Source organism: Hypanus sabinus, chromosome 30, assembly GCF_030144855.1.
Source record: "Hypanus sabinus isolate sHypSab1 chromosome 30, sHypSab1.hap1, whole genome shotgun sequence".
In the NCBI taxonomy this organism is placed as follows: domain Eukaryota; kingdom Metazoa; phylum Chordata; class Chondrichthyes; order Myliobatiformes; family Dasyatidae; genus Hypanus; species Hypanus sabinus.
The window spans coordinates 5,750,938-5,872,529 of record NC_082735.1 but is presented as its reverse complement, the minus strand read 5'-3'; the positions used below and the strand labels follow the sequence as shown (position 1 = coordinate 5,872,529).

At 44.1% G+C, this 121,592-nt stretch overlaps 2 protein-coding genes across 5 annotated transcripts; both read left to right on the top strand.

Moving 5' to 3' along the window:
- The first annotated feature begins 12,358 nt into the window (after window positions 1–12,358).
- On the top strand, window positions 12,359–67,291 carry trit1 (tRNA isopentenyltransferase 1). 2 transcript variants are annotated; one of them, XM_059954267.1, is made up of 11 exons: window positions 12,360–12,544; window positions 13,607–13,749; window positions 16,834–16,930; window positions 17,755–17,921; window positions 22,966–23,108; window positions 35,526–35,637; window positions 41,087–41,196; window positions 42,568–42,645; window positions 55,852–55,961; window positions 65,673–65,790; window positions 65,903–67,288. In XM_059954267.1, the coding sequence occupies exons 1-11, from the start codon at window positions 12,407–12,409 to the stop codon at window positions 66,004–66,006; spliced, it is 1,320 nt and encodes a 439-aa protein (XP_059810250.1). In that variant the 5' UTR covers window positions 12,360–12,406; the 3' UTR covers window positions 66,007–67,288. The 2 variants fall into 2 exon arrangements, 1 of the variants encoding a protein (XP_059810250.1); XR_009508647.1 differs by lacking the exon at window positions 55,852–55,961 and having other exon boundaries at window positions 12,359–12,544; window positions 65,903–67,291.
- A 7,747-nt stretch (window positions 67,292–75,038) lies between these two features.
- Window positions 75,039–116,410, top strand: LOC132383380 (mucosal pentraxin-like). Of its 3 annotated transcripts, none has more exons than XM_059954270.1 (5): window positions 75,039–78,792; window positions 79,448–79,502; window positions 109,376–109,549; window positions 109,657–109,732; window positions 115,364–116,410. In XM_059954270.1, exons 4-5 carry the CDS (start codon window positions 109,669–109,671, stop codon window positions 115,978–115,980), a joined length of 681 nt encoding a protein of 226 aa, XP_059810253.1. In that variant the 5' UTR covers window positions 75,039–78,792; window positions 79,448–79,502; window positions 109,376–109,549; window positions 109,657–109,668; the 3' UTR covers window positions 115,981–116,410. The 3 variants fall into 3 exon arrangements, with proteins under 3 accessions (XP_059810253.1, XP_059810252.1, XP_059810251.1); XM_059954268.1 differs by having other exon boundaries at window positions 75,041–78,792; window positions 109,376–109,579; XM_059954269.1 differs by lacking the exon at window positions 109,376–109,549 and having other exon boundaries at window positions 75,040–78,792.
- The last annotated feature ends 5,182 nt before the right edge of the window (window positions 116,411–121,592 follow it).

The following is a 121,592-nucleotide window of genomic DNA, read 5'->3' as shown; positions in this document are numbered from 1 at the left end:
TGAAGGTCAGCAAAAGGAGCCAAGGAAAGAAAGTAATGGGGCTCTCAATATAGAATATTTATTCAGTAAGTCTACACCTTTAACAAGGGGTGTAATTTTTTAAAAATTAACGTTGAAAACAGTTAATGCAAGTCAGTAGCTTCACTCACGCGATACCGCAGCTGAAATGTAATTAAGAAGCCAGATAGGGATTGCATCTGGCCCCTTAGCTCAGCAAACTACAGGATTGGATAGGATGTCGGGAGATGGGGTGGGGGGGAGAATAAAAAAATCGGTCAGAGGGAGAATGCAGAGGTGGAGGCTCAGGCAGAGGGAGAATGCATTTTCTAACTTCGGAAAGGCTGTCATTTTTGAACACTTATAACATTTAATGTTTCAGATTCATAACATATTCAACAGAGAAACATTTGACACATATTGCGAGAGCTTGTGTTTCCTCCTCAAGAATGGTGTAAAGTATCAATGACAGCTGTCTGCCCGGCCATTGCTCAGCTTCGGCTGTTTTTCAGATACTTACAGGGGTGGAAGAGAATAAAGCTGGAGGAAGGGGGTGAGTGTAAATTTCCAATTGATTGAAGCTGACACCCTCCATTGTTTGTAAAAGCTGCTTGACCACACTGAACAAGAGAAAATTTGCAGATGCTGGAAATCAAAGCAACACACATCAGGCCAGGAAGCACCTGTGGGGAAAAGTACAGTCAATGTTTGGGGTCAAACGCAGTATTTGATAGCCACCTATCTTTGCCTGTCTATGTGGTAGAAAGATCATATTGTGATTCAATGTATGCAATGTGGTGAAAATTGGGGAATAATTGGTAGAAACCATGTCCTGGGAAGCTTGAATATTGACCCTGAGCTCTAAAATATCTGAAAACTTTAAATCAAACAATGACAAATAAAACGTTGAGAAGTGAACCAGACTGTGGGAAGATGAAGCAGCCTCAAAAGTTTAGTTTAGTTAGATGCAAAATTATTCACTGCATTGACAGAACAGGAAGGTGCTAAGTTGTTTCCATAATGTTAGATTGGGAAATGATGCAATAGGAATTCCTGTACACCATTCACTGAATGTATACTATACATGAGGATACAGTGAGGTGCTTCTTGCTGGTGACACATGGAAACTGAACTTCTTTAGGACTTAGGCTGAACTACAGAGGACAGGGAAGAGGTCTGAACCCTGCACACATAGCATGCTGGCCCGGCGGTGTGTGAAACTCCCTGGTGCTCGTTAACCAGATCCCCAGCCATGGGTAAGTAGCTCCACTGCCTGCAGCCTCGTGAGAGATGATGTTTCTCCCGGCAGGGGGTGAGGATCTGGAATGAGAGTCACAATCTCAGGACAGAGAGGAAGAGATTAGGACTGAGATAGGAAAGTGGCTGCATTGAAGGGCAGAGTGGACACCAAGGGCCAAATCCAGCAAGGTGTGGAGGGACCAAGGGGAGTAACTGAGTAAATGTGCAGAGGTGATGCTTGGGTAAAAGGCCTGTGGAAGTGACACAATGCTACCATGGGAGAGCTCCAAGGAGGCATGTCATGAGTGACAAAACAGGCTGTAATAAAACAAAGCACAGTCTACCAGTTATTTAATTTGCCAACACCATGGTGTACGTCGGAAAACACCTCTGCTTTCTCTCCCTCAAAGTTCACACCATCACTCAAAATGGACTTCTAAATTGGCAAACTTTATACACGTTTTCATGTTCTCAAGCTCTTGGAAATCCTATTCACAAAGTAGGAACTTTATTTCATCAAACCTACATTTTAACAAAAAAAAATCCAGCAAGTTAATCAAATAGGATTTGCCTTCAACAAGTAGTGATGACTAACATTTACTGGCCCATGCCCTGTCAATATCCTGTTTAATCTTAAACAGATTGTTGTCTATTATTTTAGTTTTATTATTTGGCATCCGTTAGTCTCATAAGACCATGGATTTGGACCTTGGAAGGTTTCCAGGGTGCAGGCCTGGGCAGGGTTGTATGGGAGACGGGCAGTTGCCCAAGCTACAGGCCTTCCCCTCTCCACGCCACCGATGTTGTCCAAGGGAAGGGCACTAGGACTCATGCAGCTTGGCACCGGTGTCATCGCAGAGCAATGTGTTGTTAAGTGCCTTGCTCAAGGACACAACACACTGAGGCTCGAACCAGCGACCGTCAGATCACTAGACCGATACCTTATCGACTGGGCCATGTGCCAACACAGATTGTTGTCTATAAAGGTTATTTTCAGCATCACTTGGTTATACTACAGGTGCCAGGCGTGTCCTGGGTTTGTGAAGTAGAAATGCAATGAAAATGATTTGAAATCATAAGGCACAGAAGCAGACTTAGGTCACTTCATCCATCGAGTCTGCATCATGGCTGATTTATTACCCATTTCAACCCCATTTTCCTTTCCTTCTCAATGTAGTCTTTAATGCCCTGACTAATCATGAACCTATCAACCTCCGCTTCAGATATACTCAATGACTTGTCCTCCACAGTAACATAGCAATGAATTCCACAGATTCACCACTCACTGGCTAAAGAAATTCCTCCTCATCTCCATTCTAAAAGGATGCCCCTCTATTCTGAGGCTGTGTCCTCTGGTCTTAGACTCTCCTACCATAGAAAACATTCTCTCCACATCCACTTTATCAAGCCCTTTCACCATTCGATAGGTTTCATTGAGATCAATTATGATGAATTCAGGCCCAGAGCTATCAAACACTCTTCATATGTCAAGTCATCCAATCCTGGAATCATTTTTGTGAACCTCCTTTGAAACCTCTCCAGCTTCAACACATCTTTTCTTAGATAGAAGAGAAGAAGCCTTTAACTCAGCAGTGGAGTTATTTGGGCACCATCATGACGGTGTTTCCGTAGCAAGCTATTCTTGTTTTTACGAGGCCGAGTTGCTAGCTCAACGCTCAACTCATCTTGGATTCGAACTTGGGAACCTTCACTCCGGAGTCCAGCGCTGATATTATTGCACCACCAAGCAGGAATTTTCTTAGATAAGGGTCCCAAAACTGCTCACAATACTCAGTGTGGTCTGACCAATGCCTTATTAAACTTCAGCATCACATCCTTGCTCTCAAAATGAATGCTAACATTGCATTTGTCTTCCTTACCACAAACTCAACCTGCAAGTTAAACTTCAGAGAACCCTGCACAAGGACTCCTCAGTGCTTCTGCACCTCTAATTTTTGAATTTTGTCCATATTTAGGAAATAGACTTCACCTTTATTCCTTCTACCAACACTATATCCATCTGCCACTTCTTTGCCCATTCTCCTCATCCGTCTAAGTCCTTCTGCAGCCTCTCAGCTTCCTCAACACTACCTGCCCCTCCACTTAACTTCGTATCATCTGCAAATCTGGGCTGAAAGCCATGATGGAATCATCATCAAATCCTGGATAGAGCACGTGAAAAGAAACAGCCCCAATTCCGAACCCTGTGGGACCACTAGCCACTGGCAGCCAGCCAGATTAGGCCTTATTTGCTAAGCAGTAGATCTTTGGAATTCTCAGTCAGAGGACTCTTGTGGCTCTGTTACTATGTTCCAAACTGAGACCTTTGTTTCTCCTAGACTCTTTCTTGTTCTGTCACTGCATCCCAAACACCCACCCACCAATCTGTTATGTTTTGCAACTTTAGAGCATTAATCTATTTCAAAGGAAGACGCGGGAGTCAGAAATGTGAGTCTAACTTCATGGTTACCTTAAGTAAATGGCACACGTATCACATATAACCATAATAAATTATAGAAACAACAAAGAATGCTTAGTCAAACAATATATTTACATTACTCAAATATTACCGAAGTATTAAATACCCAACACTCCTCCCCACTGAGCTATAAAATCTTACTTTATGTTAAATACATCTCACCTATATGCACAGTATACTATATAATACAACTACTATGTACAAACATCCACAGCAGAGCAAAGTTTAACTTGTTCCATTCAGGAGGATTTCTTACTCTTGTGGGATAACATCTTCCCTGCAAAAGGAATCGCTCTGTTTGGAAAGTGAGACTTGTGGCTGTGAAATAATCTCAGGTTCTGAGGCCTCCTCAGTTATGGTTGTAGATCATCCTGAGACTGTAGGAAATAGATCTGACAATAGTAGCCACTTCTCTTCTCCAGCAGTTGACTCTGCTCTCCTCAACTGATTGACATGTCGCCTCCAGATGATATCAGATGCAATCTTCACTGAGCAGGAGAGTGGTCCAGTTCTGTTCTTAATCTTTCTGAGTACCTACATTTCATCACCCCTGTAGACCCTTGCCAGGACTGCATTGCTGGGAGGGAAACATCGAATCTCTTTGTTTGAGGAGCCTCCAATTTGTCCCTGCTGTTTGTCCTGCATCCTCCTTCTGACACTGGGTTTGAGGAGATCCAACGTGAACACAAGGGATAACCAAGGAACAGCATAGCTGGTGAGCTGTTGGTGGTTGAGGGTGCTGCATTGTGATATTCAAAGAGGAAACTGGCGAGCTTCCGACAAAATATATGGTATTCTGCTGACATTGCCCACAGGGCATTCTTTAGACTTTGGCAAAACTTTCCACCAAGCCATTTGCACCTGCATGTTTCAGTGCAGCTGTAATGTCTTACTCCATTCACTCTTAGGACTGACTTCCACAAACTCTGGTCCATTGTCACTGACGAAGTGTTCTGCAACACCAGTCCTTGCGAAGAGGCTTCTCAACAGGTTAACAATGTGTGAGTGTGGTGAACTATGTGCCTGTCTGGACATGCCCCCTGCTGACTGCTCCTGTGGCTCCTCCCACAGGCCCCTGTATAAAGGCGATCGAGGTCTGATTCTCTGCCTCATTCTCCAGGATGTAGTATGATGGTCACTCACTGCTGGTTCCTTCGTCCAGTCAATAAAAGCCGATATCTCGCCTTTACGTCTCAGAGTGAGTTATTGATGGTGCATCAATTTTATTGACTGGAAGTTTTAAAACATGGAAACCGTTTTACATCCGGAAAGGTTGGATTTGGACCCTCAAGACCCTGAAGCAGCTCTTGCTTTTGAACTCTGGCTTGCATGCTTCCAATCATACTTGGCGGAGCTTCGTGCGACTGACCCTGCCGTTATGTACAGAATTCTCCTCTCGAGGGTCACCCCAAAAGTTTATTCCATTATCCTGGACCTGCCGACCTACGATGGGGCACTGGATGCCCTCAAAAGACAGTACCTGTGGCCGGTGAACACCGTCTACGCAAGACATCGTCTACGCAAGACATCGTCTAGCTACCTGGCGACAGCGGCCTGGAGAATAGATCGCTGAGTTTCTCCGAGCACTACAGACACTCGTCCGAGCTTGTGACTGCAAGACGCTCACGGCAGAACAACATGCGGAGCTGCTAGTACGAGACACCTTTGTGACGGGACTGAGGTCAGTGTACATGCGCCAGCGACTGCTGGAAAACTCTGATCTTACCTTACGCTCGGCGATCGAGATGGCCAACGCTCTGGAAGCTGCGCTGCACTACGCCGACGCTGTCCAGCCACGCAATTCCCCGCCAGTTCCGTGGACGCCTCAGATCCCGCCACCGCCGGCTCGCGTGAGCGAATTCGCCGCTGCCAGTCGTGATTCCATGAGCTCCCCGAACCCGACCACGGCGGTGGCCCATCAGAAGCCTGTGCTTTGTTATTTCTGCGGCCTCAAAAAGCACCCCCGAAAACGCTGCCCAGCGCAAGAAGCGACCTGCTCCAGCTGCGGAAAGCGGGGCCATTTCGCCAAGGTCTGTAAGTCTCAACCTCGAGCGGAGTGCAGCGCTGCAGGTGTGCCGTGGGGGCCGCCATCTTGTATGCCCAGATGTGGGCGGCCATATTTGTCTGCGTCAGCATGCCCCGCCCTCGACCCTCCGATGCTTACCGGGTACCCCGACGGCTCAACTCTGGCCACTGTAACCCTCGACCAAAGCGCCCCACACCAGCTTGCAAGGTCAATGATGGACATCCTGGTGGAGGGGCACAGGACTAGATGCCTGTTTGATATGGGCAGCACTGATTGTTTTATTCACCCGGACACAGTGCAACGCTGCGGACTCGCAACACGGCCAGTAAGTCAGAGGATCCATTTGGCTTCTGGGTCGCATTCCACAGACATCCGGGCGGGTTGTGTAGCGACATTGGTGGTGCAAGGCACAGAATATTGGAACTTTGCGCTACTGGTCATGCCTCAACTGTGCGCGCCTGTGCTATTGGGGCTGGACTTCCAGAGCCATCTCGAAAGTGTGACTATGGTATATGATGGGCCCCTCCCACCACTCACTGTCAGGAATCCTCAGTTTTGTGGGACTTCATCACTACTGACCACACACACACAGCGACACACACATCCCATCCAACACCATGCTGACAGCTGCGCTACCGACACCACTTGCAGTCTCTCCACCCTCAAGGTCCCTCCCCCGCCGCTGTTCGCCAACCTGACCCTGACTGTAAACCGGTGGTGACTAAAAGCAGGAGGTACAGTGCGGGGAACAGGGCCTTCATTCAGTCAGAGGTGCAGCGGCTGCTCAGGGAGGGGATCATTGAGCCAAGCAGAAGCCCTTGGAGGGCCCAGGTGGTAAGATGGCACCCCCCCCCCCCACGAACTCCTATTCTCTTTTCCCAGGAAGTCTGTCACTGGGACCACTCTACCAGTTTGGCTGACGTCCCCGGGGCCAGTGCTGCTCCGGAAACATGTGAGGAGCAATAAATACTCCCCGCTGGTCGAGAGGGTTCACCTTCTGCATGCGAACCCCGAGTATGCTTACGTGGTCTTACCTGATGGGCGGGAGGACACAGTCTCCGTCCGCGACCTGGCGCCCGCAGGTGCAGCAGACCACTGCCCTGAGCACTCTCCGGTAACTATGAACCCTGTACCTGAGGTGACACCGCGCTCACCAGGCCCTACACAGACTCCTCATGACACTTATATACCGGGCGCTTCGTACACATATATACCAGGTGCCTCGCACATGCATGAGCTGGAACCAGCACAACCTCCGTCTCCTGTGCAATCACCAATGTCGCCGGCATCGGTGCAATCACAGCCGGTGCTACGTAGATCGCAGCGACAGATTCGACCACCTGATAGACTTGACCTGTAAGAAACTTCGCCACATGGGGACTCTTTTAAACAAAGTGGGGGTGAATGTGGTGAACTAAGTGTGCCTGTCTGGACACGCCCCCTTCTGACTGCTCCTGTGGCTCCTCCCACAGGCTCCTGTATAAAGGCGATTGAGGTCTGATTCTCTGCCTCATTCTCCAGGATGTAGTATGATGGTCACTCACTGCTGGTTCCTTCTTCCAGTCAATAAAAGCCGATATCTCGCCTTTACGTCTCAGAGTGAGTTGTTGATGGTGCATCAGTGAGGCTGCAGTGGAGGCTATTGGGAACACTTCTCCCACTTTGTAGCTGCATCTACAACCAAGGAATCTGTGCCCATGAATGGTCCAGAAAAATCCACAAAATTCCTCTGCCAAGGCAATGCGGGCTTTTTCCAGCGATGGATAGGCACTGTTCGTGGCATCTTCTGGACGTTGGCGTCCCACACAGTGCATGACAAACTGCTCAATCTTCTGATCTATCCCAGGCCACCCGACAAATCTTCGAGCCAACACTTTCATATTAACCACTCCTTGATGACTGACATGTCACTCCTTGAACACTTCAGCTCTCAGTTTGGATGTAGAACAACTCTCAATCCCCACAGAAGGGAACCCCTGTCAAGAGCAAGTTCATCCTGGTGCTGGTAAAAATGGGGGAGCTGGAGTTTCTGCTGCACATTCCAGCCATTTTGTGTGGCCATGTAGACTGAGACAGTGTGGTGTCTTTTCTGATTTCCTATTGGATCGTCCCTGCTGTAATTGGGAGACATTTTATTTCTGTTAGGTCAAGAGGAGCTTTTTTTTTGTAATGTTTTCTGCTATTTCCTTTTCCAAGGGTAAATGGGACAATCCATCAGCTCCATTATTAGACATCCTCTTGAATTCAATCCTCTGTAAGTTTTCATAAATAAAATGGCAGAGGTGTTTTATGTTTCAAGGAAAGCGTAACAACTTCCTTATTGTCGACCAAACACAGAACATAAAGCACACTAAAGCTCCTTTACACAATTACATTATCGGTCAGATAAAGTGAACCCCAACTGTATGTCGGTGCTTGTGAATTATGCATATGTTTTCACCCATTACATTACCCTGCAGAGGTCACTCCTTTGGAGTGACTAAAACCGGCATTGTGAACCTGTCCAGAGCTTCGACGAGCCACCCATCTCAGGTCCCATGCTCCATGCCTCTGGCTCACCCAGAGATGTGTTGACATGCTAGTAGTCATGTCGTGATGCCAGGCCATGGTAGCAGAATTCTCCAAATTTTGGTGAGCAGCTTCAAGGCGATTTACTGAAATACGTTCAGGTTTATCTCTCCTATCTATGATAAAAGACTTCACTCTCTGTTCCAAAATGAGGAACATGCCACTGTAAGGGGGCCTGCTGGACGTTGGTGTGCATCATGGCCGACAGAAACAAATGAGGCGGAATGTGGGTCAACAGGAATTCAAGAGTGTTGTACACCATCATAGGAAGTAGGAATAGCTGCAAAGGAATTGAATTCACTGAGAAGGATGGAACGCTGTGGAGAGGCCAACCAGGAATTGCTGCAGAAGAATTGAATTCACTGAGGGGGTGGAATGCTGTGGAGAGGGCAACTAGGTGGTTGTGGTTTCAGGAATAAAATTACCTAGCACTCATAATGGCTACCAACTCAGCCGTGAACGAAGGCAGGTCTCTCATCAAGCCATTCTGAGCCCCAGCAGGACCCACTGGAGATGATCATGCCAACACAACACTCATCCATCAGGAAAGCTGGATGAACGCAGCAGGTCGGGTAGCATCCGTTGAAAGAAGCAGTCAACGTTTTGGGTCCAGACCCTTCGTCAGGACTCCTGATGTCTTGATTTGACCGCAGCATCTGCAGTGTACTTTGTGTTTACTCATCCGTCAGGCAGCCTTTCAAGAGTGGTTAATCCATTGGATTGCAGGTGATACACCGTGGTGTGATGTAGCCTAATGCCAAGGTTCTGAGCTATCTCAGTCCATTGGTCTGAGGTGAATTGGGGACTGTGGTCAGACGAATGATCAGATGGAGTGCCAAACCGAGCAACCCAGGGGTTGATGAATGACCGACAATGTCTGTGGCTAACGTCGATGCTAGAGGGACGACCCTTGGCCACCTGCTGGTACGGTCCACCATGGTAAGGAAGAGTGTTAAACTGTGGGAGGATGGAAGGGTATCAAGCAGGTCCAGATAGATATGGTCAGGCCGTCACTCAAGGATCTCAAAATATGCCAATGATGCCTGAATATGATGGCTAACGGTAATTTTCGCCCACTGGCTCTCAACAAAGGCTGTACTCCAATCACACATATCCTTTCTAAGGCCATGGCACACAAACTTTAGTACAACCAGTTTCTGTAAGGCCTTCTGGCCCAGATGCAAGAGGCCTTGAATGGAGATAAAAACAGTGTGTGGACACGATGGGGGTGAGAGCGACTGATTGAGACATCGTAGTAGAGAAACACCAGCTTCCCTGGACCAACCGCAGACCCGTGACTGCTGTTCGATGCTGTAAGCCTGAACCTCTGGGTCAGTAGCCTGGTCAGCTGCCGCACTGGCATGGTCAACCCCTTTGTGTATTGTTATGCATGTACCACAGTTCTGAGGGGCCGAAGGGTGCGGGGTAGCCCCCTCCTTTGTGAGAATCGCAAGATCACTATTGACTTGGGTCAGGAGACCCAGGAAATGAGAGAGAGAGATGTGCGGAACGTTTCATTCCCCCAGCGATATAAAGCTACGGGACACGGCCATTGTCTCTTGAAGACGAACTTGTGTATTGCAATACTGTGCTACGTGGAAGCCCTCAGACAAAGTGGGCTGGTTGAGGGAGGGATTGCATCACCCCCAACCTGATTGACATCTGAGACCTTGTGAGTCAGGATAAAAGAGGGTCTGTGGGAACAGCCCCTCAGATGCACCAGAAGAAACGCTAGCGATCCCGTAATAGCGGAAGCCGGTGGGGAGACCATGTACGTTCGGTTCCATTTGCCCCAGAAACCGGTGCCCTTACCACGGAAAAACGGCTTTTAGCTAACAACGGGGAAACCAACTCCCAAAAGACTCGAAGGATTGGCATCATAAAAGAACTGGGCAAGTTTAACCGTCTCTCTCTCAAGCCCAAAACGCTGCAGCTTGAACAAACTAACAGTGACTTTTATATTTCCATCGGACAATACATTATCCCCTGGACAACGATAGAGCTATTGCTTATTGATTATTATTATACCCGCGCTTTTAGATTTAGTATTTACGACGTATATTATCCGTATGTTTGCATTGATCTTATTCTTGTGCCCCTTTATCAATAAATACTGTTAAAAATAGTACCATCAGACTTCAATGGACCTCTCTATCTTTGCTGGTAAGTGACCCAGTTACGGGGTTCGTAACAGTATAGCCTCAATGCTTTACCCCTTGATGTACATCAGCCGTGAACTCTGATCTGTAGTCCAGGTGGCATCGCTGTGGTGCCGACCAAGGATCTGATATTTTGGCCATAGTGTGCATGAGGGTGTCTGTTGTCAATGAACACCGTGAAATGGCGACCCTCGAGAAGAAAACAAATAGAGATCGAGACCGAGAAGCTCACGGTCAATGATGGGGACAGAGCTGCCGGTGACGAAGGTGAGCAGCTCCCACAGCATCGTCTGAAGCGTCAGTAATAATAGCCCTGGGTGCGTTGGGGAGGAGGGGCTGCAGTAGGGTCACATTGGGAAGAGCTTGTTTGGTTCCATCAAATGCTCCGGTCATGTCTGCTGACTAGTCAAGCGCGTGATGAGAGATGTTGCTTCAAGGGCACTATACAGGTGAAGCAGCTTTCAGAATGACGCAGTGATAGAAAGTTGCCATACCTATAAGCTCCTGTAGTTTTGTTTGTAGTGTGTCGGTGGACATCCCGTAACAGCAGGGACTTTTGATGGGAGAGGTTTCACACCTTCTGCAGAGATGTAATGGTCAAAAAAGTCAACGGTTGACAACCCAAACTGGCATTTAACAGGATTAATAATCAACCTGTGCTGGCTTAAATGCTCAAAGTGTGTGTGGAGATGAGACACGTGTTTGGACTTGGATCCACTAGGGACAAGTATGTCATCCAGGTAAACAAAAGAAAATCCAGGTCTTTGAATACAGAATCTATCGGTCTGTGCTGTATCTTTCAGCTCAAACAGCATGAGCAGAAACTTGGGAGGGTAAACGGGGTTATCAGAGTCATCACCAGGAAATCTGCAGATGCTGGAAATTCAAACAACAACCCCCACAAAATGCTGGTGGAACACAGCAGGCCAGGCAGCATCTACAGGGAGAAGATCTATAGATGCTGCGGGGCCTGCTGTGTTCCACTAGCATTTTGTGTGTGTTGTTATCACAGTCATTTTGGGATTGTCCTCTGAGCACACAGATGGTAGCCCCTAACTCAGTCAACTTTAGAAAAAATGAACTTTCCGACTAAATGCGCCGAAAAGTCTTGGATGTATGGAACAGGATAACGATTGGGGTTGGTGACCTCGTTTAACCCTTCGAAGATCCTCTGCCTTGTCCTGACCACTTCCCACTAATGCCCGCCTACGACTCTTCACCACCCAATCCTGTCCCGATTTGTCCTGCCCATCACAGGTCACTTCCCATCAACGCCCCCCACATCGCCCAATGACGCCCGGAAGGTTCTCCGACTGGTCCCGCCAAGCCCTGCCTACAACGCTTCACTACCCAATCCTGTCCCGATTTGTCCTGCCCATCACATGTCACTTCCCATCAACGCCCCCCACATCGCCCAATGACGCCCGGAAAGTTCTCCGACTGGTCCCGCCAAGCCCTGCCTACAACGCTTCACTACCCAATCCTGTCCCGATTTGTCCTGCCCATCACAGGTCACTTCCCATCAACGCCCCCCACATCGCCCAATGACGCCCGGAAGGTTCTCCGACTGGTCCCGCCAAGCCCTGCCTACAACGCTTCACTACCCAATCCTGTCCCGATTTGTCCTGCCCATCACAGGTCACTTCGCATCAACGCCCCCCACATCGCCCAATGACGCCCGGAAGGTTCTCCGACTGGTCCCGCCCAGCCCTGCCTACAACGCTTCACTACCCAATCCTGTCCCGATTTGTCCTGCCCATCACATGTCACTTCCCATCAACGCCCCCCACATCGCCCAATGACGCCCGGAAGGTTCTCCGACTGGTCCCGCCCAGCCCTGCCTACAACGCTTCACTACCCAATCCTGTCCCGACGGTCCCGGCCCTGACCCCCAGAGTCTCCGCCCCCCACATCCAAGCGTCGGCCCGCCGCGCCGCGATGGCCGCGCTGTCGTCGTTGGGCCGTTCGGTGCCGCTGGTGGTGATCCTCGGCGCTACCGGCACTGGCAAGTCGAGGCTGGCGCTGGAATTAGGCCGGAGGCTTCGCGGGGAGATTGTCAGCGCTGATTCCATGCAGGTAACGGAGTCAGGCGGTGGGTGATTAGAGACAGCCGGGATGAGGGAGTGAGTGGCTGGGATAAGTGGTAGGATGGGAGATATAGGGATGAGGAGTGAGATGAGGGAGTGAGCAGGTGGTAGGACAGGAGATGTAGGGGTGAGGAGTGAGATGAGGGAGTGAGCAGGTGGTAGGACAGGAGATGTAGGGGTGAGGAGTGAGATGAGGGAGTGAGCAGGTGGTAGGACAGGAGATGTAGGGGTGAGGGATGAGAAATGAGTGTGAGGGGAATGAGTGAGGGAGTAGGATGGGGTTATGGGAATCGGTTTAAGAATGAGGAGGTAGGCTGGGGGAAAGGGAGGAAGGTTGTGAGAGAGTAAAGATTAGCTTTAGTTTTCACTTGTACATTGAAACTTGCAGTGAATTGTCCTATTTGTATCAAATCAAATCAGAGAGGATTTCGCTTAGCAACGGCAAACGTTAAAACGCTTCTATCTCCGACATAGCCTGCCCACCACTTACTAATCCAAACCTTAAGTCTTTAGAACTTGGGAGGAAACTGGAACACTCGGAGGAAACCTGCGTGGTCACGGAGAAAATGTACAAACTCTTTCTACAGACCGAGTGAGGAATTGATCCCTGATCTTCCTGCTGGTGTGGAATAGAGTTAGGCTAACCTCTACACTACAGTGAGAGGTGGGAAGAACAGTTTGGGGATGCAGTTCTGGTACATTGGAAGAGAGTTGAGAATAAAACAGTGTGTTGAGGTGGGTGACTGCAACTTCTGTTGGAGACAGAAATCTTGGAGATGAATACTGGGGAAGGCACCACCTGTGGCTAGGGGGAGGGGAGTGCTGGAATGGGCACGGGGGGGGGGGGGGGGGGGGGGGGGGGGGGTTGAATAGCTTCCTATTAACTCTTTAATTACTGGCAAGGATTTGGAGGTTTGGATTCTATTTAGGGTTGGAAGGTGAGCAGTGATGTGAAGGGTTGTGACAAATGTCAGCTTCAGGAGACAAGCAAAGCGATACCATGAGCTGGAGCTGTACAACGATGCCGGTATGGTTGATGTGTGTATTGCAGGTTTACAAAGGTCTGGACATCATCACAAACAAGGTGACAGCCGAGGAGCAGCGGCTCTGCACTCATCACATGATCAGCTTCCTCGACCCACTGGTCTCTTCCTATTCGGTGGTGGATTTCAGGAATAAGGCACTGTCCATAATATCCTTCATGCTGTGCAGGCAGAGAGTTGTGATGTTATCTGTATGGGGAATGTCTAGTGATTTCAGTTGCTATGCTGTGGGAGGTTTATTTAGCATTTTAAATCCAGATTCGTTCAAGAATCCTCTTCAGTAACCAGGTGAACAAAATGATTTGTTTCTCCAGATCTAATGTAGCATGAAAAACACAAGAAATATAAATATAAGTGCAGTCGTACAAAACACTGCAGCAGTAACTGAGTGAGGCCTGAAATACATAACAGACTGAGTGTACATAAAGTAACAGGAGCTTCTGTACCTAAGGTGACTTGAGTGACTCTTGGCAAGCGGAGCTCTTCTGGGTGGTAGCAGTCGGACGGTGACTGTTGGTGTAGATATGAGGTGTGGAGTGTAAGGGTAATGTGGTAGTGCCAGAGGGGGGAGGGCGCTGAGGGTCTGGAGAGGAGTGACTGATATGGATGGAGTGGTGGTGGGGTGGAGGTATTGATTAGCGTGACGGTTTGGGGGAACTATCTTCCTGAGATCAGTGGTTCTGGCACGGATACTTGTAGCCTCTTCCCTGACAGGAATGGGACAAACAGACCATAACAGGTTGGGCGGGATGACCTTTTTCTCACACGTTATATATCCCTGATGGTGGGTAGGCTGGTGTCCGTGATGTGTTGGGCTGTTTAAACTCCGTCTGCCGCAGTGCAGTTTCCCTACCACGCAGTGATGCAGCATATTAGGATGTTCTCAATTGCACGTCTATAGAAGGCTGGGAATATGATGTGCATAGTCCAGCTCTTTTCAGCCTCCTCAGAAAGGAAAGGCATTGCTGAGCTTTTTCAATGTGGCCGATATGACCATGAAAGGGTTTGTGAGATGTGCACGCCCAGGAATTTGAAACTGATGCAAAGAGGGATGTGAGTGATGTGGGTTCTCCTGAAGTTGATAACCATCTCCCTTGTGTTGTTAACATTGAGGAAGTGACTGTCAGCCTGTCACCAGGCCTCAAGCTCTCTAAGCAGTCTCATTGTTGTTTCTGAGCCCCAAGCAGTGTTGTGTCATCGGTGAACTTACAGTGTGATTGGTTCCTTGGCTGTTTGGCCATGCTTTTTGACAGGAAGCAAATGTCCTTATAGTTTCTAAAATCAATCAGATTTTGATATGAGATACTGCTCTGTGTTATCAGAAGTTTGTAAATTTTGGAAAGATGTTTGGAAGCCGACATTTTGAGAGCAATTCCCGAGAACGCTGTGGCTCTTGGAGGCACAGACGCTGATGATGCATCTACTTGGCCTTTGAAATTATTTGGGATATTCTGGAGCCCACTTACAGAAAATTGGAGATGAATTTTCACGGGAAAAGAAGAGATTTATATTCATGCCATCAGGCTGTAGGTTACACAAATGGAATATGAGGTGTTTCTCCTCCACTCTGAGGGTGGCTGCATTGTAGCACAACAGGAGGTGATGGATCGACACGTTAGAGTAGGAATGGGAAGTGCCACATTTGGTGGATGGAGCAGAGCTGCTCCTGTCAGATTCCGTCATTTTCAGCCCTTTACCTTTCCCACCCACCTGGCTTCACCTATCATCTCTCGCTCATCCTCCTTCCCCTCCCCCTACCATTTTATTCTGGCGTCTTCCTCCTTCCTTTCCAGTCCCGAAGAAGGGTCTCGGCCAGAGATGTCGACTGTTCATTCCATCGATGTTGCCTAACCTGCTCAGTTCCTCCAGCTTTTTGTGTGTGTCATCATTGATCCGTGGACACAGGTGTGAAGTTACAAGTAAAGTTTTGGTTGGAAACTCATTCATGGAAGGTGGGAGGCCATCACCTGGAGATAGGTAAGACATAGATGTAGCAATAAGCTGAGGTGAGGATGTTTGGGGGGGTGGGTGGAGGTAACTTGGGTGATGGTGCAGATACATGGGTAAGAAAGACCCATTGGGACCATATACAGAATATGTCTCCAAACAATCAGAGTCATCCTCACAGTTGCCAGGAAGATGGGGGTATATTTACTCAATGTTTACTTGAAAGAAACATGAACAGAACAATTGAGAATACGTTTTTGACAGGAAGTAAATGCATTGAGTTTCATGATCTGAATATTTAGTTTGGGAAGCCCTCTGCTCATCCTTTCTGATGTCAAGCAGTGTAATAAACCGGAGATAATGGGGTCAAAAGAGGTATTAATGAGCTAAAACTGAATGTTCTCTGAAAACCAATGTCCATTCAAGGAGTGTTCTGTTTTGAAAATATTAGTTAACAAACTAAACTCAAAGAAGTGAAGTCAAATGGCAAATCAGTCCTCAGCTTACATCCCTCTGAAGGGATGTTGCAGATCAGGAATCCCCTGTGGTTGGTTGATAGTGATCTGGGTTTCATATGTAGGGTTGTGGATTCAAATCTGCTCCAGACACCTCAGTACAAACCTTCCAGACTGAATCGCCAGTGCAGCAATTGCGAAGTGGCAGACAGTTCGAATTGCTGTCGTTTGAAAGCAGTACCCTGGTTATCTTATTCAGGTTAGCTTATAAGTGTTCATGGCACCCTTTTGAAGAGGGCAATGTTTCATTACCTGAAGATTTAGTTTGAGAAGGCCTCTGTTCATCTGGTTACTATCACATATTTTAAAAAAGCAGATTAGCTGCTCATCGTTAGAATCAGGGTCAAGTTTAATATCACCGGCGTACATCATGAAATTTGTTTTTGTATGGCAACAAATTTGTATTCCATTGAAATTTGTTAAGATTTGTATTTGCAGCTGTTTGCTCATTGTAAATTGACTGTCATGTTTCATTGTGTGGAAAGCTCTTCGGGAGGTTGTGAAAGGAATGTGAAAACTTTTTTGTCATAGTGGAAGCTCTGGTCTGTGGTTTGTAACGAGGATATGAATTGTCTCACCTGGTTGTTTCTTCTTCAGCACTGGTAATTTTAAACATGACAATCCTCTGGCTGCAATGCCTGGTGTGCTGTACTTGCTGGGTTTGACAGATCTGGTCCAATCCATCTGTGAGTTTAGTCATGTAGCTTCTGATATTTATGTCAATTCCAGTCACCAAACTTGAATTAGTGTAACTTTCCATTAACTTTACACATTGAAGATATCATGAACAGAGAAAAGATCCCGATTATAGTTGGAGGAACCAATTACTACATTGAATCGCTGCTGTGGAAAGTGCTCGTGGACACAAAGGTATGGAGAAGGCTGTCACTCAGCTTTGTCAAGGCTGATTGATGATGGACGATGGGGTGGGGAGGTGCAAATGAAAACACAACACAATGTTATATGACTCTCGTGATAAAGGGGTATGTTAAGCTGTGCTATTGCTCGTTGTTAAAAGATGGGGAAATGCAGTGGGTAAGTGACAGATACAAAGTCAAGCCAGTCAGTCTGTCTAAGGGAGGGTAGCCCATCGAGTTTTGTTATTGAGACACATGATTCCGATGTTTTCTACACATTCAGATACCATTTGGAAAATATACCATAATGATCCATTTTTAGCTTTCTTAGCAGTTGGTCAACATGTCTTTGAAAAATTTATAGAGGATAAACATATGAAAGTCTGCAGGTGCTGGAAATCCAAAGCAACACACACACACACACACACACACACACACACACACACACACACACACACACACACACACACACACACACACAATGCTGGAGGAACTCAGCAGGTCAGGCAGCATTTGTGGAAATGAATAAGCAGGTCGGAGTTTTGGGGCGAGACCCTTCTTCAGGACTCTGGGACTATGGGAGAATCAGAAAGCATAGAATGGGCTCCTGGTGCAACTTCTCTGCATTGTACAAGGACTGGAGACAGTGTGATTAATGCCCATATAAGGTGATGGTAATGATTGACTCTGCTGAAGTCGTGAAGCTTGAGAATTCTGAACACTGGCTCTTGATTGGTGTCCTTACGATGTGACATTTTCACTGTCTCCCTGCTGCTGTTTGATTTCTGGCATTCATTTACTCGATGGGTTTAATTTGTCCTGCTGTCTGTGCTGCAGGAAGGGACTGTTTGCTCTGCTGCAGATGGAGGCTTTGTGACTTCATCAACCACAAGGAAAGAAGAACTAGAAAAACTTGACTTCCAAGAGCTGTACACACGACTGGTTGAAGTGGATCCTGAAATGGCCGAAAAGTTACACCCACACGATAAAAGGAAAGTGGCAAGGTAGGCCAAATGTGAGAGACATTTAACCAGTTGTTTATCGGTGGAATTTATATAGAATGAAAATATTTAAAAGTTATCTCTGTGACCTTTTCTGATTTAGCAAAGAACCTTTGCATACAGTACTGTGCACCAGTGTAAGGCACATATATATAGCTAGGATGCCCAAGACCTTGGCACAGCACCGTAGTTTTGTGTATTGCGCTTTACTGCTGCTGCTGCAAAGTATTTCATGACGTGAATGATGATGAAATGATCTGGGTCTCTGTGAATACATTCACAAACAAAGGAGTCACTGTAAATATGTTGAACCATGAAAAATCACTTTATTAGTGATATAAAACATGCAATCCAAGAAGGAAAGCAATTGGTTAATGAAGCAGCAGTGCAGAATAGAAAAAATATATTTATCAGCCACTAAATGAGCTGGTCTGCAGAGTGCCAGAGGGAGCCACAGATCCGACAAACTTTGACACAGCTTTCTCTTTTACTCGATGTCCTTGTCTCCATTTCCAATCTTCAGCACTAATCATGACTCCGTATAAGAGAAGATTCCCTTTGCACAAAGAAAGTGCCCCTTTTTATACCCTTCAAGATCCCTTCAAAACTCAAAAATAACTCTTACCCCTGTACTTTGAGACATAAAACACCGTTTGGTCCCTGCACCTGCACAGTGACCTTCTCTAGACAAACACGTACATCTACCCACAAGGCTGTAGACTTGTAGTCCTTTAATATTCTTAATACAATCACATTCCCAGGCGAACACCACTTTGTCTTACAGACTTCCATTTCATTATAGCATGTACCAAGGAGAAATCATATTTAACTCTTTCCTTACAAATACGTAATTTGATCCATTGTGCATCCCACTGTCATGCTTTCATTGAATTACGAGGCCTGTCCATGGGGCAGAGCTGACATGGAAAAAGTAAAATGCAGTGCCAGATGGACTGTCAGGTATGACCTGAGTTGGAAGCTTTGAAAACACAGTCCTGGCTGCCACTCAAAGTCAAAGTGCCTTTATTATCAAAGTATGTATTCTTTATACAACCTTGAGGCTTGTCATCTTACAGGCAGCTGCAAAACAAAGAAACTCAACAGAACTCATTAAGACAAAACACTGTAAAGCACCCAATGTGCAGAGAGGAAAAAAAAAGAAAATGAAACGTGAGAACGATAGAAGTAAGCAAATAACATTAAGAACTGAAGTTCCCAAAAGTGAGTCCACAATGATAGTTGCAGGTCACAGCCACAGTTCGGTGCAGAGATTAGTAAACTTCGCAGAGTAAGGAGTTGAAGTTCAGCACAGAGAAGATTTGAACTGACCCATGCCTAGCCTCTGGTCCCAACACCCCATCTTTTCAATCTTGCCCCGCTGCTTAAATTGTCCAAATCTTGCACTCAAACCCAGACCCTACCACTTTGGTATGTTCTTGGGCCAGTGCCAGTACCCAACTTTTCAATTTGACTTGGCAGTTAAATTGATAAAACCTGGGGTCTTACCTTGCTCTTAGGCCCAGGTCTCGACTCTGCATCCCCTCGGCACTGTCAAATTGAATTGCCTCCAAGTTTGTTCCAGGAATGGCCAAACATTGGCTCATTCCCCGCTCTCCAGCCAGTACCCCACTGTCTTGATTCAATTGGCACACACCAGCCCGCAGCAGTCCTGCACCTTCGAGACTTCAGTTCAGGTCGTACAGGAGGTTCAGAAGATGAACTCCACCAGGAAAGTTACAGTCTAATGTTTGCAGTGATCGTTTAGCAGAAAAAGCTGTCATAATTGAAGTATTTAGTAGTTCTCTATGTTTTATTTGCCACCAACAAGCAGTCGTCGAGTTTCACCAGAGCCACCTTAAACCGGAAGTTCCAGTGGATATTCAGGAGAATAGATGAAAGAAGCCATCTTTTGGATGACACATTATGTAGGGGAGGCACGTTATGCTGTCAGGTGCACTGATATTGTCATTTACTCTCTCATTCTTCAGCTGGTTGAGTGGAGTGCGGTGATAGGTCTGTGGGTCTCTCCTGAAGGCCTGACATGAAAAAGGCAGAAAAATGTTTCCTGAATTTAGCATTTGGAGCATTCCAAATGTTTCTGTGGCATCACCTTGCATGGCTTCTGTGAGAATGAATTGGTATGGAAATGATAGGTATGGAAGGACTTTGGGAGTAAGATTATCTGTGTAAATGTTGAGTGGTTTGAGGAATCTTGGTTATGACTGTTACAGGCAATACAAATGAAGAGTGCTTCCAAGTATTACAGCTCACATTTCTACTGTGAGGCAACATTCTGCGTGTCCATTAGCGAGAATTGCACAGTGGCTGCTCCTTCAGTTCAACCTTCAGGAAGGCCTTCTGGGCTCCCTAGCACAAACACTTCCTTCTCCCCTCCACCATCTTGCCATTCTCTGGTAAAACAGTGGTGATGGGGAGGGTGTGGGCACTCACTGTCCTATATTGCCTCCAGCTAGAAAATCGTAGATGTGTTGCAAGGCTCATGGAAAATGGGGTCTGATGTCAGCACATGCAGTAAGTGCCAGCAATTGCTAATTGTCCTCTAACTTTAACTATGCAAGCTATCTGAGCCAGACTCATTTTAAGTGCAGAGTCTGTTAATATTTCTGCAAGACTAAAGTGCAGTATTGTGATAGAGCATATTGTAAACCTGGTGCTGAGGAGTTACTGTAAGCTGCTACGTGGAAGTTAATGCATTATTACTTTGCACAATGACTGAAGACTTGCCTTCAGCTCACTCTTTCCAGTCACACAGGGTCAGTGGACACCACCTGCTTCATGCAGCCTAATTATAATCACTCTGCCTTTTGTAAGCTAAAGGAAGTGTTGAATTCGTGGTGGAGAAACTGGCATTTGGTCCATTTGAATTGTGCCGGTGTTGAAGTTCCTATGTGCTCCATTTAGCCTATCAACGTATCAAAGCTCTCCGCTTCTTTTTGGATTCCAGACCTAACCAATTCCCCTCTACCACCACTCTCCATCTAGCCGAATTAGTTCTTACTCTCAATAATTTCTCCTTTGGCTCCTCCCACTTCCTCCAAACCAAAGGTGTAGCCATGGACACCCGTATGGGTCCCAGTTATGCATGCCTTTTTGTTGGCTTTGTGGAACAGTCCATGTTCCAAGCCTATATGGGTATCCGTCCCCCTCCCATCCCCCTCTTTTCCTTCGCTACATCGACAACTGCATTGGCGCTGCCTCCTGCCTGCATGCTGAGCTCGTCGACTTCATTAACTTTGCCTCTAACTTTCACCCTGCCCTCAAATTCTCCTGGTCTATTTCTGACACCTCCCTCCCCTTTCTTGATCTTTCTGTCTCCATCTCTGGAGACGGCCTATCGACTGATATCTTCTATAAGCCTACAGACTCTCACAGCTACCTGGACTATTCCTCTTCCCACCCTGTCTCTTACAAAAATGCTATCCCCTTCTCACAATTCCTCCGTCTCCGCCTCATCTGCTCTCAGGATGAGGCTTTTCATTCCAGGACAAAGGAGATGTCTTCCTTTTTTAAACAAAGGGGTTTCCCTTCTTCCACCATCAGCTCTGCTCTCAAATGCATCTCTCCCATTTCCCGCCCATCTGCCTGCCACCCCACTTGGGATAGGGTTCCCCTTATCCTCACCTACCACCCTGCCAGCCTCCGGATCCAACGTATAATTCTCCATAATTTCCGCCACCTCCAATGGGATTCCACTGCCAAGCACATCTTTCCCTACCCCACTTTTTCTGCCTTCCGCAGGGATCGCTCCCTATGCGACTCCCTTGTCCACTCGTTTCCCCCCCCCCCCCCCCCCCATCCCTTCCCACCGATCTCCCTCCTGGCACTTATTCTTGTAAGCAGAACAAGTGCTACACCTGCCCTTACACTTCCTTCCTCACCACCATTCAGGGCCCCAGACAGTCCTTCCAGGTGAGGCGACACTTCACCTGTGAGTCGGCTGGTGTGGTATACTGTGTCCGGTGCTCCCGGTGTGGCCTTTTATATATTGGTGAGACCCAACACAGACTGGGAGACCATTTCGCTGAACACCTACGCTCTGTCCACCAGAGAAAGCAGGATCTCCCAGTGGGCATGCATTTTAATTCCACGTCCCAATCCCATTCTGATATGTCTATCCATGGCCTCTCCTACTGTCAAAATGAAGCCACACTCAGGTTGGAGGAACAACACCTTATATACCGGCTGGGTAGCCTCCAACCTGATGGCATGAACATTGACTTCTCTAACTTAAGTTAATGCCCCCCCCTTTCTTACTCCATCTCTGATATATTTAGTTTTTTTTCTCTCGCTGCACATCACTCTGCCTGTTCTCCATCTCCCTCTGGTGCTCCCCTCCCCCTTTCTTTCTCCCTAGGCCTCCCGTCCCATGATCCTTTTCCTTCTCCAGCTCTGTATCCCTTTTGACAATCACCTGTCTGGCTCTCAGCTTCACCCTACCCCCTCCGGTCTTCTCTTACCATTTTGCATTTTCCCCTCCCCCCCCCCTACTTTCAAATCTCTTACTATCTTTCCTTTCAGTTAGTCCTGACGAAGGGTCTCGGCCCGCAACGTCAACAGCGCTTCTTCCTATAGATGCGGCCTGGCCTGCTGCGTTCCACCAGCGTTTTGTGTGTGTTGCTGTAACAATTTCTTTCTACTTTGTCAGTTGGGATTTGCCACTGGATAGAGTCTTCCACACTTAATTATGTAAGTTATAGGATTCTCCTTGAAATCTCGTGTACTTTTGTTTGTGACACTGAGCACTGGACTCCATGGATGATGAAGATGTTTTAACATCTTGGCGCGTGGCCAAGTGGTTAAGGCTTTGGGCTGGCAATCTGAAGGTCGTTAGTTCAAGCCTTGGCGGAGGCAGTGTGTGTGTCCTTGAGCAAGGCACTTAACCACACACTGCTCCTGCACGTTTATACGCCAGTCGCGGCGGTTGGTGCAGTACAGACAAGACAAGACACTTGTTGGTTAGAAAAGACTACATGTTTGTTGTAGCCTGACTATCAGTACTTAGCTAATGCAAACTTTCCTTAAACAGGAGCCTGCAGATCTATGAGGAGACTGGAATTCCCCACAGCAAGCTCCTTCTGCAACAGCGGGAAGAAGAGGGTGGAGGTCCCCTCGGTGGTGCTTTGCGGTTCCCACAGCCCTGTATTTTTTGGTTACATGCTGACCTTTCAGGTAGGAGAAGGTGGTGAGTAAACAAAAATACTGGATCTCATTAGTGTTATAAGAGTTGCACTCTAGTAACTTACGAAATTCCCTCAGCAGTGGGTATGGCTAGGAGCTTCTCGATCACATAGTTATTTTAGTAATGTGAGCTTTACCTGTGAAGGTGACTAAACTTCGTATTCAATTCAGCTGCTTACGTTACAATTTAAAACTCTTCATGGTTGGCACCCAAGGTCAGGATTAAACCTGGTTCCTTGCAACTGTGAGGCAGCTGAAACAAGAGTACCCAATATTCTGCTTTCAATTCTGCTAGAAACAATAACATTGTTTGCTTAATGGATTACTTGGTGCACTGCCCACTAGCCTTTGGTAAGTCATGTGCAGAGAATACCCAGACCCCTCAGAATTTAAGAGCTTGGCAATTTCTCATGACTTGGATATTCTGCTTGTTTATTATTGCTACCACAGCCGGAAAGTTCCCATTTTCCCATATTTATTTCATGTTTTAGCTTTTTTTAATACCAGATTTATTTCATTACCCAAATGTAAATTCCACAATTAATTTGTGGGGATTCAAACAAATGTCTCTATTATCAATAGATCAAACCTCCAAATACTCATCTGGAAATTTAGCCATTATATTACAGTACTCAATCAGAATGCCAGAGCATTGGCATCTTGAGAGAATGCCAGAGCATTGGCATCTTGAGAATGTAGATATGGGTAGAAATTAAAAAATAATTGGATGTACACCATGGCGGTGAGCAGAATGCTTTCAGATTCAGGTTTATTATCACTGGCATGTGTCATGAAATTTCTTAACCTTAGCAGCAGCAGTTCAATGCAATGCATAATATAGATGAAGTAGAAATAATAATAAATCAATTACAGTATAAGTATATTGAATAGACTAAAAATTGTGCAAAAACAGAAATAATCTATATTAAAAAAGTGAGGTAGTGTTCATGGGTTCAGTGTCTATTTAGGAATCGAATGGCAGAGGGGAAGAAGCTGTTCCTGAATCGCTGAGTGTGAGCCTTCAGGCTTCTGTATCTCCTACGTGATAGTAACAGTGAGAAAAGGGCATGCCCTGGGTGCTAGAGGTCCTTAATAATCGATGCTGCCTTTCTGAGACACCACTTCTGGAAGATGTCCTGGGTACTTTGTAGGCTAGCACCCAAGATGGAGCTGACTAAATTTACGACCCTCTGCAGCTTCTTTCGGTCCTGTGCAGTAGACCCCCCCCCCCCCACCCCCCAATACCAGACAATGATGCAGCCTATCAGAATGCTCTCCACAGTACTTCTATAGAAGTTTTTGAGTGTATTTGTTGACATATCAAATCTCTTCAAACCCCTAAAGGAAGTACTTCCTCTGTCTTGCCTTCTTTATAACCGCATCAATATGTTGGAACTAGGTTAGGTCCTCAGAGATGTTGACACCCAGGAACTTGAAGCTGCTCACTCTCTCCACTTCTGATCCTTCTATGAGGATTGTTGTGTGTTTTTTCGTCTTACCCTTCCTGAAGCCCACAATCAGCTCTTTCGTCTTACTGACATTGAGTGCAAGGTTGTTGCTGTGACACCACTCCACTAGGTGGCATATCTCGCTCCTGTGTGCCCTCTCGTCTCCATCTGAGATCTACAACAATGAATGTATTGTTAGCAAATTTATAGATGGTATTTATAGATGCCTAACCACACAGTCATGTTTATACAGAGAGTAGAGCAGTGGGCTCCTGAGGTGTGCCAGTATTGATCGTCAGCAAGGAGTAGCCAGTTACCTGGGTTCAATTCCACCACTGTGGAATTTTTTATTAATGTTTTTATTAATGTTTTGCCTCTGATCGCTTGGGTTTCTTCTGGGTGCCTCAGTTTCCTTCCACGTTCCAAAGACGTACAGTTGAGGGTAGTAAGTTGTGGGTATGTTATGTTGGTGCCAGAACCCCCAGCACATTTCAGACTGTGTTGCTCGTTGATGCAAACAAGGCATTACACTGTGTATTTCAACATATGTGTGACAAATGAAACTAATCTTTAACCTTTTCTCTGAACCCTCTTCTCTGAATCTACAAAGTGATGCTATGAAGGATTTTCTTGGACGGTTGGCCGATCTGATCAGAAATGTTTCATCTACTAAAACTATATTTTCTCCTGCCTTTGATATCTATTGCAGAATGTCCATTCTAAACACTTCATGTTGAAATCTGTTAAGTTTTATTGAACAATATATCCAATCTTGTAGCATTAAAAGATCGATGTCTTCCTATGACCTATTCAACTTGTGCCATAAATATGACATTAACCTGAAATTTCAAGCTATCTGCCTTGCCTTCATCCTTTCACTGAACCTGTCTGTGTCTTCTGAATAACCTCAGCATCTCTTCACAGCCCAAGCTGAATCCCATTTTACTCTTATCAGCAAACTCAAAAATCCCGTCTGCCAAATCTTTGCTTTGACTGTGAACTGTTCAGGCCCTAGTGCCACATAGTCACAGACCCTCAGCCTGAAAATAATCGGTTTATTCCGACTTTCTTTCTGCTTTGTTAATTAAGAATCGATTCTCACCAGTATAGTATTCCTCATCCCATTTGCTCTAATTTTGTTCAGTAATGTCTTCTGTTACAATTTATTGCAGATATTTATATCCATGTACTCTTTCCCCTGATCTGTTATGCTAGTTACAATCTCCTAAAAACCAAAAGACAAGGAAGGGCGATTTTGTTAGTAAAAGTGAAGGCAGCAGTAATGAGAAGTTACTTTGATTCCCTGAGTCAAGAGGTCGAATCAGTTTGGGTGCGGCTATGAAACACCAAGGTATGGAAAATATGAGTCATCTGTAGGTCTCCTAACATTATTGACAATTTCAGGGATGATAGAAGTCATAGAATAAACCTTTTTGTTTCATCTACACGTCTAATTTGCCATTATTAGGTCCTTATCCTTGACTATTCAAGTGTCTGTCTAAATGTTTCTTAAAAGTAGTGATTGCATCTGATTAATCCATTTTCTCTGGCAGGAAGTTCCAGATAACGACTGTTCACTGTGTTTTGAAAAACTTCCATCTTAACTTCAATCTACACCTTTTTGTTGATACCCCTACCATAGGAAAAAGATTTTGACTTCCTTCTGTACGTGTAACTCCTAGTATTTTATATATTATTTTATCAGATCTCCCCTCTACTCCAGGAGAAACAAGCCCAGGGTATCCAGTTTCTTCCCATATCTAAGGTTGTCCAAATCCAGGGCAACACCTGTGCATTTTCTCCAGTGCAACCATGTTCTTTTAATACTGTGGTGACCAGAACTGAACACACTATTCCAGGTGCTGTTTAACACCCAACTTTATGCTGAATTGGGGAAAGGCGATTACAGTGTTAATAGACAGAAGCTGGGGAGAGTAGATTGGCAAGTTCACATCTGATGTGGGATGCATTTCAAGTCCAACTGGCCCAAATTCAGAATTAGCATCTTCTAGTTTGGAAGAAGGACAAGGAAGGCCAAGTTCAAAAACCTTGGATGATGAGAAATATGATTTTAATAAAAAAGATAAAGGAAGTATCTGAGTGTAGGAAGCTGAAATCAGTCAGGAATATGAAGGAAATAGGAAAGAACTTAAACAGGGAGTCAGGTGGGCAAAAAGGGCCTGCAAAATGTCCTTAATCCCACCCATGAAAGACACTTCCAAAGGCAATTTAAGCACACGTTAAAAACAAGAGGGTAGCTGGGGAGAGAGTATGACAACTCAAGGATTACGGAGGAAATTATCCATGGAGCCAGAGGAAGTGATCATGATACCAGATGAGTACTTTTCATCACTGTTTACCAAGCAGAAGGATAAAGACAATGGTGAGATCAGGGAGGTTTCATATTCTAGGGTAATTTGATATCAAGGAGGAAGAGATATTGGGTCTCTTGGGAAAAAAACTGAGGTGGATGTCGCTGGGAGGTTATTTACGGAGGCAAGAGAGAAGATTACTGGGGCATTGACAGAGAGTTTGTATACAGTAGCCGCAGGCAAAGCCCCAGAGGACCAGAGACTAGCCAGAGTTGTTCTTCTGTTTGAGAAGGGCAACGTAAACAAACCAGAAATAGTCAGGTGAATCTTAAGTCAGTGGTAAGGAAATTATTGGAGAAGATTCTGGGTATAGGGTTTACACACAGTTGAAAGATGGATAGTCAGCATGTCATTTGCAAGGGAGATCATGTTTTTTGAACTTGATTGAGTCAAAGATTGAGGTTCAGACAGTGAAGTGGTTTTCATGCACTTTTGTAAAGCAGTCAACAAGATCCCTCCTGGTAGGCTAATCCGGGTGACTGAGGCACAGGGTCCATGATGTCTGCTTGGCACACTGGATTCTAAATTGGCATGACCACAGAAGGCAGGATGTTAGTCTAATTGGAGATCTGTGACCATTGTTTTCTGTAAGGGTCCCTATTTGTTATTCCTGAATGATTTGGATGACAATATTGGTGAATTTGCAAAAGTTGCTGGGGTTGCGGGTGGATCAGTTAGAAATTTAGGTGGAGAAATGGCAGAAAATGTGAAGTGTTGTGCTTTGGGAGACCAAATGCAAGAGGAAAGTGTACAGTTAATGACAGGGCCCTTGGGAGCATTGATGTACAGTTGGGGTACAAGTCCATTTCTCCTCGTAGATGGCAACACATGTATGAAGCCATAAGGAAGGCTAAATGTTGATCAATCATGTTGCAGTAGTATAAACTTTGGAGAGGGTGCAGAAGAAGTTTGCCAGGATGCTGCCTGGATATGGGAGTGTCAGCTATAAGTAGAGGCTGGACAGCCTGCATTATTTCCTCTGGAGCTTCAGAAGGGTAAGGGTTACCTGATGGAACTGTGTAAGGTTTTGTGAACCATAAATAGGATATGTGGTCAGTCGCTTTTAAAGGTAGAAATGCCAGATACTAGGGGGCATAAATTTAAGGCTGGAATGTGAAAGGAAATTAAAAAGAATGATTTTTCTCTACATTGTGTTATAGGTGTCCAGAATGTGCTGCCATGGAAGGTGATACAAGCAGGTTGGATAACAAGAGGTTAAAAGGGATAATAAGTTAGCCATGATCTAATGGTAGAGCAGACTCGATGGGCGGAATGGCCTAATCCTGCTGCTATGTCTATGGTGTTTAAGAGGTATTTAGATAGGCATATGAACAAGCAGGCAGACCATGTGCAGGCAGATATCAATTCAGCATCATGGTCGGCATAGATGTTGTGGACGGAAGGGCTTGCTCCTGTGCTGTACAGTCCTGTTCTCTGTGTTATAGGTCCCATATCCTGTGTCTTTATCATCTACGTGGCCACTTTCAGGACCACGGACCATGCCTTGCTGCCCTCCCATAGAGTAAGTGTCTTATCTCTATTTGACTTCTCGGAGTGGAAATGCATGTAGCAAGTCTACTGAAGTCATGTGTGACTTCAATCTGGTTATCAGAATCAGACTTTAATCGCCAAGTACCTGTGCACATACAAGGAATTTACTTCCGGCAGATTAAACAGATTAGCGATAACATTAAAGGATGAATCCCCAGGGTGTAAAGGATTATTTTACAGTCTACCTCAGAACAGGTTATCCTAGGTTGAATATTTACACTGAGTTGTTAATCTTGTTCTGCCTCAGATGAGGAAGAAGCTCTCCAGCCAGAGGATGAAGAATTTGCAGAACTTATTGCCATGGAGTGCTGTGCAGGCCTTGTCTTTCGGTATATTTAAGACAGAGTTTGGATAGGGTCTTGATTGGTATAGGGATTAAATGTTATGAGGAAATGTAGAATGGGATTGATAAATGAGGAAGATAATACAGTTTAACACATGGCTAAGAAGATGGTACAGGGCAGAAGACTTCATATTTAGGGGTCATTTGGCTCTCTCAGGGAAGGTGGGATCTGTACAGACAAGACAGTTTGCACTTGAACTGGAGAGGGACTAATATCCTTGTGGGAAGGTTTGCTACTGCTGCTCCGGGGGGTTTAAATGAGTTGCAGTGGGAAGGGAACCGGAGTGGTAGGGTAGATAGTGGATTGATTGTGGCAAAAGGAATCAAAATGTCGAGCATGGTGGAAATAATGTTCTGAGTTGCGTCTATTTTAATACAAGGAATATTGTAGGAAAGGCAGTTGAGGATGTAATTATGACATTGCAACCATTAGTGAGACTTGGTTGCGGGATGGATAGGATTGGCAGCTCAATGTTCCAGGAGTGTTTCCATTGTTTTGGACATGGTAGAGTGGGAGGGAATAAAGTGAGAGAGATGGCATCATTAGTTCAGGAAAATGTCACAGCAGTGCTCAGACAGGATTGACTGGGTAGCTCATCTACTGAGGCTATATGAGTGGAACTGAGGAATGAGAAAGGTGACGGGGTTAATATTATAGGTCACCCAATTGTCCGCATGATTTAGATGAGCAAATTTCTAAAGAGATCTCACAGTTTCAAGAAACAAGATTGTGTTAGATGATTTTAACTTTCCACATATTGACATATTCCCATACTGTAAAAGGACAGGATGGGATAGAGCTTGTCAAATGTATTCCCGAAAGTTTCCTAAATATATCGAGGTCCCAAATAGTGTGTGATACTGGATCTGCTATTAGGGAAGGAGACAGGGCAGGTGACAGAAGAGAGGGTAATGGAAAACATTCGATCCAGTCATCATAATTCCATTAGCAGTTACAGAGAAGGATAGGTCTGGTCCTTGGTTTGAGATTCTAAATTGGAGAAAGGTCAATTTTGTTGGCATCAGAAAGCTTGACCTGCTGAGTTCCTCCAGTATTTTGTGTGTGTTGCTCGGATTTCCAGTATCTGCAGATTTTCTCTTGTTTGTGAATATTTTTTCCAATAAGGTTGGGAGAAACAAGAACTAGAGGTCATGACATAAGGATGGGAGGTAAAATGTTTAGACGATAGGTCCATAATACATAGGAGCAGAACAAGACCATTCCATCATGCCTGATTTATTATCCCTCTGAACCCCATTTTCCCCCATAACCTTTGATGCCCTAACTTACCATGAACCCTTCAACCTCTGCTTTAAGTATACCCAATGATGGCTTGCACAGCAGTCTATGGCAATGAGATCCACAGATTCACCACCCTCTGGCTAAAGAAATTCCTCTTCATCTGTGTTTTAAATGGCTGTCCCTCTTTTCTGAGGTGTGTCCTCAGGTCTGAGACTCTCCCACTACAGAGAACATCCTCTCCACATCCACTCTATCTTGGCTTTTGTTATTCGATAGATTTTAATGAGATCCCCCTTCATTCTTCTAAACTCCAGCTTGTACAGGCCCAGAGACATGAAACGCTCCTCATACGTGAACGGCTTTATTCCCACAATCATTTTCATGAACCTCCTCTGTAGCCTCTCCAATGCCATTAAAACTGCTCACAATACCAAGTGCAATCTGACCAATGCCTTATAAAACCTCAACATTACATCCTTGCTTTTATATTCTAGTCCTCTCAAAGTGAATGCTAACATTGCATTTGCCTTCCTCACCACTCGCAAGTTAACCTTTAGGGAATCCTGCATGAAAAGTCTCGGGTCCCTTTGCACGTCTGATTTTTTTTAAAAAAATTCTCGCAGTGTAGAAAATAATTATCACCTCTATTCTTTCTACCAAAATGCATGACATGAACTTCCCAACACTATATTCCATCTGCCACTTTGTCCATTCTCCCCATCAGTTTTAAGTCCTTCTTCAGACTTCGTGCTTCCTCAACAATACCTGCCCCTCCATCTACAGTATCTTCATATCGTCCACAAACCTGGCCAGAAAACCAAGCTCATCATCCAAATTGTTATATAATGTGAAAAGTCACAACACCAACCTCTGTTGCACACCACTACTCACCAAACAGGAAGGACCCCTTTATTCCCTATCTTTGCTAGTCAGTCGATCAGACAGACATACTTTATTGATCCCGAGGGAAATTGGGTTTCATTACAGTCGCACCAACCAAGAATAGTGAAGAAATATAGCAATATAAACCATAAATAATTAAATAATAGTAAGTAAATTATGCCAAGTGGAAATAAGTCCAGGACCAGCCTATTGGCTCAGGGTGTCTGACACTCTGAGGGAGGAGTTGTAAAGTTTGATGGCCACAGGCAGGAATGACTTCCTGTGACGCTCAGTGTTGCATCTCGGTGGAATGAGTCTCTGGCCGAATGTACTCCTGTGTCTAACCAGTACATTATGGAGTGGATGGGAGACATTGTCCAAGATGGCATGCAACTTGGACAGCATCCTCTTTTTAGACACCACCGTCAGAGAGTTCAGTTCCACCCCCACAACATCACTGGCCTTACAAATGAGTTTGTTGATTCTGTTGGTGTCTGCTACCCTCAGCCTGCTGCCCCAGCACACAACAGCAAACATGATAGCACTGGCCACCACAGACTTGTAGAACATCCTCGGCATCGTCCGGCAGATGTTGAAGGACCTCAGTCTCCTCAGGAAGTAGAGACGGCTCTGACCCTTCTTGTAGACAACCTCAGTGTTCTTTGACCAGTCCAGTTTATTGTCAATTCGTACCCCAGGTATTTGTAATCCTCCACCATGTCCACACTGACCCCTTGGATGGAAACGGGTCACTGGTGCCTTAGCCCTCCTCAGGTCCACCACCAGCTCCTTAGTCTTTTTCACATTAAGCTGCAGATGATTCTGCTCGCACCATGTGACAAAGTTTCCCACCGTAGCCCTGTACTTAGCCTCATCTCCCTTGCTGATGCATCCTTCTATCTTCTATCTATTTTCAATCTTGTATCTTTCCTATAATTCCATGGCCTCATATATGGCATTTTGTCAAAGGCCTTCTGAAAATCCAAGTAAACAGCATCCACAGACTCCTTTGTATTTCCTGCCTGTCTGGTATTTCCTTAAAGAATTTCAACAGATTTCCCTTTTAACGTCTCACTTCAGCCTACTTTATCATATCCTTCCTTGTACCGTGACTCCAACCTCTTTCCAACCACCTTAATTTCCTTTCTTCTGCCTCCCTCCCTTAAGGAGTGGAGTGACTTTTACAATTTTCTAGTCCTCCAGAACCATTCCAAAATCTAGTGATTCTTGTGAGGGGAACATCAGGGGGAAATTTCTTGACTCAGATGGTGGTACGATTGTTGGAGCTGCCAGAAGTGGTGAACATGGGTACGACTTCAATATTTAAGAGAGGTTTGGCTCAGAATATGGAATAGGAAGGTTATTGAAAGCTCATGTCCAGGTGCTGATCTATGGGTCCTGGCACAATATCAGTTCAGCATGGATTAGATGGGCTGAAGGTCCTTTTCCTGTGCTGTCTATCAGAAAAAGATGATTGAGACATGGAGTAGACTCAATGGGCTGAATGCCCTAATTTTGCTCCTGTACCGTATGGTCTTATGGATCCTTTCAGAATGGGTGATCCGAACACACAAGTTTGTTTATCATGATGGAAAGTGAAACAGTTCAATTTGAATTTCAGATTTGGTTATTTAAATAATAAACTACATAGGTATGAAGATTTACATGTCTGTGGTAATTTGGGGAACTTCATTAAAAAAGAAAATATGGTGGTGTCTGATGTTGAATGAATGAGTGCAGGACCTGGAATAGAAATGTGTTCTCTTCCGGTTTAAAAACAAGGAAATCTTACACAGTCATTGGTTCAGAATCCGAATCATGCTCACTATCATTAATGTATGTCATAATCTTTGTTCCATTGTGGTAGCAGTGTAATGCAATGCATAAAATATACTAAAGTTATATATAAAAATTAAATAAGTAAGTGCAAAAGCAATGTGGTAATGTTCATTGTCCGTTCAGAAATCTGATGGCGGAGGTAAGAATGCAGTGTGTGTGTTTCCGGGCTCCTGTGCCTCCTCTCTGACGGTAGTAATGAGAAGAGACCAGGTCCTGGATGGGAGGTAGGGTTCTGTACTGAAGGATGCCTGAGGCATTGCCTCTTGAAGATATCCTTGATTGTGAAGTGGCTAGGCTCATGATGTAGCTGGCTGAGTTTAAAATCCTGCAGCTTTTTCCAAGTTCAAAATAATTTATTATCAAAGTACATATAAGTTGCCCTGTGCTACCTTGGGATTCATTTGCTTACAGGCATTCAGAGTAGAACAGAGAAATACAATAGAATCAATGAAAAACTATAACAAAGACTGTCAAAAATACCAATGTGCAGAAGAAAGCAAACTGCAATTGAGGTGAGTGAAGTTATCTACACTGGTTCAGGAGCCTGATGTTTGAAGGGTAATAACTTGTTAAACCTGGCACTGTGGGACCTCCTCGATGACAGCAGCAAGAAGAGACTATGTACTGGATGGTGGGGCTCCTTGATGATGGATACTTCTTTGTGGATGGGCTCAGTGGTGGAGAGGGTTTTGTGATGGACTCGACTGGGCATTGGTGTTTCCATACCAGCTGTGATGCAACCAGCCAGGATACATCTATAGAAGTTTGTCAAGGTTTTAGAAGATGTGCTGAATTGTCAAGGTTTTAGACGACATGCTGAATTGTCAAGGTTTTAGAAGACATGCTGAATCTGTGTAAACTTTTAAGAAAGTAAAGGTGCTGTCTGTGATTTTGTAATGGCGCTTGGTCTGAACCCCCAATAAGGACTGGCTTGTTGATCTCCAGTTTCCTCCTCCTGTGGTCAATGATCAGCTCTTTGGTTTTGCTGACATGGAGTGAGAGGTTGTTGTGGCACCACTCAGCCAAATTCTCAATCTCCCTCCTGTATGCTGATTTGTCACCACCTTTGATTCAGCCAAGACAGTGGTGTCATCAGCAAACTTAAATGTGGTATTGGTGCTGTACTTAGCCTCTGCCGTAAGTATAAAGTGAGTGGAGCACGGGGCTAAGCAGACAGCCCTGTGGTGCACGTGTTGAGATGGAGATGTTGCCAATCCCACCTGACTGGAGTTTGCAAATGAGAAAATGGAGGATCCAGTTGCACAACTAGATATTAAGGTCTAGGTTTTGGAGCTTAGTGATGAGTTTCAGTTGGATGACAGTGTTGAATGCTGAGTTGTAGTCAACAAAGAGCATCCTGATGTATGTCCAGATGCTCCAGAGCTGAGTGAAGAGCCAGTGAAATGGCATCTGCTGTGACGACATGTATTGTGAATTTTTTTCAACAGTGGCTTTCTCTTTGCCATTCTCCCATAAAGTTACAATTGGGAAGCACGGTTGTCGTATGTGCAGTTTCTCCCATCTCAGCCACTGAAACTTGTAACTCCTCCTGAGTTGTCATAGGTCTCTTGGTGGCCTCACTCATTGGTCCGTTTTTTGCATGTTCACTCAGTTTTTGAGGATGGCCTGCTCTAGGCAGATTCACAGCTTTCCATTTCTTGATGATTGACTTAACTGTACTCCAAGGGATATTCAGTGACTTCGAAATTTACTTGTATCCATCTTCTGACAGTAAACTTTTTGCAGAGTTGTTTGGAGTGTTCTTTTGTCTTCATGGTGTAGTTTTTGCCAGGATACTGACTCACTGTTAGTTGGACCTTCCAGATACAGGTGTATTTTTACTGCAGTCAACAGGTCTCCAGAATCATCTCCATTTTACTAATTATGTGACTTCTAAAATCGATTGGCTGCACCAGTGATGATTTGGTGTGTCATATTAAAGGGAGGAGGGTGAATGCTTAATGTAATCAATTATTTTATGTTTTATATTTGTAAGTTAGATCATTTTGTAGAGATCTGTTTTCACTTTGACTCAGGAAGAGTCTTTTCCTGTTGATCAGTGTCAAGAATGCCAAAATAAATCCACTGATTTAATGCTGTAAAATAATAAAACATGAAAACTTTAGGGTTGGTGGTGGGTAAATACTTTTAAAAGACGTTGCATGTATTTTGATGATAAATTTACTTTGAGCATTCATTCCATCCACTTTTTATTTGCTTTTGGATCAGCAATATCTGTCAATGTTAAGTTTTTGTTAATATTGGTGAACATTTAGGAGATACGTTTTGAAGGAAGTGTTATGTTCATTGTTTATCGATACTAAAATTTCCTTGCAGCTCGAGTTTACTCTTGTCTAACAGCATAGTGTAGTGTATGTATACTGCCTTGGTTAACACCAATTATGAGAATAATCAAAGATCACCTGAAAGTTTAGATGTGTCTGTCTTGTTCTGGGGCTAGTTGTGATTAACGTGTGCTGAGAAATTAAATATTTCGCTTGTTAACTTCAGGTAGTCATGGCTGGTCAGTGATGTGTCACATGCACCTTCAATAAGTGGGAATGCTATCTGCAGTATGTCCCTGCATCTTTAGGATCTTCAGCTGAGGAATTTAGCTGCAATTTGTGATTCACACTCATTGACACACCAGGGAGGAGAAAAGACTAAGAGATGCAAATTAATGTTATTTAGTGTTGGCAAACTGTTAACTCTTGGATGTCTTTTGTCTAGTTCTGGATGAGCGCTTGAACCACCGAGTTGACGAGATGCTTGCTGCTGGTCTTCTGGAAGAACTGAATAGTTTTCATAAACAATACAACCAACAGAAAATAGCCAAGAACAGGTCAGATGTTGTCCTCTCATGGATATAATTAAGTAGCAAATTTATCCTATTGGGAAGTCAGACACAAAGTTTTTAGAATCTTAGTGAATTGTACAGAATGAAAACAGGCCCTTCATCACATCACGTTCAAGCTAGCTCATAGGTGCTGAGGATGTAACTAACATGGATAGAAAATTGGTTGACAGTCAGGAAACAAAGTGTAGGGATTAACGGGTCCTTTTCAGAATGGCAGGCAGTGACTCGTGGGGTACCGCAAGGCTCAGTGCTGGGACCGCAGCTATTTACAATATACATTGATGATTTAGATGAAGGGATTAAAAGTAACATTAGCAAATTTGCAGATGACACAAAGCTGGGTGGCAGTTATGAGGAGGAAGTTAGGAGAATGCAGGGGTGGACAGGTTGGGTGAGTAGGCAGATGCAGTTTAATGTGGATAAATGTGAGGTTATCCACTTTGGTGGCAAAAGCAGGAAGGCAGATTACTATCTGAATGGTGTCAAGTTAGGAAAAGGGGAAGTACAACGAGATCTAGGTGTTCTTGTACATCAGTCACTGAAAGTAAGCATGCAGGTACTGCAGGCAGTGAAGAAAGCTAATGGCATGTTGGCCTTCATAACAAGGGGAGTTGAGTATAGGAGCAAAGAGGTCCTTCTGCAGTTGTACAGGGCCCCAGTGAGACCAAACCTGGAGTATTGTGTTCAGTTTTGGTCACCAAATTTGAGGAAGAACATTCTTGCTGCTGAGGAAGCGCAGTGAAGGTTCACAAGGTTAATTCCCGGTATGGTGGGACTGTCATATGTTGAAAGGTTGGAGCGACTGGGCTTGTATACACTGGAATTTAGAAGGATGAGAGGGGATCTGATTGAAGCATATAAGATTATTAAGGGATTGGGCACGCTAGAGGCAGGAAACATGTTCCCGATGTTGGGGGAGTCCAGAACCAGAGACCACAGTTTAAGAATAAGGGGTAGCCCATTTAGAACAGAGTTGAGGAAAAACTTTTTCATCCAGAGAGTTGTGGATCTATGGAATGCTCTGCCTCAGAAGGCAGTGGAGGCCAATTCTCTGGATGCTTTCAAGAAAGAGTTAGATAGAACTCTTAAAGATAACAGAGTCAAGGGAAATGGGGAGAAGACAGGAACGGGGTACTGATTGTGGATGATCAGCCATGATCACATTGAATGGCAGTGCTGGCTTGAAGGGCCGAACGGGGTACTCCTGCAGCTATTGTCTATTGTCTGATGTTTTTGTGATCCGGAGGCTCTTTGGAAGTCAAGAATGAGACATAAAACTTACTTCTTGACATTTTGTTAAGTGTTACATAAACAAAGGGAAAAGTAGTCCTGGTCATCTCGTACTCAAACTAGAGATAACTAGTGATAACAATTAACCAATAAAATAGCCTGCTTCAAATGGTGTGACAGCTGCTGCTGAAAAATAAGAAGTTTCTACAGAAATGCAGAAGAAACTGTAGCACATTACTGAAAAAAAACTCCACTGGATATAGGTGATAATATAAAATTGCAAGCAAGCCTAGCTCAGTTAAACTACATGAAAAGTAACCTTCTACACCCCAATCCAACACGATGTACACTAATTCTGTGTACCAACATTCCCCTCTTTGCAACAGGAATTCGGGTGCATTCAAATACTTATTAATTGTTGTAAGAGTACCTGCCTCCACCAGCCACTCCGGCAGGGTATTCCAGAAACCAACCACCTTGTGAGTGAAAAAGTTATTCTTCAAATCCGCTCTTGCCCATTAACCTAAACTTCCACCCTGTCATTTGAGAGACCTGTCTTATGGGGGAAGGTTGTTTACTGTCTGTTCTATAATAATTTTGTTGACCTTTATCTTGTTGTTGCTTATTGTCCTTTGTTCCAAGGGAAACAGATTTAACTGGTCCAGTCTCTCCTCACAACTGAAATACTCCATCCTAGGTTACATCTTGATGGTTTATCTCTTCACCCTTTTGGTAAAATTATATTCTCCTTATAATAACAACAAGAAACCACAACAGTACAGTATTTGTGGCCGAACTGATATTTTACAGATTTGTACTAGAACCTCCCTGTCCCATATTCTGTGCCTATCTAATAAATGCAATTATCTTCTAGCTTTGGAAAAAAAAAAAATGCTGAAAGTACTCTGGTCAGAGAAACAGTTAATATTTAAGGTTAACAGTTAAGGTTAACAGTTTAAGGTTAACAGTTAAGGTTCTTCGTCAGAACTGGGAGGGAGACAAAAGAAACTAACTGAGTTGCAGGGAGGATAAGGGAAGGGAAATTTCTCTGCTGGCTTGGAACCCAGGGATAAGCTGTAAGCAAGTTGATCTGGTCAGTGCGTTAATGGGAGCAGTTAAAGTGAGAACGTAAAAATAACGCAGAAGGTAGGAAGTACAAAGTTGAAGGCTATGCTTTGCAGGAGAGTAGGGGAGGGCTGGGAGGTAGGAGCAAAAACAAACAACTGAGCTAATACCACAGATGGATGACTGATACAGAGAACTCAAGTTATCCGAACTTGTAAAATTAAATGTTGAGTCCAGAAGGCTGCAACATGCTCAGGTGGAGGATGAGGTGCTGTCCCTCAAATTTGTGTTGAGACTTGTAGCAATACAAGAGACTACAGACTGAGGTGACAGTGGAATGGAAAATTAAGATGGCGGACAACCGGAAGCTTCAGGGTCGTCCTGCAGACCGAACGTGCAAAATGGTCACCTAATATTTAGTTGTTTTTTTTCCCAGTGTAAAGGAGACCACATTGTGAAATATGCTATGTTGGAGGATATGCAGATGAATCACTGCTTCACCTGGAAAGACTACGTGGGGCCCTGGGTAGTGGGAAGGGAAAAGATGAAAGGAAGTGTTGTGTTACCCATAGTTGCAAAGGACTGCGCTGTAAAAAGGAGGAATGGGAATGGGTGGGAATGGAGGAGTGGACCAAGATGTTGTGAAGGAAATTGTTCCTCTGAAATCCTGAAAGGGAAGAGAAAGGTGTGTCTGGTGCTGGAATCTCCTTGAAATTCCAGAGAATGATCTGTTGAATAGAGAGGCTGGTTGAGTAGACCAGTGTAATTGTGGCACTGAAGAGCAGAGACACGAGAAATGGAGAAGATGCAACCAAGAGTGTTGTCAGTGGGAGAGGAGAAGCCACAGGAAGAAAGAAGGCATTTTAGAGGCATTTGATTGGAAGATTTCATCTTCAGAACAAATATGACAAAGTCCTGTCAGGAGTGAAGTGGGATGAAAATAGATGTGGGAGCTGTAGGCTTATGATGGATGTAATTGTTTGGCTTTCACCAGCCATGGGGGCGTGGAGACAGCCAGACAGCCAGCCAACAGTGGATGTGAATATCTAAATGGAAGGCACTCCTGGCCATGTGCCCTGACTCATTGGATTGCTTTAAGTGGAGTATTCAACAGATCACAGTGTATATTATGTGGTTCCATTGTTTAAAAAGGGTTCTAAGAGTAAACCTAGCAATTATCAGCCTGTAAGTTTGACGTCAGTGGTGGGTAAATTAATGGAAGGTATTCTTAGAGATGGTATATATAATTATCTGGATAGACAGGGTCTGATTAGGAACAGTCAATATGGATTTGTGCGTGGAAGGTCATGTTTGACAAATCTTACTGAATTTTTTGAAGAGGTTACGAGGGTAAAGCTGTAGATGTTGTCTATATGGACTTAAGTAAGGCCTTTGACAAGGTTCCACATGGAAGTTAGTTAGGAAGGTTCAATCATTAGGTATTAATATTGAAGTAGTAAAATGGATTCAGCAGTGGCTGGATGGGAGATGCCAGAGAGTGGTGGATAACTGTTTGTCAGGTTGGACGCCGGTGACTAGTGGTGTGACTCAGGGATCTGTATTGGGTCCAATGTTGTTTGTCATATACATTAATGATCTGGATGATGGGTAGTAAATTGGATTAGTAAGTATGCAGATGATACTAAGATAGGCGGCATTGTGGATAATGAAGTAGATTTTCAAAGCTTGCAGAGAGATTTAGGCCAGTTAGAAGAGTGGGCTGAAAGATGGTAGATGGAGTTTAATGCTAATAAGTGTGAGGTGCTACACTTTGGTAGGACTGAGCAAAAAATAGGACATACATGGTAAATGGTAGGGCATTGAAGAATGCAGTAGAACAGAGTGATCTAGGAATAATGGTGCATAGTTCCCTGAAGGTGGAATCTCATGTGGATAGGGTGGTGAAGAAAGCTTTTGGTGTGCTGGCCTTTATAAATCAAAGCATTAAGTATAGGAGTTGGGATGTTATGTTAAAATTGTACAAGGCATTGGTGAGGCCAAATTTGGAGTATTGTGTACAGTTCTGGTCACCGAATTATAGGAAAGATGTCAACAAAATAGAGAGAGTACAAAGGAGATTTTCTAGAATGTTACCTGGGTTTCAGCACCTAAGTTACAGAGAAAGGTTGAACAAGTTAGGTCTTTATTCTTTGGAGCATAGAAGGTTGAGGGGGGTCTTGATAGAGGTATTTAAAATTATGAGGGGGGTCTTGATAGAGGTATTTAAAATTATGAGGGGGATAGATTGAGTTGACATGGATAGGCTTTTTCCATTGAGAGTAGGGGAGATTCAAACAAGAGGACATGAGTTGAGAGTTGGGGGCAAAAATTTAGGGGTAACTCGAGGGGGAACTGCTTTACTCAGATACTGGTAGCTGTGTGGAACAAGCTTTCAGTAGAAGTGGTAGAGGCAGGTTTAATATTGTCATTTAAGAAAAAAATTGGATAGGTATACAGACAGGAAAAGAATGGAGGGTTATGGGCTGAGTGCAGGTCAGTGGGACTAGGTGGGAGTAAGCGATCGGCACGGACTAGAAGGGCCGAGATGACCTGTTTCCATGCTGTAATTGTTATGTGGTTATATATATATCTCTTTGAAGTGCTGCCATGGAACTTTATTGGACCTAACTGAAAGAGATATTGGCCTTAATTTATCGTCCCTTCTGAAACATGGCCTTGCTTGTATTGTAACAAATTCCTAACAGTTTCATGTAGTTTTTTGTGCAGCAGGTTCAATTTTCCAATATCTCGTGAATGGTGGTGCTACTTTTATGGCCCCCACTTTCATTTTTTGGGTTAAGATTATAGTGAAATACTGTAGCAGCTTTGTCATTCACTGATTCTAAAGCAACATGATTTTGGGAGGACATTTTTACATGATTCTAAAGCAACACCATCATCTGGTAAGCTGATATCCTGTACAGCTGGCCTTACTAGAATTCCAAAATGGACTGTTCTAGCTTACATCCTCAAATGCTTTTGTCTGTGTCAGAGTGATGGATGTATCTCCTCGGCATAGACAAAGTGCTCCATCCATGAGATGTCATAGGAATCGTGTAGGAGCTGAGTCATTCATTCCATCCTGTCCTTTGTTTTCATTAATTGGTGATGTTTGTATCTTTTTTACTTTGGGATACAGCCAGGACTATCAGCATGGCATTTTCCAATCGATTGGGTTCAAAGAATTCCATGAATATCTGATCTCGGAAAATAGCTCCAGTGAAATAAGAGAAAAGCTACTGACCCAAGGTACATTCCTGTGCTTGTGTATTGAAAGAGTAATGTTCAGCTGCACTTGGCTAAGCAATGCATGAAAGCTCCCTTCTGGGTGTACAAGGGAAATAGATATATTTAACAAGTAGCGAATGTAGCATCCATGCTCCACCGAAGCCAGATACACAAGTGCACGTATGTATCAGGAAGTTTCTACTGAGCTCCAAGGCAAACTGGGTATCTTTTCCTCTGGCACAGAGGGCACCAATAAGATCAGTTAATCTGCAATGTATGTTACGTTTCACCTTGTGAAATGTGAGCTTCAGTAACAAAATTAGCAATTATTACCCTTTCCAAATTGCTGTGGTGAGATGGCAGTGAACCTTTGGACCACAGCAATCCTCTAGGAACTCCCACTGCACTAGTGAGTTCCATGGGATGGCATTCAGACTCCTATTCTGAATATAAGAATGTCAGAAATGGAGGAAAAGTGAGTAATCCGATTGCTCCAAGTTGATTTTTTTCCCTCAACACTGTTTTCCGGTCTTTCCCCATGTCCCTTGATTCTCCTTGTGTTTGGAACTCAATTATCTGTCCTTTGAATAAAGATAACAGCCACAGCTGTCTAGAGTAGAGAATTCCCCTCTGATGGAAGACATTATTTAAGTCATGATAGCTTACTTTTTATTCTAAACTCATTCACCCCTCATCTTAAACTCAGCAGCCATGGCAAGCATCCTCCCTGCATTACTATTATGTCAACACATACAAACAGCTGGCTGGTGGCGCTGTGGCATCAGCGCCGGACTTCGGAAGCGAAGGCTCCCAAGTCGGCCCGTCCCAGGCACACTTTCTATCTGTGCTGGGTTGAGTGCTGAGCTAGCCACTTGGCCTCGTAAAAAAAAAACACAAGGGTCGAGTCAGGAGCGTTCATACTGTGACCCGGTTAACCCGAAAGGAGACCGGTCATGACACTACGCGCCAGGTAAGAATGGCTGACTGTCTGGTGTGACAAGCTATGAAATGAACACATACAATATGATGGAGGCACATAGCAGATCAGGCAACAGAGGAATACTCAGTCGACATTTCAGGACAAGGCCCTTCATCAGCACTGGAAAGGAGAGGGGAAGAAGCCAGATTAAGATGGTGGGAGGAGGGGAGGGAGTGCAAGCTAGCAGGGGATGTGTGAAAGCAGGTGAGGTGAGGAAGGGAGAAGCCGGGGGGTGATGGGTGGAAGAGGTAAAGGATTGAAAAGGAAGGAATTTGATTGAGGAGAGTGGATCATGGAAGAAAGGAAAGGAGCAGGAGCACCAGGGACCCCTCCTCATCCAAGCAGTTTTTGTCTGATTCTGTTGGAGTGGTGAGTTTTTGATCATTTACATGTTGTCTCACTCATCATGGCAGGAATCACAGCATTGAAACAAGTCACAAAGCGTTATGCCAGAAAACAAAACAAGTGGGTCCGGAATCGCTTCCTGAAGAGTAAGTAACGGAATGTTTGAGGAAGAAATGTAGAGACCAAGTATGTTTCTTAAACATCAAGTATGCCTTAGGACCTCTGTGAAGTTCTATATCACAACATCCCTATTTAAAACCTGCTCAAGCTTCCAGGCTTCATCTAAATGTCACTGCTTCATGGGGCTCTAGAAACCTATTGAATAGTAACTTTGTAAAGGAAATTTGAAAATTAAATATGAATTATCTGTAAAACTGTGGGGAGCAGTAAATAGTTGGGATGAACTGAATATGTCAGTCAAAGAGCCAGCACAAGCCATAACTCAGAATAAATCTGGTTTAATATCATTGGCATAAGTCATGAATTTTTTTGTTTTTTTATTGGCAGCAGAACATTGGAATACAGAATAATAAAAATTGTATACAGTACATTGAAAAAATATTCAGCTCCTAACCCTTTGTTCACATAAGTGAGTATTACAACCAGGGATATTGATCAATTTAACTGAGAATTGTTATTTGTGAATCCCATGCTCTTTTTTTTCATCTGGAGCCCAAAACACAGGGAAAGTTGGAAAACATGGAAAAATTCAAAATTCAAAAACTGAAATATAAGCAGTTCAAAAGTATTCATCCATCTACGCACTGTACTTGAACCACCTCTCTCACAGCTTTTACAGCCAGTAGTCTTTTTGGATAAGTCTCTATTAGCTTTGCAAAATGTGATGGAGCAAGATTTGCCCATTCCTCTTTGTAAAATTACTCAAGCTGTGTCCTGTTAATTGGGAAGCAGCAGTGGACAGCAATCTTGAGGTCGTGCCAGGAGATGTTTGATTGGGTTAAGGTCAGGACTCTGACTAGGCTACTTAGAGACATCAGTTTTCTTCATTTGAAGCAACTTCATCTTTGTTCTGGCAGTGTGCTGTGGGTTATTATCCTGCTGAAAGATGAACTTCCTCCCCAGTTTAAGCTTTCTGGCAGAAGCTGCAGGTTTTTATCTGCCATTTGCGATCTGTTGATTTTGAGTTTTGATAGATTTTTTTTAAAGTCTTAAATGTTTCCTGAAATAGCTGTGGCTGTGACTGTGGACTTCAGCTGTAGTAATCCTGATCAAAATTATTTGATGATTCCTGTGGGAGCTACATGCAAAGCTTTGCTGCTCATCAGCAGCATCTTAATCTTAACTCATGGAATTGGGAAAAGAGATTTTACTCATAGATGTGCTGTTGGATATGCTGGTTTATCACTGTCACGTGCTGAGATACAGTGAAGAACTTAGTTTTGTAAGTCAGACAGAGATCATTTCAAAGTAAGTTCAGAGTACGAGGGAAAAGCAATAATGAAGTGCATGTTATGGTGTTACAGTTATTGCCACAGAGAAAATGCAGCACAGGTAGACAATAAAATGCAAGAGCCATGATGAGGTAGATTGTCAGCTCATGAACCATGGAACACTACAGCACAGTACAGGCCCTTCAGCCCTCCATGTTGTGCTGACTCATATAATCCTTTTTTAAAAAAATACTAAACCCACACTACCCCAAACCCTCCATTTTTCTTTCATCCATGTGCCTGTCCAAGAGGCTCTTAAATACCCCTAATATTTTAGCCTCCACCACCATCCTTGGCAAGTCATTCCAGGCACTCACAACCCTCTGTGTAAAAAACAAAACAAAACAAAAAACAAACAAACGAACAACTTACCCCTGATGTCTCCCTTAAACTTTCCTCCCTTAATTTTGTACATATGCCCTCTGGTGTTTGCTATTGGTGCCCTGGGAAACAGGTACTGACTATCTACCCTATCTATGCCTCTCATGATCTTGTAGACCTCTCTCATTCTTCTACGCTCCAAAGAGAAAAGTCCCAGCTCTGCTAACCTTGCTTCATATGATTTGTCCTCCAAACCAGGCAACATCCTGGTAAATCTCCTCTGCACCCTCTCCATAGCTTCCACATCCTTCCTATAATGAGGTGACCAGAATTGAACACAATACTCTAAATGCAGTCTCACCAGAAATTTGTAGAGTTGCAACATGACCTCTCTACTCTTGAACTCAATCCCCCTGTTAATGAAGCGTAGCATACCATAGGCCTTCTTGACTACCCTATCAACCTGTACGGTGACCTTGAGGGATGTATGGATTTGAACCCCAAGGTCCCTTTGTTCATCCACACTCTTAAGTAACTGACCATTAATCCTGTACTCAGTCTTCTGGTTTGTCTTTCCAAAATGCATCACCTCACACTTGTCTGGATTGAACTCCATCTGCCATTTTTCTGCCCAACTCTGCAGCCTGTCTCTATCCTCTTGTAACCTTCAACCACCTACAGCTCCATCCACAACTCCTCCAATCTTCATGTCATCTGCAAACTTACTCACCCATCCTTCCGCCTCTGCATCCAGGTCATTTATAAAAATCACAAATAGCAGGGGTCCCAGGACAGATCCCTGTGGCACTCCACTAGTCACCGACCTAGTGTCCTTCGTATATTGTCTTGAGTTTGGTGTTGTCGTATAAAAACCTGTCTGATCAGTATCAGTATGGGTAGAAACTCCTCTAATCGTTTGGCCATGATGGAGGTAAATAATCTATAATCTACATTAAGAACGGATATTGGTCTAAATGACCCGCATTCCATCTTATCCTTGCCTTCTTTCGCTATAGCTGAGATTATCGCTTCCTTCCAATTGGGTGGCATCTGTGCCTTTTTTTAGAGCCCAGTACCTTCTGCTTTCTTCCTTTGAGCCAATCTTTTATCCAAACAGCCAAGGTTCCACTTATCCCATGCCTCATGACTTTCTGGATGAGTCTCTCATGAGGGACCTTGTCAAATGCTTTGCTAAAATCCATGTAGACCACATCCACTGCCCTACCCTCATCAATTTCTTTTGTTACATCTTCAAAAAACTCAATCAGGCTCGTGAGGTACGATCTTCCCTTCACAAAGCCATGTTAACTATCCATGAGTAGACTGTACTTCTCCAAATGCTCGTAGATCCTATCCTTAAGAATCCTTTCCAGTAGTTTGCATAGCACCGATGTAAGACTCACTGGTCTATAGTTCCCAGGTTTCTCCCTATTACCTTTTTTAAACAAGGGAACTACATTTGCCATTCTCTAATCCTCTGGCCCTGGGGATTTATCAATCTTAATGTTTTTAAGAAGATCCAGCACTATTTCTTCCTTAATCTCCACATTGTCCAGCACACAGGCCTGCTCTACTTCGACCTCATCCTGATCAAGATCCTTTTCACTTGTGAATACTGAAGCAAAGTATTCATTTAGGATCTTCCCAACCTCCTCCACTTCCAGGCACATGGTGCCCTCTTTATCCTTTAGCAGTCCCACCTTCGTTCTCATCATCCTCCTATTCTTCACATACACATAGAACACCTTGGGGTTCTCCTTAATCCTACATGCCAAGGCCTTCTCATGCCCCCTTCGAGCTCTCCTAAGTCCTTCCTTTAGCTCCTTCCTAGCTACCCTATATTCCTCATGAGCCCCTACTTCCTGCTTCTTCTATCTAACATATGCTTCCTTTTTCCTCTTGATGAGTTTCTTTTCAAATTATTTAAGTGGGATAGAAGCTTGGTGCACATTTTCAAGCCTTTGCCTGATGGAAGACTGGAGAAGAAAGACTAGGGTGTGAGGGGTTTTTGATTTGGCTGATTCTTTCTCTGAGGCAGCAAATCGTGTTCAAAGGTTCACTTATCAAAATTAAGTATGCAGTATACAACTGAGATTCATCTTTTCTAGATAGCCACAAAACAAATGAAGCATGGAAATCTTTCAAAGAGAAATATCAACACCCCCCACCCACGCAGAAGAAAAACTAACAAAGTACAAGAAGATCATTGACCCTTAAACCCCCTCCCCACACACAAAACAAACCTAACAGAACGCAGCACGAACATCGACCTCCCCAAACCCCCTCCCCACACACAAAACACACCTAACAGAACGCAGCAAGACCATCGACCTCCCCACACACAGAACAAACTAACAGAATGCAGCACGAACATCGACCTCCACAAACCCTCTCCCCACACACAAAACACACCTAACAGAACACAGCAGGAACATCGACCTCCCCCAAACCCCCTCCCCACACACAGAACAAACCTAACAGAACACAGCAGGAACATCGACCTCCCCCAAACCCCCTCCCCACACAAAGAACAAACCTAACGGAATGCAACAAGAACATTGACCCTTGAACCCCTTCCCCTGCACAACGAAATGAGAAAGAACAGGTGAAAGCACAGAATACAAAAATAATAAGAATGAAAACCACAGTCCATAAACTCAATTGACCAATCGATAAACAGAGGACCTCAGTGACATCCTCCAGCATCATTGAAAGAGAGAGACACTTCTCGAACGCAGAGGCCTACCCGCTGGCTGCGGCGAGCCGCCACACAGACTCATTCTCTCGCATCAGAGGGATCTCATAAGTGACCAAAAGGCAGGCAGTCAATACGGAACCCTTGCTCGCCTTCCACATTCACATCAACATCCCAGACTTCCTCAGCGCATTATTTGGTGATTAATGGAGTAGAACATCAGTTTGTGTCTCTAAGTTTCTTCACCAAGAGACTGTTCGAGTTCGCGCTCGCTTCCCAATATGCAAAGTGCTGTATCTCTGAATGGATCTGCAAACTGTAAGTCACAGGCCGCCAGCAGTCCTACAAGCCCATTTAAAATGAAGAAGAAATGTAAAATGAGCAGTTTTGTGGACTTTCTGGAAGATGTCGACTGGAAGAGCGTTGTACGCTGGTGCCATGTGGACTGAAAGTCAGTGTAGAAGCTATTAATTTATCTTTTTAAAGTGGAATCCGCAGGGTGAATAGCACACATGGTCATTGTATGATAATGAAATGATCGCAGTGGTAGGATACAAAGTCTTCGCACTCTATATTTAAGTAACTGGTATACTCTGCAGTAATCCATGGTCTTTCATTTGTGGAAGGTAAAGAAACATGAATAATGTAAGTATACTTAAGCAAGTGATTGTGGCACTAAATTCAAACAAGAATAAAAACAATTTGAACTGAGGAGTTAAAGACATAAGATTGTATTCCTTCTCTTCTCCACCCCACCCCCCTTCTTATGCTGGTTTCTGCACCCTTTCTTTCTAGTCCTTATGTCACGGTTCGGCTTGTAGCATCAACTGACTATTCCCTTCCGTAGGTTCAAGTTTTGAAAGCCTTGCCTGCTGTCCAATATGCCCCCAACCTTGATGCCATTCATAAATTTGCTGATTCAGTTTAGCACACTATCGTCCAAGTCATTAATATAGATTATGAACAGCAGTGGAACTAGCAGCAATCCATGTGGCATGCCATTTGCTTATTTTGTTACATATGCTGTTATGTTTAGAGAAGGATTTTTAATTTGAGACACAGGGAACTGCAGATGCTTTAATTTGAACCACATACAATTTTTTCTTGATAATCCTCATCAAAGAGCCTTGGTTCGGAATGCTGTTGTTCGCTTCAATTGTTTGCGTAATTTGTGCTTTTTTTCTTGCGCATCAGGTGCTTGTCTTTTATTTTTACTTTTCATTCTTTATTTTCTTTAATTGTGTTCTTTCAGTTTCTTGCTTTGTGGCTACCTGTGAGCAAACAAATCTCATGTTTGTATAATTCATACATTCTTTGATAATGAATCTTGTTGCAGTAATGGATCCCACAACTCACCTGGGTCATAGAGGTGCTGTACAGATGAGTGCTGCACCAGTTTCCTCCATCTCTCACGGTTGTGGGCAAGTGCCTGGGCTGTAGCAAAGCTCTCTCCAGTCCACTCTGCAATGCTGTCTGCCCATTTCTTCCTCTGCCTTTTTCTTTTTTTTGCACTGTTCCCTGAGGAATGTTTGAGAGTCCACTTGATCTTGTTATGTGGCCATACCATATCAGTTTCCTCTTCTTTACTGTGGACAGTAGATCTTTGTAGTGTCTTGTGCTGAGTGATGGTTCTTTGTACTTCTGTATCGGAGATGCTGAGGGGCCTTCTGACGCATCTCATTTTTACTGCCTGGATCTTGCAGTTCTGCTGTCAAAGTCCAAGATTTACAAGAAAATGGTGAGCACAATCAGAATCAGGTTTATTATCATCGGCATGTTAACTTTGCAGCAGCAGTTTGATGCAATACATAATCTAGAAGAGAAAAAAAACAATAAATAAACAAGTAAATCAATTACAATATATGTATATTGAATAAATTTTAAAAAGTGTAAGAAATACTGTATATTTAATAAAAAGTGAGGTAGTGCTGTTACGTACCCCATAACTGGGTGTCTTACCAGCAAAGATAGAAGTGTCCGTTGGAGTCTGGTACTATTTTCCAAACAGTGTTTATTAGTAAAATATACAAATCAATATCAGCAATGCAAATATACAGAGAATACACGTTAGCAATACTAAACCTAAAAGTGTGGGTATAATAATAATTAATAATAAACAAGCTCTATCGATGTCTAGGGGATAATGAATTGTCATATGTGAATATAAAGTTCAGTTCAGTTCATACAGGTTGAGGTAGTTGTTGGTCAATGTGTTGTAATTGTTGGAGAGAGAGAGAGAGAGAAAGGACGAGCAAACAGTGACAGCTATAGTCATTCAAACCTTCCTTTACTTTCTTGATCCGTCGATGTGTTGTGGCAATTCAGATATGACCCCTCTGTCCTTTAGCTAGACCGTTCTTCTACGGTGGACTCGTCACCCAGGCAAGGGTGGACACACACACAAGCCCCCACCGGCCTCGCTATAAACACTGTGAGTTAAAATTGACCGATCCTTCGTTCGGTCTCCGATGCCCCACACTTTCTCGTGGGTTCCGACACTTAAGCAGTGCTCACTAGTGTGTCTCTTGGTGTGTCTGAGGGGTGTCTCCCCAGACCTCACTTTTATCCCTACTCACGGGGTCTCAGGTGTCAATCAGTTTTGAATGGCTTAGCCCATCAAACCAGCCCACTCCGGCTGTCCACTGAGGAATTTTAATGAACAGAATAGTACCAAGTAAACAGCCCTCTCCGGAGCCATGAGTCTTACAGGAGTCATAATATGGTCTCTCTCCTCTGGTGTTATCTCGCCCTTGTCTGAAGCAAATGTTCCAGTCCCAGTATGTTTTGTTCCATCTCTTTCTCTCTCATTAGCAGCCTGGCAACAGTAATGGTTTGTAATTCTCCCAGGGGAGGGGGACATGGGCAACCTTGCACCCTTCTGCCCATCAGAGCTGTTCATCCTTCGTAACAGTGTTTACGGGTTCAATGTCCATTTAGGAATCAGATGGCAGAGGGGAAGAAGCTGTTCCTGAATTGCTAAGTGTGTGCCCTCAGGCTTCTGGCATGCCCTGGTTGCTGGAGGTCCTTAATATTGGACACTGCCTTTCTAAGATACTGCTCCCTGAAGGTGTCTTGGGTACTTTGTAGGCTAGTACCCAAGATGGAGCTGACTAGAATTACAACCCTCGGCAGCTTCTTTTGTTTCTGTGCAGTAGCCCCTCTGTACCAGACAGCAATGAGCCTGCCAGAATGCTCTCCACAGTACAACTATAGAAGTTTTGAGTGTATTTGTTGACATGTCAAATCTCTTCAAACTCCTAATGAAGTATAGCCACTGTCTTGCCTGCTTTATAACTGCATTGATATGTTGGGACCAGGTTAGATCCTCAGAGATCTTGACACCCAGGAACTTGAAACTGCTCACTCTCCACTTCTGATCCCTCTATGAGGATTGGTATGTGTTCCTTCGTCTTGTGAAGTCCACAGTCAGCTCTTTTGTTTTACTGATGTTGAGTGCCAGGTTGTTGCTGTGGCATCACTCCACTAGTTAGCATATCTCACTCATCACCACCTGAGATTCTAACAACAATGATCATCAGCAAATTTACAGATGGTATTTGAGCTATGCCTAGCCACACAGTCATGTGTATATAGAGTGTAGAGCTAAGCACGCACCCCTGAGGTGTGCTAGTGTTGATCGTCAGCGAGGAGGATATGTTACCACCAATCCACAAAGTATGTAATCGATGAGGCTATGATGTACTCCATTGGGCGCATGCCAGGACTAGCATCATGATTCATTGTGCTCTCCAAGAGTGTTCACAAGCACCATGTTGTAGCTGGTGAACTCAAGAAAGCGTAATCCTCACTCATTGGTTATGGCATTACAGGAGGGCCCGCAGAATTCCTTCCAGTCTTCCAGTGTGTCTGCACCCATCTTGGCATTCTAGTCCCCTTGGATGATTAGAATATCCTTTTTGTCCACCCTGTCAATAGTGCCCTGGAGTTAGAAGTAGAATTCCTCCTCTTGTCCATCTTCATAGTCCGTTGTTGGTGCATAGGCCTGTATTACTGTGACATTGAAAGGTGCTGCTCTAAGATGGATGGAAATAAGCTTACTGGAAACTGGGCAGCTTCTATGTACTGAGTTCTTGATGCTCTTGTTGACCAGAAATCCTGAATCATTGGCATGTTTGTCAAGTTCTCCACTGTATGTGGTCTCCTCAGTAAGATTTTCACGGAGGTTTCTCCATCTGAGCTCCACAGTGTGCTCATAGGTGAGTTCCTGCATTTTCTGTCCTTGGGCAAGTTCTCGCATTCCTTGTGGCTAATGATGTGTAGTCTCTCCCACGGATCCCAAAGTTAACAAATTTCACGTCACATGCCGGTGATTATAAGATTGATTCTGATCTTCTGTGGTGAGGTTTCACCAGTAGCATACTTAGCACCTCCGCCCTGGTGTGCAACTGATGGCGTAGTCCTTGATGACCCAGGCGGCGACCAGTCTGGAATGGGGTCTGTTACTGTGTCCGTCATGTATTGAAATTAAATTTTTCTGTTTCCAGGCAGTCCAAGATCAAGGAAACCTCATGTTCAGGCGATTTGATCTTTTAATCTTGACATGAGTACATCTTCAGTTTGATATAAGACCGTGAAACATAGGGGCACAATTAGGCCATCCAGCTCATTGAGAATGCTCTGCCATTCCATCATGGCTGACTTTTCATCGCTCTCAACATTCTCCTGCCTTCTCCCAGTAACCGTTAACACCTGACTAACCAAGAATCTATTCAACGTCAGCTTTAAATATACCCATGACTTGCCTTTTCCAGCTGTCTGTGGCAGTGAATTCCACAGATTCAACACCCTCTGTCTAAAGAAAGTTCTCGTTTCTGTACTAAGTGGATGTCCCTCTATTCTTAGGCTGTACTCTCTGGTCCTAGATTCCCCTACTTTAGGAAGCATCTTCATGTCCACTATAGTTAAGGCCTTTCATTATTCAGTAGGTTTTGATGAGCTCTTCCCTCATTCTTCTAAATTCCAGTGAGTACCGGCCCAGGGCCACCTTGCATGGTGCTCCATTCAGCCCTAGAATGCAAACTTCCATCATGAGAACAGGTGAAAAAGTACTTTAGCTGTAGTGTCTCAGTTAGTTTGAAAGGATCTTTGATGTTTTCTTGGCTTCCATTGGCCACAAGGAAAACTCCGAAAACAATAAATAGGCTTTGTTCCTTTAAATGAAACATTTGATGGTAGAAACATAGAGAACATAGAAAACCTACAGCACAATACAGGTCCTTCGGCCCACAATGCTGTGCCGAACATGTACACACTTTAGAAATTACTTATGGTTACCCATAGCCTCTATTTTTCTAAGCTCCATGTATCTACCCAGGAGTCTCTTAAAAGAACCTATCATATCCGCCTCCACCACTGTTGCCGGCAGCCCATTCCACACATTCACCACTCTCTGAGTAAAAAACCTACCCGTGACATCTCCTCTGTACCTACTCCCCAGCACCTTAAAACTGTGCCCTCTTGTGTTGGGCATTCCAGCCCTGGGAAAAAGATAGGAATGACTTGCTTTCTCTTTTGAGTGCCTTAAAAGTTAGCATCACAGGCATGCTAAGTACAAGCTGTCACAAACTAGAGAAAATCTGCAGATGCTGGAAATCCAAGCAACACACACAAAATTCTGGAGGAACTCAGCAGGCCAGGCAGCATGTAGGCCGAGACCCTTCAGCAGGGTGAGTCAGAATTAGAAAGGAGGGGGAGGGGAGAGAGAAACGCAAGTGATAGATGAAAGCGAGAGGGGGTGGGGTGAAGTAAGGAGCTGGGAAGTTATTGCTGGAAGAGATACAGGCTGGAGAAGGGGGGAATCTGATAGTGGAGGACACAAGGCCATGAAAGAAAGAAAAGGGCGGAGGAGCACCAGAGAAGTGATGGACAGGCAAGAGATGAGGAGACGGGAAACGGTGGGGGGAGGTGTGGGCATTACTGTGTTCGAGAAATTAACATTCATGCCTTCAGGTTGGAGGGATGAGACCACACTCAGGTTAGAGGAGCAGCACCCTGTTTTCTGTCTGGGTAGCCTCCAACCTGATGGCATGAACATCAATTTCTCAAACTTCCAGAAATAGAATTGTATTTATTTTCAGCTTCCTTTGTTCTACGTTTTAAGAATTTCTTATATAATACATTTTTCTTTTTACAAGCATTTTGTATTCCCTTTGTTAACCAAGGCTTATCAATATACTCTGTCAACTTTTTTAACTAGTGGGCAATGTTTATCATACAAATTAGTTATTACAGAAACAAATACTTCATAGGCATTATCTACAAAGACTGTATTTCAATCTTGTTTAATGAACTCCTTAAGAGATTTAATGGTACCTTCTGTTATGTGTCGAATTAACCTACTAGTTTTAATTTCATTATTAATCATGATGCAGCTCTCAAAAGCTACAAAAACAGGCAGGTGATTGCTAACATCGTTTATCAGTAAACTATTTCCCCATCAGTAATATTTGTAAATATGTTATTGATAAGTGTAGCATTATTTACAGTTATTCTGCTTTGTTGTGTGATTGAAGGATATAAACTCATGCAAAACATTGTATTGATAAAATTTGTTATTTGTGTATGTCCATGAGGATTTAACAAGTCAATATTAAAATCCCCACAGACAAAAACCACCTTTTTGGTAATGTTATCATATAACCCAGCCAACTTATCTTTAAATGTATCTGTTGGATCCTGGGGTTCTATATATACAGCTTATAATTATATTTTTGACCCCTCAACTTTAATTTCTGCAGTCACACATTCCATAATATTGTTTAAGCAAAAGACATATTTTCAACGATTTCACTTTTGTAAGATGATTTGATATGTAGTGCAACCCCCCTCCCCTTTTAATAAGCCTATTAATGAAAAATAAATCATATCCTTCAATCTCAACCTTGGCAATTTGCTCTTCTTTTAGCCAAGTCTCAGAAACAGCTATTACAGTAAAGTCCTTATGATATGAATTCAAACAATCCTGGATTTTTAAAAGATTCATGCAGAGGCTTCTACTACTAAAATGTATTATTGATATAGTTCCATCCATATTCACATTTCTTTTGAACTGCTCTTCAGAGTAGTAATTGCACTGTCGGTACATGCTGTGATAAAAATGATTGTCTGGATCAGTGACATTTTCAATATTATAAAATCTATGCTCTCGGTAATCAAATGTTTTAAAATAGAGATCCTCCACCTCTATACTTCTGATTCAGCTGTATTTGTCCAAGTCAGAGAGTTCTCTTACCACGATGACTTTAGCTTTCTCCGTGCTCCATTCAGCTTAATCCACACTTTACAGTTCCTTGTTCAGGTTGCTTGTATTCTGTTTTGTTTTCTGAGGGTCTGGGCCTGTCTGGCAATGTCGGCGTTCTTCTTTGTTCGGTGTTCGTTCAGGTACACTTCAGTTCCCTTCTGTCTTCTGGCTGTCGCAGTAAATCAGTCTTAAATTTCCTGTTTACAAACCAGATTGTAATAGTCAGTTTTGTCTTGCCGAAATAGCACTGCTTTCTATGCTAATATTGTTAGCTCCAAAAAACTGAAGCACCTGTTGCTCCAGGGAGATTGATTCACCTGGTGGAGCGTCCTCTCCCTCTCTACCTCTGGCTATAATCCTCATACGAGTGGTGTCTGGTATCAAGTCCACTTACAATCACATTGTCCATTCTGGTGTACCGTTCCAGTTCATCTACTCATCATTCTAAATCTAAAATGTTCTTATCCTACAGAATTATATTTTTAAGTTCATGAACTTCCTCCATTAGTTCAAGCAGTTTTGTTTGTTGTTTGTCCACTTTACTGATCTTTTCCGACAAGAAGTTAGGAGACTTCTTCATCTCCTCCATCATTTGGATGTATCTTGGGTGGCATTTTTTTACTGCAGTAACAAACAACAGCAAACACTCGACAAACCTTGGAAATTGAATTAAGTGCTTTCACAGTAGAGCGTGCTCTCGACAAGAGGATAAACACAGATAATGGTAGGGCACAGAGGAGTGTTGTTAAACAAATAAATCTTGGGAAACAGTTCTATAATTCCTTGAGTAGCATTACAGGTAGATGCAATAGTAAGGAAAGTTTTTGGCATATTGCCCTTTATAAATCAGAGTATTGAGTACAGGAGTTGGTACATTACTTTGAAGTTGTATACGATTTTGGTGTAAAAGAATTTGGAGTATTGTGTACAGTTCTGCTTATATACCCACAAGAGAGATATCAATAATATTTAAAGAGTACAGAGACATTTTACAAGGACTTGAGAACATGAGTTACGGGGAAAGGTTGAATAGGTTAGGACTTTATTCCCTGGAGCGAAGGAGAATGGGGGGTATAGATAGGCTTTTTCTACTGAGACTAAGTGAGACTGAAACTAGAGGTCATAGGTTAAGGATGAAAGGTGAGATCTTTAAGGGAAGACTGAGGGGCACTTCTTCATTCAGTGTGGAACAAGCTACCAGTGGAAGAGGTAGATATGGGTTTGATTGCAACATTTAAGATAATTTTGGATAATATATGAAGGGCTATCATTCAGGTTGGACTAGGCAGAATAATAGTTTTGCATGATTTAGAAACTAAAACTTAATGTTACTTTTTCCAAAGAGAATTTGCTACGAGTACAATTACTATCTGTTGTGTGTTTGTCTGCATTTGAAGTATTCGTGTAAAGAACTGGAAACGTTTCAATGGAAGAAATGGGATTAGGAAATAAAATGGGAGAATTGACCCAACATGGGAGATGGGAAGAAAGGCTCTTGTGTAAAGATAACAGTAACATTTCTTCAATAAATATGTAGACATACAGAATCTATCCTCAGTCAACTCTCAGTAAAGTATTTACAGACATCTTCTGACCATCTTCCTGTATGATTTTATTTCCAAAGGGCCAGGGGTGAACGTTCCATCAGTGTATGGCCTGGATGTGACTGTTGTCAGTCAGTGGGAGGAGATGGTGTTGCAACCTGCACTCCAGATCATTGAGAGCTTCTTAAAGGTATGGAGCACTGTGTTAGTGTTTAATGAGGGAGATGAGAGGTGTATATCACAGTGATATAGACCAGGACAAGCTGTAAAGGAGGAAGGCAGCCGAAAAGAAATTATAGACCAGTTAGCCTGACCTAGTGATTGGGAACATGTTAGAGTCAGTTGTTAAGGATGAGGTGATGGAGTACTTGGACAAGATAGTACAAACTCAGCATGGTTTCCATCAGGGAATTTCCTGCCTGACGAACCTGTTGGAATTCTTTGAGGAGATTACAAGTAGGATAGATAAAGGGGATGTAGTGGATGTTGTATATTTGGACTTTCAGAAGGCCTTTGATGTGCTGCCACACATGAGGCTGCTTACTAGGTTCAGAGCCCATGGTATTACAGGAAAGTTACTAACATAGAGTATTGGCTGATTGGTAGGAGGCAGCGAGTGGGAATAAGGGGGCCTTTTCTGGTTGGCTGCCAGTGACTAGTGGTGTTCCGCAGGGGTCAGTGTTGGGACCACGTCTTTTAGATGATGGAATAGATGGCTTTGTTGCAGAGTTTGCAGATGATATGAAGATTGGTGGAGGGGGGCATGTCGTGTTGAGGAAACAGGTAGGATAGAAAAGACAGATGAGGAAAATGGGCAAAAAGATGGCAAATGAAATACAATTTAGGAAAATGCATGGTCATGCACTTTGGTAGTAGAAATAAATGTGCAGACTATTTTCTAAACGGGGAGAAAATCTAGGAATCTGAGATGCAGAGGGACTTGGGACTCGTTGTGCAGAACACCCTGCAGCTTAACTTGCAGGTTGAGTTGGTGGTGAGGGAGGCAAGGATGTGATGCTGAGGCTTTCTAAGGCACTGGTGAAGCCTCACCTTGAGTATTGTGAACAGTTTTGGGTCCCTCATTTTAGAAAAGATGTGCTGGCATTGGAGAGGGTCCAGAGGAGATTCACAAGGATAATTACAGGAATAAAAGGTTTTTCATATGAAAAACGTTTGATGGCTCTGGGTCTGTAGTCGCTGGAATTCAGAAGGATAAGGGGGGATCTCATTGAAACCTTTCGAATGTTGAAAGGCCTGGACAGAGTAGATGTGGAAAGGATGTCTCCCATGGTAGGAGAGTCTAGACAAGATGGCACAGCCTCAGGATAGAGTGGCGCCCTTTCAAAACAGAGATGCAGAGAAATTTCCTTAGCCAAAGGGTGGTGAATTTGTGGAATGTGTTTGCCATGTGGAGGCCATGTCATTGAGTGTATTTAAGGCAGAGATTGATAAGTTCTTGATTGGATATGGCATCAAAGGTTATGGGGAGAAGGCCCTAAACTGGGGTGGAGAAGGAGATGTAAAAAAGGATCAGCCATGATAGAATGGCAGAGCAGACTCAATGGGCCAGATGGTCTAATTCTGCTCCTATGTCTAATGGTCTTGTGGTAAAGACTGTAGCCTTCAGTAGCAGAACACATTGTGGTAGGAAAGCAAAATACAGCATCCGATTAGAAAGGAAAAGGATGGAACCAGGCTTCACTCAGATATAACATTTCCATTGAATTTTGGCAACTTGTGACAATTGTGTTCTGCAATTAATGGCACGACAAGCAGAGATGCTGCTTCAGATCCAGCATCCCAGGTGTAATCCTGACCTTGGGTGCTGCCTGCCAGGAGTTTGCACACTCCTCCTGTTCCCAAAAGCACAGGGGTAAGTTAGCTAGATTCTGTTAATCATCTGTAGTGTGGGTGGGTGGTAGGGAATTTGACAGGAGCTAGAGGGTGAATGAGAGAACAGGTGGCAAGGAAATATTTAATTTTAATTACAAACCCCATTTCCAGAAAAGTTGGGATAATGCAATAAAAACAAAAATCTGTGATATGCTAATTCACGTGAGCCTTTATTTAACTGACAAAAGTACAAAGAAAAGATTTTCAATAGTTTTACTGACCAACTTAATTGTATTTTGTAAATATACACAAATTTAGAATTTGATGGCTGCAACACACTCAACAAAAGTTGGGACAGAGTTAAAATAAGATTGAAAAGTGCACAGAATATTCAAGTAACACCGGTTTGGAAGACTCCACATTAAGAAGGCTAATTGGCAGCAGGTAAGGTATCATGACTGGGTATAAAAGTAGCGTCCATCAAAGGCTCAGTCTTTGCAAGCAAGAATGGGTCGTGGCTCACCCCTTTGTGCCAAAATTCATGAGAGAATTGTTAGTCAGTTCAAAAGGAACATTTCCCAATGCAAGATTGCAGAGAATTTAGGTCTTTCAACATCTACAGTACATAATATTGTGAAAAGATTCAGAGAATTCTGAGACATCTCAGTGCATAAAGGGCAAGGTAGGAAACCACTGTTGAATGCGCGTGATCTTCAAGCCCTCAGGCGGCACTGCCTAAGAAACCGGCATGCTGCTGTGACAATTATAGCCACCTGGGCTCGGGAGTACTTTGGAAAACCATTGTCACTTAACACAGTCCGTCGCTGCATCCAGAAATGCAACTTCAAACTGTATTACGCAAGGAGGAAGCCATACATCAACTCTATGCAGAAACGCCGGCGAGTTCTCTGGGCCCGAGCTCATCTCAGATGGTCCGAAAGACTCTGGAACAGTGTGCTGTGGTCAGATGAAACCACATTTCAGCTATTCAAAAAAAAAAACGGGTGTCGAGTTCTCCGTGCTAAAGATCAAAATGACCATCCTGATTGTTATCAGCAAAAGGTGCAAAAGCCAGCATCTGTGATGGTATGGGGGTGCATCAGTGCCACGGCATGGGTGAGTTGCATGTATGTGAAGGTACCATTGACTCTGAGGCGTATATTAGGATTTTAGAGAGACATATGTTGCCATCAAGGTGACGTCTCTTCCTGGGACGTCCATGCTTATTTCAGCAGGACAATGCCAGACCGTATTCTGCACGGGCTACAACAGCGTGGCTTTGTAGACACAGAGTGCGTGTGCTTGACTGGCATGCTGCCAGTCCAGATCTATTTCTTATTGAAAATTTATGGCGCATCATGAAGAGGAGAATCAGACAATGGAGACCACAGACTGTTGAGCAGCTGAAGTCTTATATCAACAAAAATGGACAAAATTTCCAATTGCAAATATACTACAATTAGTATCCTCAGTTCCAAAACGATTAAAAAGGAAGCCTAGCAATTATAGACCTGTCAGTTTGACATCAGTGGTGGGTAAATTAATGGAAAGTATTCTTAGAGATAGTATTTATAATTATCTGGATAGACGGGATCTGATTAGAAGTAGTCGGCATGGATTTGTGCGTGGAAGGTCATGTTTGACAAACCTTATTGAATTTTTTGAAGAAGTTACGAGGAATGTTGACGAGGGTAAGGCAGTGGATGTAGTCTATATGGACTTCAGCAAAGCCTTTGACAAAGTTCCACATGGGAGGTTAGTTAAGAAGGTTCAGTCGTTAGGTATTAATGCTGGAGTAATAAAATGGATTCAACAGTGGCTAGATGGGAGATGCCAGAGAGTAGTGGTGGATAATTGTTTATCGGGATGGAGGCCGGTGACTAGCGGGGTGCCTCAGGGATCTGTTTTGGGCCCAATGTTGTTTGTAATATACATAAATGATCTGGATGATGCGGTGGTAAATTGGATTAGTAAGTATGCCGATGATACTAAGGTAGGAGGTGTTGTGGATAATGAGGTGGATTTTCAAAGCTTGCAGGGAGATTTATGCCGGTTAGAAGAATGGGCTGAACGTTGGCAGATGGAGTTTAATGCTGAGAAGTGTGAGGTTCTACATTTTGGCAGGAATAATCCAAATAGAACATACAGAGTAAATGGTAGGGCATTGAGGAATGCAGAGGAACAGAGAGATCTAGGAATAACTGTGCATAGTTCCCTGAAAGTGGAGTCTCATGTAGATAGGGTGGTGAAGAGGGCTTTTGGAACGCTGGCCTTTATAAATCAAAGCATTGAGTACAGAAGTTGAAATGTAATGCTAAAGTTGTACAAGGCATTGGTAAGGCCAAATTTGGAATATTGTGTGCAGTTCTGGTCACCGAATTATAGGAAAGATGTCAATAAATTAGAGAGAGTGCAGAGACGATTTACTAGGATGTTACCTGGGTTTCAGCAATTAAGTTACAGAGAAAGGTTGAACAAGTTAGGTCTCTATTCATTGGAGCGTAGAAGGTTGAGGGGGGATTTGATCGAGGTATTTAAAATTTTGAGAGGGATAGATAGAGTTGACGTGAACAGGCTGTTTCCATTGAGAGTAGGGGAGATTCAAACAAGAGGACATGATTTGAGAGTTAGGGGGCAGAAGTTTAAGGGAAACACGAGGGGGTATTTCTTTACTCAAAGAGTGATAGCTGTGTGGAATGAGCTTCCTGTAGAAGTAGTAGAGGCCAGTTCAGTTGTGTCATTTAAGGTAAAATTGGATAGGTATATGGACAGGAAAGGAGTGGAGGGTTATGGGCTAAGTGCGGGTAGGTGGGACTAGGTGAGATTAAGGGTTCGGCACGGACTAGGAGGGCCAAGATGGCCTGTTTCCGTGCTGTGATTGTTATATGGTTATATGGTTATAAAAGGAAAGGTGATGTAACACAATGGTAAACATGCCTGTGTCCCAACTTTTGTTGAGTGTGTTGCAGCCATCAAATTCTAAATTTGTGTATATTTACAAAATACAGTTAAGTTGGTCAGTAAAACTATTGAAAATATTCTTTGTACTTTTGTCAGTTAAATAAAGGTTTATGTGAATTAACATTTTTGTTTTTATTGTATTTTGGAAAATATCCCAACTTTTCTGGAAATGGGGTTTGTAGTTTTTATTTGGAGGGGGAAGAATATTGATATGATTGTTCTGAGACCCGGTAAAAACCCAATGACTGTATGTGATAGGTGTGAGACTGTACTTAAAGTAAAATTGTCCTGAAGGTATTGGGTCAGTCTCTATTCAAGCCATCAGCAATTGTACTGAAGAAACACTGAACAAAGCGTTACCAATTATTTCTATAGAAATAGTGACTATTTTTTGTAAGAATATGTAAGCCTTGGTATTGTCAGTAGAATAATTACAAAAGTAAGGTTTCATTAAACCCTTATCAAATGCTGGTTGTGCTTCAGCTGGAGTCTGCTGTTCATTCCAGTGTCACACTTGGCCAGACTCGGACAGTGTCAAGGGGAAAGACTTGAGTTACTTGTGTAGATTGGAGAAGCTAGGGTTTTTTTAGAATACAGAACAGGCCATTGAGCCCACGATGTTGTGCCAATCAATGCCAGGTTTTGCTATCCATCCTGCTGTTTATCATCCACAGCTCTCTAATTCTCTCATTCATGTGTCTGTCTAAAGTCTCAACCAGACGGTTTGCTTTCACTACTACTCCTGATAGCCTATTTCAGGTACCTACCACGTTCTTTTTAAATAAAATGCTCCTCTCATCCCCTTAAGTCTCAGCTTAAAGTCATGTCCTCTGGTGTTTGACCTGTCCACCTGGAGAGAAGATTCAGACTGTCTACCCTATCTATGTGTCTCTTAATTATAAAAACCTCTGTCAAGTCTCGCCTATTCCTTCAATGCTTCGAGAGAACAACCCAAGTTTGTCCAACCTTTCCTTGTAGTTTATACACTCTAATCCAGTCAGCATCCTGGTAAACCTCTTCTGCACCCTCTCCAATCCTTCCATGATGGATCATCCAGAACTACACGCAGTATTCCAAGTGTGGTGTCACTGGAGTTTTGTACAGCTGCAGAAATACTTCCTCACTCTTACACTCAATGTCCCCACCAGTGAAGGCAAGCCTACCATTACCACCTTCGCCACCTTTAGTGAACCATGGACCTGAACCACAAGGTACTGCTGTGTATCTCATTGCTATTAAAGAGTCAAGGAGAAATGGTATTTTCTCCTTTCATGTGACCTCACAGAGAGCAACATCTCACTCTGCCTGGTTTGTATATGTCACATTGAGATTCATTTTCTTGTAGGCATTTACAGGAAAATAAAGAAATACAATAGAATCAATTAAAAACTATAAATAGCAAAAACTGATAAGCAACCTATGTGCAAAAGACAATAATTCACGCAAGCAATAAAACAGTAAGTAAATAATACTGAGGACGCAAGTGTAGAATCCTTGGAAGTGATTCTGTAGGTTGTGGAGTCAGTGAGTGAATTTATCCAGACTGGTTCAGGATGCTTGTTACAGAACGTTGGTCTCTGTAACAGCAACGACGTTGTCATTTCATGTACTGATCCAGGCTCAAAGTTCACCCTCATTACTCATAATACTTCTAACATTGAAGTAAACGCTTTCCAGCTCATCAATCCAATCTTCCCCTTGTTGTCCTTCCTTTCCATCTTGCTTGTCACACCATCTCTCTTGCCCTTAATACTACCACCTGCTGCCCTGCTGTTTTGGTTCCAGTCTCCCTGCTAGTATTGTTCAAAGCCTCCCATGTACCACAAGCAAACCTCCCTGCGAGGATATTGGTTCCCATCCAGTTCAGATTCAAACATTCTTGTATACATCTTGTCTGCCCTGGAAGAGAGCTCAATGATCCATAAATCTGAAGCCCTCACTTCTGCACCAGCTCCTTCGCCATATATTGAACTGCACCATGTATCACCATGTATTGCATGTGAGTTTTGAAATATTCTATCTAAGTTGCACCAATATGGACCATGACCTCTGGCTCCCTCTCAAAATGTCCTGTACCCACTGCAATATCCTTGACCTGGAATCAAGAAGGCAATGCATTAGCCTAGAGTCTCGATTGCAGCCACAGCAACACTTATCTGCACCCCTTACTATTGAATCCCCTGTTGGTCTGTCCTTCCCTCCTCTGCCTCAGAGCCAGGCATGGTGCTACTAACCAGGCGGCTGCTGCTGCTACCGCCGTCTGTAAGGTCATCCACCCCAAACAATAACCAAGAGGTATGTATACTTGTCGGTGAGGGGAATGGCCACGGGGGGTCTTGCACTGTCTGCCTATTCCCCTTACTTCCCCTGATGGTCACTCTATCTGTAACCTGTACCCCATTAAATCCTCATTTATCAGCTCCTTCCTGATAATCCTGAGTACATCTATCTACACTTCCAGTTCCTTGACCTGATTTGTCACAAGCTGCGGTTGGGTGCACTTCCTCCTGATGGAGACCATGAGATTCTGACTTCCCGCATTCCACTGCCCTCGCTGCCATTTTCTTTATCAAAAGTCACAAGTCAACACAAAAATTAAAATCTTAGCAGTTCTTACTCACATGTCCCTTCTTAATGAAGCCTCTTGAGTCAAAGTCTCAGCTTCCAATTTTTACACTGACCACTGTCACAATGACCACTCCAAAATGGCCATTCCACTTTACCTTGCCTGTTATTGGCAGATTGCCATACACAGCCAATATGATTTTTAAAAGCTGCAGGCACTTCCCCTCTGCTGTTCTGGCTGCTGTAAGGTTTTTTAGGCAGTAAAGTTTCAAGAGCTTTATCAGGTGACCAAAATCAAAGTATTAGAATATTCAAATTAACATTTATTATCATAGAATGTATAAATTATACAGTAGAGTACAGAAGAGGTTTTTACTCAATGGCAGAGTGGTTGGTAAGTTAGAAGTAGCATTCATGGTAATTCGTAAAATCTGGGGGTAACAAGGTAATATCTTTCTACAGTGCAGCTTGGAATGAAAATCAATAGAAGCTGGGAATCTAAACTAAAAAGTGAAAATACTGGGAATACCAAGTAGGCCAGGCAGGAAATAGAAGGAAAAATTGCTTTAGTTTGAAACCCTTCATAAGAGCTGAAAAGGGAACATAAGAAGCTTTGGTGGGAGGGAGCAAGGGTTGAGAATGCCTTTGATAGATTAAAATGGGTGAAGGTTACCTGGTCTATGTGTGAGTGGGACTGGATAGAGAGCAAGAATATAGACAAAAGAATGAAACAGTTAAAAAATGTAGAGCAGGAGGACATGCCCAGCAATTCAGGGTAGGTTTGAGCTCCATTGCCAGAAAGAAAACAAAAGGAAGAACAAAATAAGCTGAACCCGTTTTATAGACAGATGTCTGATACAGACAAAAACCAAATTCCCCCAGGGCAGAGTCCAGAAGGCTACAAAATGCCAAAGTGGAAGATGCAGTGTTGTGCCTCAGGCTTGAGTTAGGTTCACTGTCACAGTGTAAGAGACCACAGACAGAAAGTCAGAGTAGTTGGGAATTAAAGTGACAGGCAACAGTAATATCAAGGGTTCAGAGGAGGTTCATGAGAGTAATTCCAGGAATGGAAGGGTGATCATATGAGGAGTGTTTGATGGTTCTGGGCCTGTAGTCACAAGAGTTTAGAAGAATAAGGTGGTATGTCATTGAAACATATTGAATATTGGAAGGCCTGGTTAGGGCGGATGTGAAAAGGATGTTTCCTGTAGTGGGCAAGTATAGAACCAGAGAGCACAGCCTCAGAATAGAGGGTCAACTATTCAGAACAGAGATGAGGAGGAGTTTCTTTAGCCAGAAGGTGGTGAGTCTGTGGGACTTGTTCCAAAAGGTGGCTGTGTAGGGTAGGACATTGGGTGTATTAAAGGCAGTTTGATAGGTTCTTGATTATGCAGCATGTGAAAGGTTAGGGGGAGAAAGCAGGGTAATGCAGTTGAGAGGGAGTTGGATCAGCCATGTTGAAATGGTAGAGCAGACTCAATGGGCCAAATGGCCCTATTCTGCTCTTATAGCTTATGGTTTTATGGTCAGCTTTGCAGGCAGAACATAACTGTTGTGCAAAGTGATCACCCAATCTGCATTTAGTACATTCACTTGCGTTTCTTCCAATCGAATGGGCTACTTTGGTGTTGACAGTGTGGTCTCATCAACACTGGAGAAACCAAAGGCAGAGTAGTGATCACCTTGGTACAGTGCAAATAGGAAACTTGCTCCCACATCGAGTGGTAGATGTGAAAAATATAAGCATTTTTAAGGGAATGAACATGAACAAAGGAATGGGAGTCAGAGTACTACAATGCAGAAATGGGCCATTAGTAAATATTGTAAATAGTGATATGATTTGATGAGGTGCAGCAGCAGGAAATACTATAAAGAGCAGTTGGCTCTATGGCCTGACTGGTAGGTCTTTATAATCAAAATCCCTGCTCTCTTTCTACCCCTGTGCTTGTCCTTGCCTCACATTTCCCACCATTTCTATGAGCTTGGCTGCATAATTCATTCTCTTTCTTTCTAACCATTTCTGGCTCCATTGCTTAAAGTTTAACATTGGCTGCTGCTATTTGTTGTTCCTGAGTGTACGGACACAGTGCTGTAAATTTACATTAAACTCTTCAGTAATTTGATACAACACTGTTTTCTAAGCCTGATGCAAATGATCCAGTGGTACTCTTCAGTGTGCACCGATGTCCTGCTCAAACAATCTTACAACTAGAATCGTTAAGCTGGTCTTTTATGCTTTTGCTGTTTGTCACTCTGCTGGCTTTTCTAGCTCGTTATGCTTGTGGTGTAATGAAATTAGGACACCCTGAAATGCAGACAGTAAATTCCTTAAATGAAGAAATGCTAAAGCCTCAGTAAAAATGGTGGCAGAGAAATTGAGCATGCTTTGCTCCAGAGGACTCTTCAAAATGTATTGATACCTCCAGTGAATGAAAGCCAATTATTTAACGGTGTGCTGATCCCAATCTCCTCTTTGTTACTGGTCAACTATTTTGTGTTGACACAATGAATGGTGTTTGACAGCTGCTCTCCATGACCACAGGGAGAGACGCCTGTAGCACTGCCGCTAACCATGGCTCAGGACCAGAATGATGGGAAGAGGAATCGTCGAGTCTGCGAATTGTGTGACAAAATCATCCTTGGTGATCAGGAATGGAAGGGTAAGAATTTCCTAACATGCATGATGAAACTTAGTGAAGGAAGGTTGGGGAACCAAGGGTGAGGAACTAGCTGGGTAACTCTGTTCAATGAACTCTGAATGCTTATTTGCAGCTCACCTGAAATCCAAGAATCATCAGTGCTACTTGAAGAGGAAGAGGAGGGCAGAGGCACAATTAAACACACATACTTACTCTGACTCTGAAAACACTGCATAAGAAGTGTAGAGGTTGTTTCCAATCTGCAGTTGAATCGCAAGAACTTGTCCAGGGTGTGAATCAATCGGTGTGAAAGGTGTGGACAGTATCCAGCCTGAACCTCTTGCCTTTTAGAGACTGAATGCAGAATGACTCCGGTATCAAAGGATTTACAGTGCGGTCATTCCTCTGTCTGTACTTATAATCAACACCAAATTTGGTGTTGATATTCTGGGTTGTAATTCCTGAAGCTTCCTGGTGGATCAAATTTTAGGTAAATACTGCACAAACTTCTTTTGAAAGTTGGAGATAATTGATACTGGCTTGATATATTCCTGGAGATTTTCTAACATCTCCCATCTCCAGCCTTGCCATTCACTCGAAACACTTTCTCACCACTCTACTATTATTTTAACTTGCAACAGTGTTGAAGAAAAGTTAAAAGATGCATTTTATTCGAGGAGCTTAGCAGGTCCAGAAGGTGAATCATTCATTTTGAAGAGTGACTAACCATAACTTGAAACTAATCAGCAGTAACTGATCAAATATGATAGAAGGAACAGATATTTGGAATTGTGGTATGCTCAGGACTTCCTTCCACATGCCTGTACCGATGAACTGTGTGAATAATGGCCAGTTATTAATATGAAAAATAATGCACATTGACTAAAGCTGAGTTCTCTCATTTTATTATCATTTTGTGTCTAACCTGAAAAGAAGATGAAGGTAACAAGGACTGATAATGGAAATACTGAATTACTCTGAGCAATGCATCATCTATTGGATTCAAGTGGAGAGTGATGCCTGTAACAGGGAATAGATTGTCAGATTGCACGAACATCAACTGAATTCTATAAATGGGACCAAGCGTACAGTCCAAGTTGAGGAAATTATTTCTATGGAATATTTTTGTTCTAATGCTCCATTTCTGTTCTGCATGTGCTGAACTTTTAACATTTCTTTTTTAAAAAAAAAGATCCCACTAAGTTTAAGAAATTCCCATTAATGAAGAGGGCTGTCAGGTACACCCAAACAGCTCCAGAATCACAAGGTTTTCATACAAATTTTAAATTGCCTCCTTCTTAATTAGTGTACCTTGGAACTCAAGTCACATATCATTCTGTAAATGTGTACGATACTTCCTCCAAAGTCATTGCATCTTTCCTTGGATGTAATGACTAATATATTCATGGTACTCTTTGTGTTGTCTTACCAAAGCTGTTATAATCTGTCTATAAATTCTAACCATTTGAATTGTAGTTACATTTTCTGCACTTGTTCTAAACATTATATATATTTACATAAAATGGATTTCTTTATATCAACTTGTTGGGTTTTATATTTTGAGAGCAGTTTGCCCCAACCTTTGTAAATCCGATCTCACATTTGGCTGTGTTTTCCCCCTTTTTTTCAATCATGCTAATATCTTTAGATATCTACTTGTACAGTGCTTTGTAATCCAGCTCTATTTGTGGCATTGATCAATTTATTTTCAACATACTCCCCAATGCTGCAGTATGGACCAATACTACAGAGGTGTAGAGTACAGCAGTCCATCCAGTACTGCAATCCTCAATACCACAATATAGTTCATCTCGTAATGTGTTGATTTTTCCCAGTAATAAGAAAAATTAAGAAAACAAGTACACAAAGTGAACCAAACAAAAATCAAGAATCAAAAGCTCTTCTCGTGTTGTGCTGCAGACTGGAGTCAGTGCAGGGCAAATAAATTAGACAGGATGCACCCAGACCCAAAGACTCTGGACAGACTGACTTCCAGCAGGAAGTCTCCCCATTGGAAGTCAGAACGATTAATATTTGTTTTGCAATTAATCTGACTGAATCCTAAATGTCTTAACGAGTACACGAACATTTTTTATATAGTATAGAGAGGAGCTACAGGGAGATGGTAAACCTGAGTTGAAGTCCACAGGTAGTTGGGTTACTGTCAGGTAAGGAAAGAGAATAGACAGTGCAGAGTGCTCCTGTGGACATTCCCTGAATAATAATTATACCGCTTTGGATACTGTTGGGTGAAGTACAATCTACCAGGAGAGAGCTGCAGCAGCCAGGTCTTCTAAAGTGCAAAAGTTCAAAGTAAATTTATTATCAAAGTTTATATATGTCACCTTTTACAACCCTGAGATTCATTTTCTTGTGGGGACACTCAATAAATCCATAATAGAATAATTACTATAATAGAAACAACGAAAGCCTGCACAGACTTGGGCATTCAATCAAAATACAAAAGACACAAACTGTGCAAGTACAAAGAGACGGAAGAAAGTGTGTCTTGGTTTGTGAGGGGTCCTTCATGATAGAAGCTGCTTTCCAGCGGCAGTGCTTCATGCAGATGTGTTCAATGTTGGGAGAGCTTTACCTGTGATGCACTGGGCCGGATCCACTGCTTTTTACAGGATTTTCACAGAACTCTGGTTTCTTTCTCCTGACCCAAACTCCAAAATGAGATGTTGTTATATTTTAGTGTTGATATTATGCACCTTGAAGTGAGTGAAGGTCAACTATCATGGAAGATAGGGTGCCTGAATGGATTTCAAGCCAGGTTAAGGCATCGCGATACGAGGCTACCTCTTCAAGCACAATGTTGGCTAATGTACAGTCACTGGAGAAGAAGATAGAAGAGGACCTAACGGCAAGATTGCCATATTGGAGGGAAATAAGGGATTGCTCCCTTCTGTTTCACTGAGCCATGGCTCACTCCAGAGATGCTGGATATGGCAATGGAGCCTGAGGGATTTTCAATCCACTGGATGGACCACCGACTGCTGATTTGAAGAAGGTGGATGACTGTGTTTCATGATAAACACTTCGTGATGCTTTGACATTGCAGTCTTCTTGCACTCTTGTTATCCTGACCTGGAGCAGCTAATGATTAAGTGCTGACCATTCTACCGACCAAGAGAATTCTCTTTTGTGATTGTGACCCCAGTTTACATCCCACCAAAGGCAGATATTAAGCAAGCATTTGATATGTTGGGTGCTACTATTAGCAAACAAGAAGCATCTATTGGATCACAGCCTAGCCCAATGTGTTGCACATCTTTGCCGTGGACTTCAATCAGGCTAGTTTGGAGAAATCTCTTCCCAGTTATGATCAGCATGCCAGCTGGCACAGCAGGGGTCCCAACAACTTGACCACTGCTACACTACCAGCAGGAATGCCAACTGTTCCATCACTTGATTGCCTTTCAGGAGTCTGAACATCTGGCTATTCTCCTCCTACTTGTGTATAGGCAGAGACTAAAGCACCAGAGATAAGATCAACCAAAAGGTGGTTGCAGGAGGCAGAGGAGTAGCTATGGGATCACTTCGAGTCAGTAGTCTGGATCATGTTCAAGGACTCATCAGAGATTCTGAATGACAGTTGTTGTAACGTTCTCCTTCGCGTGTCACGAACGCCGAATTTAACGTCGAGATAAACCACAGTTAATAAGAACCAGATCGCAGCAAGATTAACCATTTACTGTTCACTCTTCACATTAACATATGGTGAAAACTGTTGATAAAACAATACAAGATTGATACAGTATTTGTTCCTTCCTTAATATCACATTTCAATCGTAAATACTTGCAAAGGTGACTATAACTACATTACACTAAGGTGCAGTATACAGGGAGAGTTTACCTGCTCCATTGACTACTTTAAATACACTTCCATGCAAACTATCCGCGACTCTTTAACTAACGAAAGCATAAACATTATCGACCGTCGTTACTTCTAACAGGATCGGCATTAACATCTTAGTTCAACATATCGATTATCTATTAACTTACAGCGTTGCTCTCACTGTGATTTCTCATGCCTGCAAAACAACTTCTGCTCAGGTGAGCCTCGTGGTGAGCCCCCACCCTCGCGCTAATTTCAAACCAGTATTTTCCCACAAGACGCGGCGAAACCGGATGTGACGTCATCGCATGCCGATATATTTTACATGCAATGAATATACTTTAAACACTTCTAATTCTAACTAGAAAATACTATCGAATGAATTACTAAGCGAAAATATTATAAACTAAATAACTGTCGTAAAGACAGCACACTCCCCGCTTGACCTTCGTAAGGTCACAATGAGCAGAGTACAAAACTTAGTCTCTTAATCAGTCATTGGGTAGAAGTAGAATAACTTCTGTAACTGGCCCTTGGTAAATTTTCACATCGCCTTGGTCGGTAGTCTTCAATTCGATCTTCCTGACATGTCCATCCCCGCTAGGGAATGTAGCAGTGATTCTGGCCATTGGCCAGCTGTTGCGGGCGATTTGCTTGTCCCTGAGCAGGACTAAGTCTTCAACTTGAAGATTCCTTTGGGGTTCTGTCCACTTTTGTCTCTGTTGCAACAAAGGTAGATATTTTTGTCTCCAGCGAGGCCAGAACTGATTTGCCAGAGCCTGGACTTGTCTCCATTGCTTTGTGTACAAATCCTTGTCTGAGAAGTCTCCTGGTGGAGGAGGTGCTCCTGCCTTCTGCGTAAGGAGCGTTGATGGCGAAAGTATAAAGGGGTTTTCTGGGTCAGAAGACACAGGTAGGAATGATTGTGCGTTTATAATGGCTGTGACCTCTGCCATTAGGGTGCACAGTACCTCGTGGGCCAATCGGGTGCATTGCTGCATCTCAGGTTTCCTTTTCTGGGTTTTCCGTAAGGACGTGAACCGTTTGACTGCCTGCTCTTTGTTATCTGGTGAGCGCTGGCGTGGTTCTCTGAAAGGCAATGGGGCAACCCCATTATTTGCTTCATCTCTGAAGACCTTGGTGTCTTTGGGTTTTAAAGAAATGGTATCTTGAGCTGATTGTGCAAGTTTGTTTCCGTGCTCGGTTTGAACGAAAACTGACTGACCTAGCGTCTCGTCGGTTACTTTACGCTTGGTAATGTCTTGTTGTGCTTCTTTAGGGTACACCTCAGTGAGGCAGATCTTGGAACAAGAACGGCTTGACTGAGTTTGACCGCAAACTTCTGTACAGTTCGAGCTGACAATTGTTGTCCTGGAGTGAACCTCTCCCTCCCCGCCGTCCTGTTGTGAGGGTGAAGGAGCATTGTCGGTTCTTTCATTCTTGACTTCATCACGGAGCCGTGAGGGTAAATTTCCTTCCTCGTATGGATGTGATGCAATCGTGACTCTCTGAGGTTCCTCGTAGCTGGGGAAGTTATCGAATACGTATGGAGAGGGGAGACGAGCCTGCCTGTCTATTTGAGATTGTACATAGTCGCTTGTGCGTTCCAGTCTGGTCCTTTCTAAAGTAGATCTTGCTTCGGTCAGATCACGCGACCCTTCAGCTTCTTCTATGTACTCTGCTTCCGCCATGGCAGCTTCTTCTTCTCTTTCTAGCTGCAGCACTTGCAACTCTGTCGATATTTTTGCCATTTCCAACTGGGTTTCGGCTTCTCGAGCGGCCGCTTTCCTTTGGCGGCCTTTTCCTTCTGGATTTCGGCTTCTCTGGCAGCCTTTTCTTTCTGGATTTCGGCTTCTCTGGCGGCCCTTTCTTTCTGGATTTCGGCTTCTCTGGCAGCCTTTTCTTTCTGGATTTTGGCTTCTCTGGCGGCCCTTTCGGCTTCTCTGGCAGCCTTTTCTTTCTGGATTTTGGCTTCTCTGGCAGCCTTTTCTTTCTGGATTTCGGCTTCTCTGGCGGCCCTTTCTTTCTGGATTTCGGCTTCTCTGGCAGCCTTTTCTTTCTGGATTTCGGCTTCTCTGGCGGCCCTTTCGGCTTCTCTGGCAGCCTTTTCTTTCTGGATTTCGGCTTCTCTGGCGGCCCTTTCTTTCTGGATTTCGGCTTCTCTGGCAGCCTTTTCTTTCTGGATTTCGGCTTCTCTGGTGGCCAGTTTCATTTTCAAAATTGCTTCTTGTCTGGCGTAACGCAGTCGCACCTTGGCGGCTTCTGCCTTTCTGGCGGCCCTTTCGGCTTCTCTGGCAGCCTTTTCTTTCTGGATTTCGGCTTCTCTGGCGGCCCTTTCGGCTTCTCCAGCGGCCTGTTTCATTTTCAAAACTGCTTCTTGTCTGGCGTAACGCAGTCGCACCTTGGCGGCTTCTGCCTTGGCTCTTGCCTGGGTGGACTTACTTGATGTCGGTTTACCGCCCTTGTCGCTGGGCGGCGTCGACTTGATGCTGGATCGAGCTGACATTGCAGCACTTGAAACACCTGATAATGTCGCTTTTTCACTGTAACGTTCTCCTTCGCGTGTCACGAACGCCGAATTTAACGTCGAGATAAACCACAGTTAATAAGAACCAGATCGCAGCAAGATTAACCATTTACTGTTCACTCTTCACATTAACATATGGTGAAAACTGTTGATAAAACAATACAAGATTGATACAGTATTTGTTCCTTCCTTAATATCACATTTCAATTGTAAATACTTGCAAAGGTGACTATAACTACATTACACTAAGGTGCAGTATACAGGGAGAGTTTACCTGCTCCATTGACTACTTTAAATACACTTCCATGCAAACTATCCGCAACTCTTTAACTAACGAAAGCATAAACATTATCGACCGTCGTTACTTCTAACAGGATCGGCATTAACATCTTAGTTCAACATATCGATTATCTATTAACTTACAGCGTTGCTCTCACTGTGATTTCTCATGCCTGCAAAACAACTTCTGCTCAGGTGAGCCTCGTGGTGAGCCCCCACCCTCGCGCTAATTTCAAACCGGTATTTTCCCACAAGACGCGGCGAAACCGGATGTGACATCATCGCATGCCGATATATTTTACATGCAATGAATGTACTTTAAACACTTCTAATTCTAACTAGAAAATACTATCGAATGAATTACTAAGCGAAAATATTATAAACTAAATAACTGTCGTAAAGACAGCACAGTTGTCATTGACTGAAGGAGGGCAAATAGGAAATCTGGGTAGATAAAGTAGTTTATGGGACTAAAATCTCAAAAAAGAAAATTGGACTTGTCAGTTCCAGTTGACCAGGGATGAAAGCAATTCCATTTTATTTTACATTCTGCTTTGGCACAGATGATACCTTACAACAAAAAGTAGTTCCGAACTTTTGATACCCTTTTGAGTCCAGTTATATTTCAGATAGACTTTAGCAAGTTGGAAAACAGGGTAGGCAAGTCTATAAGAAATTCTACTGTTGATGAAACTGAAGCTTAAGGTTACGTTGATAACCACTCCCCAAATAGATAATATTACACATGAAGACAAGCCTTCAATAATTATGTATTCAATTTGTTGGTATTATCATCAATGAGCATTTCACAATTTTCACAATATTTTAGAAAATATGAGTAAGGGCCCCTAGTTCTGGTTGTCCTGACACAGTTACCACCGATCTTAGTGATTGCAAGCAGATCTTACGGGATCGTTACTACCTCCTCATGCACCGAGCCCTGTGGTCTCTCACCCCTGGAGTGTGGGGTATCACACCACCCTGATCCTGATTGCTGTGGGCTCCACAATACAGCCGAAATATTTCCCAAATCGAATTTGATGATCCCCATATTCGTAATCCTGCAATCACAATATTAACTAGTGTTTTAGCCCAGATACATGTTATCAAATTAGTTGTCACTTTTACTGATCAGCATGCTACTGAAACAACAGATGAGTGATGCAGCTTGTTTCACCGGTTTTCTTTAAAGACCCATGCCAAGCCCTGCTCCAGCTGAAACACTTGTTAATCCATTCGCATTGGTTACAAATTTGACTCTGCAGCAGTAAGTGCCGTTTCCAGGTGGATCAATGGTGTTCACGTGCACCACTGGGTAGGCCTCCAAGATCAATGTTGCTTGAGTATTGGAGAAGATATATTGGTCCAGGATACACTTCACTCATGGAGTGATTACTTCCACCATCAGCTTCCTGACCACATACTTTCGTCCAGATAAATTCGTGTTGGACCAGTCATATTCTAATTTGTGCCGCTCTGCTTGATAAGGTGCCTAAGGCCCCACAGCATTCTCCCATCTATAGATGTGCGGCGTCCAGCCGAGGCAGAGGAATTTCGCAAGCAAGTTAGCATCATGTTGAGCCAAAACAGTGAACGTGGCTTTCAGCAGCGAGTTGTTGGTCACAGTCCCCATCCGCAAAAAGCCAACCAGGCAGGGTCTCCATCTGTGAACTCAGACTGTGGCACCAAGGCTGATAGCAGTGACTATGATGTTCTGCTAATGATGGGAGAGTGCTGGGACTGGACCACAGGAAGAGCCAGCAGTCTGGGAATTAATGAGGCAGTTTGGGCTGAAACTCCTGACTAGCTGACTAACTCTGGCATTTTGTTTTCACTGATAGTATTCAGAGAACTCAGTTCCAGTCTGGTGGGGAGAATTATTCAATCGGGGAAGAGAGGGAGCAAGCTGTTCACTGTTTTGTGGTCATGGTCATATATAACATAGATACCATTGGGCGAGGCTGTACTATCCCAGTGGAGGTTATCTGCTGATCCACAATAGCATTTGAGGCAGGTGGTTGGGAATATTCACACAAACCTGTTCTCAAGTGTTGTAACAATCGTCACAGACCTGGGGTAATGGAACAGTCACACCGGGCACAATTCCAATCAAAGGCTGAAGTTTGTTCCTTCAGGAGTGAGGGGTTCATCAGATGTTGATAAGGCCCTACAATCACGGCTTTTTCCTCTGTATTAGTTCCCTTCCTGTTTACCCTGTATACCTCAGACTTTCGATATAACACTGAGTCATGTTATCTGCAGAAATTCTTTGATGACTCAGTATAAAGGGAGGCCGGGAGGATGAATACAGGGTCCTGGTGGCGGATTTTGTCAAATGGTGCAAATTGCATCATTTGCAGCTCAGCCTCAGTAAGACAAAGGAGCTGGTGATGGACTTTAGGAAGACTAAGCCTGCATTGCTCCCTGTTACTACTGATGGTGAGGACCTACAAGTACCTGGAGGTGCACCTGGGTGACAGACTTGAGTGGAGCACCAACACAGAGGCAGTGTACAAGAAGGATCAGAGTTGCCTCTACTTCTTTAGGAGACTGAGGTGCTTTGGAGTATGCAAGCCTCTCCACATGTTCTACTTGCTGTTGTTAACAATACAATGTGGCGGTGTGCTGGGGTAATGGGATCAACATGGGTGATCAGTCCTGCTGAAGAGTCTCGACCTGAAACGTCGACTGTACTCTTTTCCACAGATGCTGCCTGGCCTGCTGAGTTCCTCCAGCATTTTGAATATCTCAATGTACTTCTCCCACTGGGAAGTTGTGGAGCATTTGTTCAATGTCTGCCATCGCTGCAACGGACTCAGTTGTGAAGTACATGAGGACCCGAGCAAGTGAAGTCTGGGCCTTGCGAGAACACATTATTCAGTGATGTGCCTTTGAACTGCATGCTTCTATCAAAGACAATTCATATTTGTGCAGGTTTCTGAGGGTGGTGAACACTGAAGTTTGGCAAATCCCAGTTTTCTTTGTTGGGATCTGGTGAAGGAGGTAGCGCAGTATGATTGTTCCTGAGGAGCCTTTCCATGAACTCCACGTAATGATTTTTCATTTCTGGTTCCCTTTTCAACGTGTGACTGAAGGACATAAGTCTGCTTTCTGTTTTTTGGTAGGGGTTGTGGAGAGTGAAAAGGAAGGAGAGCTATTCAAAGGGAACTACAGAGGCATGAGAGAGGAGCTAACCAAGTTGATTGGAATGGGATACTTGCAGGGCTGATGGCAGAATTGCAGTGGCTGGAGCTTTTGGGAGTAATTCAGAAAGCACAGGATAGGTACATACCAAAGATGAATGTATTCTTAAGGGAGGATGAGACAACTACGACTGATAAGAGAAGTCAAAGACAGCATAAAAGCAAGAGAGGACATAAAATATAATAGAAATTATTGGGAAGTTAGAAAATTGGAAAGCTTTTAAAAACCAGCAAAATGCAACTAAAAAAAGTAATAAGGATAGGAAATTGAGAAGAGGAAAAGAGTGGGAATAAAGGGGACCTTTTCTGCTTGGCTGCTGATGATGTCCCACAGGGATTGGTGTTCGGACCATTTATTTTCACGTCAGTGATGGTTTTGTAGCGTATTTGCGGAAAATACAAAGATAGGTGGAGGAGCAGATAGTGTGGAGGAAGCAGGGGGTCTGCAGAAGGACAAAAACAGGTTACAGCAATTGGCAAAGAAATAACAGATAGACTATAATATAGAGAAATGTATGGTCATAAACTCCGTTAGGAAAAATAAAGACAAAGACTATTTTTTAAGCAGAGAGCTAATTCAGAAATTGGAGGCAGAAAGGGACGGGAGTTCTTGTGCAGGATTCCCTGAGGTTAACTTGCAGGGTGAGTCAGTGGTAAGGAAGGCAAATGCAATGTTAGCATTCATTTCAAGGGGACGAGAATATAAAAACAAGGATGTAATGCTGAATCTTTCTAAGGAAATGGTCAGAGTGAGTGGAGTATTGTGAGCAGTTTTCAGCCCCTTATCTAGGAAAGTTAGTGCTGGGGTTAGGGAGAGTCCAGAAGAGTTTCACGAGAATGATCCTAGGGATTAAATGATTAACGTATGAGGAGTGTCTGATGGCTCTGAGCCTGTACTCACTGGAGATTAGAAGAGTGAGGGAGCTTCTCATTGAAACATTGAATATTGAAAGGCCTAACTAGAGTGGATGTGGAGAGAGTGTTTCCTAATGGAGGGAAGTCTAGGATCAGAGGGCACAGCCTCAGAGTAGAAGGATATCCCTTTAGAATGATATAGGAGGGATTTCCTTAGCCAGAATCAGTGGAATTCACTGCCACAGATACCTGTGGAGGTTGATAGGTTCTTGATTAGTCAGGGCATCAAAGGCTATGGGGAGAAGGCAGGAGAATGTGGATGAGAGGGATAATAAATCAGCCATGGTGGAATAGCAGTGCAGACTCAATTGTACAAATGGCCTAATTCTCCTCCTATGTCTTATGGTCCAATGTAAAGTCTTACATTTTAGCAGTGACAGTGAGAAGTGAGAAACTGAAGAGAACAGGAATAAGGAGATTCAGGAGCAGAGGGATCTGGAGGCAAGTTTTCATTCAGCAGATGGGCTGAGAAAGTGGTTGAATAGCAAATGATATCCTGGGCCTTGTAATGAGTGGATCAGCAGAGAAGTGCTTCTCCTATAGATGCTGCCTGGCCTGCTGTGTTCCACCAGCATTTTGTGTGTGTTGTTTGAATTTCCAGCATCTGCAGATTTCCTCGGATCAGCAGAGAGCAGCTTGCAATAAGTCACCACACTCCAGCTCCATCTTTCACAGAGTCCTGGTGTAGTCAGAAATCTGTGAGGGCCCTTTATTCAATACAGGACCTGCCACCACACCATCTGTATGCAGCTCCGTCTACAATGTGGACGTAAAGGCTTGAGAGAGAGTGCAAAAGAGGTAAAGGGAATCTAGTAACTTGGTAACAAAGGGACGAGGGTTTGAGGAGAGAGGACTGGTGCGAGGAATAAGCTTGAAGTGGATGTGGAGAGGGTAAGTGTCTGGAGAGGTGTGGTTCAGGTGAAGGTGGGTACCAAGCTGCTTGAGGTAGTGGGAATGCTGGGATGGGTGGGGAAAGGACTGAGGAGAATGGTTGGTGAAGGCTGTTTTGGGGGATGATGGGGAAGTTGTGTGGGAACAGGAGGAGAGAAGGGTAGTGGGGTTAGGGGGAGGTAATGGGGGTGCCATTGACACCACTGGAACCCTCTTCTTCATGTCCCTCCAGCAAGGTATCCCAGGGGAACCAGGATATCAAGGTGCTCCCGGTAACCCGGGTAAGCCCGGAGCTCAGGGCTGGCCAGAGTGATTGGGTCCTGGGGCCCCAACGGAGTGCGAGGAATTCTAGGAGCAACCGGGAAACAGGAACTCCCTGGGCAAAGCAAACCCCTGTCAAATGAAGGGGTGAACCTGGCAGGGAATGGGCACAGAAACCAGCACAGCCCACAGCTCCCTTGTGTCTGCCCTCCTCCACCATCTCCTGAGGGACAGGATGCTGAGGGTGCTGTTGCTGCAAAGAACTCCCATGTCTCTTAATTCACACAGAGCCCCGGTAACTTTGGATGGTTCGCAGTGGTTTACTTTCTGCCCGTTCTCCTCTGTACTGTAAGCCCACAGCAGCATTAACTGACAGTTAATGAGCCACAGGGAATTGAAACGGGATGAACCCAGACCTTACCCGGATGGGAAGTATTTAATGGGATCATGCAGTGGAATCCTTACACTCCACCTGCTGAAGTCCAGGCCACAGTGTTAACAGGAGTGACCACAGGTTGTTCAAATTGTGTAAGAGCTGAGACAAAACCCCACTCTCCCCTTTGGATCATCCACTTGTTTATCCCCACATTACTGCTGAGCTATGAAAATGGCTGGTCTACTTTATGCATCAACTCTGTAAGTTTGAGAGAAGTGTTTTAAACTGCATCTAACGTTCCTGAATTGTTGTAAGTAGCTGCATGGACACCTTCTGCCAGACAGTGGCAGTGCTGAGCAGTTAGTAGTGTCTCATTCGCGAGCTCAAACTGAAACAAATCCTTCAGGATTTAAAGCAGAAACCTCCGGGCATTTTCAGTGAGTCATGTGCCAAAAATAGCTCTCAAATAAAATACTCCCATAAAATTGATGGGGAGAGGATCATCAGTAGAAAGGAAAATGGTGTTAACGTTTCAGTGTGATTACTTGTTCTGATTTCATTGACCTGAAATATTATGTCTGATTTTTCCACCACAGATGCTGCCTGACCTGCAAATTATTTACAGCTTTTTCTATTTAGCTTCAGATTTGCTCATCTGCAGTTACCACATCCCCATGACAGCAGTACCACTGCTGAATACCCCACCAGCACCAGCTGTGGGTGAGAGGTCAGTATCAATAGACCAGGGGCTCAGGTTAGGAATAACACCATGAGTGACTCAGTCCCCAATGCCCCAGACTCTTCCTGTTGTCTACAAGGCACAAGTCAAGAGTGTGATGGAAATCTCTCCTCTTGGATGAGGGTAACTCCAAGACTCTCAGCCATGTCTGGGACAAAGGTATTCATTCAGAGTGTTCAGTCCCTTTGCTGTTGCAGTGTGGACCCACCAGGCACGTGGCCACCTGGCTTCATTGCCAGCATCCCCAAACCTGCTACCCTCTGCCATCAAGGATATGAAAACAGCAACTTCTGATCTCTCCCACATCACTCACCCGTCATCATTGGCCGGTTTGATTCCCCACACTCCCTCCTCTGTGGCCCTGCAGGAGAACATTACCAGCAGGCCTGAAGAGATTCATGGAGGAAGATCACCCCTCCTCCAGGGCAATTAGGGATGGGCAGTTGTTGCTGGCTCTGATGATGACGTCCACATCCCTCAGAATAAAAATGTTAAAAAGTATGTCATAATTATATGTCACAGGGAGCAGTTGTTGGTGGGTTCATTTTCGACACTGACTGTAAGGGTGAGGTGAATTAGAAACTGTGTGACCTCTCTGGACTGGGCAAGACTCCATCGTGACTGCTTCCATTAACTTTGACAGGGGCGAGATGCAGGAGATCAGCATATCATTGAGGTGTGCCAGAAAATGATGCAAGGTCAGTACGTTACTGAGCAGTGCTGTGTACAAACACTTGGTCTCACTGAGGATTAGGTTGTGTGTCATGAAGTAACCATCCTGGTAACACTGAGCATCAAACAGTCCACTGTACAAGATAGCAATTAGGAACAACCTAGGTGTAATAGTAAAGCAGAACCATGCCACACTGATCTCAAGGGGCTGAGAACAGAACAAATAGACAATAGATGCAAGAGTAGGCCATTCGGCCCTTCGAGCCAGCACCGCCATTCACTGTGATCATAGCTGATCATCCACAGTCAGTACCCTGTTCCTGCCTTCTCCCCATATCCCTTGACTCCACTATCTTTAAGAGCTCTATCTAACTCTTTCTTGAAAGCATCCAGGGAATTGGCCTCCACTGCCTTCTGAGGCAGAGCATTCCATAGATCCACAACTCTCTGGGTGAAAAAGATTTTCCTGAACTGCATTCTAAATGGCCTACCCCTTATTCTTAAACTGTGGCCTCTGGTTCTGGACTCCCCCAACATCGGGAACATGTTTCCTGCCTCCAGCGTGTCCAATCCCTTAATAATCTTATATGTTTCAGTCAGATCTTCTCATCCTTCTAAATTCCAGTGTATACAAGCCCAGTCTCTCCAATCTTTCAACATATGACAGTCCCACCATCCCGGGAATCAACCTCATGAACCTACGCTGCACTCCCTCAATAGCAAGAATGGTCTTCTTCAAATTTGGAGACCAAAATTGAACACAATACTCCAGGTGTGGTCTCACCAGGGCCCTGTACAACCACAGAAGGACCTCTTTGCTCCTATACTCAACTCACCTTGTTATGAAGGCCAACATGCCATTAGCTTTCTCCACTGCCTGCTGTACCTGCATGCTTACATTTCAGTAACTGATGTACCTTTTCCTAACTTGACACCATTCAGATAGTAATCTGCCTTCCTGTTCTTGCCACCAAAGTGGATAACCTCACATTTATACACGTTAAACTGCATCTGCCATGTTTCTGCCTACTCACCCAACCTGTCCAAGTCGCCCTGCATTCTCCTAACATCCTCCTAATATTTCACACTGCCACCCACCTTTGTGTCATCTGCAAATTTGCTAATGTTACTTTTAATCCCTTCGTCTAAATCATTAATGTATAGCTGTTGTCCCAGCACCGAGCCTTGCGGTACCCTACTAGTCACTGCCTGCCATTCTGAAAAGGACCCGTTAATCCCTACTCTTTGTTTCCTGTCTGCCAACCAATTTTCTATCCATGTCAGTACCCTACCCCCAATACCATGTGCCCTAATTTTGCCTACTAATCTCCTATGTGGGACTTTATCAAAAGCTTTCTGGAAGTACAGGTACACTACATCTACTGGCTCTCCCTTGTCCATTTTCATAGTTAATCCTCAAAAAACTCCAGAAGATTAGTCAAGCATGATTTCCCCTTCGTAAATCCATGCTGACTCGGACCGATCCTGTTACTGATCCATTAACTGCCGCTATTTCATCTTTTATAATTGACTCCAGCATCTTCCCCACCACTGATGTCAGGCCTACTGGTCCATAATTCCCTGTTTTCTCCCTTCTTTCTTAAAAAGTGGGATAACATTAGCTATCCTCCAGTCCTCAGGAACTGATCCTGAATCTGTAGAACATTGGAAAATGATTACCAATTCATCTACGATTTCTAGAGCCACCTCCTTAAGTATCTTGGGATGCAGACCATCAGGCCCTGGGGATTTATCAGCCTTCAGTCCCATCAGTCTAACCAACACCATTTTCTGCCTAATGTGGACACCAACATAAGAGAATCTGCAGATGCTGGAAATCCAGAGGAACACACACAAAATTTCTCTGTTTCTCTGGGGTGGGGAGCGACCAACCAGCAAGAGGCAGTGCATAAGAAAGCTACCTTTCAGTCAGGTCTGCGTTCAAGATTTAAAAAGCAGAGCTTTGTACATTTCTCTGAGTTGGACAGTCCACGTCTAAAAAGAGCTAGCTTTCAATGAGAACAATGACTGGATTTGAAAGGCAGAGCTTCACACCGGGAGCAACCAATCAGCAAGAAGGATTTGTTAGAAAGGGGCAATAAAAGTGCCTTGCGTGCAAGTGGAGCGACCTTTCTTGGAGCCGCCATTGTTTAGAGTGGCTGTGGCTCATCAGGCTGAGGCGAGATCAGGTTTGGGTGAGATAAATTGTCCTGTAAGTTACTCTCTCTCGGATCATTCATCATGTGTTCGGGCATAGTAGTTTAGTGAGAACGGCTTGTTCTGTACTGTGTGTGGGATGTGGGAAGTCTGGGAGGCCTCCAGTCTCACAGATAAACACATCTGCACCAGGTACACTGAAAGGAAGTATTAAGGAACTGGAGCTGCAGCTCGATGGCCTTTGACTCATAATGGAGAATGAAGAAGTGATAGAAAGGAGCTACAAGGAGGTAGTCACACTTAGGTTGTAGAACATAGGTAATTGGGTGTCTGTCAGAAGAGGGGGGGGGGGAATGTACCAGTGCAGAGTACACTTGTGGCTGTTCCCCTCAATAATAAGTACACAACTTTAGATACTATTGTGGGGGTTGACCTACTGGAGGGTGCTACAGTGTCTGGGTCTCTTGACACTGAGTCTGGTGCTGTGGCTCAAAAGAGCAGAGAGGTGAAGAGAACTGCAGTGTTGATAAGAGATTCCCTAGTCAGTGGAACAGAGACACCCGGATGGTATGTTGCCTCCCTGGTGCCAGGATCAGGGATGTCGCATATCAGGTCCATGGCATTCTCAAGGGTGAAGGTGAGCAGCCAGAATTCTTGGTGCATATTGGCACCAAAAACATAAGTAGACAAGGTGAAGAATTCCTGAATGGAGATTTTAGGGAGCTAGGTAGGAAGTTGAGAAGCAGGACATCCAGCGTAGTAATTTCTGGATTGCTGCCTGTACACGTGCCATTGAGGGTAAGAATTGGATGGATTGTCAGGTGAATACATGGCTGAGGAACTGGGGCACAAGGCAGGGATTCAGATTTAGGGACCACTGGGATCTCTTCTGAGGAAGGCATGACCTTCACAAAAGGGACAGGTTACACCTGAACCCGAGGGGGTCCAATATCCTTGTGGGCAGATTGGCTAGAGTTGTTTGGGTGGGTTTAAACTAATTTAGCAGGGGGAGGAACCCAGAGTGATAGTGCTGAAGATGAGGTAGCTGGTTGACAAACATAGGCACTATGTAGTGAGACTCCTAGCAAGGAGAGGCTGATGACAGGGCAAAATTGCAGTCAGCAGGATGAGTTGCAATGTAAAAGACAGACAGATTTGATAAGGGTTAATAGCAGATAGAAGGCATTATTTGAATGTGTATAGTATATAAAACAAGGTGAATAAACTTGTAGCACAGCTACAGATTGGCAGATATGATGTAGGCATCACTGAATCATGGCTGAAAGAAGATTATAGTTGGGAACTTAATGTCCAAGGATAGAAATGGTATCAAAAGGACAAGCAGGAAGGCAGAGAGGGTGGCGTTGCTCTGTTGTTAAAAAAAAATTATATCAAATCATTAAAAAGGTGACATAGTATCATTGTGAATAGACCAAAGGAACTGAAAGGGTAAAAATTCCCTAATGGGGGTTATATACAATGCTTCAAACAGTAGTAAGGATGTGGTCCACAACTTAACGAGAGATAGAAAATGCATGCCAAAAGGGCAATGTTACAATATTCATGGGGGATTTCAATATGCAGGTAGATTGGGAAAATCAGGTTGGTGCTGGATTCCAAGAGGGGGGAATTTCTAGTGTGTCTACCAAATGTTTTTTCTGAGCACTTGTGGTTGAGCCTACTAGGGGATCAGCTATTCTGGATTCAGTGTTGTGCAATGAACCAGAATTGATTAGAGAGCTTAAGGTTAAAAAAAAGCCCTTAGGGGCAAGTGATCATAATATGATTGAATTCACCCTGAAATTTGAGAAGGAGAAGCTAAAGTCAGACGAATCAGTATTACAGTGGAGTGAAGAGAATTAAGAGACATGAGAGTGGAGTTGCCCAGAATTTATTGGGGAAAGGACACTGGCAGGGATGATGGCAGAGCAGCAATGGCTGGAAATTCTGGAAGGAATTTGGAAGGCACAGGATATACAGTGCCTATAAAAAGTATTTTTATGTTTTTGTAAGTATTTGGAAGTTTTCATCTTTTATTATTTTACAACATTAAATCATAGTGGATTTAATTTGACTTTTTTGACACCGATCTGCAGAAAAAACTCTTTTGTGTTGAAGTGAAAACAGATATCTACAAAGTGATCTAACTTACAAATATAAATATAAAATAATTGATTGCATAAATATTCGCCCCCTTTTTCAGTATTTAGTAGATGCACCTTTGGCAGCAATAACAGCCTCGAGTCTCTTACCAGCTTTGAACATCTGGACACTACAATTTTTTCCCATTCTTTACAAAACTGCTCAAGCCCTATCAGATTGCATGGGGTTTGTGAGTGAACAGCACTTTTCCAGTCCAACCACAAATTTTCAATTGGATTGGGGTCTGGACTCTGACTTAGCCACTCCAGGGCATTAACTTTGTTGTTCTTAAACCATTCTGTGTAGCTTTGGCTTTATGCTGGGGCTTTCTGGAAAACACATCTCCCAAGTTGCATTTCTCTTACAGACTGCATCAGGTTTTCCTCCAGGATTTTCCTGTATTTTGCTGCATTCATTTTACCCTCTACCAGGGCCTGCTGCAGTGAAGCATCCCCAAGGCATTGTGCAGCCACCACCATGCTTCATGGTAGGGATGCTGTGTTTTTGATGATGTGCAGTGTTCGGTTTATGCCAAACATAGTGTTTAGTCTCGTGGCCAGAAAGCTCAATTTTGGTTTCTTCAGACCATAGAATCTTCTTCCAGCTGACTTCAGAGTCCCACATGCTTTCTGGCAAGCTCTAGCCAAGATTTCATGTGAATTTTTTTTCAACAGTGGCTTTCTCCTTTCCACTTTCCCATAAAGGTGTGACTGGTGAAGCACCCGGGCAACAGTTGTATGTGCGGTCACTCCCACCTCAACCACTGAAGCTTGTAACTCCTCCAGAGTAGTCATAGGTCACTTCCACCCTTCTTGCAGGGTCATTCCATTTTTGAGGACAGCCTGTTCTAGGCAGATTTATAGCTGTACCATATTCTTTCTGATGATTAACTTAATTGTTTTCTAAGGGATATTTAGTGACTTGGAAATTTTCTTGTATTCATCTCCTGACTTGTGCTTTTCAATAATCTTTTCATAGAGTGGCTTGGAGTGTTCTTTTGTCTTCATAGTGTAGTTTTTGCCAGGATATTGTCTCACCGGTTGCTGGACCTTCCAAATATAGGTGTTTCTTACTGCAGTCAATTGAAACATCCTGACTGCACACAGTGCTCTCCATTTAATTAATTATGTGACTTCTAAAACCAATTGTTGCATCAGTGATGATCATATTAAAAGGGAGTGATACTCACACAATCAATTATTTTGTGTTTTATATTGGTAATTAATTTAGATCAATTTGTAGAGATCTGTTTTCACTCTGTCATAAAAGAGTCTTTTTCTGTTGATCATGTCAAAAAAGCCAAATTAAATCCACTGTGATTCAATGTTCTAAAACAATAAAACATGAAAACATCCAAGGGGCTGGGTTGGTACTTTTTATAGACACTGTATATATCCCAATGAGGAAGGAGTATTCTAAAGGAAAGATGACACAACCGTGATTAACAGGGGAAGTCAAAGCCAACATAAAAGCCAAAGAGAGGACAGATAATAAAGCAAAACTTAGTGGGAAGTTAGAGAATGGTGAAGCCTTTAAATACCAACAGAAGATTACTAAGAAAGTAATTAAGAAGGTAAAGATGGAATACGAAAATAAGCTAGCCAGTCATATTAAAGAGCATACCAAAAGTTTCTTCAGATACATAAAGTGTAAAAGAGATGTGAGTGGATATTGGATCGCTGGAAAATGATGATGGAGAGGTAGTAATGGGGGATAAGGAAATAGCGGATGGACCAGCAAGAATTTTGTAGAAATCTTCACTCTGGAAGGTGGAAGGAAAGACCAGTATTGTGGAAGTTCCAGGAGTCAGGTCATGAAGTGTGTGTGAAGCTACCATTACTTGGGAGAAGGTTCTTGGGAAACTGAAAGGTCAGAAGGTAGATAAGTCACCTGGACCAGATGGTCTACACCCAGGGTTCTGAAAGAAGTGGCTGAAGAGATTGTGGAGACATTGGTAATGATCTTTTGAGAATCACTAGATTCCAGAATGGTTCCAGAAGACTGTAAAATTGCCAGTGTCACTCCACTCTTTGAGAAGGGAGAGAGGCAGAAGAAAGAAAATTATAGGCCAGTTAGTGTGACTTTAATGGTTGGGAAGATGTTGGAGTCAGTTATTAAGGATGTGATTTTGAGGCACTTGGAGGCACACAATTAAATAGGCTGTAGTCAGTGTGGTTTCCTCAAGGGAAGATCTTGCTTGATAAATCTGTTGGAACTTTTTGAAGAAATAACAAGCATAGACAAAGGAAAATGGGTTGATGTTGGATTTTCAGAAGGCCTTTGACAAGATGCCACTCATGAGACTGCTTAGCAATCTACAAGCCCATGGTATTACAGGAAAGTAGTATGGATGAAGCAGTGGTTGATTGGCAGGAGGCAAAGTGTGGGGGGAAAAGAGCACTTTCTGGTTGGCTGCCAAATCATTGACATATTATGTAAAAAAATAGGGACCAGTTCTTTTTACATAATATGTCAATGATTTGGATGATGGAATTGGCTTTGTTGCAATGTTTGCAGAGGATATGAAGATAGGTGGAGGGGCAAATAGTTTTGTGGAAGTAGCAAGGTGACAGAAAGACAGACAAATTAGAAGAATGTGCAAAGAAATGGCCAATGGAATACAGTGTTGTGAAGTCATGCACTTTAGTAGAAGAAATGAAAGGGTTAACTATTTTGTAAATGGAGAGGAAAAAAAACTGAAGTCCAATGGGATCTGGGAATCCTTGTGTAGGATTCTCTAAAGGTTAATTTACAGGTTGAGTCAGTGGTGAGGAAGGCAAATGCAATGTTAGCATTCACTTCAAGAGGACTAAAATATAAAAGCAAGAATGTAATGTTGAGACTTTATAAAGCACTGACGAGGCCTCACGGAGTAATGTGAGCAGTTTTGGGCCCCTCATCTTGAAAGGATGTGCTGAAACTGGAGAGGATTCAAAGGAGGTTCGTGAAAAGGATTGAATGTCTAGCCAGATGAAGAGCGTTTTTGATGGCTCTGGGCCTGTACTCACTAGAATTCAGAAAAATGAGGGAATACCTCATTGAAACCTATCAAATGGTGAAAGACTTTGAAAGAGTGGTTGTGGAGATGATTTTTCCTGTGGTGGGAGAGTCTAGACCAGAGAACACAGCCTTAAAACAGATGGGCTTCCTTTTAGAACAGAGATGAGGAGGATTTTCTTTAGCCAGAAAGTGTTGAATCTGTGGAATTCTTTGCCACAGGCAGCTGTGGAGGCTGAGTCTTTATGTATATTTAAGGCAGAGGTTGACAGCTTCTTGATTGGTCAGGACATAAAGGGATATGGGTAGAAGGCAGGAGATTGGGGCTTGGAGGAAAATAGGATGAGCCATGATGAAATGGCAGAACAGACTTGATGGGCCAAATGGCCTAATTCTGCTCCTATGTCTTCTGATCTTGTGGAATAATGTAGATGAAATCATAGCACAGTTACAGATGGTCATGTATGATTTTGTGGGCATCACTAAATCGTGGCTGAAAAAAGAATATGGCAGTGAGCTTAACATCCAGAGATACAAATTGTATCAAAAGGACAGACAGGTTCGTAGAGGAAGTGGTGTGGCTGTGTTGGTAAAAACAAAATGAAATCAAATCATTAAAAAGAGGTGATATAGGGTCAGAAGGTGTTGAATAGTTGTGGACATGGCTAAGAAACTTCAAGGGTATAAAGTCCATGATGGGAGTTGTCTACACACCCACAAACAGTAGAAACAATGTGCACTACAAATTACAACGGGAAAAATCCTGGGAACCATACGCTGGTTGCAGAGAAATTGCTGGAGAAAATTTTTAGGGATTGGATACATGAGCATTTGGAAACCCATGGCCTAATTAAGGAGAACCTGCATGGCTTGGTGCGTGGTAGGTCATGACTTATCACCTTGTCAAAAAACTCAAGTTGTTGAGAGTGATTGATGAGGGTAGGGCAGTGCATGTCCTTACATGGACTTTAGTAAGGCATTCGACAAAGTCCGTCATGGGAGGTGAACTCAGAAGATTAAGAAGACCATAAGACATAGGAGCAGTATTAGGCCATTTGGCCCATCGAGTCTGCTCTGCTATTCAATCAGTCTGATCCTTTTTTCCCCTCCTCAGCCCTATTCCCCAGCCTTCTCCCTGTAACTTTTGATGCCATGTCCAATCAAGAACCTATCAATCCCTGGCCTTCGCAGCTGCCTGTGGTAACAATTTCCACAAATTCACCACCGTCTGGCTAAATAAATTCCACCGCATCCCAGTTTTAAATGGATGCCCCTCTATCTTTCTTCTGGTGCTGCTAGTGTCTTCCACAGTAAAGACTGATGTAAGATACTCATTTAGTTCATCTGCCATCACCTTGTCCCTTGTTATTATTTCACCGACCTCATTTTCCAGCAGTCCTATATCCAATTCATCTCTTTTATTGTTTACATAGTTGAAAAAGCTTTTACTATCCACTTTGATATTGTTTGCTAGTTTGCTTTCATATTTTATCTTTTCCGTTCTAATGATTCTTTTAGTTACTCTCTGTAGCTTTTAAAAGCTTCCCAATCCTCTGTCTTCTCACTAATTTTTGTTTTGTTGCATGTCCTCTCTTTTGCTTTTACAATAGCCTTGACGTCCCTTGTCAGCCACGGTTGTATATTTTGCCATTTGAGTATTTCTTCGTTTTTGGAATACGTGTCCTGCACACTTCCTTATTTTTCCCAGAAACTCATGCCATTGCTGTGCTGTCATCCCTGCTCACATCTCCTTCCCATTTACTTTCACCAGCTCCTCTCTCATACCGCTGTAATTTCCCTTACTCCACTGAAATACTGCTGTGTCATACTTTACTTTCTCCCTATCGAATTTCAAGTTGTATTCAATCATATTGTGATCACTGGCTCCTAAGGTGTCTTTTATTGTACTCACTCTCTTGAGATCCATTTTCAACCTGATTTTCCCAGTTGACTTGCAGGTTAAAATCTCCCAAGAGTATTGTAACGTTGGCCTTTTGACTCGCCACTTCTATTTCCTGTTGTAACCTGTAGTCCACAACCCAGCTACTGTTGGGAGGCCTGTATATAACTGCCATCAACGTCCATTTACCCTTGGAGTTCCCTAACTCAACCCACGAGGATTCAATATCTTACGATCCTATGTCACATCTTTCTCCTGATTTGATGCCATTCTTTACCAGCAGAGCCACGCCAACTCCTCTGCCTACCTTCCTATCCCTCTGATACAATGTGTAACCTTGGATATTCAGCTCCCAACTACAACCATCCTTCAGCCATGATTCAGTGATGGCCACAACAGCATACCTAACAATCTGTAATAGTGCAACAAGTTCATCCGCCCTACACTGAGATGTGACACTCTGAGTGCTGTATTTGCTACCCTTTCTGATCTGATCCTTTCTGATTTTGCATCCTTAATGTGCTGATACTCACCCCACTAGCTGCAATTTTGTCCTATCATCTGCCTGCCCTTCCTGACAGTCTGACTGTACACTATCTTTGCTTTTTTTTAACCATCTATCCTATCCTGAGTCCCTTCACTCCAGTTCCCACCACCCTCCCCTACAGCTCTAACAAACCTGCCCGTATGAATAATGGTCCCTCTCAGGTTCAGGTGCAACCTGTCACTTTTGAACAGGTTATACCTCCCCCAGAAAAGATTCCAGTGATCCAAGAACCTGAAGCCCTGCCCCCTGCACCAGATCCTCAGCCATGCATTTATCTGCCAAATCATCCTGTTTCTACCCTCACTAGCATGTGGCACAGATAGCAATCCAGTAATTGCAATCCTGGAGGTCCTGCTTCTTGGCCTTCTGCCTAGCTCTCTAAATTCTCTCTTCAGGACCTCATTGCTTTTCCTTCCTATGTCTTTGGTGTCTATATTTACCAAGATATCTGGCTGCTCTCCCTCCCTCTCTAAAATGCTGTGGATGCGATCCGAAATGTCTCTGACCCTGGCACCCAGAGGGGCAACATACCATCTCGGTGTCCCATTCACGTCTACAGAATCTCCTGTCTGTTCCTCTCACTACTGAGTCTCCTCTCACTACCACTCCTTTCTCTCTCTTTCCCTTCTGCACATGGACCCATTCTCAGTGCCAGTAACCCAGCCTTCTTGGCAGTCCTGCGGGAGGTCATCCCCCACAACAGAATTCAAAACTGTATACTTAATGTTGAGGGGAATGGCCACAGAGGTGCTCAGCGCTAACTGCATATTCAGAGTTTCCATTTCTACTGACAGTCACCCAGCTACTCACCTCCTGCAACTTTGGGGTGACTACTTCCCTGTAACTCTGATTATCTCCTCACTCTCCCATGGTTCAAAGGTCATCTACTGCTGTCTTCAAGGAGCTGCAGCTGGATGCACTTCACGCAGATGTAGTTCCCTGGGAGACTCTGGGTCTCCCAGGACTCCGACATCTGGCATGAAGTACACACAATGGCTATTTACTACACTAAGCTCAGTAAGAGAAAGAAAGGAACCTCAACAGAAAGTTACCCAGAGTAAATGCTTCTTCTGAGCCGAAACCTGACAATCCTTCTCCCAACAATGGCCACTCTGCATGTCCCTTCTGTATTTTTATTTAATTCACTCTGCTCTGCTCCTGACTGGGCCTCCGGAATGTCCGAATGCCTGCAAGGCTCTACACTTAAACAAAAGTCGCTGTCCTGCATGAAACCTCGTCGCTGTGCTTTGCTCCCTCTGCTGATTGGGCCTCCGGAATGGGATGGATGGGATCCATGGAAAATTAGCAGTTTGGCTTGAGAACTGGCTCGTGCACAGAAAACGGAGGGTAGTGGTTTAAGGGACTTCTGCGAACTGGAGGTCTGTAATTAGTGGAGTTCCGTGGGGATTTGTGCTGGGACCTCTGCTCTCTGTAATGTATGAGATGACCCGGATAGAAATGTAGATGGGTGGGGGAGTTGGTAAGTTTGTGGATGTCTGTTGTCTGAGTGGACAGAGTCAGAGTGGTGATCTTAAGGCTTTTACTCTTCGAGGTTCAGTGAAGAGGAGCTTCAGTCAGAGAAAGCAAATAAAGAAAATTTCTTTCCCTTTATATCTGCTCAGTTAGGGCAGTAGAAATGGGAGGCAGCATAGTTGACTGTGCCTCTTGTGGGATGTGGGGATAGTGGGGAGACCTACAAATGTAAGAAATGCATCCAGCTCCAGCTTCCGACAATCCACATTAAGGAGTTGGAGCTCGAACTGGATGAACTCTGGATCGTTTGGGAGGCTGGAAGGGTGATAGCTAGGACATATAGAGAGGCAGTTACACTCAAGGTGCAGGACACAGGAAACTGGATGACAGTAAGGGTAACGGGGTGGAGGAGCCAGTGCAGAGTACCTCTGTGGCCACCCCACTCAACAACAGGTATATCACTTTGGATACTGTTGGGGGGATGACCTAACAGAGGAAAGTCAGTGGTTAGGTCTCTGGCACAGGGAAGTGGGGAGAAGAGGCACCCTGTGGTGATAGGGATTTGAGGGTTAGGGGAAGAGATGGGAGGTTCTTTGAGTGAGAATGAGATTCCTGAATGCTATGCTGCCTCCCAGTTGACAGGGTCTTCTTCAATTATGTGAAGAACAAAAGGATGACAGGAGTGAAGGTAGGACCGATTAGAGTTAAAGGTGGGAAGATGTGCCTGGAGGTTGCGGAAGTGAGCAAGGTCCTCAATGAAATCTTCTCTTCGGTATTCACCAATGAGAGGGAACTTTCTGACAGTGAGGACAACATGAGTGAAGTTGATGTTCTGGAGCATGTTAATATTAAGGGAGAGGAGGTTCTGGAGTTGTTAAAATACATTGAGATGGATAAGTCCCCAGGGCCTAGCAGAATATTCCCCAGGCTGCTCCACGAGGTGAGGGAAGAGATTGCTGAGCCTCTGGCTAGGATGTTTATGTCCTCGTTGTCCACAGTAATGGTACCGGAGGATTGGAGGGAGGCGAATGTTGTCCCCTTGTTCAAAAAAGGAAGTAGGGATAGTTTGGCTAATTATAGAACAGTGAGCCATACGTCTGTGGTGGAAAAGCTGTTGGAAAAGATTCTTAAAGATAGGATGTATGGGCATTTAGAGAATCATGGTCTGATCAGGGACAGTCAGCATGGCTTTGTGAAGGGCAGATCATGTCACACTTTTACCTGTCCCCTCACTCTATTCCTATCCTCACTGTCACGTGACACTGACAGTAATCCCAAGATTACTACCTCAAGGTCCTGCTTCTCAGCTTCCTTCTTAACTCCCTGTGGTCTGTTTTCAGGACCTCCTCCCTTTTCCTACCTATGTAGTTGTTACCAATATGTTCCATGACTTCTGGCTCCTGACCCTCCCTTTCCAGGGTATTGTGGAAGAACATCACGAACCCTGGCACCTGAAAAGCAAACTACCAGCTGTGTTTCCTTTTCACATCCATAGAATCGCCTATCTGTCCCACCAACTGTAGAGTCTCTTATTACTGCTCACCCTTCTGAGCCACAGGGCCAGACTCAGTACCAGAGGCATGGCTGCTGTTGCTTCCTCCAAGTAGACTATCCCCCCCACAACAGTAATCAAAACGGAGTGCAGATTGTTGAGGGGTGCTCTCCACTATCTGATGTTCTCCCTTAGTCAGGAGAGGGAAGGGAGAACATCAGATAGTGGAGAGCACCCCTCAACAATTTATCAGTCTCCTGTAGCACCTATTTATCAGTCTCCTGTAGCCTTGAGATGACTACCTCCCTGTAGCTCCTGTCTATCACCTCCTCACTGTCCCTAATAAGCCCAAGGTCATCAAGCTGCAGCTCCAGTTCCCTAAGGGGCTACGTCTCGATGCACCTGGTGCAGATGTGGCCATCGGAGAGGCAGGTAGTCCCCACGAAATCCCACATCTGAACACTGGCCCTGCAGACATATCCCCTATTCCTTCAAGAGTTTAATAAGTAAAATAAATAAGAAATAAACATATCTACTTACCTTGCCTCTGCCTGATCTCGTTGAAGCCTGTTGAGCCAAAGCCTTACCAGTCCAACAGTGACCGCTCCATTAGACGGTACCCTTCTTTAATGGAGACTGGGTTTTTCAAGCTCCACTCCAGACTTGCACGGGAATGCTTCTACTGTGTCTGTGCCACTTTCCAATCAGAGACTCCCCCAAAAACTAACTATTTTTTAAACTCCACTCCAAACTTGCGTGGGAACGCTTCTGCACCTACGCCACTTTCCAATAATGTTGTCAATTGGTTCAGCAATTTTACAGAAGACACCAAGATTGAGGGTGTAATGGACATTGAAGAGGGCCATCATGGCTTGCAGAGAGATCTGCATCAGCTAGAAGAATGGGCTGAAAAATGGCAAATGAAATTTAATGCAGACAAATACGAGGCTTTGCATTTCAGTATGACCAAGCAGGGTAGATCTCACACAGGGTAGGGCACTGAGGAGTGTGGTAGAATGAAGCTATCTGGAATACAAGACCATAATTCATTGAAAGTGGAGTCATGGGTAGCTAGGGTTGTAAAGAAAGCTTTTGGCATATTGGCCTTCATAAATCAATGTATTGAGTAAAGAAAATGGAATGTTATGTTGAAATTGTATAAGACTCTGGTGAGGCCTAATTTGGAGTATTGTGATCACAAACATGAGAAAATCTGGAGATGCCGGAAATCTGAGCAACACACACAAAATACTGGAGGGACTCAGCAGGCCAGGCAACATCTATGGAAAAGAGTGCAGTCTACTTTTCGGTCTGAAACCCTTCCGCAGGACTGGAGAGAAAAAGCTGAGGAGTAGATTTAAAAGGTGGGGTGAGGGCAGAGAGAAAAACAAGGTGATAGGTGAAACTTGGAGGGGGATGGATGAAGCAAAGAGCTAGGAAGTTGATTGGTGAAAGAGACAGAAGGCCAGGTAAGAAAGAAAAGGGTGGAGGAGATGGGTGGGCAAGGAGACTAGGTGAGAGAGGGAAAAGAGGATGGGAAATCATGAAGGAGAGGTGGGGTGGGGGGGCATTATTAGAAGTTCTAGAAATCGATGTTCATGCCATCAGGTTGGAGTCTACCCAAATGGAATATAAAGTGCAGTTCTTCCAACCTAAGTGTGGCCTCAACACGACAATGGAGGAGGCCATGGATAGATATACCAGAATAGGAATGGGAAGTGGAATTAAAATGGGTGGCCACTGGGAGATCCCTCTTTTTCTGGCAGATGGAGCATAGGTGCTCGGCAAAGTGGTCTCCCAATCTACGTCAGGTCTCACCAATATACAGGAGGCCACACTGGGAGCATCAGACACAGCATATGAACTCAACAGACTCACAGGTGAAGTATCACCTCACCTGGAAGGACTGTTTACAACCCTAAATGGTAGTGAGGGAGGAGGGGTAGGGGCAGGTATAGCACTTGTTCTGCTTCCATGGATAAGTGCCAGGAGGGAGATCAGTGGAGCAAGATGAATGGACAAGGGAGTCATATAGGGAGTGATCCCTAGTGAAAGCAGAAAGTTGTGTGCAGTTTTGGTCACCTATCTACAGGAAATAGGATAGAAAGATTGCAGAGAAAATTTGCAAGGATGTTGCCAGGTCTGGAGGACATGAGTCGTATGGAAAAATTGAATAGATTGGGACAGTATTCTTTAGAATGTAGGCAACTTGATAGAAGTATACAATATGATGACAGATATAAATAGGGTAAGTGCAAGCAGGTCTTTCCCACTGAGGTTGGGTGGGAATACAACTGGAGGTCATGGGTTAAGGGTAAAAGGTGTGAAATACTTCACTCAGAGGGTTGTGAGTGCGGAATGAGCTGCCAGGTTTTCACAAGTGGTGCATGTGAACTTGATTCCAAATTTGAAGAGAAGTTTGGATGTGGCCTTGGATAGTAGGATAAGGAGGGCTATGGTCCCAGAGCAGGGCAATGGGAATAGGTAGTTTTAATGTTTTCACCATGGACTAAATGGGCTGAAGGGCCTGTTTATGTTCTGTGCTTCCCTAAGGCTCTATGATACCAAGATTGGTAGAGTTGTGAAGAGTGTAGAAGACTGGCAAAGAACACAGCATGATGTAGAACAGCTGCAGATATGGGCTGAGAAATGGCAGATGGAGTTTAACCCAGATAAATGTGAGGTTGTGTGCCTCGGTAGGGCAGACGCAAGGAGACAGTACTCTTTTCAGGGCAAGATCCTTAACAGTGTTGCTGAGAAGAGGGATCTTGGGATCCAAGTTCATAGCTCCTTGAAAGTGGCTACACAGTTGGGTAAGGTGGTTAAGAAGGCTTATAAAATGCTTGCATTTACTAGGCAAGGCATTGAGTCCAAAAGTCAGAAGGTTATGTTGCAACTTTCTCAAACTCTGGTTCGGCCTCATCTGGAATATTGTGCACAGTTCTGGTTGCCCAGAAGAAGGATGATGAGGCTTTGGAGAGGATGGAGAAGAGTTTTACCAGGATGCTGCCTGGTTTAGAGGGCATGTGCTATATGAGAGGCTGGATAAACTTGGGTTGTTTTCTCTGGAGCATCAGAGGCTGAGGGGAGATCTGACAGAGGCTTATATTATGAGAGGCAGAGATAGAATGGACAGGGAGTACTGGTTTCCCAGGGTTGTAATGTCTAATTTCAACTCCCATTGAGGGGTAATTTTTTTTACTCAGAGAGTGGTAAATGCCTGGAATGTGCTGCCTAGTATGGTGGCAGAGACAATCCATTAGAGGCTCTTGAGAAATGTTTGGATAGGCACATGAATGTAAGGAAGATGGAGGGATATGGACATGGGTAGGTGGAGGTTTTTGATTTAGGTTTTAGCTATTATGACACAACACTGGGCGGAATGGCTTGTTCTGTGCTGTACTCTTCTGTGTTCTAGATATTTATTGCCTATTTATTATTATTATTTTGCTTCTTGTACTTGCAGTTTGGTGTCATTTGCATGTTGGTTGGGTATTGTTCTTCATTCATTGTATTGTGTTTCTTGTATTATTTATGAATAACTGCAAGAAAATGACTCAGGGTTGTACATGGTGACGTATATGCACTTTGATAATAAATTCACTTTGAACTTGAACACCTTCATGTTCAGGAGCAGATATTACCTGACAATGTCAAATCCTGAATTGATTCCACAACCAATGGACTCTCTTTCAAGGACTTTGACAATTCACGTCCTTGGTATTATTTATTTATTTATTTTTCACAGTTTATCGTCTTTTGCTCATTGATTGCTTGTTAGCCTTTGTAGTTTCTCATTTATTCCATTGTATTTGTTTTCCTGTGAATGCCTGCAAGACAATATATCTTGAGATAGTATATGGAGATATAGACATAGTTTGATAAAAACATTCTTTGAATGTTGAATGAACTGTTGTGTATGCTCAGTGTTGTAGGAGTTGTTTTAGAAACCATAGAATTGATGGCAGGAATGGGGCTTATCTACTGCAAGGAAGGGTACGGCTTTGCTTAACTTGAACTCCCTCAAAGTTCCTTCAGAACCTTTGATTGCACAATGAGATGTTTGTAGTTTATTATAGCTCAACTTTCTGTGCAACAATATGTGGGATGCTTGTTCCCAACTCAGCTGATGTAATAAGGCTGCAGTGTAAAAGGTGATCTGGGTCTTGCAGCCGATGCACCCTCCATGCTGTGGGAACAGGTCACACTGCCTGCTGCAATCTCTGCAGGTTCCGCTCACACAAAATCCTAATCTCCACATATTTCCACTTCAGTCTGCTCTGCACACTTTGCAGTCTATGTGCTGTATTGTTACAGTTCCAGTTCACACAGCCTGAGGTAACTCTGCTGTCTATGTGGTCCCTGTACACTGCACTCCCCACCATTCCTGATCACTCAATAAGCTACACTTTCTGTTGTCTCAGCTCACCTTTTGCAGTCATAGGTCACTCTGAATTCCAGCTCAATGTGCATTCTGCACTGGTTCCAGCTCACTTCACGGACCGTAGAACCAGCTCACTTTACACGTTTCCAGTTCACACTCTATGCAGTAACCGATCCCTGTACTCCACAGTCCCAGCTCACTCTGCAGATTCTGCACGACGCTCCCTGCTCACTCTCTGCACTGTTTAGAGTCCCAGTCCTACCCAATTCCAGCCCACTCGACACACTCCAGTCTTCAGTCCCAGCTCACTCTGACCCCTCCACCGGTCCCCATCTCTCATTGTAACTCAGGGGTTCCCAACCTGGGACTCCTTCCTTAATGGTATTGGTCCATGGCATAAAAAAAACATTGGGAACCTCTGCTAACTTACACGGACTTCTCTTGTCTCCCAGTTCTGATGAAGGAACTGTGACCTGAGCATGAACTCTGCTGCCTGACGAGCCGACTAACTCTGGCATTTTGTTTTCACTGACAGTATTCGGAGAACTCGGTTCCAGTCTGGTGGGGAGAATTATTCAATCGGGGAAGAGAGGGAGCAAGCTGTTCGCTGTTTTGTGGTCATGGTCATATATAACATAGATACCATTGGGCGAGGCTGTACTATCGCAGTGGAGGTTATCTGCTGATTCACAATAGCATTTGAGGCAGGTGGTTGGGAATATTCACACAAACCTGTTCTCAAGTGTTGTTACAATCGTCACAGACCTGGGGTAATGAAACAGTCACACCGGGCACAATTCCAATCAAAGGCTGAAGTTTGTTTCTTCGGAGTGAAGGGCTCATCAGATGTTAAGGCCCTACAGTCATGGCCTCTTCCTCTGTTTGACTAACAGGGTGTTGAAGGTCACAAGTGGAACAATGGGGATTTTTCATGAGGCCATCAGTAACAAGGAAAATCTGATGAAAATCAACATTGCTCACCCACAGGGCTTCACACAAGCCATCCGTTCTGCCACCTGCTTTCTCATCAGCCAAAACACCTTTTACAATTCAGCTGTTAAATCCACCCGGTGGCAGAGTCATATAACCCATAAACAGGCCCTTCGGCCCATTATCTGCCCCATCAGGCACTCATTTACTCCAATCCTATATCAATCCCATCGCTTACTCAGCAGTTTAAGGTCCTCACACTGAGTTCTGGGTGTATTGTTTTAAGGTCAAAGGGGTTGGTGCAGAATCCCATTTTGCATTTGAGCTGGTGACAGGGAGAGGGTGAGTGAGTAACTGTGGGTCCACTTCATGCACCCTCCACTTCCTTCAGAGCCGACCCACATGTGGACAAACGGGCAAGCTCACTGACCAGTGCTGACAAGTTTGTCCTTTTACCTGTTTCAAAAGGAAGGTTGCAATGGGCCAGAGCTAACCCTCTCCTTTCCACAGGCTGGGCCACACTCTGTAACCCTCTCCTTTCCACAGGCTGGGCCACACTCGGTAACCCTCTCCTTTCCACAGGCTGGGTCACACTCTGTAACCCTCTCCTTTCCACAGGCTGGGCCACACTCTGTAACCCTCACCTTTCCACAGGCTGGGCCACACTCTGTAACTCTCTCCTTTCCACAGGCTGGGCCACACTCGGTAACCCTCTCCTTTCCACAGGCTGGGCCACACTCTGTAACCCTCTCCTTTCCACAGGCTGGGCCACACTCGGTAACCCTCTCCTTTCCACAGGCTGGGCCACACTCTGTAACCCTCTCCTTTCCACAGGCTGGGCCACACTCGGTAACCCTCTCCTTTCCACAGGCTGGGCCACACTCTGTAACCCTCTCCTTTCCACAGGCTGGGCCACACTCTGTAACCCTCTCCTTTCCACAGGCTGAGCCACACTCTGTAACCCTCTCCTTTCCACAGGCTGGGTCACACTCTGTAACCCTCTCCTTTCCACAGGCTGGGCCACACTCTATAACCCTCTCCTTTCCACAGGCTGGGCCACACTCTGTAACCCTCTCGTTTCCACAGGCTGGGCCACACTCTGTAACCCTCTCCTTTCCAGAGGCTGGGCCACACTCTGTAACCCTCTCCTTTCCACAGGCTGGGCCACACTCGGTAACCCTCTCCTTTCCACAGGCTGGGTGACACTCTGTAACCCTCTCCTTTCCACAGGCTGAGCCACACTCTGTAACCCTCTCCTTTCCACAGGCTGGGCCACACTCTGTAACCCTCTCCTTTCCACAGGCTGAGCCACACTCTGTAACCCTCTCGTTTCCACAGGCTGGGCCACACTCTGTAACCCTCTTGTTTCCAGAGGCTGGGCCACACTCTGTAACCCTCTCCTTTCCACAGGCTGGGCCACACTCTGTAACCCTCTCCTTTCCACAGGCTGGGCGACACTCTGTAACCCTCTCCTTTCCACAGGCTGAGCCACACTCTGTAACCCTCTCCTTTCCACAGGCTGGGCCACACTCTGTAACCCTCTCCTTTCCACAGGCTGGGCCACACTCCATGAATCAGGGTCTCCTCTCCAAACGGCAGAAACACCTGCTGCTTGCCCTCAGTGTGGTATGAGTTGTTTCATCAACTGTGTAATTGGTGCCAGGAATGGGACTTTTCCACTACAGGGAAATTCATAAACTTTGTTCCTGACATCAATCATGTATTGTGTAACTTATACTCCTTCAAAATTCCTTGACTATCTTTCATTTACTTAGAAACACAGAAACATAGAAAACATACAGCACAATACAGGTCCTTCAGCTCAGAATGTTGTGCCGAACATGTCCCTACTTTAGAAATTACTAGGGTTACCCATAGCCCTCTATTTGTAAAATGAAATGTTTATTTATAGTTGAAAATCAATGCCTTATTTGAGTATCTCTCGCTGATTCCTCAGCCTTCAGTGCCCCCACTGTCTGGGACAGGAGCAGAGCGTCCTGGCATTCCTGACCTGTGAGGGAGGCCATCTGCCACCATGTGGGAGAAGGTCCATCACAGCTGGTGGCTACCTGATGGAACTCACAGATGGGGACTTATCCCAGTCTCACACCTTCTCCCTGTCCCAGTCCACACACCTTATCCCACATCCCAGTCCACACACCTTCTCCCGTATCCCAGTCCTCACACTTCTCCCACATCCCAGTCCACACACCTTCTCCCATAGCCCAGTCCACACACCTTCTCCCACATCCCAGTCCACACACCTTCTCCCACGTCATAGTCCACACACCTTCTCCCATGTCCCAGTCCACACACCTTCTCCCGTATCCCAGTTCGCACACCTTTTCCCGTGTCCCAGTCCACACACCTTTTCCCGTGTCCCTGTCCACACACCTTTTCCCGTGTCCCAGTCCACACACCTTCTCCCATATTCCCGTCCACACAACTTCTCCCATGTCCCAGTCAACACACCTTCGCCCATATTCCTGTCCACACGCCTTCTCCCATGTTCCAGTCCTCACACCTTCTCCCCTGTCCCTGTCCGCACACCTTCTCCCATTTTCCAGTCCACACACCTTCTCCTATATCCCAGTCCGCACTCCTTCTCCCATAGCCCAGTCAGCACACCTTCGCCCATATCCCAGTCTGCACACCTTCTCCTATATCCCACTCCGCACTCCTTCTCCCGTCGCCCTGTCCCCGCACCGTTGCCCACGTCCTAGACCATGCACTGTCGCCTGTAACCTGGCCCACGCACCACGTCCAGTATCCCAGCCTGCGCACCATCGCCCGTATCCCAGCCTGCCAGAGGAGAGCTGCAGCGGCCAGGTCTTCTAAAGTGCAAAAGTTCAAAGTAAATTTATTGTCAATGTTTATATATGTCACCTTTTACAACCCTGATATTCATTTGCTTGTGGGTACACTCAATAAATCCATAATAGAATCAGTGAAAGACCACACCAACTGGATGTTCAATCAGTGTACAAAAGACAACTATTGTGCATATACAAAAAGAAAGAATTGTAGTAAATTAGCAATAATTATCAACAACATGAGATGAAGAGTCCTTGAAAGTGAGCCCATTGTTTGTGGGAATATTTCAATGAAGGGGTGAGTGAAGTTGAGAGAAGTTATCCCCTTTTGTTCAAGAACCTGACGGTTGAGGGCTAATAACTGTTCCTGAACCTGGTCGTGCGAGTCCTGACGCTCCTGTACCTGGGGGGCCTGGTGCAGAACAACCTAAAGATTAACTTGCAGGTATAGTCAGTGGTGAGGAAGACAAAAAGCAGTCTCTTCAAACAGTCTAGAATATAAGAGCAGGGATGCGATGCTGAGGCTTTATCAGGCATTGGTGAGACCTCACCTTGAGTATTGTGAAGAGTTTTGGGCTTTATTTAAGAAAAGACGTGCTGGCATTGGAGAGGGTCCGGAGGAGGTTCACAAGAATGATTTTGGGAATGAAAGGGTTATCATACGAGGAACGTTTGATGGCTCTGGATCTGTACTCACTGAATTTTAGAAGGGTGAGGAGGATCTCATTGAAACCTTTTGAATGTTGAAAGGCCTAGACAGAGTTGAGGTGGAAAGAATGTTTTCCATGGTGGGGGAGTCTAGGACAAGAGGACACAGCCTCAGGGTAGAGGGACATCTGTTTAAAATAGAAATGCAGAGAAATTTCTTTAGCCAGAGGAGCTGAATTTGTGGAATTTATTACTACAGGCAGCTGTAGAGGCCAGGTAATTGGGTATATCTAAGGCAGAGCTTCTTAGGTTCTTGACTGGACATGGCATCAAAGATTACTGGGAGTAGGCCAAGGAATAGGGCTGAGGAGGGGAAATAAGGATCAGCCATGATTGAATGAATTACAAGGCATTAATGAGGCCAAATTTGGACTATTGTGTACAAGGCACTGGTGAGTCCAAATTTGGAGTATTGTGTACATTTCTGGTCACCGAATTATAAGAAAGATGTCAACAAATTAGAGAGAGTACAGAGGAGATTTACTAGAATGTTACCTGGGTTTCAGCACTAGTTACAAAGAAAGGTTGAACAAGTTAGGTCTTTATTCTTTTGAGCGTAGAAGGTTGAGGGGGGACTTGATAGAGGTATTTAAAATTATGAGGGGGATAGATAGAGTTGACGTGGATAGGCTTTTTCCATTGAGAGGAGGGGAGATTCAAACAAGAGGACATGAGTTGAGAGTTAGAGGGCAAAAGTTTAGGAGTAACACAAGGGGGAACTTCTTTACTCAGAGAGTGGTAGCTGCATGGAATGAGCTTCCAGTAGAAGTGGTAGAGGCAGGTTTGATGTTGTCATTTAAAAAACAATTGGATAGGTGTCTGGACAGGAAATGAATGGAGGGTTATGGGCTGAGTGCAGGTCGGTGGGACTAGGTGAGAGTGAGTGTTTGGCACGGACTAGAAAGGCGGAGATGGCCTGTTTCTGTGCTGTAATTGTTGTATGGTTATATGCTTATAATTGTGGAGCAGACTCAACGAACCAAATGGCCTAATTCTGCTCCTATGTCTTATCATCTTATTAAGCCTTGCAAAAGGATATTTCAGAGACTGGTCTTAAAAACAGTCTTATTATACAGTCTTTAACTGTTCTCACGATGAAATTCTGGCCTTTGATGATGTTTCTGGAGGAGATCAGCAGGATATATTGTTCCAGATAACCATGAGGAGAGGGTGAGCTGCAAAAGCTTGGAAGCCTCTTATGGCATGATCAGCCAGGTTGAGATCAGTATGAACATAGTTCCACTGGATCTTCTGAGTTTCTTGCTTTCTACATTGGATCCTATTAGAAACATGTAATCCTCTCCCCAGGGCTCGTATGAAAACCTGTCTCGTTTCTTGCTTTCTACATTGGATCCTATTAGAAACATGTAATCCTCTCCCCAGGGCTCGTATGAAAACCTGTCTCGTTTCTTGCTTTGTACATTGGATCCTATTATAAAAAAAAGGGTGTACAAGATGATGAGAGGCTTTGATTGTGTGGGTAAGAGGCTTTTTCCCAGGGCTGAAATGGTTGCCACAAGAGGACACAGGTTTAAGGTGCTGGGGAGTTAGGTACAGAGGAGATGTCGGGTAAGTTTTTTACTCAGAGTGTGGTGAGTGCGTGGAAAGGGCAGCCAGCAACGGTGGTGGAGGCGGATGTGATAGGGTCTTTTAAGAGGTTTTTGGACAGGTACATGGAGCTTAGTAAAATAGAGGGCTATATGTAAGCCGCGTAATTTCTGAGGTAGGGACATGTTCGGCACTCCTTTGTGGGCCAAAGGGCCTGTATTGTGCTGTAGATTTCTACGTTTCTAAACATGTAACCCTCTCACCAGGGCTCGTATGCAAACCTGGCTCATTTATCGCTTTGTACGTTGGATCCTGTTAGAAACATGTAACCCTCTCACTGGGGCTCATATGCAAACTTGGCTCATGAGCTAACTTTGCTAATGGCCACGTGACTCAGTGGTGAGAAGGCCACCTTTCACAAACAATATACAGCTAGGGTTGGTATGATTTGGCGTTCAACCAAACAGGGAAGTTGGGAAGTTTCAATTAAGGAACACTGATTGTTTTGAATGCTTTGTAAATACTGCTCCACATAATGTGGTTGCATGCCAGAAAATTAACAGATCATACAATGATCAAGAAATGATAAATGACAAAGAATTAAAAATGATAAAGCATTAAATGATAAAGAGATATGTTTAATAAATTTACAGTTACAGAAAAAATAATATAAGGACCCTTTACTGTTAAACCAGTCCAAAGTGCACGTGAACATTGAGGCTTATTTCTGGAGTTGTCGAGGGTATCACTTTCCTCATACACTGAACCCACATTCTGTGTGAACTCTACCAGCAACAGTCTGAACCACCCTCAAAGACCATCTCGAATGAACTGGCTCTCTCAGGAGTATTGGCACTTCTTCCTTGGAGCCAAACATCTGCACAAAGCATTTCTTACAATGTGTCTCTCCCCAGAACAACATTCTGCGGCATCTTCCCCGCTCAGCAGCACCCACCCAAAGACCCCAAACCAGACGACTGTCCTTCAGAAATCTGATTCCGCCCAGCTGTCCCGAATTTCCACTAGGCAGGAAGTTACAACATGTACCAGGACAATCCTTGTTGGCTGACACAACATTCCTAGGCTGGACAACATGGCTCCTTATCTTTAGCTGAAGCCAAAACATTATAACTAGCAGGATACACTGCTTTTGCAGAAAACTACTGAAATAACAATACCTCACAGCATAGCAGCAGAAATCTTAACCAAGGATTACATATATAAACATGGAATCTCCTTGTCTCATTAAAGATTTGTCTTGCACAACCTTGCTATCGGTAAACAATTTGATATGATCTTCTGCGTCCAGCTCTTAGGTTATCATCTCTGCCATTTGAACTGTTGAACAGCAGCACTATGTTCAAGCCTCGGTATGGTGAGGTCTGGTTTGGGAGCAAACTTTGTCCTGCCCAGGATGAATCCATTTTCACTTATATACAGCAGGGTCTGTGACCCTCAGGTTTGCAGCAGCAGCAACAGCTTTAGCTGAAGCATCACAGAAGATACAGACCTTTTTCTTTTGGACTGTAGATAGTGAAATTGTTGTCTACGTTCTTGGAAGTTTCAAGTCTTTAAGATCCTGAAGAGAAGCACACCACTGCTGCCACTGCTCAAGTCTCCCATTGGGGAGTAGGACAGCCCATCCATAAGTATCCAAGTTTAGCTGTTAACACCTTGGAGCAGCAAACCCAAGAGGATCAATTAGGCTGTTGAAAGTCGATAGCATGCTTTGATGTGTAAAGGGTCTTTCAGTATCAGTGTCCTGGAAAGTAAGGGTGTCAGTAACAAGGTTCTTTCCAAGGCCAGGCTGTGCTGCATAGGAGGGAGATCCTGTCCAAGATCAAGATTCTGTAGACCTTTGGCCAGATCTTCAGATCAGAAACATTGCGTGACCTTACCACTGTTGGATGTGATCTTATGCAGTCTGAGATTAGACTGCACAAACATCTTGTGCTGCTTTCAGCGAGCTGACTGCTTCTGTACTAGAAAATGATTTAAGGCCATCATCAACATACACGTGCCTTCCTATATACCTTCATGCTTCAGTCCCAAATTCCTTCTCCCTCGATAGCTGTTCTCTTAAGGCCACAGCTGGCGAGGGGCAGTTACCAAATACATGAACTCTTGTGCAGTAGTTCAGAATTTCATTGTTAGTTGGTGGCGATGAAACCACAAGTATCGGAGGTAGTCTCGATGAAACTCTCACTAGGAAGCTGTGGAGCATTTGTTCAATGTCTGCCATCACTTCAATGGACTCAGTTGTGAAGTGCATGAGGACCCAAGCAGGCTGTAAGTGAAGTCTGGGCCCTGCGAGAACACATTATTCAGTGATATGCCTTTGAACTGCATGCTTCTATCAAAGACAATTCATATTTGTGCAGGTTTCTGAGGGTGGTGAACACTGAAGTTTGGCAAATCCCAGTTTTCTTTGTTGGGATCTGGTGGAGGAGGTAGCGCAGTATGATTGTTCCTGAGGAGCCTTTCCATGAACTCCACGTAATGATTTTTCATTTCTGGTTCCCTTTTCAACTTGTGACTGAGGGACATAATTGAACTGAGAACCTGCTTCCTGTTGTTTGGTACGTGTTGTTGTGGAGAGTGAAAACAAAGGGAAGTTACTCAACTGTTTGACATGCTTTTGCTAAACTTTTTGTTCATGTTTGAAGGAAGACCTCATCTTCGATGGAAAGTGCCAGCTTATCTTCCAAGTGACAGACCAATGTCTCAGTGACTCTCAGTTTATTTGCCTACTTTCTAATCTTTCATAGAGGTTCCTCGCTCACAGGGTCTGAAATGACCTGAGCATCCGTTCTCCAGGATAGTTGTAAATGTGCTGACCGTAGACTGATGAGCACTTTCGAGTCAGACTTCACCCACTACGACCCAACCCCGTTCAAGTCATTGGGCATAAGTTCAAGTCATTGTGCTGGCCATTGCTCTGTCCATGTACCCTGTGTGCATGGATGGTGTCTCTGCCAAGCAACAGGGGAATCTCAGCAGATGAGTCCAGTTGGGGGATCTTGTTCACTATTGCCTTAAGATGTGAATGACCAGGTGCAACTTCAGAAGTCGTGATTTAATCTCTTTGATTGGGAATATGGTCGCACTCAGTGAGTGTAAACAGACCTCACCTCCTAATGGCTCCATGACAAATCCACTGGCTCTTCTTCCAGCAACTTCTGATGTTCCAGATCATGTACTTGGAGTGTATGGGGAAACAGAACTTCCATGACATATTGCTCTCATCATCCAAATGCTTTTACCTTTTGCTCAAGATGTCCTTAGACCGTAAGTCCATAAGACATAGGAGCAGAATTAGACTATTCTGCCCATTGAGTCCACTCTGCCATTACATCCCATGGCTGTTCCTGGATCACATTCAACCCCATCCACCTGCCCTCTCACCTTATCCCTTGATGCCCTGACCAATTAGGAATTTATAAACTTCTGCTTTGAATATACCCACTGACTTGGAGTCTGTGGTAGAGCATTCCATTGATTCACCACTCCCTGGCTAAAATCATTCTTATTTACTTCTGTTCTAAAAGGTCGCCCCTCCATTTTGACACTGTTATATGGTTCTAGTTCTGGATAGCCCCACCAGAGGGAACATCCTCTCCACATCGACCTTACCTAGTCCTTTCAACATTTGGTAGGTTTCAATAATATCACCCTGCATTCTTCTAAATTACAGAGAGTACAGGCCCAAAGCTGCCAAATGCTGCTCATATGTTAACCCCTTAATTCCCAGAATAGTCCTTATGAATATCCACGGGACTCTCTCCAATGATAATACATCCTCTCTGACCCAAAACCGCTGAAGTTACTCCAAGTGCACTGTGACTAGACATATTTTAGAGTAATATTTGCCTTGGAAGCCTTTCCCACATATTTTTCTGCATGAGGAAGTAGATAAAGTACATAAATAAGTAGGAAGGATTCTCAGCTGGCTCCTGGCCGTGATCTGCAGTGGGTATGTTGGAACCAGTGGTAGCCAAGGTGGGGCCCTGAATGAAGTGCTGATATGTGCTGGTCACTGTTACATGCATTGCAGTGTGTGGGAGCATTACGGTCTTTTGCTTGGTGTGATGTTGAAGCACAACATTTGAAACATTGAGTGCACCTTCAGAAAGTGTCTTTGGTCTGCGAGTGGTGTTTCTCTGAACCCTCTGCATTTCCTGAATGGTAAAGGTTTCCTATGGACAGGGCATTTCTATTGAGGCTCATGAGAGTTTTCTTCTGGAGTTTTGTTGATGTAATAAGGGTTCTGGTTTTCCATGCTCTTGCTGGAGATCTCTCTTTGAATGACCTGTTACTGGAAATGGAGAGCAAAAAAGTAGGGACATCTAGCATTTCTGTGTGGCATCAGGCGAATTGCACAAAGAATGAAAATGGCTGATCGTGGACATGATGTTTCATTTTATACTTGAACCCTTCAGTTATCCACTTTCCTGCATATTCACTTGTTTCTCCACTATAGCATTTATTCCTGAGTCCATGAAACTCAGTCCTCGTCAGTACCCTCAGTTTTTGTTGCTTGCAGTTCCAACAGGTCTGCAAGCTCCTAGAGCTTCTGCGGTTCATTGTGTGAGAGCTTTGGAAAATGATTGAGTCTATTGAAGAAAGATTCTCTGATTACCTGTGGAGAGTCATAGCCTTTGTCCAGCCTCTGCCACAGTACTTGTGAACCCTGAGCTGTATTATTAATGTGAACTGACCGAGCCCTTCTTGCATGTTGCAGTGATTCCCCACCAAGCCATTTACTGAGGAGGTCGAGCTCTTCGCTGGGTTTGAGATTTAGACCTTCCACGACAGATAACCAGCAGATTGATTGTCAAGCTGTTTTCGTCCTGCTGTAACTTGATCGTGATGAGTCAGATACCAAGCCACATCTAATGCACCTGTGGCTCCTGAAGGAGTGTCCTGAGTTGTGGAGACTGGTTTGCCAGATGTGTGTCCTGGGATGGATGGAAGTTCAGTCTGTCCATGTCTGTGCAGATGGGATTGGCATTAGTAGCAACTCTTCACTGAGGTCTTTGCTGTGGTGGGACTGCAGAAGGGGGTGTTGTGGTCTTAGCTGCTGTAGACCTTGACTGTCAATACCTGGACACTGTGTCAGACATTGTGGTTGAGCTCTCCTTGTTGAGCTGGAGCACTGACTTCAAACAGCCAAAATGCATTTGGACATACTCTAGTAAGACATTTGGCTGTTGTGATGGCAAAGCATGACTGGGGTTAGTCTGGAGTGTGGATGTTTCCCAGGCAATCACTGTGTAAAGATTCTTCTTCTGGACAATGGATTTGATCATAAGAGTTCAATTTCAACTGACAGATAAAATCGCCCAGTGGTATTTTAAAGTGCTTCACTTTGTCAACCTGCCCACATGTCAATCCCTATTCAGATGTTTTATATTTATTTCACTGAATTAAAAAAAGACAATGTCTTGTTAGCTAATTTTGTAATATTTCATCTCTTGTAAGCTTCTGCATTCATGGCAATAAGTTGTACAACTGGGAGGGCTGGTATTTTCACCACTGAATAGAGATCCTATTGTACTTGAGGAAGGATATACTGCCTTTGGAAGCAATGCAGAGATGGTTCACCAGGTTGGTTCCAGAGATGGAGGGGTTAACTTATGAGACGAGATTGAGTCGCCTGGGACTGTATTCTCTGGAATTCAGAAGAACGAAAGGGGATCTTGTAGAAACATGCAAAATTTTGAAAGGAATGAATAAGATAGAAGTAGGAATGTTGTTTCCATCGATAGGTGAGACTACAACTAGGAGACATTGCCTCGAGATTAGGAGGAGAAGATTTAGGACGGAGAGGAGGAGAAACTGTTTCTCCCAGAGAGTGGTGAATCTGTGGAATTCTCTGCCCAGGGAAGCAGTCAAGGCTTCTTCACTAAATATATTTAAGACACAGTAGGATAGATTTTTACATAGTAGAGGAAAGTAAGGGTTATGGGGAAAAGGCAGGTAGATGGAGCTGAGTTTACGGACAGATCAGCCATGATCTTATTGAATGGCGGGGCAGGCTCGATGGGCCAGATGGCCTACTCCTGCTCCTATTTCTTATGTTTCTTATGTACTTCACTCTGAAACTTGTCTCGTTTTACCCAACTGCACAGTATCAGTTGAACTCGGGAAACAGGTGATAACTATGTAGAAAGGTGTAAAACAAGCAAGATTTGTTCACCAGTCCCCAGACTCATATTCAAACAGATGGTGAGAGAGAGGGAGTATGGACCAGGCTCCAAGATGCACAGAGTCTGGCATTAGGACCTCTGTTGTTGGGGAGAAACTCCAGTACCCACCTGTATACAGCAGACAGCAAACCCATCATTTTGCCTTTGGGATGTTGAGCGGAAACCAATCATTCACAACGACAATGTGCAAGCTACACAGACTGTTCTGGAGGGTGGCATCAAACCAGGGTGTTTGCAGCTGTAAGGCTGGAGCTCGACTGCTGGTGTTCAAGTGTTGAGGCAGAACAGAGAGCAGCCTTCTGAATGTCAGGAGAAACGTGACCTTTTCACTCTCACTGGAGATATGTGGGAGGTGATCTGATCAAAGGACATGCAACAGGTGAGGAAATGAGAATGGTGTCCCAGCCCATCACTGCTGATTCACGGGCAGTGAATCAACGAGGTTAAGGACTAAAGATGAAAGGAAAAGGCTAAGATCGGGAGTGAGTGAGCAGAATCTGTGATGTGCTGCCAGATGGAGTCAGGGGATAGGGTTGGTGGGGTGGGGGGAAATCCTGTCTTTGGGGGAGTATGAAATTCATCACCTCCCTCCTTCTCAGGTGCTGACTGATAATGTAGTGCTGATGTAAACACTGAGGCCAGAGCCAGTTCTCTGAGTATTGAACAGCAGCAGAGTTTGCTCCGCCCCTCAGTTCCTTCCTACAATTGACTGACCGAGCTCAGCAGAATATAAATTCCAGCTGTTTGTGCCCAGGGTACTGGATGCACCTGAGGTGAGGCTGGCCCGTTGGAGACGGATCACTGTGAGTACCAGAGGGACTATCTGGGTGTTGCTGACACACACGAATGGGAGTTAATTGGGAATGCTTTATTTTAACAGGCTGGAGACAGGATGAATTACTTCATCCCCATTGTGTTCATAGTCTGCATTTGCCTGCCGGGATCTGACAGTGCAGGTATGTAGTTGTTCTGATATAAAATATTCCTGTGTGCAAACACCATTCAGGGTGTATCTTAGCACAGTGGTACTGAGGATCACGAGACATTGGAGCAGAATTAAACCATTCTGCTCTGTTATTCCATCATGGCTGATTTATTACCCCTCTCAACCCCATTCTCCAGGCTTCTCCCCATGTGGGGCAGCAGATCCCAGATTCCATTTCCAGTCTGACCTCATCTTGTGGTCCTGAGATTCCAGGTTCTCCCCCAGCCGGTTAGATACTACAGGAATGGGACACACACATTTCAAACCCTTGGTGGGTGTGAACCAGTGTTCTGGATAAACTCATCAGCAGGAAATGTTATTTGGTAATTTGAGAGTATTGTATCCTGATCAAATGCTGAAACAGTCACTTAATTGTCTTCAAACCTTCTGGTCAGAAACTGTTTCTTCAGGTTGATAAATGGATGGTACATTGAACAGTACAGTGCAGTAATCGGCCCTTCATCAGATCCACGGCTGATCTAAACTGATCACATCTGCCTGTGGAGGATGTGTATGTCTCTACTCCCTGCCTGTTGATGTGTCAGTTTGATTGCCTCTTAGCTTTGCTATTGTGTGTTTCTCCACTAAATCCCCCCACAGTGCATTCCTGGTATCAAACAGTCTGTGTAAGAAGAGAGTCTATCTCACAAGTCTTTAAAATGATGGTGTGTAACTCTCCCACCCCAGACATTCTGTCTACCTCTCTCCCACCCAATTCTCTCTACCCCTCTCCCACCCCAGACATTCTCTCTTCCCCTCTCCCACCCGTCATTCTCTCTACCCCTCTCCCCCCCAGACATTCTCTTCCCCCCTCCCACCCCATTCGCTCTCCCCCTCTCCCACCACAGACATTCTCTCTTCCCCTGTCCCGTCAGCCCAAGAGCACGTACCACCAGGCTCAAGGACAGCTTCTATCCCGCTGTGATAAGACTATCAAACAGTTCCCTACCATAATACAACGGACTCCTGACTTTACAATGTCCATCATCGTGGCCCTTGAGTGTCTTATTATTACCTGTACTGCACTCTGTAACTGTTATACTTAATTCTGCATTGAGTTATTGTTTGCTCTTGTTCTACCTCAACTGATGAATTGCTATGTAGGGACAGTATAAAACACAGTAAAGCTCAGTACATGTGACAGTAGAAGCTAATTTATCAATTTACAAATGACTCTGCCACCCGGAAGGAGAAGGGAAGTGAATACTTGTGAGCACCCTCAGCTCCCAGACCCCACTGTCCCCTTTGGGCTTTCTCCACCATCACTGGGTCAGAGTCAATCCCAGTGGAAGGGGTTCCTATCTAACATATAACAATGACAGCATGGAAACAGGCCATCTCGGCCCTTCTAGTCAGCGCTGAACACTTACTCTCACCTAGTCCCACCTACCTGCACTCAGCCCATAACCCTCCATTCCTTTCCTGTCCATATACCTATCCAATTTTTTTTTAAATGACAATACCAAACCTGCCTCTACCACTTCTACTGGAAGCTCGTTCCACACAGCTACCACTCTCTGAGTAAAGAAGTTCCCCCTCGCGTTACCCCTAAACTTTTGCCCCTTAACTCTCAACTCATGTCTTGTTTGAATCTCCCCTACTCTCAATGGAAAAAGCCTATCAACGTCAACTTTATCTATCCCCCTCATAATTTTAAATACCTCTATTAAGTCCCTCCTCAACCTTCTACGCTCGAAAGAATAAAGACCTAACTTGTTCAACCTTTCTCTGTAACTTAGATGCTGAAACCCAGGTAACATTCTAGTAAATCTCCTTTGTACTCTCTCTATTTTGTTGACATCTTTCCTATAATTTGGTGACCAGAACTGTACACAATACTTCAAATTTGGCCTCACCAATGCCTTGTACAATTTTAACCATTACATCCCAACTCCTATACTCAATGCTCTGATTTATAAAGACCAGCATACCAAAAGCTTTCTTCACCACCCTATCCACCTGAGACTCCACCTTCAGGGAACTATGCACCATTATTCCTAGATCACTCTGTTCTACTGCATTCCTCATACCATGTATGTCCTATTTTGATTATTCCTACCAAAATGTAGCACCTCACACTTATCAGCATTAAATTCCATCTGCCATCGTTCAGCCCACTCTTCTAACTGGCCTAAATCTCTCTGCAAGCTTTGAAAACCTACTTCATTATCCACAATGCCACCTACCTTAGTATCATCTGCATACTTACTAATCCAATTTACCACCCCATCATCCAGATCATTAATGTATATGACAAACAACACTGGACCCAATACAGATCCCTGAGGCACACCACTAGTCACCGGTCTCCAACCTGCCAAACAGTTATCCACCACTACTCTCTGGCATCTCCCATCCAGCCACTGTTGAATCCATTTTACTACAATATTAATACCTAATGATTGAACCTTCCTAACTAACCTTCCGTGTGGAACCTTGTCCAAGGTTCCTGCCGACTACTCTCACCTGGTTTACCCCCCTGTTGAAGTGGTGTACCGGAGAGTTGCTGCTGTGGCATGCAAAGAGCCACTTGGTGCCACAGTTGTGAACCGAGTATCTGTTGGGGCCGACGGAGAGTGAGCTGGTGTGATAAGCCCCTTCACCAGGTGTTAGCCTTCCCTGCACACCTCATACACCCCTCTGAGGTCCTTACATCCATGCCATTAGAGACCACCCTGTTGTGTTCCCTTCATTATCACTTTCAGTTCTAGACTCGGCTCCCTATTGCACCATCAGATGGAATCTGCTCCCACTGCCACTTGTGATGATGCCTTTCCCACCCAGACTTCCCCATCCCAGGCTGTTAAAGGATAATTGGGGAGAACATCCCCAAAACTTCAAAATTTCCGTGGTATACATGACATTATCTTCACCTGGTATTCAGTCTCTGTGTAACTTTAGGACATTTGGGTATGACTGCCAGGAGTTACGATGCAGTCAAAAGACCACTGGGTTATTTAATTCAACAGACAGCTATGACAGTCCTTTTGATCCTCTACACTCGATGGTTTGGGGTGTATCTAAATGAATTAGCTCTCTAAGCCTCCCAGTGACACACACAAATTACTGGAGGAACTCAGGCAGCGTCTATGGAAAAGGTACAGTTGACATTTTGGGCTGAGACCCTTGGCATCTTTAAAAGTCTTCTCCTCACGCAGCCCCGCGTTACTTCCTCCGGATGCTGTTTCACTCCTTTGATTAAAACCTGTAAGAGAGCCACTGGGTCTAATAACCCTGGTATGAAATTACAGTAGGAATTAAATAGCCACATTATCCTCCTCACTCCCCTAACACTGACAGGATGGGGCATACAATTGATAGTTGAACATCCGTTATCTGGTAATTCATTCACTCTCTGTGAGATTCTGTTCCCTGGGTACTGTGTATTTGTTTCCCAATGTGAGCCTGTGAGAGCTGATCTGAAACCCCTGCTCCGCAGTATTTCTCCAACACCCGGCTGTCATCCCTGAGTGAGCTCCTTCATCCTCTGAAGCGACTGGTAGATCATCTAAGCTTTTACTGTGTCGGTGGCCAGACTGACTTCCCCGAAGTGTGTGCCATGGCTTTATGGAATCTGATCCATGTATACTGTTGTGACTGTGACCTGAGTCGCTGGAAAAACACTGAAACTGGTGGTCCAAGGGTCAGTATTCATCACAACAAGCAAGCACTCTCCTGGAGATCCCCCTGGAGTCTGACTCAATGTGTAGATACATCAGCTTTATATACCCTTAAGTCAAAGGTAACAGCACATGATTCAATATGAATTCAGGAGTTACAATGACATTGTTTACTTCAATATTTTGGGTTGATAATAACTCATTTCAATTGTGTATTACAGTGGGAGACTCCACTAAATGCTCAAATATCTTTGCTGGGACGAATTAGTTCACACAGATGGTGTAAAAACTTCTGGAGACAGAAATCCCAGACACCCAAAATGAATGTTCTTTGAGTACACAGCTATGCCAACTATTGAATGATGAGCTATACCTGTGACTGTGTTTGTTGTGTTAAGTGACACCATCAGTCTGGTCTACCATCTTGAACTCAGTCACAATGGTACAAAATAATGAAATAATGTAATAATAAACCATAATGTTGCCAGGTTTGACACAGGCAGATGAACATAACCCCATTGTTTTACGTTTGCCTGATGGAGATGACAATGTCTCACAGTCACTTCACTTTGGAAACTATACTTCTTAGCATCCAGTCCCTGCTGTGGCCAGAAACCTATACTTTGTAGACAATGTTGTTTGAAAAGCTGTCCTTTTAACTCCAGACTGATTACTGCTTGCAATTGACATTAAGAACTCTAGACGGTTTCTATCTGGAACTAATATCTGCAATATTCACATAAATTCATAATTCCAGATTAATCCCTGACATATAAAGCAAATTGGGACTTGGGTGCTAATGGAACAATCCCCTAAAAGAAACACCAGTGACATTTAGGACAGTGAGCATTTTATGTTTCAGGGACAACAGTTCAGGACTGTGATGGAGAACTTGCCTTGTGTACTAATGACTGGGACACCTAGCTAGGGACTGCTGGAACAGAAATTGGGGTAAAGGAGATGATGTTATAGCTGTGTCCTCTCGGGTCATTGCTGGAGGCAGAGATCTAAAAAGGGAAGGTCTAATAGGAGGAGAATAATTAGTGTGAATTATAATGAAGATTAGCATAACAATGTGGGCTGAATGGCCTATCCAGATCTGTACTGTTCTCTATTCAATGAAAGTGAGGACGGCTCAGACCCAAGGCTCTGCTTGTCTCGGGGGTGAAGGGTTTCTGGATTGTAGTAATCAGTGTAAATGGCTGGCAGGGGTTGGCAAGATTCTGGGCTGGCTGTTGTCTGACCTCAGGCTGCTTGTTGGTCAGTACTGAGGGGACGATGGTGTTGAACTCAGTCACAATGGTGCAAAATAGCTTAAAGTGTGTTGGCCGGCTTGATGAAGACCATTTCACATCCCTTCACTTGGTTGATGCAGACAAGAACATCTCATGGTCACTCCACTTTGCAAACTATATCCCTTCTGCAACTAGCCCCCTGGTGTGGGACGCAGTTTGTGCCCTATATACTCTTTATAAAAGCTGTTCTTTTGACTTCAAATCAATTACTGCTTGCAATTTATATGAAGAATTGAAGACTGGCTCTCGTTTAAACTCGACTGCTTGCACCTGTAGTATATTCACATAACTCCATACCTCTGTGAATCCCTAAAGGGGAGTCCAGCACTTTGTCTATCATGCACAAAAATCCAGAGAAACTGAACAGGTCAGGCAGCATCAACGGAGGAAAATGAACCTTTCCAGCTGAGACCCTTCTTCAGGTCAAAATGGTGCCTGACCTGCGGAATTCCTCCTACATTTTCTGTGTGTTGCTCAAGATTTCCAGCATCTGTAGAATTACTTGTGTCTACTCTGGCCACAAACTCCTGCCAGGTACACATCACAAACTCCTGCTCTGAGTAAAGGGATTTGTCTTCCTGAATACTGGTCACCAGTTACTGCAGTGCCCTACCTCACAAACACAGATCATTGGTGATATTTCAAACTGTGACTTAACTGTGACATCTAACTCTTCATGTTTTACAGGTCTGGGAGGGAAATCGCTGATTTTTGAAAAGGAAACGAGCAACAGCTATGTCAGAGTTTTCCCATCGTCTTTCACCGATTTGACTGCCTTTACTGTCTGCCTCAGGGCAGCCTCTGAATTGACCCGTGATTACAGTTTATTCTCCTACGCAACGACATGGCATGACAATGAACTGTTGATTTGGTACACAGCTAATGGACACATCTCCCTGTCTATATACAATGAGATTGCAGAGTTTTCCCTTCCAAAAATGGATGCCTTGCTGAGACACATCTGTGTAACCTGGGAGTCTAGAGAGGGTTTGGTTACCATCTGGGTAAATGGGAAACGCTCTCTACAGAAGATTGGTGGAAAGGGTAGGGTTGTAAAAGGTTCTGGTCAGTTTATTCTTGGTCAGGAGCAGGACAGACCTGGTGGAGGTTTTGACATACGTCAGTCATTTGTTGGGGAGATAACTGATGTTAACATGTGGGATTGTGTGCTCGAAACCAGTAAGATTGAGACAGCAAATGAGGGATGTTTCTTTACCGGAGGCAACATCATCAGCTGGGGAACAACTTCCCATGTATCAAGAGGGACAGTGACAATCAAGAATAATAATGACTGCATATTTTAGTGCCTTGGCTACAAAAAGGATACAACTGTTCACAGGGAGCACTTTCTCCCCAAGGCAGTCTTACTGAATATGACCTTTCATTCTGATCCTTTCTGCTGGCTCCTTCCTCAGATCCCACTGGGAATAGTTCATCACAGTTAAAAGGTGCACCAGCACAGAGCAGTGGCAAGGACATTTTCTGCCCTCACCCTTACACACACAGGCAGACAATGAAGTGTCTGGGGCAGACTTGGACTCTGGGGAAATCCCTATGGTGGAAGGTGACTTTGTGCTGATGGGAATATTCTCTCTCCCCTCTCCCCCTCTCTGTCCCTCCCTCTTCCCCTTTTCTTCCCCCCCCCCCCCCCAGGCTTTGGAAAGCTCACGGAATGTACTGTGCCACATGTGACTGGGATTAAACTGTAACACTGCTGTTTTTCAGCTGAGTAAATTAGCATCAAAACAAAAATGATCTTGTGTGTGGTGATTACTCTGTGTGTGTGTGTGTGTGTGTGTGTGTGTGGTGTGTGTGTGTGTGTGTGGTGTGTGTGTGTGTGTGTGTGTGTGGTGTGTGTGTGTGTGTGTGTGTGTGTGTGTGAGTGTGTGTGTGAGTCTGTGTGTGTGTGTGTGGTCTTCGGTGAAAGCTCAGCTCACTCTCAGTTCCCATCATTAAATCAGCACACAAGACCATGACATAGGAACAGAATTAGGCTATTCACCCCATCAAACCTGCTCCACCATTCCATTACGGCTGATTTATTATCCCTCCCTGTTGTCTCCCCATAAGCTTTGATGCCCTTACTAATCAAGAACCTATCAATCCAAGCTTTAATAATATCCAATGACTTAGCCTCCACAGCTGTGTGTAGCAACAAATTCCACAGATTCACCACACTGGTTAAAGAAATTTCTCTTGATCTCTGTTCTAAAGGGATGTCCTTCTATTCTGAGGCTATGCCCTCTGGTCCTAGACTCCTCATCTCCAGGAAACATCCTCTCCACATCCACTCTATTGTGGCCTTTCAATATTTAATACATTTCAGTCAGATTCCCCCTCAGATAAAACTCCAGTCAGTACAGGCCCAGAGCCATCAAACACTCATTGTACATTAACCCTTTCGTTACTGGGATTATTCTTATGAACCTCCCCTGGACCCTCTCCAATGCCAACACATCCTTTCTTAGATAAGGGGCCAAAACTGTTCACCATATTCCAAGAGTGGTCTGACCAATGCTTTAGAAAGCCTCAGCGTTACATCCTGTGATTGTATTGGGTTCACTGTCCACAAATCCTAAACTCAAAATAAGATTTCACATCCTATCCAATATAGGTACCTACTGGTATACTCACTATCGGAGGTCATATTGTACCAACCTATTCTCCAAGGACTAGCAACTTCCTGTCTATTCTCTGTGGTGAGATCCAGCTGTCAATACCCACTGCTGAGTGATGGATCCCCCTCCCAACTCAGCTCCCCTCTGTGGGTTACCAACCATTCTGTAACACTACTGTTTGCAAAGCTGTGCTTTTAACTTCAGACTGATTACTGCTTCCAGTTTAAATTGGGAACTAAAGACCAGTTCTTGTTTACAACAAAAAGCTGACCAAAGAATATTTCTTTAAAGTTCAACTTTATCACCAACAATTCTGACCCACTGGAGAGGTGGTGCCACTGTGTTGGACAGCTAGGGTCAGCAATAGGCCTCCTGGCCCCTGGAAAATGAATATCCATCGTGATTATCCATTTTATATTCTCGTCCTCTCGAAACGAACACTACTTGCCTTCCTTATTACCAGCTCAACATGCAAGTAAACTTTTAGGGAATCCTACACAAGGACTCCCAAGTGCCTTTGCACCTCTTATGTCTGGATTTTCTCCCCATTTGGAAAATAGTCTACACCTTTATTCCTTCTACCAAAATGCCTGACCATACACTCCCTTACACTGTATTCCATCTGCCACTTCTTTGCCCATTATCCTAATCTATCCATTACCTCTGCAGACTCCCTGCTTCGTCAACACTATCTGCCCCTCCACCTATATTTGTATCATCTACAAAGCCATCAATTCCGTCATCCAAATCATTGACATATAATGTGAAAATGTTCTGGTAAGATGGTGGCATGTTTGTTTGCAACAACTTCTACAGGATCAACAAAAGCTGCTACTGTCCTGTGTAAACATACAGTGCCTATAGAAAGTATTCACCCTCCCTCTGAAGGTTTTCATGGTTTATTATTTTACAATATTGAACCTCAGTGGATTTAATTTTATGCTGATCAACTAAAAAAAGGTGTCAAAGTGAAAACAAAATGATATAAATAAAACACAAAATAGTTGATTGCACCCCTGTCAAGTCAGTATTTAGTAGATGCACCTCTGGCAGCAATTCCAGCCTTGTGTAGATGGGTCTCCATCAGCTTTGCACATCTGGACACTGCAATTTCTCCCCATTCTCCTTTACAGAACTGCTCAAGCTCTGTCAGATTACATGGAGATCAGCCCTTTTCAAGTCCAGCCACAAATTTTCAATTGCATTCAGATCCAGACCCTGACTTGGCCACTCCAGGACATTGAGTTTGTTGTTTTTAAGCCATTCCTGTGTAGCTTCAGCTTTATGCTTGGGGTCATTTTCTTGCGAAAAACCAATCTTCTCCCAAGTCATAGTTCTCTTGCAGACTGCATCAGGTTTTCCTCCAGGATTTCCCTGTACTTGCTACATTTTGCTGCAGCGAAGCATCCCCACAGCCACCACAATACTTCACGGTAAGGATGGTGTGTTTTTGATGATGTGCATGTTTGGCTTACACCAAACCTAGTGATGGCCAAAAAGCTCAATTTTGGTTTTATCAGACAGTAGAACCTTCTTCCAGCTGACTTCAGAATCTCCCACAAGCCTTCATTCCATTTCTTAATGATGGATTTAACTATATCCCAAGGGATATTCAGTGACTTGGAAATTTTCTTGCATCCATCTCCTGACTTGTGCTTTTCAACAACCTTTTCGCAGAATTGCTTGGAGTGTTCTTTTGTCTTCATGGTGTCTTTTTTGCCCGGATACGGACTCTCCAGCAGTTGGACCTTCCAGATACAGGTGCATTTTTACTACAATCAATTGAAACACCTTGACCGCACACACTCATCTCCATTTAACTAGTTATGTGACTTCTAAAACCAGTAGGCTGCACTGGTGATGATTTGGTGTGCCATTAAATGGACGGAGGGGTGAATACTTGTGCAGTCAAATATTTTGTGTCTTATATTAATTTAAATTACTTTGTAGAGATCTGTTTCACTTTGACACAAAAACGTCTTTTTTCTGTTGATCAGTCGAAAAAGCCAAATTAAATCCACTGTGATCCAGTGTTGTAAAACAATAAAACATGAAATCTCCTGTGAGGGGTGAATAATTTTTATACACACTACTTCTAATGATCACAAGATCCTGCTGCACATTAACAACTTGTCTACACCATGCATGTCCACACCATCAGCGAGTTGCTCATTGGTGGAGAAGATGAAAGAGGCTTACGGTCTAATAGTGAGCGTGATTCATGGTCGCTTTTCCTGTGATTGCAAGATCCTTTTGGACATTGTTAATCTGGTAGGCTGCAAGTTTGATTCGCTGATCTATTGGCTGAGGGCAGGGGGACTGCACGGCCTCGGTCGTAGTGAGGACGAGGCGTTGCCCGTCTGCAGCCGCCAGGAGAGCGGTGAGAGCCGTCGAAGCTCATGTGCTCCACCAGGGGGCGGTGTGGTTCGGCATCCAGGACGGAGTCGGTGCTTCACTTGGCGGAAGACAATCCAGCATTGTTGGGTTGTGATTGGCTGAGACAACCACAACTTGATTGGAGATCCACTTGCCATTTGCATGCCACATCTCCTGCAGTGAGGTCATCTGAAAGTGAATTCAGAAAGGTACTGGATGATGCCACAACTGTCTCCATAACAATCACCATGTCCAACAGAGGACAAACAGGTACTGAAACAATCTCTGTGCCTCTGGTTGCAAAGCATATTGGACCAAGGAAGGACCATGCAGCTCAGAGGAAGCAGGAAAGTGATGAAAGCACTGGTCCAAATAGAACATAGATTAGTACAGCACATTACAAGCCCTTCGGCCCACAATGTTGTGCTGACCCTCAAACCCTGCCTCACATATAACCCTCCACCTTAAATTCCTCCATATACCTGTCTAGTAGTCTCTTAAACTTCACTGGTGTGTCTGCCTCCACCATTGACTCAGGCAGTGCATTCCACGCACCAACCACTCTCTGAGTGAAAAACCTTCCTCTAATATCCCCCTTGAACTTCCCTCCCCTTAACTTAAAGCCATGTCCTCTTGTACTGAGCAGTGGTGCCCTGGGGAAGAGGCAAAAATGCAACTGATTTTGTAGGCAGCATTCTGAAAAAGCTTCTGATGTGTCTCTCAGACAGTTACATAGAACCATAGAACATTACAGCACAGAAACAGACCTTTCAGCCCTTTTTGGCTGTGCTGAACCATTTTCTGCCTAGTCCTACTGACCTGCACCTGGCCCATAGCCCTCCATACACCTCTCATCCATGTACCTGTCCAAGTTTTTATTAAATTTTAAAAGTGAGCCTGCATTTATCACTTCATCTGGCAGCTCATTCCACACTCCCACCACTCTCCGCATGAAGAAGACCCCCCCCCCCCCGTCAATGTTCCTTTTAAACTTTTCCCTTTCACATTTAACCCATGTCCTCTGTTTTTTTTTCTCCCCTAGCCTCAGTGGAAAAAGCCTGCTTGCATTCACTCTATCTATACCCATCATAATTTTATATACCCCTATCAAGTCTCCTCTCATTCTTCGATGTTCCAGGGAATAAAGTCCTAACCTATTTAACCTTTCTCTGTAACTCAGTTTCTCAAGTCCCGGCAACATCCTTGTAAACTTTCTCTGCACTCTTTCAACCTTATTAATATCCTTCCTGTAATCCTGTGACCAAAACTGCACACAATACTCCAAATTTAGCCTCACAAATGTCTTATACAACCTCACCATAACATTTCAATTCTTATACTCAATACTTTGATTTATAAAGGCTAATGTGTCAAAAGCTGTCTTTACGACCCTACCTACCTGTGACGCCACTTTTAGGGAATTATGTATCTGTATTCCCTGATCCCTCTGTTCTACTGCACTTCTCAGTGTCCTACCATTTACCTTGTATGTTCTACTTTGGTTTGTCCTTCCAAAGTGCAATACCTCACACTTGTCTGCATTAAACTCCATCTGCCTTTTGTCAGCCTATTTTTCCAGCTGATCCAAATCCCTCTGCAGGATTTGAAAACCTTCATCGCTGCCAACTACACCTCCAATCTTAGTATCATCAGCAAATTTGCTGATCCAATTTACCACATTATCATCTAGATCATTGATACAGATGACAAATGACAATGGACCCAGCACTGATGCCTGTGGCACACCACTAGTCACCGGCCTCCTCTCAGAGAAGCAATCCTCCACTACCACTCTCTGACTTCTCCCATTGAGCCAATGCCTAATCTAATTTACTACCTCACCATGCATACCTAGCGACTGAATCTTCCTAACTAACCTCCCATGCGGGACCTTGTCAACGGCCTTCCTGAAGACCATGCAG

Coding starts and splice junctions, on each gene's coding strand:
- trit1 (XM_059954267.1), top strand. CDS start 12,407: ATGGCCGCGCTGTCGTCGTTGGGCCGTTCGGTGCCGCTGGTGGTGATC. Junction 13,750..16,833: donor AATAAGGCACTGTCCATAAT/ATCCTTCATGCT, acceptor AACTTTACACAT/TGAAGATATCATGAACAGAG. Junction 23,109..35,525: donor GTTACATGCTGACCTTTCAG/GTAGGAGAAGGT, acceptor TCTTTTGTCTAG/TTCTGGATGAGCGCTTGAAC.
- LOC132383380 (XM_059954270.1), top strand. CDS start 109,669: ATGAATTACTTCATCCCCATTGTGTTCATAGTCTGCATTTGCCTGCCG. Junction 109,733..115,363: donor GCCGGGATCTGACAGTGCAG/GTATGTAGTTGT, acceptor CATGTTTTACAG/GTCTGGGAGGGAAATCGCTG.